The sequence below is a fragment of the Neovison vison genome, chromosome 12 (assembly GCF_020171115.1).
Source record: "Neovison vison isolate M4711 chromosome 12, ASM_NN_V1, whole genome shotgun sequence".
In the NCBI taxonomy this organism is placed as follows: Eukaryota; Metazoa; Chordata; class Mammalia; order Carnivora; family Mustelidae; genus Neogale; species Neogale vison.
In genome coordinates, this window is record NC_058102.1 from 3,392,552 (window position 1) to 3,520,853 (window position 128,302).

At 55.2% G+C, this 128,302-nt stretch overlaps 2 protein-coding genes and 1 long non-coding RNA gene across 9 annotated transcripts; 1 reads left to right on the plus strand and 2 right to left on the minus strand.

Moving 5' to 3' along the window:
* The first annotated feature begins 471 nt into the window (after window positions 1–471).
* Window positions 472–5,889, plus strand: CDPF1 (cysteine rich DPF motif domain containing 1). Of its 6 annotated transcripts, XR_006381353.1 has the most exons (5): window positions 1,180–1,428; window positions 2,408–2,519; window positions 3,717–3,924; window positions 4,418–5,009; window positions 5,522–5,889. XR_006381353.1 is itself a non-coding variant. In XM_044228150.1 (4 exons), the coding sequence occupies exons 2-4, from the start codon at window positions 2,430–2,432 to the stop codon at window positions 4,819–4,821; spliced, it is 702 nt and encodes a 233-aa protein (XP_044084085.1). In that variant the 5' UTR covers window positions 472–490; window positions 2,408–2,429; the 3' UTR covers window positions 4,822–5,889. The 6 variants fall into 6 exon arrangements, 5 of the variants coding, with proteins under 5 accessions (XP_044084085.1, XP_044084086.1, XP_044084087.1 ...); XM_044228150.1 differs by lacking the exon at window positions 1,180–1,428 and adding an exon at window positions 472–490 and having other exon boundaries at window positions 4,418–5,889; XM_044228151.1 differs by lacking the exon at window positions 1,180–1,428 and adding an exon at window positions 798–853 and having other exon boundaries at window positions 4,418–5,889.
* Window positions 5,890–6,133: 244 nt separating this feature from the next.
* PPARA (peroxisome proliferator activated receptor alpha) lies at window positions 6,134–71,800 on the minus strand. 2 transcript variants are annotated; one of them, XM_044228146.1, is made up of 8 exons: window positions 71,752–71,800; window positions 70,655–70,732; window positions 32,755–33,000; window positions 23,564–23,724; window positions 22,271–22,409; window positions 21,284–21,486; window positions 15,292–15,739; window positions 6,134–13,113 (listed from the first exon to the last, which is right to left on the minus strand). In XM_044228146.1, exons 3-8 carry the CDS (start codon window positions 32,960–32,962, stop codon window positions 12,866–12,868), a joined length of 1,407 nt encoding a protein of 468 aa, XP_044084081.1. In that variant the 5' UTR covers window positions 32,963–33,000; window positions 70,655–70,732; window positions 71,752–71,800; the 3' UTR covers window positions 6,134–12,865. The 2 variants fall into 2 exon arrangements, with proteins under 2 accessions (XP_044084081.1, XP_044084080.1); XM_044228145.1 differs by lacking the exons at window positions 70,655–70,732; window positions 71,752–71,800 and adding an exon at window positions 33,695–33,792.
* Window positions 71,801–113,492: 41,692 nt separating this feature from the next.
* LOC122892143 lies at window positions 113,493–121,400 on the minus strand. The gene is made up of 3 exons (XR_006381371.1): window positions 121,297–121,400; window positions 115,782–115,863; window positions 113,493–113,702 (listed from the first exon to the last, which is right to left on the minus strand). It is a non-coding gene; the product is annotated as an uncharacterized LOC122892143 (long non-coding RNA).
* Window positions 121,401–128,302: the final 6,902 nt, after the last annotated feature.

Sequence of the window (128,302 nt, forward strand, 5' to 3'; positions counted from 1 at the left end):
AAGAACAGGGCTCCGTTTGATCCTATCTTGCCTGCTGCCTGGGGTGGACACTGACAGTCTTGACTGTGGCGCTCGCCCAGGCCTGGGGGACCGGGACTCACATTTTAAAGGGGGTTGGGGACAGGGAGTTAGGGATCTAGGTTCAGGGCGCTCCAGTCCATGCAAGTGTATAGCAAGACGATGCTGGACGCGCTCCGGCCGCCTGGATTCTTCGAAGGCGGGTGGAAAATCCAAGAAGCATCGGAGAGCCTCAGAACAGTCATCAGAGCCGGTCCAGAGGCCTGCTCAGTCAGGAGGAGAGCGTGACCTCCCCTTTTCCTCGACCCAGAGTCCCAGAGGCGGAAGTCTATTATGTGAGGCGGAAGTTCTCCAGAAAGCCCCATGGAGGGTTGGGGGCGGGCTCGCGCCTGCGCCGTATATAGTCGCCGGGAGGCGGAGTCGCGCAGGCGCTGCCGGTCGTACGCCATGTTGTTCCCGGCGGCGCTTCCAGGTGGCGTTGCGGGTTGGTGTTGCCCGCGGTTGGGCGGTAGATGCTGAGGAGTCCAGGTTGCCAAGGTCCTGGGGCAGCCCGGGAGGTGCGCGGCCGTCCAGCGAACTGAGGCTCCGGTGGAGGGTCGCGGGTGACACCGCGGTGGAAGAGGGCCGCTGAGGGCGCGTCCTTCGGCCGCTGCCGGCCAGAAGCCCCGGGAGAGCGCGAGGGAGAGCGGCGGAGCCCGGAGCGGGCCCAGAGGGACGGCCTGCGAGTGCGCGCTCGCGGCCGGAAGCCCCGCTGCCGCCGGGGTGGAGCCGGAGAGCAGCGTGACGTGCGGGCCGTGAGGCCTCGTCCCGAACGTCGTGAGAGCGCCCGGCACAGGTCAGGCGCTTCGCGGCCGGCGGCCCGGCGGGCGGCAGGAGGAGCGCTGCGGACAGACACTCGGCCTCCTCAGAGCGTCCCCGTCGGAGACGCCGCTCGCGCCGCCGCAGGGCGCTTCCGGACGCGGGGCCGTGGGGAGCGCAGCCGCGGGAGCGAAAGCGAGGCGGTGGCCCGTCGGGCAGCGCGGAGGACCGAGAGGAGTCGCCCGGGCTGTCGCGGCGAGCGAGCAGTGGCGGCCGCGGTCGGGCGCGGGTGGCCGGGAAGGGGCCCGCTGCTTCGAGGCCCCGGCCGGCCCGGACTCGTCGCCGCTGCTGTGGGAGTTGGCCGCGCCCGCCGTGACCTTGACGCGCCTGGTGTGCACGGGGCGCCGTCGGCCCGCGGGTCGGGAGCTTGCCGTGGGCGGCTCGGGGACCGGCCGGCTCTGGGTCCTGAAGGGGACCTGCCCCTCTCCGGAGCCTGCAGATGGAGGCGGAGGCGGGGCGCCGCGCCCCGGGCGTGTTTTCGTGCCGGCTCTGCGCGCTGACCGCTCCCTACAGCTACGTGGGGCCGAGGCCCCCCGACGCCCGCGCCGTCGTGTGAGTCCTCCGGCTTCCCGCGCGCTGGGCCGGGCTTAGGGGGGGGCGCCGCGCCCCGCTGTGGCGGTGGCTGCGGTGTCGCGTCGTAGCCCCACCGCGCCTGCGCTCTGGACGCTGCAGGCGTGACCTGCCGAGGCGCGGGACAAGGCTGCTCCAGAAGCTCCGGCCCCGTGGTCCGCGCTCCGGGGAGCGGCACGCGCTGCGGCGGCCGGCGGGGAGCGTCGTGCTTCGGGCCGCGGCCCTCCACACCTGGGCGGGGGCCGCCGCGGCCTCTTCCGTGGGGCTGGGCCGGGTCGCCGCTGGTCCCGCTTCCTCGCCGACCTGGTCAGTGGGGAGCCTTCCTGCCCTCTCGCTCCGAGGGGACTGAGTCGTCAGGTGCAGCTTCCAGTGCATCAGCCCGGGGTCAGCCTGGCGCCAGCCGCTGGGTGCTGGGGCCTGGTCTCCACCTCTGAAGTGCCCCTCCTCGGAGGCCGCGCTGTGGGGCGGCCGGCCAGCACGCTGCCCACCCGGTGCGCCGCTGCCCTGCGCCTGGTGGCAGGCGCCAAGGCTGGCTTCCGGGTGGGCTCCTCTGCTGACCAGGAGCCCGGGTGTCATCGCAGGAGCTGTGGGTCTCTGCTGTGCGGGTGCGGGCTGCGCCGTGGGCAGGGTGTAAGGCGCCCCGGTTCTCCCTGAGTGGTGCGGCAGGGCCCCGAGAGCTGAGACGGAGGCTGCGCTCCCTGCGCCCGGCCCAGCGCGTGGAGAGGGGTCTGGGGCCCTGCGCTGCAGCCTGCCCGCGGCCGAGGAGCGGTTCCCCACGCCACGGCTGTTGCACGGGTTCCAGTGCTCCCCGCGGCTTGCCTTTCTGCTCCCTCTCGGGGGCACGGGGGGACTGGCCCCTCTGCGCATGAACCCCCCCAGGGGTGCGGGCTCTGGGGAGCAGCGGCTTCCCTCGGCAGAGGTTGCGGCCGTTCTGACCTCCGCGTCCCGCACTGTCCTGCAGCCTCCTGGAGGAGAGTTACGTCATGAAGGACCCGTTCACCTCAGACAAGGACAGGTTCCTGGTCCTCGGCTCCAAGTGCAGTGTGTGCAGCCGGCTGGTGTGCGTGGGCCCGGTGGGTACGCGGTGCGGGCTGCGGCCGATGCCTCTCCTTCCCTCCCTCCCCCTCTCCCCGTGGCTGGGACCCCACACTTGATCGTGGGAAAGGTGACATGTGAGCCTTCCCCGAGGACGGTGTGAGCGTCAGCCTCTCCTTGTGGCCGTGATCCTGGGAGCCCTGCCACATCCCGTGGTGGGAGGCCCGGGGTTCTTGGAGGCCAGCTGGCCCGGCTCATTATGGAGGAGTCCTGCAGCCAGCGGAGGTGAGCACACAGGCAGAGGGGTGGGCGGGAGCTGGTCAGGCGGTCTTGGTGTTGGCTAAGCAGTGGGTGCTGACACTTCTCCCTCTCCCAGCCATGCCAGTGGCCATTGTGCTTCTCTCCTTGGGATGGTGACCTTCTTCCTACTTGTCCTTGGAGGGACCTTCCAGAGGAAGGAACTCTGCTTACGTGAGCAGTTGTTGTGGGTCAGGGCCTGTGCTTGGGGCCCGTTTTCCCAGGGCAGATTCCTTCCATCCTACCCCAAACCTTAGCTGTGCAAGGCAGCATTGCCCCCATCTCATAGGTGGGGACACGGAGGTTCGATTGGCCAAGTAGGCCCAGGACACCAGGGTAGTGAGCCTGTCATTGGACAACCCAGGGGCGGGCGGAGCCCTGTGGCTGAGTGGTGTGGCTCCTGTAACCCGAGTGACAAGGCGGGTCGGTGGTCCCTGGGCATTCCGCTAGGGGGCAGAGTGTGGACAAGGCTGCTGCCTCACAGACCAGGTTGAAACAGCAGCCTCTGTCCCTGAAGGGTCGGGGGGATGAGATTTGATGCGGTGAGACGAAGCCTTGGCAAGGCTGAGGCCTGCATGTTCGAGGACACGGGGTGGCATGTGAGGACTCAGCGGGAGAGAAGCAGCTGGGAAATGAAGACTGGAAAGGGGAGTTGGGCCAGGGTGGGCGAAGCCTTGAACGCCACACTTACACACTTGGGCTGCACTTGGTGAGCAGAGAGGGTGCCCTGTGTGGTATCCGAGGTCTCCTGTGTTCTTGGAAGAAGTGCTTGGTTGGTGGCGAGGTCCCCTCTCTCACGTGGGAACAGCTTTCCTCTGAGTACTACAGGAAGAACAGCCTTGTCTTAGCTGAGGCACACCCTGAGCTGCTGCAGCAGAGACCCCCAAAGTACAGTGGCTTGATTATGACAGTCTTCACTCACTTTTCGTATGTGTAAGCGTCCAGAGCAGATGCCACTGCCATTCTCAAAACACAGCACAGCCAGGGACAGTGGCCGCGGTTGGACAGATCCAACCTCCTGCCCAGACCAGCTACTCGCTGGTGGCCATTTTGGTCTGTGGAGCTGCGCCCAGCACCGGTGGTCACCAAGCACCTGTCGCACTGCTGGGATAACCAGGAGAGGGAAGGATCTAGGATCTCCGACAGGTTAGGTGTGGCCCCGGTTTCATCTTCTCATTGTTTCCACATCACCCGTGGTGGAGCACTTGTGTCCCCAGAGTGTGTCTGCGCCATCCAGGCCCTCCCACCTGGGTTGACCCAGGCCTGCTTGCCTTGTTCTTCCCCACATCTTCACCAGTCTCACTGGGTGATTCCCACATGCTCAGGACACCCCCCCCCCCGATCCCCCACTGCTTGCAGGGGCTGGTGGGGATGCCGTACCTGCTTTCTCCCCCCTGGAGGCCCTCCATTGTCTCTTTTAGTCTTAGGTGATGACTGCATTCTTGGAGGTGGCTGGCTAGTCCCCGGGCCCTGCTCTCCCTCCTGCTGTTCTGGCCTTGGCCGCCACCTCCCTGATAGAGCTGCCCCTGCCCTGCGCCCCCTGCCCCCAATACGTGGTGAAGGACTGGCCTCTGGGAGAAGTTGCACACCCCCCTGCTCTGTGGTACTTAGTCCCTGTCCTTCCCCTGTCCTCTTTTAGGAATGCAGTTTATTCTACTCCAAGAGGTTTTGCCTCCCCTGTGTCCAGGAGAACATGGACGCCTTCCCTCAGGAAATCCGGCAAGACTTGGAGAAAAGGAAAGCTCCATCAAAGAGGCCGGTCAGCCAGCCTGGCTCTCGGACATGAGTGCGCCGGATGCCAGGGTGGCAAGAGCACCTTGCACAGAGCTCTGGGGCCGAGCTGGGAGCCGCCGTGCCCAGCCTTGTTCTGGGACAGGCAGGAGCAGTGTGTGCAACTGGAGTGAGCTGGGGCCCAGCCTGCCCCAGGAAGGTGACTGGGAGATGCAGAGAAGGCACTCAAAAGGCAGACCTTGGACCAGACATCCCGCAGACCCAACCCCATACAGAGCCCTCTCGAAGCTGAGACTGCAGGGCAGGAACTGAGGAATGGTTCAGAACTGGCACAAAGGGAGGCCAGGGCTAGGCCTGCTGGCCCTTTGGCTCTCCTCCCAGACCTGAGGGCTCTAGGCCTTCCCGCAGGGTCATCCCCTGGCTCCTGCTTACAGGCGACAGACCTGGAGGGGCCTTTATGCCCTTCACATGATTTCGTCAGATCCAGGAGCTGCCTCCAGGTAACATGCTGCTCTGCCTGGCCCTGAGGACACAGGAGTGAAGGGACAAAGCCCACTGCCCTGGTCCAGTATGGGGAGGCCCTCTGGTCACGCTGGGGGGTTGTGCTGTCCGTGCTCATGCAGAGGCAGAACAGCTGGGTGGGGACTCCTGCTTTCTCCATCCAAGGAAGTGAGTGTTCATGCAGGGAAGACCTCACTCAGTGGGATGGTTCACAGGGAAGTGACCTGTGGGAAGGTGCCTGAGGTGTGTGGGGGAGCTGCAGATGCAACCGGGGGTTCGGGGGCAGTGGAGTTTTACTTCACATCCTCGTGGTGCTTGGAAAACGTTTTAAATCTTGACCATGCGTTAGATCCGTAATTATAAACCCAGAGAGCCAGTTAATGTTTTGAAAAGTAATCCTTCCCCAGAAACATTTGCGAGGCAGATGTTCTCCTTGGCACTCCGGATCTGGCGTGGATCGGGGGCTGGGGTGTTGCCACATGAAGCTTCTTCTGTCCTGTCTGTCCTGCAGGCTCTGGCTCCGGCCCCAGGCCCAGTCCCATTCCAAGGCAGAGCAGTGCCTTCCCCTGCCTTCTCTTCGCTCACACAGAGGCTCACAACTTGAGGTGCTGGCTTGCCCTTCTCCACAGGGAACTCCGCATCAGCTCTGCAGGCTCCTGTAGGCGGCCCCAGGGCACTTGTCCCCCCACGGGCACCCCTGCCCCGTGGCCCCCACCTTCGCCATGGGGAACACACTAAAGGGTGCGTTTGGCTCTGCTGGTTCTCAGAGGGCCGGAGCTCTTCTCTCTTCGCTGTAACTCCCTGAAGGCCCGCTGACACTGTTCTGGGGGATGCCAGACGTGGGTTTGAGAAGAGAATGAATAAAGAGCTTTTATTGGCTGATGGGGGCACTGGGTTTTATTTTCAGATGCTTCCCCTGCGTCACATTACCTGAGACGAATATGGCTGTCATCCTGGGGCCACACTGTCCTAGGTCTGTTCTGTGCGCCAGAGGACAAAAGGACTAGAGGTGAAGACCCATGGGGGAGTGGGGTGCGGGCTGCTCTGGGCTGAGGGCAGATGCTACAGCCGGGGACTTTCAAACTAAACGTTCAACTCATGACATCACTCAGAACTCACCAACTGATTTTAAAAAATAGTTTTATTTTTTTAAAACCATTAAGGCAACGCTGTACCCTGAAATTAAATTCTTACATTCATCAGTCTTACAGTAGGACATTCCAAACCTGTACATTCCCATAAATTCAGTATATAAATCAGCATATGTGATCAGTCCAATCTCCTAGCAGGAAACAGAATAAGACTGAAGATTTTTTTAAAAATTAAAAAGTTACAGTCATTTTCTAATTGCTTGGAACCGCTATTGGTTAATGTGACTCGGAAGATTCCATTTGCTCTTCTGTGCACACCCCTGCTCCCTGAGGCCCTGGATGCCCTCTCCGCCCAGACCCAGAGAGGCCCCCAGAACCTGCTCTAAAAGATCTCCTTTGGAACTGCTCCTGTTTAATACGAAGACAAGGGGTCTACCAGCCCCTGAAGACTTGGAGAGTATAAAGTACCAAAGAGTGGTAACAATAAACACACCAAGAAACCAAGCCCAGTCCTGCTTTGGAAATCTGTACCCATCTAATGTTCTGACATGGGTCAGTCAGTTGCTCTCAGCACCACGGCCCTGTGGACATCAAGAAGTTCTGCTGAGATACGGAGAATGACCCAGGGGGACTCACGGGGTCCGTGGTTTCTGTTATATGCTTTAGGCTGGGCCATCTCTAGCTATTGCCAGAGAACCAGTGGTGCAAATATCCCATTCGAAGATTTTGGATTGCCCGAGTACTTTGGTAATAACCCACAGGATAGTAATTCTCTGGAGTGCAGACTGCGAGCCACGGCCCAGGAATAGTTCAGGTCTTCATCAGGATACTGCTGGGGGCAGTAAGTGACTCTGGACCTGGGTCTCTGGCCCCCTTGCCGGGAGAGACAGTGAGGACAGACTCGCTTGTGCTTGCATCTGAGCGTGTTGAGGGGAACAGATTTATACAGGGAAATAAACTGCATGGCTTGGGAGAGACAAAAAGCTGTGCGTGTGTGTGTGTGCGCGCGTGCACACATGCGTGTGCGATCGTATGTCAGTTATATTCCAGCATCCTTTGTGTTTCCGGTAGGTTCCAAGAGCCAGGCTACTAAGAGTATATGTCAACTAATACTGATTTCAAAAGAATCCAAATCTTTGTTACTAGATGCATGATTATAAGTTAGTAAAATATTTATACTAAACTTTTACTTAAACTTGAATCCTAGTATTTAAGATAAAGCTACAAATAGTTCTATGAACCATACAGTGTAGGAAAAATAGTGCTCAAACGCAAATACTGTGACCTTACTGGAAAGAGTACTGAGTGGCATTCATCTATTGTGAGGTAATTTTTTAATTTTTTGTTAGTTTGTTTTTAGGCCTGAAAAAAGGCAGACTGTGCTTTTTAAGAGAAGATAGTTTGCAAAAGTGAATGATTTTACTTTGGAAAGCTTGGTCACTCGCTTATCTTCAAGGCCTGAAGCTTGACCTCCCTGCCCTGAGAAGGCCATGCTGAGGCTGGAGGACCCCTCCAGGCCCAGAGCACTCCCCTCGGGGCTCACCTGGGTGGGTGGCTCACGGAGCGGGGCGGGTCCCTGTGCTGGTCTGCACAATGCTGCAGTCTGTTGAATTAACGAATTAAGGAAGTTTGGGTGTTGGGTGTGGGGAGAAGGAGGCTAGTATATTCCCTTCTCTGGAGAAGCACTTGGGGAAGTTCTTCACACCTGACCCAAACTAGAAAACAAATTAAAAAACCTGATCCAGGTCTTAACCCTATCTCTGACATTTAAAAAAAAAAAAAAAAAAATTAGTTTTTTTTTTCTTTTATTTTGGCAGATAATGCACTGAACAGCTAGTGGGCCTCGGGAGTCCTTGATGTTCCCGATTGCTTCAGTCAAGATGTGACTTTGAACGTGGGTGCAGGTTAGTCTGTTTGGCAAGGAATTCCAAAAGGATGTGGCTGTATGTATTTCAGCTGGGCCACATTATATGGTCCCCCCCACTTTCCTGAGGTAGGGTAGTACACGGTGACACTTGTCCTTATCTCAGACTGAAATGTCAAGAAGCAAATGGTCCGCTGAGAGCCCCACGCTAGACCTGAGAAGGCGCCCCAGGCCTCATGCTGCAAGGGCAGCTCAGACCGCACCCTGGCTGCCAGCCTCTCCCTTGCTGCCCTGATACAGCTTTGGGCCACCCCCAAAGCCTTTACAAGCCTCAGCCCACTCCATGGAAGTATTAAGACACCGAGCTGCGCTGCACAAAAACAGCATAATGGAGAGAACTCTCTAATTCCTTAAACTGACACATGAAGATTCATTGTCTTTTTTTTCTTCTTCTAAAACTTTCAATATCACCTCTAATTTGCATTGTGGTTTCCAGAGAAATTAATGGATCTCGTCTCCTGAGTCAGACGAAAGTTCACTGCCTTTGTTCTTACTCTGGTGCATGTCACAGGCTGGAGGTCAATGACCATTTTCCTGAATTCTATTAAAATGGCACCTAAATATATATAATATATGTGTATATATTTACATCCCAGCAAAAAAACATAGGCTGCAACCTTTGGAGCCTGGCAAGAATCCTTAATCCCAGGGGAACCCTATAAATCAGCTTGGACCAAGAGTTCCGAGAAGCAGGGCCACATTTAAGAGGAGAACAAGCACAAGGGGCCTGGCTTTGGAGCCACCCGGTGCCGGGCTGTGCCAACGCTGTGAAGACTCGGTACGTGGGAAAAAGCTTCCACGGACACTTGTTAATAATCAGTAAGCTCTCAGTGGGTCGCACTGATCGTAGCTGGCGACTTCCACAGTGGGATGTCCTTGCCCTCCTGAATGGAACCACAGCTGTGAACTTAAAGGCTTTAAGCAAGTGACCCCTCCAGGAACACCTGCAGTGCAGGTTGGCTGAAACAGCGCACCCCTCTCTAAACGGGCTTTTGTCAGACATTCCGGAGACGGGTGTGGCCACTGGGTAGAGACAAAAAAAACCACAAAAAACCACAACCATCAGTATGCAGTGGCTAGGTATCTAAGGTATCTAAGGTGTTTGGTGGTTTGAAGAAGCGAGGAGGAGGCAGGCAGGAAGTGCCCAGAGCAGCACAGAGGCCCAGGTGCACCTTGGACAGTCACTCCCAGTTAAGTTGGCCCAGAGGCATCTGCTTCTAGCCTCATCCGGCAGGGTCTCTCCCTGAGCCAGCTGCTGCGGCCAGCAGCTACAACTGAGGAGCAGGGCGGGTCACTGTGGCCAGTGACTGTTCCCACTTCTCGACCCAGGTCATGCTCCACCTCAGGGCCACCAAACTGGGGCAGCAGCTTCTGCACGTGTGTATCTTGGAGGCACTTTTTAAACCACCAAAGTGCCTTTAAGGAGTCACATGACCTTCCACCTCTCAGTGTGCAATCAAGCAAAGGTGAGTAACTTTGGAATCTTACTCATAAATGATCTGACTATAGGTGCTGCAAAAGGACCCCAAGTGTTTCATGTACCTTAATTTTAACTGTGCCTTTAGATATACTGTATTGAGGTAGCTGTTATGCTATAGATTTGGGGAAACAGTAGTTGCTAAATTAATAGTTTACTTATCATCACACATTAAACAAAGGATTCTACTTGTGCCTTGCTTGAGCTTCTGCCCAGATCTTAGGATGCTGCCATGTCTCTGGAACCCCCACACGATCCTTGAGGCTGTTTGTTTCCTTAGAGTTTCAGCTGGCCCAGTATAAGAAACGCATCCAAAATGCAGAAAGATATATTCTTGTTCTTAAAACGAAGAGTCTCTTTAAAATCGCTCTTGCAGGCATTCCTGAATGCACTGTGCACCAAGGTTCTTCTCTTGGACTTCACATTCTTTTTGATATATGTACACCTGCTGTTCAGGGAGATGCCTGGAGTGCATCTCATCTGAGAGTTACAAGGCCACAGGGAAACTCAAGAGCAGTGTGGGAAGAAAGCAGCAGCTCACTGGTACTCTGAAGACTGCCAAACTGTCCCTGCCTCCTGCTCGTGCTGGTACCTTCGCTTGCATCCTGATTTTGGAAGATGCTGGGTTTCCCCCAAACGGCCACTGGCGTGCACAGCCCCCGGCATGGCAGGGACAGGATTCTGTGTGGGGGACACCCAGCTGGAAGTGCCCAGGAGGACGAAGGGGAGGGACACTGTGGGACTAGGGAGAGAGGGCCAGGCCGGCTCCCAAGCTGGAGCTGGCTGCTGGGTTCAGGAATTGTCCTTGTCAGGCCTACAGACAAAGGTTGTTGGTAATTTTGTGGTTTCTGAGACATTTGGCACTTGTGGCTACAGACAGTGACTTGTCTAAGGGTGTCAAGGTGGTGGCACGGGGAGCTGCATCGCGTGCCGAGTTCCCCAGCAGAGGAGGGGCTCCGTGCCCTGGTCTGAGGCTTCTCAAACCTGTTCTGTCAGATCTACCCCACTTCATGCTGACGTCTGCTGAAACCCAGCAGGCAATAAATGTGCTTTAACGAGCCCCTACTGGAAATGCGACAGTATTTTGAATTGGTGAATAATCTGTCCATATCTGACAAATCTGGTCTGAGAAATCTTTGATTAGGTGGCCTGAACATTCTGCATGGCAATCTGTGACTGTTACTTAAAATGAAGAGGAATCTGTGATTTTCTTCCTATCTGTACCAGTGAACAAATTTAAGTGACTTTCGAGCCGCAATCTCTGCAGCCTCCTTTGTGGCCTCACCGAGAGTGTCTCTGGGTGTCTAGCTGGGCCCCAAGAGAGCCAAATGCTCACTGACACTAGGAGCGCAGAACCCATGCCTTCGGTAGCAGAATGCACGAAATAAGGAGCTTTTTTAAAAGTAAGTTTTATGAAAACAGAACCATGAGTGAGTGACTTTTGTGAAAGCCTGAATCTCGAGGGCCCCTTTCTGAGACCATGTCTATGAATGGCCTCCACGTGGGGCATGTGAGAAGAAAGGCCAGTGGACGATGGAGGCGACACAGATGCAGCAATGGCCCAGGGGGCCTTGTCTTAAGGAGGAACGCCCGCACAGCCCTGCCCTCTGACTTTGGGTGACCTCTTGACGGGTGTCATGTATACGTGGAAATACTTCTGTTTGCTTCCAACGGATCCTCTGAGTGGGCCTCTCAGCAAAATAAAGATGAAAACTACCACTAAGGTTTAATTTTGAGAAGGATGTGCCTGTTGTCACATCTGCCTTTTCTAGTTGAAACCTCACAGTTTTATCATTCTCTCTCCTCTCGCATTTCCAGGATGCTGACCTCGGGATCTTGATCAATCTCAATCCTAATCATTCCTCGACAGCAAGTAGTAGAGTGACCTTACAGAGATAAGTTTTCTAGAGATGGAGGGGGAGGGGCGCCAAGGGCACAACCAGGTCCTAAGAGCTGCCAGGAGGCAGGGGGTCAGAGGCAGGTGGCCAGGGGGGTCCCCCGCACCCCTCCTCTCCGGCTTCCACTTCAGGCTCTGGCAGGCTCAGGCCTGGCTGGCCTGGAGGGCAGGGCAGCTGCAGATCCCCTCACAGAACATTTATGTGCTATGGTGGACAGAAAGAGAGAGTCTTTCTTGATCCATATGCTCTGGACGAGAACCACGGAGAACATTGCTTTCATAACCATACCGGGGTTTAGGTTGAAACAAGTATTTCAGATGTTAGGAAAGCTGCCTTCCATATGTAATCGGAAAACTGCCCCATGAAGGACGCTGTGTCTGCCCCCCTCATTCTCCACATGGTTCCCCCAGGGCCCATGCTCTAAAGTCCTGTTTGCCTCACCTTCTACACTTGGGTGCAGCTACTGCCACCAAGAGTTAAAAAAATAAAGCTGCGTACTTTAGAAAGCAACACATGAAAAGACCAAGGAGCTGCCTTGACACACGGGGCCCAGAGGAACACTGACAAGCAAGTTGTCAGTTTGCCCCCCAAAATGCTATCATGGCCCCCAAACAACCCGACTCAGTTGGTTCCCATTTGATAGGGAACAGGTCAGAGGGACGGAGAGCTGACACACTTCCCGTTTGTCTTGCTCCTGCTGCCCCGACGCCAGCTCAAAGGAGGCAGAGAATCGATTCCAGGGGGAGTCTCGAGATGCGGCTGTCTGGGATCGTCTACATACACCTGCAAACAGGCCCTTCCACCTAAGTCACAACCATGAACACAGTGAAAACCAACTGACTGCTGTGTTTGGATAGCTTATCAAATGATCCTTTGAAATTTTAAATCCTATGATTAAGAAACAGCATGTTGTCTGTCTTCAAATTCAGGAAGCAGAATTAAGGCCTTTCCAATAAATATTTTGCTGCTTTTTTAAAAAAAAATACTTAACCTTTGGATTCATCTAGATTTATAGGATTATAAAAGTTAAAAAGTGCTGATTAGTTTAAAAATGATAAGGGAGCACAACAGCCAAAGGTGGCAAAAGGAGAAGACAGACCACATATTTCGAGATCACCAGTTAATTCAGCGCTAGGTTATTCACGTGATATCAAGAAATCTGCATTGATTAACATCAGGTGAGTTAAAATCAAACCACTGGGCATTATTCCCCTTAATTTTCTAAGAACTGCTTATAGCTACCTGTCCCCACCATTTTAATACTTTACACACTTTCAGAAGTACTGGTGTGAAAAAGAAAGACATGTGGTCTAGGGTTCCAGTTACCTAAGGCTCATCCGTCCCATTCTCTAAGGTGAAAATGGTGGAATTTGTGCAAATCGGATGTTGCTCCCGTTTCCCATCTGTAGTGCTGTCGACTTTAGAAGTCCTTGGCACGTGGCCTGGGTGTTTTACCTTCAATCCATCAGTACATGTCCCTGTAGATTTCTTGCAGCAGTGGGTGTAGGGCGGCGTCAGACTCGGTCTTTTTGATGACCTGCACGAGCTGCGCGTGCTCAGTGACGAGTTGCCGGAGGTCTGCCATTTTCTGAAGGAGTTTTGGGAAGAGAAAGATGTTGTCCGGGTGGTTGGTCTGCAAGTGAAGTTTGAGCACGTGCACAATGCCCTCCTGCATTTTTTCAATGTGTCCCACGTTTAGAAGGCCAGGACGATCTATTCCCAAAAGAAAGAAGAGAAGATCGTGATAATCACCCCACTGATGACTCATAACTGTTTATCGGTCGTGGAAACCAAACGTTCCTATTTATGTGGCCTTTCATTGTTATTCCAACCTTTCGATAATGTCGACTCGGCTGGAAGACAGAACTTGATTCTACAAAAGTCACTGGGACTGTTGGGTAGATGGGACAAATACTTGGTCCTAAATATTGTATACTGCCTTAAATCGACCAACTGCTCTACAGTATGGCCCTTTCATTTTGGGTTTATCTCATTACCACTGGTCCGGGGAAAAACCCTAAAACATTGGGAGTAACCATATATTACAATGATGATTAAAACAACCAGTTTTTGCATAATACGAAGTGAAATACCTCTTGAGTGAAAACTAAATATTTGGTTTCAAGTTTTCCATAACTGTGTGAAAGAGTGTGATTGTGTTGGACTGGGATTTGTGGTGCAGCGCACTGTAAGGGGCAGGCATGCTCTGAGTCTTCCGATATGAGTCAGCTGCATAGACGGAGGAGTAACGTGAGTGGCAGATGCCAGCTGGACCAGATGCTGCTGAGCCCCAGGGAGGCCTGAGATCTGGGGCCAGCAGGTCAGTGAGCACACCACATGCCCTCCCTGGGGACACTCAACTGCAGGCACTGGACCTCTCGGGACAGCCCGAGAACACGTGTCCTGCCTTGGGTCCAGAACCCACCTTGTCCCTGTCCCTGTCCCCATCCCTGTCCCTCTGTCCAAGAGGCAGTGCTCTCTTTAAAGCCTCAGTCTTTACTAGGATCATTAAAAGTGTTGTAAAGGACGTGGATTTTTTCGTTGCGTTTTTTGGTTGTGAAATGAATCTAATTACTCACTTTTTAAACACATTAAAAGAAACAAAGTGAATCCCCCTCGTAAGACTTAATGTGTATCACACTTGATCCTTTTCTATAAATAGGATTGATCCATGCTTTTTTTTGAGTGAGAGAAAGAGCGTACGTGGCAGGAAGGGGCTGAGGGAGAGAGAGAATCTGAAGCAGGCTCCCACCTCAGCGCAGGGCCTGATGCAGGGCTCGACCCACTACCCTGAGTTCATGACCTGAGCCGAAATCAAGAGTTGGACGCTGAGCCACCCAGGCACCCCAGGACTGATACAGGATTGTAATTTCTTCTAGAGAACTGTGCCCTACTCCTATAAAGGTTCATGCTGTTGCTTTTTACCCACAGCACTACATCTTGAGCATACAGAGGACAAGAGTAGCTGACATCAAACTGCCCTACGGTTTCCATTGCTTGCCGGGGCACAAGGGTGCCAGCTGACCACGCGCAGCTGGATAGTAGCAGGGACAGGCCTTGTGGAGCTTCCGCAGTCCAGGCAGCTGTGGCTGGCCTCAGCTCTGCAGGTTAGCCACCTGCGGGGCACAGCACGGTTTCTCGCAGTGGGTGGTGGTCGCCCCATCAGTCTCCCCCAGATTGGGTAAGGTCAGCTGAGTTTACAGTACAGGGATGACCTTCTTATATCAGGACAGGGTTATTTAAAGGAACAGGACATTGAGCCAAAATTCTGGGAGCTGCAGAGCCAGCTTCCCTGCAGAGAGGCCCAGATTCTCCTTCACTGGGATCCATTTCCTTTGGCAAAGCAAACTGCAAACACTGCCAGTTAGCGACTGACATTTTTCATTATGAAACAGAATATACCAATAGTGAGATAAACTGTACTAACATCTGCCTGGCACATCACATAATACTGTCTGTAATATGGATGGAATACTATAATAGTAGAATTACGTAACAATAATAATATACACCATATATTATGATCTTATCTAATATATATTAGATATTAGATATATATCAGATAAAAATTGTTACCATTATACCTAGTAAATTATATTTGATGATTATATTATAATCAGAAATAGAATATTATGTATATAACATAGTTATGAATGGAATGCATTTATATAATGTACAAATATGTATTTAACTATAGTAATGTATGCTAGAATATGATACGGTATGATATAATTCTCACTTAATTCTCCTTGGTGGTGACGCAGGGGCTCTCAGACGCCCTCCCGCCTGCTGGTGCGTGCCTCACCGTGCGCCACTCACGCACAGACAGATGTACTGCCATCCTTTGGGAGAGGAGGCTGCAGGGGACACCAGATTTGGTCAGTGACTTACCTCCACAGCAAATTATAGCAGCCACAAAAAGGGAGATATCACTGTCATCCAGCTCCAGCGCGTTGAACTTCATCGCAAAATCAAACTTAGGTTCCATGATATCACAAAACGGTTTCCTTAGGCTCTTCAGGAATTCACGCGTTATAAAACCATTTCCATATGCTACCAGCATCCCATCTTTATTCATCACAGAAGACAGCATGGCAAATATGGCCTCATAAACTCCGTATTTCAGCAAAGTGACCTGATCGTTTAAGTCCAAGTTGGCAAAGCCTGGGATGGACTTGGCAAACTCGGTGAGCTCGGTGACGGTCTCCACAGACGTGCACTGGCAGCAGTGGAAGATGCGGACTTCCGCCTCCTTGTTCTGGATGCCGTTGGCCACCAACTTGGCCACCAGAGTCTTCTCGGCCATACACAATGTCTCCATGTCGTGTATGACAAAGGGCTGCAACGAAAGACACGGAAATGAGCCAGGTCGCCGGGGACAGGCTGTCCTCTTAATTATCAAAGAACTGATGAGCAGCCAGTGTCTGCCGATTACCTGCGGAGAAGCGCGATATGAACAAAATGCTGTCTTCGTCCTTAAACAACCTCAAAGTTGGCTGGGGACACAAAGACATTTATGGAGAACTAGCGATATAAATCTGTAAGGTAAGATCATCACTTCCTGACACCGGGTGGGGATTTTATTGCTATGAAAGGGAAGTCCTGATTTTGGCAATAAAGCTAACAAGAGTGTATTTGCAAAGCACTTTTAATACTTTATAAGATTTTCTGAACTCCTGACTACTATTGCAGTGGCCCTAACTACAGTAATTTAAAAATTTGTATCACCGAAGAACAGCTGACATACAATGGTATATGAGTTTGAGGTGCACAGTGTAGCGATTCAACACATCTACACCTTAGGCGGTGCCCACCCCTTGAGTGGGGTCACCAGGAAACGTAACTATAGTATTGCCGACCACAGTCCTCATGCTGTCCTTTTCAGCCCCAGGCCTATTAACTTTATAACTAAGAGTGTGTGCCTTCACCTCTTCCGCTCACACTACAGTAATTCTTAATTTTACCATTTTATGAACTTCAGAGATAACCGTCGTTACCTGACCCTGACTACAGCATGAGTGAATTTGGTACATAAATAGATAGAACTCTGAAAGTTGGTGTTTGCATAGCAATAAGCAAGAGAGCATTGTTAAGCCCTTGCTCTCTGGGGGCCACCTGGGAAAATCTTAAAGAACCCTCACTTCCTCACTTCAGTGCTCTGTGTTCTGGAACAAGCACAAACCCTTAGGCCAGCAGTCCACACTTTGATATATACCATTTGCTTCTAAGACCATGGGTCCTGCCATTTTCCAAGTATCTAGTGGAGGAGCGGAGGTGGCTGGCCCTGTTATTCGAGGCCAGCATGCCCAGAAGGCATTATACATCTGGTGGGGCACAGGGGAATGGATGTAAATATTTTGTGCTGCTGGCCAAAATGTACACCAGATCTGTGTGCAGAGCAGAAGAAATGACAGTCTCTAGGGGATCTCTGATTTATAATGTGATCTACAGATCAGTAATGAGGTGGGCTGAAGCATTATTTTCAGTTTCTACCAGAATACATAAATGGAGAATGGCATAAGCAGCTCATGATTTTAAGACTCACTCTGCCCGTGCGCAAAGCGTGTCACTGACACTCTATCTGGCCCCAGAGCACAATGTGGCCCCTATTCCTGGGCCCCCAAGAGCATCAGGAGGAACCACAGCATGAAACCATCTTCAGTGAGCCTGGAGAGTGTCTTTGTCTCAGAAGCAAGGCAGGCACATTGGAATAATACAAGGCATTGTCTTAGAAATGTTTAAATAAAATTAGAATTTGCAGTACAGCATTGGACCAAAAAAAAAAAAAAACCCACAACAATAATTTGATTCTACATCTGAAGAAAGGGAATACTCAAAAAATTACCTGTGTGTGAGTGAAAATATTCTGAATACAAAATTCAAAGCCAAAGTCCCGACTATCTCAAGTTTGGTTAAGGAATACTTAACCAGTCCCTTCAAAGTCCCTTCAAAGACTGTAAAAGCAGGCCTAATTATTGTTGTTTAGGAAAAGTTTGGGGGCAGTTCTGTGTCTTGGGAAGTTGCTCAGAGTGAAGGAATTAACATTTTCGGGTGAGCTGGAGGGTCGCTTTTGAAGGATACACAGCACTATCCCTTCAATTTCCAGAAAATACACTAGTAGGCCACCTTGGCTGTATCATTGGCTTTGTAATCTTCAGCAGAAATAAAAACAAAAGTTGTGTGGCTCAAACAAATTTGGGAAACGCTGAGTTAAATGAAGTTCGGTCCTTCCAGAGTCTCTACTGCGGGGGGGTGTGGTGGGAAGCTTCAGGAACAGGGATAGGCTGGGCAGCAGTTCCCCAAGTGTGTGATCCCAGAGCACCTGCATCCTTTGCTGGAGCATCTCACATGACTGGCACGGTACTGGCCATGGAATTTGCAGGACTCCGGGCGAGATGAAAATGTGGGGCCCCTCTTTCAAAAATGATGAAGAATTTCAGGACAGTGACAGCAGGGCATGAAATCCCAACCCCGGGCCCTTCCAGGCAAAGCTCCTTGTGAAACAGGACACAGGCCCATGAAACCCTCCTGGGACAAGTTTTATGTAAAACATACTCTCGTAAATGGGGAAGTAACTGGTACAAATACTTCATTTCATTTTTATAAAATTTTCACTTAGATTTTAAGAAGGCAGGGCCTCATTAACAGACAAAATTAGAAACCATCTGAATTCAAAACCAGTGCTAACATTTAGAAAGCAATGTTTATGGAAGCTTAAGAGAGAATGCATATACTAACACGCTTGATAAACACTGTTGATAGGACTATTTAAAAAAATCCATGCTGCTTATATTTAATTATGGAATGCGCCTTTTATACTTAAGTTTGAATATGAATGTATCTGACATCACAGGTGGTCATTTCAGATAAATAAAGGATGTTGTCACAAGTTTAAATAGCAGGAGGCGGAAAGCTGCCCAGCACTCCCACCCATCACTTCCCACCAACCAGAAGGTTCTCCTAACCGACATCTACCACTGGTGCACACGCCTGACGGTGTTCTGTGTGTGTTAATGATACTCCTGACAAAAACTCATCTTTACATACATCTAAATAGCATTTTCTACATAAAGTGCAGGCAGCACCATCTTTTAGGAAAAAACTGTGATTTCTTGGTAGAATTGTTTCGGATGAAACCATTTTATAAGCTTTTGGTTAGGTTTTACTACACATTTCAAGAAATGGTATAAAATATTAAGTATGTTTTTTAAATCTTAAGGCACCTTAAGTTGTCGGTGTAATATTTCAATGTAACACCGTGGGCAAAACCCCACCACGGGGTTTATCATCCCCCAAAGCCATTTCGGGATGGCGCCTGGGGGGTCCCTCGTCTCAAAGATCTCAAAGCGCTAAGAATAGTGTTGGAAGCCCTTTTCAAAACGCACATTAGAATCTATTCTCAGTCACGTGCCCAAAATTTATCCCCTTGCTTGGTTCATTCTTCTCTGACAAGACACCTGACTTTGTTACTGACTGGCTACAAAGGACCCATGATTTTGTCTAAAATTCCTTAATCTTCTCAGGGGACACAGACTGTCCCTAACTGAAAACATTCAAACACTCTAAAGACTATTCCCAACAATTCCGAGCTATATGGGAACCTTTGAGATAAACATACGCGGTGTCCTTCATTTGAATGAAGAAAGTCACGACGGTGTGTGACATCAGACCAGTGCTACTGCATGACCGCCGCCTGGCACAGTCAGTGCTGAAGAACTGTTTGTCCGTTTGAACCGAACACCCTCCCCTAGTTTCCAGAGGTGCAACGAGCTTCTAGCGCCAGCAGAGGCTGGGGCAGGGTGGGTGGGCCGTGCGCATTCATGGGGCAGGCCTGAGCCCCTGGTTGCAAACCTCACAGGAGAGGCACAGACTTGAAAGCTCCTCACCGTCTCACTGCATGTGGCCTTCCAGAGTCTTGTGATATTAACACCTCACACGACAACACACCAGCTTTTTAAGACGTTGAAAAGCACGTCTTTTGGAAGCCGAGTTCAGATGGGACCGACGTGTCCTCTGTGCCTCGGCTCTGCTTCCGTTCCTGTCGTCCTCGAATCAGGGCAGCCAGGGCCCTGATAAGCCCTGGCCAGCTAGCTCACTCAGGGCCCTGGCGGTTTTCTAGCCTCCGGTTCTGAACTCTCAGTGGCTCAAAGCAGCCGCATGTCCAGACAGAAACATTCACTATCCCTCCCATCAGCCCCTGCCCTCAGCTAACAGCCACCCTTCCCAAACCAATGGGATCCACACGCTGCCTGCAGCTTCCTTCCTCCTCCCAAGACTCTCTCCACCGTTTTCCCACCAGCCTCCCACAGCACCCCTCTCCTGGCCTGCCCAGCCCCTAATCCGTTCTAGCCAAGCTGTAGGTCTTCGTGTTATATGATCTACAGGCCACGGGACATAGAAAAGCAGACCCTGTGTCCTGCATTGGGAGCTCCAAGCTCTGGAGCTTTGGAGGACAGGGCTCCCTCCAAAAGCATGAGGATCTCAGTGGTATATGCAGAAAGATAGTCTGTGGGAATGAAACTAATGTTAAACAAGAGTGTTTGGTTCAGAGTCAAGTTAACTTTTAAGTTCCCCTTTAAAAGCCCAAGAGACAAACAGAAGATCTCAAAGAGATCAGAAGCTTTGGTTCCTCTAATATGGGGCTCTCCTAACCATTTCCAGGAGAGAAATTCCAAATTAAAAGGTTACTTTGCTGTCACCCTCATGGTCCAGAAAGCGTCTAATTTATACAAGCCCCTGGGGCCTTGCAGCATGGGTATGGCTTTACCAATGTCCTAGAGTTCGCCTGAGCCGTTCTGAAACGTCTCCGCCCATTTAATTGGAGAATTTTACTGAAGAATTAAAGACTCAGTAAAAGAGAGGTTTGGTTTGTTCATGAGAGTAAGTAGCTTGTGAAATACTTCATTTTCCTGTGACTAAAAATTCCAGCTTGTAATTCCCAATCAGGATTGCTTTAAGCTACTCATTAGTACGAATTAAACCTGTTTTGCCATGTCATAGGAAAAAAGCAAACTATCTTCATTAGCCAACCCTGGGCTGGCCCTTCTTTGAATTAGCTGTGAGATCAGGTCAGCAATGGACACAGAGACTGAGCAGACCATGCGGTCGGGGGCAGGTAGCAGTGCACTTCGGAAAAGGCCTAGAACTATCCAGAGAAGACAAAGTTTCTAGAAATGAACAGCCCTTTCTAAACCCAGAGATGTCCTTGCCTTTTCACTGAAAAAACCAGAGTGGGGTGGGTGGGGGACTGCAGGGTGGGGGATGGGAGAGGAGGGAGGAGATTTAGGGGGAGGACGCCAGAACATGTGCTGCGTGAAAGAACATGCTTTCATTTTCTGGCATTAAAATAGAGATTTAGGGGCGCCTGGGTGGCTCAGTGGGTTGAAGCCTCTGCCTTCGGCTCAGGTCGTGATCCCAGGGTCCTGGGATCGAGCCCCACACCGGGCTCTCTGCTCAGCGGGGAGCCTGCTTCCCTCTCTCTCTCTCTGCCTGCCTCTCTGCCTACTTGTGATCTCTGCCTGTCAAATAAATAAATAAAATCTTAACGATAAAATAAAATAGAGATTTAAGGAAAAAAATCGAGGATTTTTTAAAAAAATGCACTTAAGAAATGACCCTAAGCTATTGACCAGACTTTGGCTTCTCTTTTTTTCTTTCTTTTTTTTTTATTCATGTATTAATTACAGAGTCATTATGATGCCTGGTTGCTAGGAGCTCTGAGGTAGAGCGAGGCCAGAAGATAGGAGTTGCCGACACGCTGCCTCCATCCGCTGTCTCTGGGACTGACACCGTCTTCCTAACATCCAACCTTGGTCCCCTCAGCCCCTCCCTGCGGCCAGGGGCCGCCTCAGGCGGGAGAGCAAGCAGCAGCCAGGCCACCTACCGGGTTGTTGCTGGCCTTCCCTGCCAGGATGACCCGGGCCTTGACCTTGTTCATGTTGAAGTTCTTGAGGTAGGCCTCATAAATTCTCTTGGCGAGGGACTTCAGATCTGCCGTTTCTGCATCTTCTGGGTCATGTTCGCAGGTGAGAATTTCCGCTTTCAGTTTTGCTTTTTCAGATCTTGGCATTCGTCCAAAGCGAATTGCTGGGGGGCAGGGAGGGGGGCCACGGGAGAGAACGGGAAGCGAGCAGAGGTGAGCATCAGGGTGCACGACAGGGGGCCGGGCCTCTGGGCAGAGAATGTGTGCCGAGAATTCAGCCGCGAACCAAAGCCGCCCCGTCAGGCCTAGTCAACACTGTACTGCTCTCTCGCTTCTGGAGAGAGGAAAATGAAACACAACCCTCCATAAACTCTGGACTTCTTCAAGAGGCTAAAAGACAAGGCGACACCCTCACTTGTTTCGCCAGTAGGATCAGCCGAAGGTTCAAAATTGTCCTTTAGGACAATTGTCCCAATTGACCTAATTATGATGCGGTCCAAACTTGAACCTAGTTTGAGGAGATGGCAGTGACCCCTAAGGTGACTTCATGTGACACCTTTTTCTTTGTCCAGAAGGTAGACCTGCGACCACTGGGAACTAGTCATTTTAGATCTACTGGCGCATTCTAAAATGACAGCAGGGTTCAGAATAACGATATTCGCCGCACACGTGCTTTGTGGGGGTGCTGCTTCCATGCTGGCATCCCAGAGGGATTTCCATTCGGTCTGAAAACCTTCAGTCAAAGGCTTACCGTGCGAAGTGTCTGAGAGGCATTCCGGGAGCTCTGCTGCGTCTCAGCTACGTGACGCTTTTCCCTTCTTAGGCTATCTGGGTCGCAAAACGATCTGGGCACTACGTGAATTCATTCAAAACACAGTCCATGGCGACCAGACAAGAGAGGTGGGCTGAGGCACGGGCTGCAGAAGCGCACTAGCCAACGTTACCTACCGTTATGGGACATCCCGACCGAAAGGCACTTGTGGAAACGACAGTATTGGCACTTATTCCGGTTCTTTTTCTGAATCTTGCAGCTGCGGTCACATTGATCATAGGCCAGCTTTAGCCGAATGGTTCGCCGGAAGAAACCCTGTGGGATGGACGCAAGGTTGGGGAGGGGTGTTTCTGGTCATTCATTTACTGTACTTTTCAAATGAACTGAAATTCGTAAAATCGTTCTAAGAAGTCTGACTTAATTGGGACAAACGGAAAAATTTAAATTTCATTACACGTAAGACGAAAAACCAACAAAGTGAGGCAAAATTCAAAGTCGTTTCAAGACGTCCTTGTCTGGCTTGGGAAGACCATGGTGATCGTCTCCCCAGAGTCACTTAGTCTTAATTTGTCCAAGTGTCGCTTTCCCTCCCCAACTCACATCCCGATCTGTGACTGCACAGATCTCTGTGTAAGAGAATACTAGCCCCTTCAAGACAAAAATTATAATGAACTCATAAAAGGCAGCCACCTGGTGGTAAAGAACGGTCACACTTTACAAAAGCTTATCTTAAACTCTACCCAGTAAGAACCTTTAGTATTTAGTCCATGAGAAACAAAATGTAACAACAGGAACTCAGGCACAGCCCTGGGGCAAAAGTTACTCTGCAAGTAACTTCTTTCACAAGTTCATGGTCAGAAGGCTTGTGAAGCATCTGTATTTGCTTTGGTGCTTTCTCTGTTTGCTTCCCACTTATTCCCGCCTGTTTCACACCGGGCAGGTCTGGAACGCCTGCGGGAGCAGGGACAGCAATTTCTTGGGGGACAGGAGGGAGGTTGGCGCCTTCCCTCAGCTGGATCTCTAAGTCTGTAAAGTGGGGATGGCCAGAGCAGGCCAGGAGCATGAGGAGGCTGAAGAGAGAATTCTGCCTGTCGGAAGGCAGTGTGGCCCTTTCTCCCCACAGCCCAGACCTCCAAGGCCAGCCCGGGCTCCGGTGCGGCGCTGCTGTCAAGGACGTGGGTTGTGCCCACACCAGGAAGGGCTGTGGTGTCTTCCAAAGCCAGCAAACCGTCTCAGCATGCACAGGGAAGAGTTCGGATTTTAACTGAACACTGAGATGACGAGACCCTGCGCGTATCAGGTACATGAAATACCGAAGCTGAGAGTGTACGCAAAGTCCTCAAAGCACGGCGTGGGGGCCTGACACCGCTGACTGACAGATCCTTTTAGTGATGATCAAAATCTGGGTTTAAAAAGAAGCAGCCATGGTCCCAAGCAGGGACACTCTCCACTGCTGGGGTCCACCGTACCTTACAGCCTTCACACGCGTGAACTCCATAATGGTAGCCTGAAGCTTTGTCCCCACAGATCCTACATTCAATGTTCAAGGCTATGCTGGAAGGTTCATCAGCACTACCGGCCGCCACTGGGTACGTGACCGACGAGGGGCTTGAAGCTGGTGAGAGGGTGTCTGAGAACAGAGGAGAAAGACCGATGAGCATTCCAGACAACGTTGCCATCGATGTCTATGCCAGGTTCAAGAGGACACGACTCCATGTGAGGAGGCGCCGGCTAGTAGGCAGAGCTCCCGGCCTGGGCTGGCCCCTATCCTGGGCTGTCCCACCCCCACCTTGTGTGCCCCCAGTTACTGCGGTGACATCCGCAAAGTGGCTGGGAAGTCCCTGGGTTCTGGACCCACAACCCCAGCTGTCTCCCCCTCACCCCCAACCTTGGCGTGGCCTACACACAATTTTTACTTTGCTTCCCTCCACTCTTCTGCAAATGTTAACTCCATAAATCACATCAGAATACAGGATGAAAATTCATGTGGGCAACATCGGAAGCAACAATCCATGAAAGATTAAAAAAAAAATTAAGCTGACTTCCTTAAAATTAAAAACTTCTTTCTGCTCCGCAGAAGACACTGCCAAGAGAATGAAAAAGACAAGCCACGGGCAGGGAGACAATGTTCGCAACACACACATCTCATACACAGAAAATACACAGAAAAGTCTTAAAACTCAACAATAAAACAGACCGCTCAATTAAAAAAGTGGGCAGAAGATCTGAACTGACGCCTCACTGAAGAATGGTAGCAAATCAGTATTGCTTGCCATCAGGAAACTGTGAATTAAAATTAGACGTCCCAATGTACCTATTAGACTGGCGAAAACAAACAGACAAGCACTGGGGCGCCTGGGGGACTCAGTGGGCTGAGTGCCCACCTTCAGCTCAGGTCATGATCTCAGGGTCCCGGGATCGAGTCCCGTGTCGGGCTCTCTGCTCAGCAGGGAGCCTGCTTCTCCTTCTCCCTCTGCCTCTCCCCCTGCTTGTGCACGTGTATGCTCTTGCTCTCTTAAATAAATAAGTAAACCTTTTTTAAAAATTAAATTAAATCAAACAAACAAACAAAGCTCTGACAACACCGCCTGTTGGTGAGGACACGCAGTGACAGGAATGCTCGCCCATGGCTCGTGGGAACGCAGAATGGTACAGCCACACTGGAAGACAGTTTGGCAGAACAGTCCTAAAGGAATTACACTCCGAAGTATTTAGCCATTAGTGATCTGAGGTCTAAGTTCACACAAAAACTTACACACGAATGTCTATGTCAGCTTTAGGGTTAATCTCCCCAGATCGGAAGCAACCAAGCAACCAAGATGCCCTTCGACAGGTGAGAGGATAAGAAGGCGAAGCCGGTCTGGAAGGTTGTAAACTGTACGATCCAAATAGCTGATGTTTTGGGGAATCATAGGTCTGGCACAAAGGTGAGTTGCTGGGGGAGGGTGGGAGGCAGATGAACAGGTAAAACAGATTTTTGGAGACAATTCATATGAAACAATTCATATGGAAACATCATGGTGAAGACACAACATGTGATGCCTTTGTCAAAACCCACAGAACTTTACAGTACAGAGTGAGCCTTTTATTTGAGTGTGCTCAAATAAAAATTTAGGAGGTTGGGGAACTATGCTGGGGGAATGTGTGACAAAGTGAGCTCACTGTGTCACACATACACAGAATGGCTTTCCTGAAGGAGGTGTGGAGAAGACCCCACCGAAGGCAACTTGGAAATGAGTGGCATCTATGAGACCAAAGGCAAAGGAGCTACGTGTCAGCTTGGGGTGTCCGTGGAGAAGCAGCTCCCACAGGGTACAGGTTAGTCACCCTGATGCAACCACTGTGTAGACTGGAGACAGACCATGAATGGCAGGAATGGTGGCGTGGGAGCCAGGCCTCTCACTGTGGGAGCAGGAGCTAACAGATCGGCTGGGAGAGGTGAGAATGACCCATGGGGTGGCGGGTTAGTGCCGCAGGCATCAGCGCAACAAACAGAGATACAAATGGTGACATACAAAAATGTTTGTGGACCTATGGGTATACATGGGTTAGAACATACCCATATCTCTTTGCTCTATCAGCTAAGAGAGCCTGAAAGAAAAGACACTCCAGCAGCAACCTGAAAGGACAGGGGAGCAGCAGCCAGGACTCTGACAAGGCTGGCTATAGTTCTGTGACCACCTCTCACGGTGAAAGCCTCAGAATCCATAGGCCATCAGGTAAGGGACTCAGAAGGATTTTGCCTCAGTATTGGGGCAGACTTAACACTGTTACCATCCCATCTAACACAGAACCCAAAAGGTCAAACATTTTCCAAGTAACTTAACTGCGTCCCAGAACAGAACTCAGAAGTATTTATGGGAATACAAAAATATCCATCATGAACAAAGTTCACAATGCATGGCATCCGATAAAAAATATTACAGGGGCACCTGGGTGACTTAGTTGGCTAAGTGCCCAACTCTTGATTTCCGCTCAGGTCATGATTTCAGGGTTAGGCTACACCTGAACAAACACATATGATTAACGTTGTGACTGTATCCTAATGCGTTCAAGGAGCAGGATGAAAGACTAGAGACTGGGTGGAAAGCACCACATTGCACTTCTAGTGAGGAACACTACACCACCTAGTGTGAGAAATACACTGGATGGGATCAGAGCCGGCTCAGACACTGCAGAAGAAAAGATTAGTAAATGTGAAGACACAGAAAACAAACAAACAAACAAACAAAAAACCCCACTATCCAAAATGTAACACTGAGAGAAATAAGATGAAAAAAAAAAAAACCAAACTTCATAAGTGAAATTTACCAACCATTTAAGGAAGAACTAGTATCAATTCCACAGAAATACAGAAAACTGTAGAGGAGGGGCTATTTCTTAATTCATGCCATGAGACCAGCATTAATCTGATACCAAAACCAGATAAAGATTTTAGAGAAAACTAGAACCAATATCCTTCATGAACAAAGACACAAAATTCTTAACAAAATTTTAACAAGTCCACCATGTACAGAAAGGACAATCCATTATGACCAAATAGGATTTATTCTGGGAATACAAAGTTGACCTAATCTTTGAAAATCAAATAGTATAATTTGTTGTGTCAACCACATAAAAAAAGAGAAGTCACAGGATCATCCTACTAGATGAAGGAATAGTATTTGACAAAATCCAACATTAATTTCTGATAAAAACTCACAGAAAACTGGGAAGGAGAACTTCTTCAATCTAGGAAAGGGTATCTATGAAAAACGGTTATTGTCATACTTAGGGATGAAAGACTGAGATCAGGAATAAGGCAAGGGTGTCTCCTTATTCAACATTATACTGGAGATTTCCAACCAGTGTAATAAGGCAAGAAAAAGAAATAAAGGCATCCAGCTTAAAGAGGAAGAAGTAAAACTGTCTTTATGTACAGATGACATAATTACCTGGGCAGAAAATTCTAAAAATCTATAAAATATGAAACACTTGGCAATAAATCTGACCCGAAAAATATGAAAGATGTGTACACTAAAAACTAGAAAACATTGCAGAGAGAAAAATTTTTTGAAGATTTTATTTATTTGACAGAGAGAGCAAGAGAGAGCACATACAAGCCAGTGGTGGGGAGAGACAGAGGCAGAAGCAGACTCCCTGCCAAGCAGGATCCCAGGACTCTGGGATCATGACCTGAGCTGAAGGCAGACGCTTAACTGACTGAGCCACCCAGGCGCCTCCTCAGAGAGAAATTAATGAGGAGCTATCTAAGAGGGAAATAAGTTCATGGCTCAGAAGTCTTGGTGTTGGTAAGATGTCAGTTCTCCCCACATTGATCGTTTGACTTAACGCAACCCCAATCAGACTCAGCAGACTTTTTCGGTAGAAATTAAAAAACTGATTCTAAAACTACCAGCACACCCAAAACACTTCAGGAAAGAAGAATAAAGTTGGAGAATTTAGTGAAATTTGCCTTCAGGTCTTATTATACAGTTACAGTAAGCAGAAATTAGTGGCACTGGTGTCAAATGAGACAAACCAATGGAACTGAAATAGACCCAGGCAGGTAAAGCCTATTGATTTTTGACGAAGATATAAAGGCTGTATAGTGGAGATAAGAGTCTTTTTAATAAAGTCTGTGAGAACAATTACAAATGCAAAATAGAGAGAAAAGAAATGAGTTTTGAGGCATATATGAAAATTAATTCAATAGATCTAGACAAATTCCGTGGAGCTAGGGCAAAAAAGTAAAACCTAAAAAATGTCAAACTTACAGAATAAAGTGACTTTGGGTGAGGCAAATATTTCTTAACTATGACACAGAAAGCAGGATCCATGGGGAAAAAAAAAAACCACTGACCAATTCACTTCTTCAAAATTAAGGACTTCTGTGTCTTGAAAACCACTGCTAAGGGAAGGAAAAGAAGCCACAGATGAGAAGCTATCCGGAAATCACACGTCTGATACAATACTCGCGTCCAGAATACAGGAACACCTCTCAACAGTGAAAAGCAAGGAAACCACTCAATTTAAAAATGGGCAAAAGGTTTGAGCAGAAACGTCACCCAAGAAGATGTGTACGCATGAGGCACAAGCTTGGAGTTACCACATCAACAAGTCACGGGGCAGAGAGTACAGCACCGCAAGTACGGGCTGAACCCCCGTGATGACACTGTACGGCGACAGACGGTGATGGCGCGCGGCGGAGAGCACTTGTGTCACGCTCGCGACTGTGAAATCACCGTGTTGTATACCAGAAGTTGATGTAACACTGTGTGTCAACTATGCTTCACTGAAAATGTTTACAGGGGCGCCTGGGTGGCTCAGCCAGTTAAGCGTCTGCCTTCCGCTCATGTCATGATGCTGGGGTCCTGGGATCGAGCCCTACATCATGCTCCCTGCTCGGCGGGAAGTCTGCTTCTCCCTCTCCCCCTCCTGCTTCTCTCTCTGCTTGTGCGCGTGCTCTCTCTCTCTCTCTGTCAAATAAATAATTAAAATCTTAAAAAAAAAGTGATATATGCTATACTGTTCTGGTAAAGACTTTGGCAGTTTCTTAAAAGTCACATATACGTCTACCTTACATCCCAGCCATTGCTGCTAGGTGTTTAGCGGAGAGAAGTGAACGCACACGTCCACAGAGAGACTTGGACGTGAATGTTCTGAGCAGCATCATTAGCAACAGCTGATACCCAGAAGCAACGGAAATGTTCCCCGACAGGTGTGTGGGTAGAGAAACAGGGCGTATCCACACAACACATAAAAGACCTGAGCTTCTGATATGTGCTTTGATGCAAATGAATCTCAAAAGAATTTTGAAGAGTGGAAGAAGCCAGCTGAAAAGCACACCTACCGCATTATTCTTTTTATATGAAACTCTAGGAGCTACAGACAGATCTATAAGGAGAGAAAGATTGGTGTGGCTCAGGGGAGGGAGGGAGACCAAGGGGTGGGGAAGAGGGTTTATACAAGAGCACAGATAAATTTGGAGGTGATGGGTTTGGTCACTGTTTTCATTGTGGTGATGGTTTCACACTCAAAATGTGTGTGTACACATCAAATTGTGCACGTTAACTATGTGCAGTTTACTGTATGCCGTAAAGTTGCAAAGGAAAATCGGGGGAGAAAGATGGATGGGCCTCGCAAGCAGCCTCACCCATCTGCTCTCCTGGGTGCAAAGTTTAAAGTGGATACACTTTATAGACGGCCCTTCCAGAGCAATTTGCATAATGCAGAAATACCACCGAGGGAAGGAAAAATCTAATTTACAAAGAAGCGGTCATCTTATCTCAAATTAGCTAGTCCCACCAGCCCTGGAGAACCTGGGAAGGAAGCAGAGCAAGATTTTAAGAAGCAACAGATGATGCCAAATGATGAAAAGGATCAACCACAACAGTTCGGGGAAGCTGACGCACTCCCCAGGGCCTGGAGGGCCAAGGGCCCCGGGTCGGGGTGTCTGTGGCATACGTTTCAAAGTGATCACTTTTTGTTAAGTTTCCCCTCTTCTGTTTTTGCCACAAAGTTCCTTGGAATTGGTTGAAGACCAGGATGGAACTCTCTCCCCCCAAACCCTTGCTCTTACTTTATTTAGATGCAAAGCATATGTCTGCCCAAGGACTTGGGTCCGGTGTGGCTTTTGATGGGAGCACATGGACCACGAGGCTAGTTTATACAACATTCCCAGGTCTTATATGTCAGAGCTTTCAGATGGCTTAGGAATATATTTTAGATTATCGTTCTTGACAACGACCTAAAACACAACCTTGAAACAAATGGAAGAATGTAATTTCGGATCCCTCCTGTTTGAGGGTGAGGACTTGGGAGAGAGAAAATCCAGGCAGAGCGGCTGCTGCGGACTCTCTCTTCCCGGAGAAGGTGGGTGTCTGCACACTCTTTCCATCCATGGCTGGAACAGATCTTTCCAGGGGTTTTACAACTACACACCCACCCTGCTCGCACAAGTTCCTTTTTTGAGAACAAGCTCAAGAGCATGTGTGACCTAAAGGAAAGCCTATCCCCAAATCTTTCATTATAAAATGAACGACTTGTTTTCCAAAGGGGGGAATCTGCCTTCTTTTAATAATAAAAAAAGGAAACATGGACACAAATAAATCTTCTCAAATCCTGAAGAAGAAAAATTTCTGATCGTCAGTATAACCACAAATAGTATGTGAAAATAACTGGCCAGTAGGCTCCGTGCCTACAATGTGGTGACCCAAAGATGCATTTGGAGGGGTTGAGAGCTGGGTTTGACCCTGGGCTTCTCATCTTCAGCATGTCCCAGTGTCCTGGGGTCTGTCTCTCTTCCTCTCTCCTCAAATAAACAGAAAAATGAGCTCAAACATTGTTCTTGGGATTCAGGTAGACAAGGCACATGCACTGGCTACCATGGTGCCCAGTAGCCTAGGCTGTCACTGTCCCAGGCACTAGCACAGATCAGCCATGCAGCGACCTACTGAGGCACTGAAGGTGATCCCGCACCCCAGAGGCTTTTCCTTGCTTGCCTCCCTTGCTGTTTCTGGAAGCTCCCATCACCCTGGATGCTCGCTCCTTTTCCTCAAAGCTCACTCCCTCAATAACAAGTCATGAAAAAGACAGTCAAAATGCAAAACCATTGGGGCGCCTCGGTGGCTCAGATGGTTAAGCCTCTGCCTTCAGCTCAGTTCATGATCTACAGGTCCTGGAATCAAGCCCCACGTTGGGCTCTCAACTCAGCTGGGGAGTCTGCTTCCCCCTCTCCTCTGCCACTCCCCCTTCTTGTGCTCTCTCTGTGTCTCTTTCTCTCAAATAAGTAAAGACATAAATCTTAAAAAAAAAACTGAATAATTTATAAAGGTCTGTTGGGGTCACTACCAAGGCTGTCCCCCAGGAACGCAACCGAGTGGGATAACTCGTCGTCTCCCCGGGGTCGCATGGATCGTGCGGTCCCTGACCTTCTGGGTCGAGGACACTGCTGCCAAAAGGGATGTTCTTACGAAGAACTCGGCTTCAGAGCCAGCTGAGGGGCACAGGTTCAGGTCCTGGCACGGTCTCTTTCTAGCTATGTGACCGGGCCATGTTACCTCATAGCTGTGTTATTTCCACTTGTAAAACGACAACGGTCTTCTCACTGAGACTTTACGAGGATTGTGTGAGGCTGTGCGCAAGGTGCTTTCTCCTTCTGCCAGGAATGCTTTTTCCTGCTGCTTTTATTTTTCGTTAAAGCACCTCACACATATAGAGAAATATACAGAAGGACACCTGCTGCCCAGATTTACAAATGGTAATGTTTCATCACACTGCTTCATGCCTTCTGTCTGAAGTCCCCGCAGGGCCCTCTCCCCAGTCCCACCCGCCCCTCGGCAGGGCACCGACATCGTAAAGCTGGCGCGAGCTTTCCCAGATGTGACGTGGACCTACCAACCACATTCAGCACTGTTTGGTGTTGGAGACCTCACATGCATCGAACTGTACAGAATATATCGTCAAGCTTATTTTCATTCTTTATCTTCACGCTTTTTACGTGGATTCCAGTGGAGACAGGTGGAGCTAATTCTTTTAAGTTACGATGAAGAACTCCGCAGCAGGAAGCTTTCACGATCTGCTCCCCCCGCTTCCTATCTGTCCCCACCGCGTGGGGCACCATGCCGCAGGCGCTATCCCAAACGCGGCTGCCGCGTGCACCCGTCTGCGTGTCTCCTTTTTGACAATGTCCGTCCCCAGTGGGCCCCCGGGGTTGAGAGCGCACGCACCTCCGACTACTCTGTCTACAGAGGCTTCATCAGCGCGCGCTGCTCCCGCCGTCACCAAAGTCAGGACACGGTCATGAAAGCCGTCTTCCTGGCGTGGGATTTGGCGAGAAGATGGTTGGTGGACAAGTGCCCTGGGTTAAGGACCTGACGCACGGGAGGCTTGTCCGATGAGGGCGTGGTCCACACCGCAGCACCCAGGGCCGGCTTCAGTGCTGCCTGGAAGGATGGCGGCTCCCACCATTTCTTCTCTGTGACACCAGAGGCTACGTGGATGGACCCCGGGTTTTATTTCTTTGCATCTGTCCCATGATACTAGTTGCAGGCTTTTTTTGTTTGTTTGTTTTTTGTTTTTTTTTCAGATTCTATTTATTTGAGAGTGAGAGCGTGCAAGCAGAAGGAGGAGCGGGGGGAGAGAGAATCTCCAGCAGACTCCGCGGAGCCCGCTGGAGCCCAGCATGGGACTCGGTCTCAGGAGCCTGAGATCATGTCCTGGGCCGAAACCAAGAGTCGGACGCTTCACCGACGGAACCCCCAGGCGCCCCTTTCCCGCAGTTCCTGATGCAGTGAAGAAAACAGGGAAGTGGTTCATATACATTTCCAGATTTTTAAAAAAAAATCGTTCTTTTTATCATAATAGGAGCCTCTGCTTTGAAGAAATAGAAACTCAGACTTGTTTAGAAATGTAGCTGACTGCCTTAACTGAATTTTAAGCATTATTTGATTTGCATATGGCTTTTAAAAGCGGGCATGCTGCGTGTCTCACAGTGCCTCCTGAAAGGTCGCCAGGTCAGTGGATTTGGTGTCACGCTCTATCATGTCTAAACAGTTCACGGCACAGAGATGGGACTACTTTGTCAGCTAAAGCGAACACTTTTCTCTGCAGGAAAGCAAAACAAAACAGACAACAAAAATTTACCTAAACAAAGCGCTATGGGATACAGCACACTTACCCGTAATAACAGACCCGTCTGATCCCGGGCCACTTCCTAAATACTGGTATTCCGCGAAACTGAAGCTTCCAGAACTGTCCTCGCCGATGGATTGAGAAATCTCTTGGATGTTTCCCATTTCTTGTAGAAATTCTTCAGATAATGGGCTTTCCAGATCGTCAGCCTCGAGTGGGGAGAGGGGGCAAATCAGGGTTTCTGTGTCTACCATCTTGACGAGAGGTTCTGGAAATGTAGCTGAGGCCCAGCCTGGGAGGAGAGAGAAGTAGCCAGTGAGTCAAACGCAGAGGAACACTTTTCCTTCCTTGAAAACCTCCTGTACCCATGACGACCCACTAAATTCATAATCTAAGAAGGGACAGTGCTGACCACCCTTTCTCGGCATGCCTCTTGGTGAGCACGCTCGGAAAGTGGAAATCTTTCAACATGCCATGTTTAGGAGAGAAAGCTGGGCCTGCGAGAATCAGTCACTTGCTACCGAGCACACAGTGTGTCGACACACGGTGTCTCACTGGACAGAAGTGGCCGCGGACACAAAGTCCCTGCTTGCCTGGAGCACCAGTTTCGGTGGGGACACAGACAGCAAGTAAATGAATACACGTGGGGACTGAATGTCTGCCGGTGCCCCGAAAACACAGTGAGAGCGCATGGGGACAGACGCTGCCTTCCAGGGGGACACTGCCTGGCCGAGCTGGGGACAGTAGAACGTGACAGGGTGCGCTGCACAGAGGTCTTGGGGGAGAATGTTCCAGCAAAGAGTGTGTGCAAAAGCCCCACAATGGAAGCCTTCTAGGAGCGCAGGCCAGTGTGGCTCAGCGCAGGGGCGCAGAGAGAGCAGGAGGGACAAGCCATCAGCACACACCCTGCTGTGATAGTCTATGTTCTCCTTGTACCCCAGGGGTAACTCACGCAGGTTTTCCTTCATAAATGATTGCACACTTACCGGTACATCGTAGAGTTTAGAAAACCCAATTATGTGAGTGCCTAACAAAGCTAGACTGTTTCAGCCGGCAAACAACAGACGCTCTCCAGGTGGGTACTGTTACGAGCTCCACTGTGTCCCGCCCAATCCCTATGCTGGAATCCTCGCCCCAGGACCTCAGAACATGGCTATATTCGGAGAGAGGGTCTGGAAGAGGCCCCTAATTTAAGACGAGGGTCTTTAAAGCCGGCTCCAAGTGATGTGATTGGTGTCCTATGAAGAGCAACGTGGGAGACACAAAAAGAGACACCAGGGGCGTGCGTGCCCAGGCGCACAGGTGTGCGGCAGGTCCCGCTGCCCGAACGGGCCTCCCATCTCTGTCCTCCTGAGGTCCCTCGCCAGGTCCATCCCTGGCCTGGCAGTCACGCATGGCCCAGTGACATTTCGCTTCCGGGACTGCTTTCCCATCTGAAGTGGCTCCAGAGACGCCCACGGCTTGCAGCACCGAGAGGACCCAAGGAGGTACAAGCCGACCACAGCCAGGGCTGACCTCGAGGCGCTGCCATCACATGGTGACCACAGGACGCCAGACTCGCTCAGCTGAGTGAGAACACTATTCCAGAACAAATCCGCGGGACGTGCTCTTCTAAAACAGGTTCACAGTTCAGCCCTGCTTCAAGGAAACATCTTTAAGTGGAAAGATGAAGGGATGTTTTGACTTCCTTTAGAAATGCAAAATGGGGGGGGGCGCCTGGGTGGCTCAGTGGGTTAAGCCTCTGCCTTCGGCTCAGGTCATGATCCCAGGTGCTGGGATCGAGTCCCGCATCGGGCTCCCTGCTCAGCCAGGAGCCTGCTTCCTCCTCTCTTTCTGCCTGACTCTCTGCCTACTTGTGATCTCTGTCTGTCAAATAAATAGATGGGATCTTAAAAAAAAAAAAAGAATTAAAAAAAAAAGAAATGCAAAATGGGGACAAGTCACACATTTTTGTGGAAGTCACATCTCCTGCTTAGAATTCAGATAGTAAGTTCTCATGGTTGATAATGACACACAGGAAAAATAAAAGGGAACCGTTAGCCTTTCATAGGATTTAAAAGACTTTCTGTGTAATCTATGTTTCCATAAGCAGGCGACGGCTCTGTGCATTTTCTTCTATCATGTTTTAGTCTGCATTATATCTGAAGGCAGCTTTCTTCAAACGGCAAGCAAGACAGTAGGGTAAGTATTATTTAAACTATTTTTCACCACAAACAAAAGGTTAACAACTGCAGTCACTAAAGTAAAATATTAACTGTGAAGTTTAGCCTAGTACCAAAGAGCTGGGCAGAGGCTGTGAGGTCAGTGGGGCTGGGACCACTTTCTTTTCGGGCTCCCAGTGCTGCCAGGGAAAATGCACGCGGACGGCAGCTTTTTTTTAATTCTTTTTTTTTTTTTTTTTTATTCTCTCTTCCAACCAGGAGCGTCACAGCTGGAAGAACTGATCTTTGACTACAAAATGATGTTCGTTTCCTTGTCATTACACTCAGGGAGTTAGAGTACTCTTACCGCTTTACTTCTCAGTTGCTTTTAAAGCACACCTGAGATTTATTTAGGGGAACGTCGGTCCTGCTGTTCATGAGGAGCTAACAAGATAAAATCCATCTGCAGAGTGAGGCGACAGTGTCCTGAACTCCTGCCAGAGGCCTGCGTTTGCCCAGATCACTGAATACACCGGCCCTTCCTTGCTTCCGGCTGGAGCAGATAAGGCAGGGCTCCCTGTGAAGGTGTCCCCACGTAGAGAGCCGAGGCGGCCGGGCACACACCCCAGCCCACCTGCCCTGTGGCTCCTGGTGTGCCTTGGCTCCCGGCGCTCCCCCACTGCTGTGGCTTCTGCTCCAGCAGCAGAATTATCACAGGAAGTCTGGCTCTAAAGTCCACATGGCATGGCCACTGCCCAGTTCCTCGAGGAGAACAAACCAGGCGCCAGTTACCGTGTCCTCCGCCCCCGGTGCTCTGGAGGGACAGACGGGCACAACAGACTGATCTCTTTTCTCAGCCGCGCCCAGTCTGGCCAAGGAGGTGAGACAAACGGCTGGAGGAAAAGCAGAGCACGCCAGCAGAACGCCACTGGGTCTTCAGTTTCCTCGTGCAGGGGGGCTTCCACGGGGGCCGAGAGGCCGGGGAAAAGGGCTGCGGAGCTCCCCACCCAGCTCCCATTAAAACGTATGTTCTGTGCAATCTTGGAGTTCCTTCCCGAACCCAAGGCCTGCTGGGTTCTCTCTCGACACTTCTTTCCCTTCCGGCCCAGTTTAAAGGTTAGAGCTGCGCCTTGTTATTTCTGAAACTCTGAATTCTCCTTTTGGGTCTCAGTCGAGCATTTACCCATCAGAATATGCAAAATCTAAAGAAGGTTAGAAAAAGGAAGAAGAAAGAAAGAAAGGACAAGAAATAAGGAAGGAAGGAAGAGAAAGGGACAGAAAGAAGGAGACGTAGACACTATTACCATTCTGTCACTGAGGGCAGGGGAGTGCTGGATGGATTTTAATAGTGACCCACAACCTTTACCATATCGTGTTTTCCAAATCACCAACTCTTAGGTGGCGTGACTTTTTTTACAAGATGAGGCTAAAATGAGCTGCTAACGGCACGATGAGCTCTTACTCTGTGAAGCCAAGCGGGGCTCAGCATACCCTCCTCCGGGTTCCGCAGCACCTCGGCCGACTCTGACAGAGCCCTAATTACATGCAGTGTGAGAATGTCTGTCTTAAGGGCAGAGAATGTGTTTTGTTAATCCCCGTATCCATAGTTCTCGCACAGTCCTTATGGTGCAGAGGGGATCCGGCTTCTGTTTCCGGCGCTTAGCTACGATGGGTACAGCATGTGCCCCCGCGGTTTACCCCGGCAGTAATTCGGTCAGAGTCTGCGAGGACTCCCCCGGCTCTGTGTCAGCAAGTGGGGCCTGCCGTCGCCCAGATGGCACAGGCAGACCCAGCGCGTCCAAAGACAACAGAACGTAAGGGTGTCTACATCAGAAGTCAGTGTGGTTCTGCATTGGGAAAGTGATCCGAAATTTGCCCGGTGAAGCGGAATCACCAAGACTTAAAAACAAAGTGTGCAAGAGGGAAAATAAGCCTAGTGAATAACAAGGCTCCGAGTCGGCAGGAACGAGCTTGTGTCAAACGGGGAAGGAGGGAGTGAGGCTGCCAGCTGCCAGCGCCAGCCCCTTTACCCCGAGGGAGAGGCCTTGGGGCGAAGGTGGGAATGCCCGAGCAGCTTAGCTCTCCGCCTTAGAAACGACAGAGGACGTGGGAGAAGTTCTGTTCTGGGCTAACATAAAGTGGGTGCTTTGAGGAAAAAGTGAAGGACTTTCATTTCGTCACATGCTTGGAATCAAGGACCAAGGAGGACTCACGTCCTGGGGCCGTGACGGCATCAGACCCACCTCTGCGCCCCTGCATTGCTAATGGAGTTTCTCGGACCTGCACGGCCCTTCGTAAATATTTTCTGAAATTAAACATTAAATAACAGCTGGATATTGTCCCAACTATTAAGATTGTCCCTATTTATATTTTATGGGATCAGATACTCAAGAGAAAGAACAGTGGGCGCTGGGCTTGAAGTCCCCCCTACTCAGCCCTTGTATTTGACCCAAAAGGGTCCTGACACATAGTGACAAACATGGAACTTTGACTTCGCTGCTCTTTATCTTTCTGTCAGCAACCCTGAGTTACCACACTGTAAAACCCCCTCAGATTATACTTAATGTGCTTATTAATGCCACCCCATAGAAGCGATTTACATTTTCTGTTGCGAAATTAAGTCTGATAAGACTTCACTGGGTTGTGGAAAGGTAGAAGGCCGGAATTTTCGCCGGAGGAGTGCCACGTACATGGCAGGGAAGGGAACGCTCAGACAAGGAACTTTTCCATGTCCACCAACTGCCATTCCACGGCCTTCTCAGAGGCTTTACCCTTTCCTGTATACCTTTTAGATCTCTAATATTTAGAGGCTTCAGCTGAATTTGCTGGACTAGCATTTAAAATAACATTTCAAAATAAACACAGAAACGCTACAAGCCCTCTGTACCTTCACGTGGCACCTGAAGTTCATAGAAACTGATTAACCATTCCCGCCTGCCTAATGATTAACATGCTCCCGACGTCAGGACAGAAAATGCCTCCGACAGACTCTGAAGCAGAGAGGACAGCACCAGAGTGTGGCAGTGGGAAGGGAGCCTGCGACTGGGTGTTTTTATGAATTAAGCCAAAGGCGGGGTAATTAGGAGTAGTTTGCAAGCCACACAGTTATCTGGGGACATCTAAGATCTTCCCCCAAGGATGCCTAAGGCATCAGCATTTTGTAATCAAAAGAATTTGGTGTGTGAAAATGGCTGAGGAGGGGCGGCTGGGTGGCTCGGTTGGTCGCTGGGTGTCTGCCTTCTGCTCGGGTTATGATCCAGAGTCCTGGGATCGAGCCCCACATCAGGCTCCCTGCTTGGCGGGGGCACTGCTTCTTCCTCTCCCACTCCCCCTGCTTATGTTCCTCTCTTGCTGTGTGTCTTTCTCTCTGTCAAATAAATAAATAAATAAAATCTAAAAAAAAAAAAAAAGGAAAATAATGGCTGAGGAGTCCAATGTGGCAGGGAAGCCGTGAGTCTCTGCACCCTTACCTCTAAAGGTGCAAGAAGAGGGCGTGGGGCAGACAGTCGGCTGAGCCTCCAGCTCTTGGTGTCGGCTCAGGCCATCATCTCAGGGTCGTGGGACGGAGCTCAGGCTCCCCGCTCAGCACGGAGTCAGCCCGAGATTCCCTCTCCCTCTGTCCTTTCCACTCAAGCTCTCTCTCTAAAATAAATGGATCTTTAAACAAAAAAACACGCAAAGAAGAATGTTCCCAAACACTTCCAAGAAAACTCCTGCCAGTTTCGCACAAAGTTCACATTGTGTGATGGAATCTCTCTTCACTCCGAACCCGGCAAGCTCCCCATTTTCCTGAAACCGGGGTTCTTACTTTTAAATCTAGTCTTATCTCTGCTGGTGGTGAAATTAAAAGAGTTACAGGAGGGCCCTAAGTCGGGCGAATGGCGCACTGAGCTGAGAAGCTCATCCTAAGAACCAGCAGTCGCCTCAGATGCGACCCCCCTTTGCCGCACAAAAGCCTTGCTCTGATGAAAATGGAAACCTAGCACCGAAGTGTGAGGACCCGGGCCTCGCCAGGGACGACCCTGCATGACGACGTTCCGGAACAAGGGAGGCCCTGCCTGGTGATGGCAGCATGACATTAGACACCGAAAACCCAACTCCACAAGGCTGAGCCTTCCTTCTCTGGGCTAAACCAGTGCTGGTCACCTTTGGGTGTAGAGACCACGTTTTATGAACATCCGGAAACACGTGAGGGGCCACCTCCGCTGGCAACTGCCTTAACCCTGGACAAGGCCCTGGAGGAGGCAATCTCAGCCCCAGAGGGACCCACAGCCCCAGGGCAGCGAGTGAGCCGGGAGCACCGGTTGAGCATTGTCCTGGGCAGGGTCCTAGGAACAGCCAGACGTGCTGGGTTAAGTTCACCAGTACCCGGGCAGGGTAGCTGGTATCTGCCCCATTTTCAGAGGAGAAACCCAGCCATTCAGGGAGCTAAAGAACGGGTCCAGCTAGCAGGGGAGGGGACGTGAGCACATGTGACTGCAGAGGCTGGAACGTGGGGAATCCTGAGGGGGCAGGGGAAGGGGGCATCCAGAGAGGCTCCCGAAGGAGGGGATGCCCGAGTTGAATCCTGAAAGGTGATTAGAAGCAATGCAGAAAGCAGGGACAGGAGCCAGGCTAAGGGGGCAGCCATGGGCACGGTGACCTAAGCATCACCAGGAGACGGCGGAGAAGGGCCACTCCAGCTGCTCCAAGACTTGTCTGCTCTGCTCCACTGTGGGACAAATAGCCCTACAACGCAGTGGCTTGAAACACAACCAGCATCGTGCTTCCAGAATCTGCAGGCCAACACTCTGGGCCCCATCTTCAGGGTCTTTGGATGGGCCGTGTCCTACGGTGAGTACGGGGATGGCAAGAGCACATGTGTAAGCTGCACAATGTTTCTTCTGCCACAAGCCTCGGCTCAAGACCAGTCACGGGGCAAGCTCAGATCCCAGGGATGGGAGAATCTATCCCACCTCTGATGGGGGTGGGGGTGTGGGACACAAAGATTTTGTGCAGCACAGGGGAAAAGTTGCAAGAGATGAATGGCAGAAGCGGGAGAGGGGGTCGGGGCGGGGCCTCACAGACATCACGGAGCCTCTCGGTCAGGGGTGTGGTTTTTGGCCTCCTCTGAGCCGGGGTGGTCAGAGAGGAGTGCTGAGCAGCCCCGGGGTGTCCTGGCCGCAGGGTGGGACCTGCTCATAAGGGAGACGGGAGGAGAAGCAGCCAGAGTCCTTGCGAGACCGTGGAGACCACCCAGAAGGGGTGTCGGGAGGGAGGGCGGCAGAACACGAGGGGCCGACACCAGCCGGTCACTGCAGCTGGATGTGGGGCAGACTCGAGGAGAAACCTACGCTCTGGCTCAGGCAAATGGGAAGGTGAGGTCACGTCCATGGAATCCAGGACCGCGAAGGAGGAGGGCAGGTCTCCCAGGTGGAGAGAGCTGGGACCAGTGGAAAGAGAGGGCCATGGGAAAGCAGCCACAGGGTTTCTGAGGGACACCCAGGCTCGGCCCCTCCAGCCTCCCTGCCTCCTCTGGGAAGCCACCGTGCAGCCAGCAGTGTTCTCCTCGACAGTTCTTGGTGGCAGCAAGTCCCACCCTCAGGGGACAGGGCAGTGCTGCACATGACGGTGGATACGGGACCACATCACTCAGAGCCTTGATTTTCAATGCCTGTGGTCAGGGTCCATTCGATCTGTGTGGCAGGTTGTTCTGAGTGTCTGCAGAATGATGGGCACGCGGCCCTCCCCCAAATCGTACCATCCCGAATCAAGACCAGGCCTCATTCAAGTGTAGGCACGAAACCCGCCCTTGAATGCACTGAGCGGAACACAAAGGGAAGGGAAAACCCTACCAGTAACCAAGAACTGACGTCTGAGACACACGAAGGATTTCACAGCTGTCACTTAAGCCAATGACATGGACTGGGGCATGATCAGCCAGAGTGACCAGCGGCACCGGCTGACGGACGCGTTTCTGCCCTGCCAATCCTGTACCTTCTAGATTCTCAGCCAGACACGCAAGACTAGCATTAACGAAAAAAAGGTCCTCTTATCTTAACTCCCAGGAGACAACTCGGTGGAAGTCCAAATTTGCTCAAGGTCAAGAGTAACCAAGTAGAAAGACAATGACTTCCAGGGCAGTGCTATGTCCCAGGGTTAACTCTAGTTTTATGATTTCAGGAAGTTGATGGAAAAAAAAAAAAAGATGTGGTCATTTTTAACCCTTTCTGCTTGGATTTCCTTCTTCGGTTTTCAGGTTAAGGCTACACTGTTGTGTTTTGCCAGAGCATACAAGTTCTGGATACATTTCCACTTCTTCCAAGTCTGGCAAAAAGCAGCCTGGGAAGAGGAGAATGGGGTCAACAGTAGCGTTCTGCACTATGTGAACTCCAAGGAAAAATGCTTCTTGCTCTATTTATAAAGTTATAGGAAATGGTCAATGCCAGGCGTTTCCGAGGAGGGCACAGCCTCTGCTGCGCCCGGCACCCACGCGCCTGAGGAACCGCTGGGGAATTCATCATTAGCTCCTTCTATACTTAGAAAAATGACTTTTCCAATATGGGTCAACTTCCTGCCAGGTGAGAACTGCTTTTATGACAACTTCGTAAATAACTCTACAGAACAATGTCGGTAAACATAGTCTTCAGAGTTTTCTGCCTAAACTGAATGATAGGTGTCTGCTCCTTCTCATTCTGCGTTCTGCTCTATGGCAAAGTAGACCAAAGTAAGAAAAAAGGCCCAATATGGGATAGTTAATATAATGTTTTTGCTAGGTTTCACCCTTCTCTGTAAGGATACAGGGAAAGGAAACACTTCCTGCGCTGGTTCTATTTACATAATGGACATGTGATATTACGGTCGTATTTCTTCTGTCACCTAGATGTTGTGTCTTGCTGCTTATCGGTCTGTGCGTGGCCTCTAATGGGCATTTAGGACACAACTGATGAGGACGTCACACTTACACTTGAGTAGTTCCTCATAACTTGGCGGGGGGACAGAAGGGGCAGCCCGACCCCCAGCCTTGCCCCCAGTTGGCTGGGGGCCTCCTGCCCTCCACCTTCCCCAACTGCAGGGGCCTGAAATGTCTCATCTGGAAAGGTCTTCTGCTAAGAGGGAATGCCTGAAGACACCAGCCATGGGCAAAGTGGGGCCTGTCCCCTCCCAAGCTGACCTCTGCAGCAAGCTGGCCACGACCCTCCCCATCCTCTGCCCAGGACCCCAGCCAGCATTTAAGCTCCTCACTTTCATATAGAAACAGACGAGCCCAAAATACCAGCGTTTTTCCCAGATAGGCCTCTGGCAAGAAAGAAAGAGAGCCAATCAACCAACAAATCTGGAAAGATCAACTTGGAAAAATAGAATACAGGAGGAAGAAAAGAACAAAACCAGGGAAACTGGTATTACTATCCCAGGAAAGAGAAGATATTGCCCTCATGGGAAGAGAAGACTATGCCGTAAAAAGGAAAAGTCAGAGAACAGAAAGCTCCCTTGGAAATTAAAGAACCACCGTCACAAACTTGATCAAGAGTGCTCTGAGATGATGGAGAAAGCGGGGGGCAGTCAGCAGGCCAGGCGAACAGCAGGAAAAGTAGCCACAAATGAGGTCAAGAATGTTTCTCATGAAGGCGGAGGGCCAGTCCAAACCAGGTCTGCCAGAGCCCGAGTGAACACAGACCCAAAGCAACACTCATTGCCATGGGCTCCAGCACACACTGGGGACAAAGAGAAGCTCCTACAAGATCCCACAGGCTTTCCACAGAGGAAAGACACGTCTTGTGCAAAAGATCAAATACCAGATGCTTTGGGGTTTCTCAAGAGAGTGCTAGAGGCAAAAGAACAGGTCAAGCCCTCCTAGAATGCCAAAAGAAAATTCCTTCCAACTCATTACCACAGCTTCAGATAAGCCGTCCATCAGGTGGGCGGGTAAAGCAGATCCTGTATATTCTTTTCATGTGCGGCCGTGTATCTGGGACTCTGGACTCATCCTCCATAATGCTTGGTACTTGCCTCCTTCTGGTGGCAGGGGTGGGGTGGTTCCTGGTGGATGTGGTTTTTGGACAGGACTGGAGGTTACCTCTGGAATGGCACCTTCCCCAACCATCTAACTTGTAGAGCAGCAGATGTTGCTTACAGACCCCTGTGGGCCGGCTTAGGATCTGGTCATCACTGGTCATTATCCAGATATAACACCACTATCAAGAGGAGATTTCGATGACACTGATGATGGCAGGAATGCTTCTGGAATCCTCATTGCCTGCCGAGACTATATGAATGCACTTCAGTCTTTAAACAGGCCCAGAAGGCGGTCACTCCTAATATGCTTACTCTATTGATAAGAATACTACAGGACACAATGGGGACATTAACACACCCAGTGTCACCAACTGGTGGAGCTGCGGTTGGAACCCAAGACAGGCAGCCTTGGTTCCTGCTCCTAAGCACCACGCGACATTCTTCAGCGGCATGGGTCCCAGAGCTAATGTTGGTGGCTTCCAATCCCGCTACCAGCAATTTTGAGATGTGATCTGGTTCCTGGTTACCTGCAAGGGCTTCCCTCCCCAGTTCACCTATGCTGAGCGCGCTCCTCTGCGTCAATGTGATCCTTTGCTAGAGTCCCCGTCAAATTTAGAGGTAAGAAAGAAACAACCCAGCATTGCTCTAATGTGTTTTTAAAATTAAGACTGGAGGAGCCCTGGGTGACACAGTCAGTTAAAGCGTCTGTCTGACTCTTGATTTTGGCTCAGGTCATGATCGCAGGGTCCCAGAATTGAGTCCCTCGATGGGCTTTGTACTCAGCATGGAGTCTGCCTGGGATTCTCTCTCCTTCTCCCTCTGCCCATCCCCCTGTTCTCTCTACAACAAACAGATCTTAATAAAACATAAAATAAAGAGTTGAGGTTTCAACTAACAGTGAAATGAAATGTGAAGCTTACTGGAGCCCCCAGCACTTAAGCTGCTAAATGTGTGCATAGCTAGTGGGGAACCGTCAGTCAGCCAGTAGTGTTGTCTGTCAGCATCTTTACATGGGGTCACTTGAGGCTCAGAGGAAGACCCAGGCTTCAGTGCTGGTGCTCACTAGGAACCAGTCGCTTTGTTCTGTTTCTAAAATCGGCTTTATGAATGAGGTGTAAGGGGCATACGACAACTCGTGCATATTTAATGTATATAATTTGATAAGTTCTGACATGCGTATACACCTGTGAAACCACCATCATCATCCACATAATGAACATACCCATTAGCCCCAAACATTTCCTTGTGCCCTTTTGTCTTGCCTCCCTCTCATCCTCCACACTCCCGTCCCCACTGACCTGCTTTCTGTCGCTGTGTCTTCTGGAGTTTTATATAAATAGAATCATACAGTATATGCCCATTTTGCCCAGCTTCTTTCACTCTACACAATTATTTTGAGATTCACTGATATTGTCATGTATATAAATTATTCATTTTTCTTTATTGCAAAATAATATTCTAGTATATGGTGAGCCACAGTTTGAGTGACCATTTGCCAGTGACGGATGTTTGAATCGTTTCCAAGTTTGGGCAGTTTTACATAAAGCAGCTATGAACACTCAAGCACACTCTCTGGATGGACATATGCTTTCTTTCCGTTGGCTGCCTATCTGCTCATGGACCTACTACATCACACAACAGGTGTTTGTTTCACTTTTTGAGAAACTGCCAACCTGTTTTCCAAAGGACATTCCCACTAGTGGTGTATGAGAGCTTCGGTCCTTGCACACATGGTCAAGAGTTGGTGTGCACGGTCTTTTTCATCCAAGCCATTCGAATGGGTAGGTGGTAGTACTACACCACTGCTGTGAAAGGCGGGAATGAATGATGCAGAACATTTTTTTTTAAGATTTTATTTATTTATTTGACAGAGAGAGATTACAAGTAGGCAGAGAGGAAGGTAGAGAGAGAAGGAGGAGGAAGCAGGCTCCCTGCTGAGCAGAGAGCCCGATGCGGGACTCGATCCCAGGACCCCGAGATCATGACCCGAGCCGAAGGCAGCAGCTTAACCCACTGAGCCACCCAGGCGCCCCTGATGCAGAACATTTTCACGCTGCTATCCACACACCTTTGGTGAAGGTCCAGATCTCTTCCTCATTTAAAAAACTGGGTTGTTGGGGCACCTGGATGGCTCAGTGGGTTAAAGCCTCTGCCTATGGCTCAGGTCATGATCTCAGGGTCCTGGGATCGAGCCCCACATCGGGCTCTCTGCTCAGCAGTGAGCCTGCTTCCCCCTCCCCCCACCTCTACCTGTAATCCCTGTCAAATAAATGGATAAAATCTTAAAAAAAAAACTGGGTTGTTTATTTTCTTATAGGTGAATTTTCAGACTTTTTTCTCCCTGTCTTCTGGATGTAAGTCATTTATCAGGTTTATACTTTATAAAGACTTATTTCCTCGGTCTATAATTTGTGTTTTTATTCTCATAAAACTGTCCTTTGAAGATCAAAAGGTTCATTCTGATGAGGTCCAATTTATCAACTTTTTCTTTTACAGATTGTGCTATTGGTGTCTTATTTACAAAGCTGTTGCCCAACCCAAGGTCATGAAGATTTTCTCCTGTGCTTGTTTTATAAGTTTTAGATTTTACATTTAGATCCATAATCTACTTTGCATTAATTTTTGTATATGGCGTGAGGTATGGATCAAAGTTCATTTGGGACACATGGATAGTCAGTTGTGCTGGCACAGTCTGTTGAAAAGATGGTCTCAACAAAAGATTTCTTGACAGTACCTTTGGACTTCTATTTTTAAAAATCAGTTGTTTTATTAGTAATAATTGTGGAATTTTACGAAATACTTTTTCTGTATCTATTAAATAACCATACAGATTTTTTTTCCCATTCTGTTAAAATGGTGAATTACACGAACTTTTTACTGTCAAACCATCCTTGCATTCCTGGGCTGAACCCCACTTGGCTATCATATAACATTCTTTTCATATGTTGTTGAATTCAATGTCCTAAAATTTTGTTTGGAATTTTGGCATCTATGTTCACAAGGGATATTAGGCTTTAGTTTCCTTTACTTGTAATCCTTTGTCTGGTTTTGGTATCAGATAATGCTAGCCTCATAGAATGAACTGCAAAGTACTCCCACCTCTTTGATTTTCTGAAAGACTTTTGTGTAGAATTGGTATTATTTATTCCTTAGGTATTTAGTCGAATCTACCAGTGAAGCCATCTGAGCCCAGAGTTTCTTGGGAGGAGGGTTTTTAAGTACAAATGATATTTATTTAATAGATGTAGGGCTTGTCAGATGATCTACTACTTGAGTTCAGTTTTGGAAGTAATTTGCCCTTTTCATCTGAGTTGTCAAATATACTGGCATAAAGTCATTTATAATATTCTCCAAGATACCTGTAGAATCTGTGGTGTTGTTGTCTCCCTTGTTCCAGATGTTGGTCCTCTGTGTCTTTTCTTCCTTTTTTGGATTAGCCAGGCTAGAGGTTTGTCAATTTTATTTATCTTCTCAAAGAACAAGCTTTGTGTTTTACTGATTTTCTCTGTTGTGTTTTGGTTTTCTATTCACCAATTTCACTCTGATTTTTATTATTCCCATTTTCTGCTTACATTGGATTTAATTGCTTTTCTTTTCCTAGTTTCTTAAGGTCATTGTTTGAGTCCTTTCTTCTTTTCTGATATAGGTGTTTAGTGTTATAAATTTCCACTTAAGTATTTCTATAGCAGGATCCCACAAATTTCCATATGTTGCTTTTATTTTCATTCAGTCCTAAGTACTTCCTAATTTCTTTTTTGATTTATCAGCCCATGGACTATTGGGAAATGTGTCAGTTCCCAAATATTTCTTGATTTTCCAATCATGTTTATGTTACTGATTTCTAACTTAATTCTGTTACAGTCAGAGAATCTACTTTGCATGATTTGAATTTGTTTAAATTTATTGAAATTTGTTTTATGCCCCAGAATAGGATGTATCTTGGTAAATGTTCTACACGTGTTTGAAAACAGTGTCTATCCTGCTGTTCTTGGGTGGAATGTTCTATAGATAAATGTCAATTAGATATAGCTGGTGTTGTTCAAATCTCCTACATCTTTGCTGATATCCTCTATATTTGTTCTTTGAATGATCTCTGACTACAACTGCATATTTGTCTATTTCTCCTTGCAGCTCTTTTTAAAAAAATTTTATTTATTTATTTGACACACAGAGAGAGATCACAAGTAGGCAGAGAGGCAGGCTGAGGGAGAGGGGGAAGCAGGCTCCCTGCTAACCAGAGAGCCTGATGCAGGGCTTGACCCCAGGGCTCTGTAACCATGACCCAAGCCAAAGGCAGAGGCTTAACTCTCTGAGTCACCCAGGTGCCCCTCTCCTTGCAGTTCTGTCAGTTTTTGCTTCATGTGTTTTAAGGCCCTGTTATTAGATGCATAAACTTTTAGGATTGTTAAATCATTGCAGTGAATTCACCCCATTAATTTTTTCAAAGTTTTTTTCTGTCCTCCACTTTCCCCCCCCCCCAGGGTCTCCAATTATACATATATTAAGCTGCTGTTCTACTGTTCACTGATGCTGTTTTCATTTTTTTAAATTCTTTTTTTCTCTGTCATTTTCTTTTCCATGGCTATGCCTTCAAGTTTGTGAATCTTTTCTTTTGCAATGTCTAGTCTGCTATTCATCCCATCTGGTGTATTTTTAATCTCAAATACTGTAGTTTTCAGTGTAGAAGCTCAATTTATATCTTCTGTTATTTTTTTTAAGATTTTATTTATTTATTTGACAGAGATCACAAGTAGGCAGAGAGGCAGGCAGAGAGAGAAGGGAAGCAGGCTCCCTGTGGAGCAGAGAGCCTGATGCGGGGCTCGATCCCAGGACTCTGGGATCATGACCTAAGCTGAAGGCAGAGGCTTTAACCTACTGAGCCACCCAGGCGCCCCTATGTCTTTTGTTATATCTACCTAACTTTTTGAATATCTAAAATAGAGTCAGAACTATTTTAATATACTTGTCTGGCAAATCTAATATCTTTTTCAGTTCTGGATAGATTTCAATTCATTGATATTTTCTCCCTGATGATGGGTCCTCCTTTACAATTTCTTTGGACATCTTGTAATCTTTGATTAGATGTCAGGTCTTTTGATTTTAGTTTGTTCAGTGCTGCATAGTTTTGCATTCCTATAAATATTCTTGAGCTTTATTCTAGGGTGCCGTTAGGTTACTTGGAAAAAGACTGATTCTTTTGTATCTTATTTTTCAGGTTTGTTAGGCAGGGCCACAGCAGTATGGACTCTAGTGTAATTATTCCCCCACTACTAAGGCAAGATTCTTCTGAGTATCCTATCCAATTCCCTTTGAAGTATGAGGTTTTCCAGACTGGCAGGTGAAACAGGCTCTATTCCCGGCCCCATGTGAGCACCAGGCACAATTCCTGGCCCAGTGTGAATGCTGGGCACTGTTCCCTCTCATTCTCTCAGATGTTCTTTCTCTGGCCTCCAGGAGTTCTGCTCACATGCACACACCAGTCAGCACCTCACCAGTTCAATGGAGTTCTCTCAACATACAGCTTTCTCCTCTGCTACTTTGCCCTGGGAACTCTAGACATTTCAGTCTCTCTAGACTCTCAGCTCCCCTTCCTCACCTAAGGGATGTTCCTCCTCTCTCATCATCGCCTATCAACTCTTGAGTCATACCTCCCACCTTGGCTGTTTCCCACTCACACAAATGCCATTCATTGCCTGATTCTGTGTCTTGAAAAACATTGCTTCATATGATTTGTCTGGATTTGTGGTTGTCTCGGGTAGGAGGGTAAACCAGTCTCTGTTATTCCACTTTGGACAATGGCGCCAATAATTTTTACACCCATAGAATGAATTGGTTATAAGGCCACAGCCAGTATTTCTCCATTAAAAAAAATCCATGTCCTCTTCTCATATATAGAAATATCTCAGATCCTCTTTTAATATTATTTTAAGTTTTTAAGTAAATTAATTATTAGACTATACTTTTATAATCACCCCTCCTCAGAGATCCTGCTAAGCCTCTTTGGGTCTAGACCTGAGATTCTGCGGTACCTCCTTTAAGTACCCATGATTCTGACATATCTTCTGGATATACTCAAGGTCCTGATATAGCTCCCAAGATTCTGGAACATCTCCTTCTCCTCACATATATTCTAATCCCTGCTTTGACTCAGCACTGAGATCTACCTAAAAATCCCTATTTATCATGAACACTTAAGTTTGTTCAGAATTCATTTTGAATCTTGCCAAGCATAGTATTTTCAAAATTTCACATACAATATTGTCACTTCTGACGTAATGTAAAGATTAACAAATGCTGAATAAACAGGGAAGTCAGAACACCACTAGCGATTAAACAGATTTTTTAAAAATGTACTAAAGGGATCACAAAACAATAAAAGGATTTATCCGCTAGGAAGATATGACAATCATAAATATGTATGTACCAAACTGGCAAATCTTAAAATACATGAAGCAAAAACTTGTAGGACTGGCAGGAGAAACTGATGCCTCCACCATTATAGTGCGGACTCCGACTTCCCTCTTAGCAACTAATAGGACTGCTAGGGAGGAAGTCAGCAAGGTTATAGATCTGAAAAACACAACTGACCAATAGGCTCTAATTGACATAAATAGAACACTCCATCCAACAACAGCAGAGTACAGTTTGTTTTTTTAAGACCCATAGGACACTCACCAAGACAGATCATATCCTGGACTATTAAACATATAAAACATATCCTGGACTATTCAACAAATTCAAAAGAACAGAAAGCTTATGGTGTGAATTTTCTATTCATAATGGAGTCAAAGTAGAAGTTAATAACAAAGACTATGAAAATCTCTGAATGTTTGAAAATTAATCAATACACTTCTGAGTAATCCATGGATCAAGAGAAAGTCACAAAGTAAACTTAAAAATACATAGAAATGAATGAAAAAGTATCAAAATATGTAAGATAAAGTGAAAGCAGTGCTGCGAGGGCAGTTTATGGCATTAAATGTTTAGAACAGAGAATCTGAAAGACCTACAATCAACAATCTAAGTTTGTACCTCAAGAAACTAGAAAAATGAGAGCAAAGCAAACAGAAGGAAGAACTTAATAAAGGTAAGAGCAGTGGTCAAAGAGATTGAAATCAGGGAAACTACAGAGAAAAAGCAATGAAACTAAAGGCTGATTCCTTGAAAAAAAAAATGAATAAAATTGATAAACCCCTAGAAAGAGTGACAAAAATCAAAAGACCAGATACAAATTACTGATATCAGAAATGAAACGGGATATCATTATAGACCCTGCAACAAGTAAAAAGTTAAAAAGAAACTACTATAAATATTGTTAGGCTCATAAAATCAACAACTTGGAAGAAATGGATTACTTCCTTGAAAACTACAAACTACCAAAACTTAACCAAAATGAATAAACAATCTTGATAACTTTATAACCATTTAAAAGTTGAACTTGTGATTTTAAACAAAACAAAACCAAACCCCTGAGAAACAAATTTCCAGGCCCAGCTGGTATTATTAGAAAATTCTGTCAAACTTTTTTTTTTTTAAGATTTAATTTTGGGGTGCTTGGGTAGCTCAGTTGGTTAAGTGTCTAACTCTTGGCTTCAGCTCAGGTCATGATCTCAGGGTCCTAACTTAGGCCTTGAGTCGGGCTCTGTGCTCAGCGCAGTTTGCTTGAGGATTCTCTCTCTCTCCCTCTGCCCTTCCCCTGAATCATTCTCTCTCTCTCAAATAAATAAATCTTAAAAAAAAAAAAAAGATTTAAAGTTACCTTCACACCCAGTGTGGGGCTCAAACTTACAACCCCAAGATCAAGAGTTGCATGCTCTACCAGCTAAGCAAGTCAGGCACCCCTCTGTCAAACATTTAAAAAACAATTAACACCACAACAACTTCCACAATCTCTTTCAAAAAACAGAGGAGAAAATTCAATTTCATGAAGCTGGTACTACTTTGATACCAAAACCAGCAAAATCAGTACAACAACAACAGAAGAAAAAAACCAGAACCTATAGACTAGTATTGTTTGTGATCTTAGGCATAAAAATTATCAATAAAATATTAGCAAATCAAATTAAAAAAAAACAGAAAAAATTATACACAACAACCAAGTGAGATTTATTCCAGGTATGCAAGGCTGGTTTAACATTTGAAAATCACTCATTATTATCCATCATATTGACAAACTAAAGAAGAAAAACCATATGATCATATTAACTAATGCAGAAAATGTATTTTATAAAATCTCACCTCCATTCATAAAAAATTCTCAGCAAGTTCAGAATAGAGAAGACTGATTTCAACTTGATAAAGATCATCTACAAAAACCCAACATCTTACTTAATGTTGGAAACTGAATGCTTTTCCCTTAAGACTAGGAATAAGGCAAGGATGTCCACTCTCACTATGTTTGTTTGACATAGTGCTGAAGGGTCTAGTCACTGTAATAAGAAAAGGAAATAAAAGGTATATGACATGAAAGGAAGAAATAAAACAGTTCTTATCTGCTGATGACATAATTGTCTAGGTAGAAAAGCCCCCAGGAACCTATGAAAAACCTCTTGGAACTATAAAGTAAATTCTTCAAGACCGACACATAAAAATAAATTACATGTCTATCTAGAAACAATAAACATACAGAAGTGAAAATTAAAAACAATGCCCCTTACAGTCACTGCAAAGAAGATAAAACACTCAGATATAACCTTAACAAAACATATACAGGATTTATAAACCGAAAATTACGAAGTGCTGATGAAAAACATCAAAGAAGATGTAAATAAAGAAGAAATATCCCATATTCATGGAATGGGAGACTCAATACAAAAAAGATGTTAATTCCCCCCAAATTATGAGTTAAATATCATTCTATCCAAATCCCAGCAAGGTGCTTTATAGACATAGGTTTACACTTAAATTTAGATGGAAAGGCAGATGTCCTAGTAAGGCTAAGATAATCATGAAAAAGTAGTATAAGATGTGAGATGTGACTCTATTTAACATGAAGATTTCATCAGTAATCGAGACAGCATGGTATTGAAGGGATAGACACATAGACCAAGGGAACACACAAATACACCTAATTGATTTTTGACAAAAAAACAAAAACAAAAATTCAATACAGGAATGACAGACTTTTAACAAACGGTGTTAGAGCAAGTGGACATCCATGACAAAAAAAGAAAAGAAATGGAATTTCAACCTAAGTCTCACAACCTAAGTTTTATATGAGAATTACCTCAAAGTAGATCATGGACTTAAATGTAGCATGTAAAATCATAAAGCTTCTAGAAAAAAACACAGCAGAAAATTTTCAGGGTCAACAGCTAACTAAAAAGTTCTTGGGCTTGATACCAGAAGCATGATCCCTAAAGAAATAGATAAATTAGTCCTCATCAAAATGGAAAATGTTTGGTCTGTAAAAGACTCTATGAAGAGCCTAGAAGACAAGTACATTCCGCGTGAAAATATTTGCAAATCACATATCTGACAAAGAACAAGTATCCTGAATATATAAAGAACTTTCAAAACTGAGTGATAAAAACCCCAAAATCCAACTAGAAAATGGGTAAAACACAGGAAGAGTCATCTTACCAAAGAGGATGTACAGGTGGCAAAACAAGCACATGAAAAGAAGCTTCGCATCATTAGCCACTAGGGATTTGCAGACAAAAACCACAATGAGATATCTCCATACACCTATCACAATAGCTAAAATAAAAAATAGCACCGACACCTAATGCTGGTAAGGATGCAGACAAACAGGACCACTCAGACACTGCTGATAGGAACGTATAACCGTAGACACACTTTGGAAAACATTTGGCCAATTTCTTATTAAACTAAACATACAATTACCAGATGACCCAGCAATTGCACTCCTGGGCACCGATCCCAGTGAAACGAAAACTTATGTCACACAAAACCCAAAAGTACAAGTAGCGAAAGAAAAAAAAAATCAGTTTGACATCAAGACTTGAAATTTTTGTGCTGTAAACACCACCAGCAAAAACATGAAGGCAACTCACCAAACGGGAAATTTGCGTAAATGTGACATTTGTAGATCATATATCTGATAAGACACTTGTGTCAAAACACTGAAAGAACACTTGCAACTCTGCAATGAAAAGACAACTATCCCAACTGAAAAACGGGCAAAGGATCTGAAATGACATTTCTCCAAAGAACATGCAGAAACGGCAGAAAAGCTGCGCGCGCGCACACACACACACACTCAGCACCAAGAGCTCTGTACACCTTCCATCTGCACGGCCTTGTGCAGACCACTCGATCCCCTGCTCTGCCCTGCGCCTGTCTCCGCGCCGGGAGCCACGGAGTGGGTGTGCGCATGCACGCGCACAGGCGCATGGGGCGCGGTGGAGATACGGGGCGGATTGTGCAGGCGCGTGCACAGGCGCGTGAAGGCGGGGGGGGGGGCGGCGGGAGCTACAGAGCGGGGTGTGCGCATGCGCGTGGAACACGGCGTAGGGACCCACGGAGTGTGCGCAGGCGCGTGGGGCGCAGCGTTGGAGCCACGGAATGTGTACGTGCATACGTTCGTGCAGGCGCGTGGAGCTGTGGTGCGGTTGCGCAGGCTTGTGCGGGGGCGCATGGGGCGTGGCGGGGGGCTACGGAGCGGGTGTGCGCATGCACAGGCACAGCCACGTGGGGAACGGCATGGGGCTTGCACGCGCGCAGGCACGTGGGGCGCGGCGGATCTATGGAGCGGGTTGCACAGGTGCGTGCACAGGCGAAGGCTCGTGAAACACGGCGTGGGAAACCGCTGTATGGGTGTGCGCGTGCACGCGCGCAGGCGCGTGGAGTGTGGCGTGAGGCGGGAGCTACGGCGCGGGTGCGCGCATGCACAGGCGCAAGCGCGTGGGGCACCACGTGGGGGCGCCATGGAGCAGGTTGCGCAGGCGCGTGCACAGGCGCGTGGGGCACGGCGCAGGGAGCCACAGGGAGTGTGTGCGCAGGCGCGTGGGGCGCGGCGGGTCTCCCTTGACGCCTAGCGAGGGACGCGGGTGGAAGAACGAGGATATTCCCTTGGCCCGCAGGGCACGGACCACCCGCGGCCGATCCAGCAGAGACGCGATACTTTCCTCCGGGATTCATGGTCCGATTTTGTCACTTGGCCCGAAAACCCGCCGGAGAGCGTATCCCCGCGGGCGCCGGATCGGCCTGGGCTGAGATCCCGCACGTCGCGGTCATTTCCTCTGCGTCCGAAGCCGCCTCCGCCGCCCTCGGCAGCGGCGCACACGTGGACACTTCCCGTCTCGCCCTGGGTCCCGGCGGAGGGCGGGAGCGGCGCGGACACTGCCGTCCGGCCTCCCAGCAGGCCCGGGGGCAGAGACCCGGCCGCGTGGTCCGGGCGCCGCCCCAGAGGCCCGCGAGGCTTCCTTGCCGGACCCGCGGCCCCAGAGCCCACGGCTTCGGCCCGTAGCAGCGGAACCCCGAGAGCCGCACACGGCTGTCCCGCGTACTCCCGAGTGAGCCGGCCCGGCAGGAGCACGGAGCACGGACGCAGGCCTCCTCTCCCCGCGGGGAAGCCGCCAGCGCCGCCGGACACGTGGGGGCCCTCGGCAGCGGCCGCCCCGGGGCAGAGCAGCCGCAGCCCTCACGGAAACGAGAGAAGGCAGCCCAGACGAGCTGCTAAGGGGCAGGAGCGATCTGTGCGAGGGGGAAAACGGAATTTCCTGCCCTAAAGTAAGGCTCTGCATGAAAATAGGAGCAGGGGGAACTCAAGGGTTGACTCCTAAGACCGGGCGCTGGGGACTTGAAGCGCGGGGCGGCCCCGTTTCTGGGGTAGCTGATATCTGCGCTGTCGGGGGCGAAGGAACCCAGAGCAACGGTGCTTGCCATGCAGAAGGCTCGGCGCGGCCACCCTGCCAGCCAGGGACAGCTGTCACCGTGCCTGGTACCCAGCACGCCCTGATGTAACCTCGGTCATTTACGCCTGCACCAAGTCACAGCTTAGGGTCCTTTGGGCAGTCCCCTTCGCTTGCTTGTTCTGAAAGACTGTCCTCTTCTTAAGTCACCTGCCCCCATCCAGTCTCCATCCCAGCGCAAGGCACCGCTCCCTCCGCCTGGACACCTGCAGCAGCCTCCCCACTGGCCCCCTGGCCGCCTGTCTCCCTCTCACGGGCTCTCACTGCCAGGCGCGTCCTCGAGGACAGCCCTGATCAGAGCACCCCCCCCCCCCAGTTCCAAACATCTGCTTTTGTAGCAGTAGGGACACAGCCCAAGGATAAGCATTGTCCAAGGGCACTCAGAGGCCGAGCTGGACCTAAAGTCAGATTTTCTCTGCCGGGGAAGGTGCAGGGTTCTCCCCCTACGCCACCTTGCTGGCCCCAGCCACATGCCCTCAGGCCCTCCAGAAGCCCTGTCAGCCTCAGGACGCGCCTGCAGCTTCTGTCCGTGGTCCCTGGTGACAGCAAGAGGGAGCCTCTAACAGCTAAATCAATGTGTACCACATGCCCACTCAGGTCCCCTTCCCCCTGCTTTCACATACAGTACATAACCTAGCCAGACCCACCCTCCCCTGCCGCCCAAGGTCTGCACAGTGACCTGCTGCCATCTCTGGTCTGGGACCTCGTGTCCTCTTCCTCTTCAACGTGACATTGCTCCCCAGTCACAACTCCTCATGCTCCACCTCCCACTTGGCCAGCATGCTTCCCATTCTGGTATCTGCCCTGCCACCCTCACCATCCAGTCCTTCCTCAAGCACTACCTTCTCAGCCAGGCCACCCTGGCCACCCTCCCTGGTGCTCCTGGCCCACTCACCTGCTCCACACATCCTTCCCCCTACGCTTAGCATCCTCTAGCCCACCAAGCCATGTACCTGATAACTATGCTTGTCACCTGTCTGTCCCTGCCAGAGCGCCACCCTAGGAACAAGGGGATTTTGTGGGTGTTTGCTGGCTCATCTATTCCCCAGTGCTTAGACCCATGCCTGACACAAAGAAGGAGCTGAGTAAACATTTGATCTTGAAGGAATCAATCTTGTCATCACTTCCCTTTGCAAACCTCATATTCTGGCCAAAATAAACAGCTCAGCATTTGCCAGACCCAACTCATGTTTACCAGCTTTTCCTACAATTTATCCTATTTCTTTGCCTGGAATGCCTCCCATCCCTACACATTTTAAGGGACGCTCCAATACCAGTCCTTTCCCCAAAGCCCTCCTTGATCCACCCTCCGCACCACTCCCCCTGACAGCTTACCGCTCACAGCCCAGGGGCTGGCCAGTGCCCTCCTGCCCCGAAGATCTATAAGTTAAGGCGGAGTTCACATCTGTCACCTCCCTCGGCTATACAAACAAGAGTTCAATAAATATTGACTGAATGAATCGAACACTGGCACTAAATTATGAACATTGTTCCCTTGCTTAATAAAAAAAAAAAAAAACACCCTCGAATCATTTTAAGTAACAAGTCTCTGAAAGGAACACTGCCAGTGCCTACAAGGCAAGGGCTCAGTGTGGAGCTTTTCTAAAGAAACGAGGAGAACGCAACTTCTGGTGACAAGAATGCTAAGGAAACAAGAGTGATCTGTTTAAGAAAACAATGGAAATTTCTGCTATCAAGTTCCTGAACTGCACCCTAAGACATCCTGGGACGGGTTGCCTTCGGGGGCCTCAGGGCCATTTAAACTGCCTGTGACCAGTTCTGAGAGTCCACACTGTTCAGCTGACGCCTGCAAGATGCAGGCGCTTGGCTGCAGATAGCGGTACCCTTGCTCGTCACACGAAACCTCTCCAAAGAGAACCAGCACCTTTCCAATACTGCATGTCTCCTCCATGAACATGGTATAACCCCTTATTCGTTTGGGCTATGTCGAATTTTTGTCAGTAATGTCGTCGGTTTTCTGAGAGGTCTTGCATACCTTCTTTAGACTTATTCTTAGGTATGTGATATATGCATTTTAAATTTAACTTTCAGTTAATAGACTTTATTATTTAGAATGGTTTTGGGTTGTCATTAAAATGGAGTGGGAAGTACAAAGAGTTTCCATAGTACCTGCCAACACATACACACCCTAAACAGTTTTCCTGTTAGTAACTCCTGGTACTTCTGTTACCATTGATGAGCCAATATCCATATATTATTATTAACTAAAGTCCATGGTTGACATTAGAGTTCACTTTTATTATTGCACATTCTGTGCACTTTGACAAATGTGCGGTGACATGTATCACTATTATAGTATCACTGAGTAGTTTCGTTGCCTAAAAATTCTCTATCCTTTGCCTATTCATCCCTCCTCCCAGCCCCTGGCAACCACCGATCCTTTCACCCCTCTGTAGTTTTGCCTTTTACGGGATGTCCTATGGTTGGAATTGTACAGTATGGAGTCTTTTGATAGTAATTCTTTCAGGTTTATGATTTTTTTTTTTTAAGAGAGGCAGTGAGGCTGGGGCGCCTGGGTGGTTCAGTGGGTTAAAGCCTCGGCCTTTGGCTCTGATCATGATCTCAGGGTCTTGGGATCAAGCCCCGCATTGGGCTCTCTACTCAGCAGGGAGCCTACCCCCCCCCAGCCTGCCTCTCTGCCTACTTGTGATCTCTGTCTGTCAAATAAATAAATAAATAAATAAAGGGAGGGAGTGAGGTGTTGGGAAGATGGAGAAAGAGAGAATCTTAAATAGACTCCATGCCCAGGCTCACAACCTGACCCAAAAATCAAGAGTTGGATGCTCAACCAACTGGGCCACCCAGACACTCCTCAGATATATGACATTTTTGATAATAACATCAGTGATACCAGTTGCCAAAATGTTTTCCAAAGTGGCTGCACCATTTTACATTCTTGTATTCAGTGTAGGAGAGTCCTTGTTGTTCCATATCTTCAGCCACACTTGGCCAGTCTTCTAAATTTTAATTTCAGTCATTGAAGTTGGTATATAGCAATATCTCTCTGCTTCTGACAGTGATAGCTACTGCTATCAATCTCCATTATCCTAATGATAACAATGCTGAACATCTTTTCATGTGCTTACTTGCCATCCAATGCCCTTTGTTGAAGAGTCTGTTCAAACCTTTAGCCCATTTTTGCTGTAATTCTTGATTGGGTTATTTTCTTATTGAATTATAAGAACTCTCTATATATTCCAGATGTAAGTCCTTTGATGTATGTTTTGTAAATATTTTCTCCAATATGTGGCATGCCTTTTCATTTTCTTATGTCTCTTTTTTTAAGATTTTATTTATTTATTTGACAGATAGAGATCACAAGTAGGCAGAGAGGCAGGCAGAGACAGAGAGGAGGAAGCAGGCTCCCTCTGAGCAGAGAGCCCGATGTGGGGCTCAATCCCAGGACCCTGAGATCATGACCTGAGCTGAAGGCAGAGGCTTAACCCATTGAGCCACCCAAGCACCCCTCTTGTGTCTTTTGATGAGCAGAAGTTTACAATTTTGGTGAAATCCAACTTACTAATTTTTTTTCATAGTTCATGCTTTTTGAATCATATATAAGAAATCTTAGCCAAACTCCAAATCACTAAGACATCTTCTGTATATTCTTTTTGGAGTTGTGTAGTTTTCACTCTTAAAATCGGGTCTATGACCCATTTCAAGTTCCTCCTCACCCTCCACCTCCTCCTCTTCTTCTTTAATATGGTGTTTGATGAGAGTCAAGATTTGTTCTTCTGTGTACTTTTAAAAATTTATTTATTTATTTATTTATTTATGAGAGAGTGGGAGATACAGGGAAAGCATAGAGGGGGAGTGGGAGGGGGGAGAAGCAGACTCCCAGTTGAAGAGGGAGACTGATGTGAGGCCTGATCCCAGGACTGTGATCATGACCCAAGCCATAGGCAGACACCCAACCAACTGAGCCACCCAGGCACCCCTATTCTTTTGTATATTTCTATCCAATTGTTCCAGCACTATCTGTTAAAAACATTATTTTTTCCCCATTGAAATTACTTGGCACTTTGTTGAGAACCCATTGACCATATATGTGAAAGTCTAGTTCTAGACTTGCTCTTCTGTTCCACTCATCTATTTGTTTATTTTCACATCAGTACCACACTGTTTGGATTACTGTAAGTCTACAGTAATTCTTGAAATCATGTAGTCTAAGTCTTCTGTGTTCCCTTTCAAAGACACTTTAACACCTCTAGGTCCTTTACGTTTCCATATAATTTTAGAATCAAGTTGTCAAATTCAACAAAAAGACATGCTAAGATTTGATTTTGATCATGTTGAATCTGTAGGTCGCTGCAGGAAGAACTGCAATCTTAACAAAGCTGAGTCTTCTGATTAAGAGCATGGTATAACTTGCCATTTATTTAGATCTAGGTCTTTTAAAATTTCTCTCAGCAATGTTTTGTTAGTTTCATTGCACACATCTCATGCATTTTAGCCCAAGGCATCTCATAGTTTTCTGATGCTTGATTACTTTTTAAAAGTTAAACTAACCTTGTATTCCTGTGAGGTGGGGACCAACTTTCAGCACACTGCAGATATCTTTTCATTGTCTTCTGGTTGAGAAAATTATCTCTGTTTTTGGTTGAAAAGTCTGAGAATTTGGTTGAGAAGTGATCTCTGACTTGTTGCTCCTCTGAAAGTAATGTCTTTTTTCATTGTTTTTAACCTCTAGCATATTTGAGGATGACCTCTTTGTCTTTTTTTTCAGCCGTTGCACTATAGTGTGTCTAGATATGGATTTTTTTGTTTTTTATCTTTAATTCTGCCTATAGTTCTGTAGATTCTTGAATTTGTGACTTGATGTCTTTCATCAGTGGCAGAGAAGCTTCAGTCTCTATCACTGCCAATACTGCTTCTGCTCCATTCTCTCTTTCTTGTCCTCCTAGGATCCCAATGATATGTACAACAGAATTCTCAATACATTTGTGTTCTGTCCTTTTGTTTTTGTGCTTCATTTTAGATATTATCTTCTGACCTATCCACAGAATTCCACAATTCTCCCAATAGTCATGTCTACTCTGCTGTTCTATCTGTCTACAGGGTACATAATTTCAGCCTTTGTATATTTTACTTTTGTAATTTCTACTTGGGTATTTTTCATATCAATGTACTTTCTAAATATATAATTTCTGGTGTCTACCAAAGTTCCCAACCTCATTGTTTATCTTCTTAAGTAGAGTAAGCAGGTTATTTTAAGGTTTATATCTTATAAGCCTAATATCTAGCATCTCGTGGGTCTCTTTCTATTGTCTATCATTTCCATTGCTCATGAGGTCTTCTTGCACTCTTGGTTGGTTTTGTTGTGTGCCACTCTGTGCAAACAGTCATGCCTCACCATGAAAAGGATCACATGGGCAGAAATTGTACAAAGTGATTGTACTAATTGATGGTGAAAATTACCATGCCCTTTCAAAGTTTTTGGCAAAACATTATTGTCCCTTGTAAATGAACAGGGAACAAAAACATATTGTAAAACTAATACAGACTTAGTACTTTGTAATTTAAAACACTAGAAACACTGAAATCCAAGTGTCTCATTTCTTTGTAAAAACCTTACCCAGAGTAGCTTGAAGCCACACCCACTTAGTTCTGGTACCTAGTCGTGGACACCTAAGCCGTGTTGTGGGGAGCCTGGTGGCATTTAACTAACTGTGGTCATTGGGATTCCTACAAATGGAACTGCACACTGGGAGCTGCCTATATTTCAGAATTTGTTCCTAGAAATAGAGACCTAGGATGATGCTTTGTTCCTCCAGGCATCTACCAGGGTCCTGGCAATCTGGGACCACCTTCGTCCAGCCTCCGGGACTGAGACTAGTTAGAACCGGAGTCAGTTCATGAGCAAGCTTATCGATTTCCAGCCACCTATTTTCCTAGAGGGCAGCTTTTTGGGTCCCAACAGAAAACTTGGGCTGTTTCCAGGATCTTCCCTTCTTAGAGGTTTGATAGCCCGAGTCTTTACTCTTAGCCACAGAGAAATGCTACTTAGCTTCTTCATCGCTTCATCCATAAACTGGCCAATACCCCAGGGACAAAATGACCCCAAAGGTCAAATTCCCATCCTCTCCAGACCTCAGCCTGACAACTCACTGGGTGAGTTCTCCAGTGCCATGGCATACGTTTAAAGATTTCGTCCAACTTTTAGAGTTGACTTTCAAGCCATTATCAAAAACAGAGCCCCCATGTCAATATTTTCAGACCTGTTTCTCTCTTCATTTTTTATTTCCAGAGCCCTAGAGTATTTCTGTACCCTTAAATAAACTCTGGAGACTGGCATATGACTGCATTTCCTTAAGGTTTTCCTCATATTCAGGCAATCTGGTTATAACAGCTTCCTAATAAAATGCCAGTAAAATTTTCGAACAGAAAAACTCATCTTTTCAACAACCACAAGGGCACAGGTTATTAAGTAGAGAGGGAGGCTTTGTTATTCAACAGCCATTGTTAGGAGTCTTCTATACTAGGCCACGGTCTAGCCACAAGTACAGGAGTGAAGAAGACAGACAGACATCCCTTCCCCTGTGGAGCAGCCATTCCAGGGAGGGGAGGCAGACGGGAGGCCAACGGAGCATGTCCTTTGATGGACGGTGACCAGGCAGGCAGAAGGGGCTACAGTCACAAATAGGGGGGTCAGAGAAGACTTCCACATGTGGGGAAGAAGCACAGTTAGGATGTCCTTCCTTCCTGTAAACAGGGACTCAGAGCTGGGAGAGTCCCATGGTGCCAGGACCTCCCGACACTCCAGCCCCCTCCACTGCAGCAGCGGCAGTGGGAGCTCTGCCCCGGGCCTCAGCCCGATGGAGGGAAGGGAGAAAACCACCACACTCTGCCACTCACTGTGCTGTCACACGTGTCCCTCTACAGCTGTCCTGGCACGTGTCCGCACGACCTCCCCTACCCTGGCTGCCTCATACACCAGCAACTCTGGCCCCGGCTTTTTATCTCGGATGTCCTAGATTTGTCTTCCGTTGTCGGAGCCGGACACTAAGCAGGTCACTCACATTCGGGTATGAACAGGAGAGATGGTGAATTCCACGAGCACGGCACCCAAAGATGTCCACGCTCCAATCTTGGAGCCTAGGTGACCTTGCGTGGCAGACGGGACTGAGGGCACCGCAACGGGCTGACTTGTGTCCCTGCTGCCAAAGGATACATCCAGGTCCTTCCTCCGGTACTTCAGAATGTGACCTTAGCGGAAAAGGGGTCTGGGCAGATGTAGTTATGATGACATCATACGGGAGCAGGGCAGGCCCTTAATGACAAATGGTGTTCTTATAGAAAAGGGGGGACATCTGGATACACACACACACACACACACACACACTCACTGTGTGATGACAGAGGCAGAGACTGGACTGATGCGTCTACAAGCCAGAGAGCGTCAGGCTCGACAGCCAGCGCCACACGGTAAGTGAAGGCAAGGGAGGGTTCCACCCAGAGACTCGGGGCTGGGGGGACATAGCCCTGCCCACACTTCGATGTCAGACTTCTGGCCCCCAGAACTGCCGGGGGAACACGCGGCTGTTGATGGTGCTCTTTGTTACGACTGCTTGAGGAGACGGACCCGGGCCCGGGCCCCGGCTCAGGAGACTCGCCTGGGCCACCTGGCTGGGGCTGAGCGCGTCTCCTGGGCCCTGCGAGCTACAGGGAGGCGGAAAGGGGGTGTCCGGGAGAGTCAGAATGTGAGGACGATTCAACCCACGGTGCTGATTTTCACCACGAAGGGGTCACAAGCGAAGGGCTGCGGGCCACCCCCCACCTGGCTGGCCGCCCCCGAGGGAACAGGGAATCTGAACGGGCCGAGCGGCACATATATCACCTCAGTGATCCCGACTTGCGGGGAAAACCCAACCTCAAACCCATCTCAGTGGCCTGATGTGCAGGGAGCCCAGCAGGAGGGACGTCTGGTAAAATGGGTCCCAGAAGCCAGCCCAACAGCGGTCCCGCCCGTGGAAGGCAGCCAGGCTCCTCTCCCAGGCTCCCCCGGGAGCCGGCCCCGCTCCCACCTGCCGTTAACGGGGCTCGTGACGGCCCCGGGCAGGAGTCGGCTGCCTCGGTCCCACCGCCACAGCCGCGGAGCCAGAAGCCTCCCGGTCCTCGAGGGCCTCGACGTCCCCCATCGTCCATAATCCAAGGAGAGGAATTTGTCTACGGAATAATATGCCCCAGTCACTACTGTCAGGCCAAACGGTGTCACGCTAACGGCTCACCCGGCTCACCTCTCGGGGAGCAATTATCACGCTCAGGGGACTAAGACCGACTCACTGCTCGGAGGCTTGTCTGCTTTTAATGCTGGAAGAGTCAGCGACAGAGAGAAGGCAGACCCCGGCACTAAGCGAATGCCGCTTCCTGCATCTGGGTCATTAGATGCACAATTAGAGTTAATATTCACCTAAGGTTTAAATTCTGCTGCACTAAGTGGGTCAGAAGGATTTCGCATGAGCACTTAATGCCTTCGAGGTAATAATCAGAGCAACTAAAACGGGTTCTGGAATCTCTTGGATAATTTTTGTTCACTCTTGCCTCCTTCCTGACTTACCTCCTCTAGTGAAAGGAAGTTCTGAATTTTAAAGATGAGTATTTGTGGAGCCACCCATTCAGATCGCTGTGAAAACCCTGGCGTTCCCCGCTCGGGGGCCCGTGTCCCCTCTGCCTGGGAGCTCCCCGCGTCCTGCGACGCAGGGCTTTGTAAGGATGGTGACTGTTCCTGTCGCTGTTCCACGGCCTCCTCAGCGCCTCAGACGCTGCCTAGCACAAGGTGGGCCCTCAGTAAGTGTGTGCTGAGTGAATGCACCAACTCGGACATGCACAGCGAGAGCGCTCAGCGAACAGTGGCCGCGGGAGGCCAGAATGTATCGAGTCAGAGAGCATTGCACCTGCCGTCGGGTTTGAATGTCTGCAGGACAAAACCCTACATCCGGTCTGGAGGAGGGTCCGGGAGGCGTGATGGAGGAGGGGGCCCTGGGCTGAGCCTCCAGGGACTCTCCGCTGGACGGTGGCCGTACAGGAGCTACCCGGTCGCACGGCCCGAGGCTGAGCCGGTGGTGAGCAAGGCCACTCCGGCTTGGGGCTTCCGGGGTCCCTGTTGCATGGGGAGACCAACCTTCATCGGGAAAAGCCCCCGGGCATCCTAAGTGCATGTGTCGGGGAGGTCCAAGTGGGGCAGGGAATTCAGAGAGGTTCCCCTGAGAGGGTAGCTTCAAGCTCAGTGCTGCAGGGCAGAGGCTCTGGGGGCGAGGTGGGGGCGGGGGTCAGTAAAGGAGTGTCCCGGGCAGGAGGGAGGGACCTGGGTGCGTGCGGTGCGGGAAGAAAGTCAGGCTGGGAGAGGAGGGCTGGGCCTTCCTGCTCACAGGGAAGCTGATGAATAAGGCCGGTGAGTCAGCAAGAAGCCCGACGGCGAAAAGAAGCCAAGAAACAGCTACAGAGTTCTTCCTATGTGGCAGGTATAACCACCCTTGGAAAGCGCTGGTACCCGCCCACGTGTCAACGAGAAAGCCGAGGCGCAGGCCAGAAGGGCCCACGTGAGGCTGAGAGCCACACCGAGGACCCCACGCTGGTCCTGCGTCCAGAGCCTCAGCCTAAGGCCACATCCTGGGCCAGGAGGCAGGGCTGGCCACGCTCCGCGGGAGTCCCTGGGCGGGTCAGGGTGAGGTCAGGAGGCCAGCGGACGTGGGGCCTGAGGTCACGGCCACAAGGACCAAGTGCACAGGCCCCTGGGGAGGAGGCGAGGCCAGCTGGACCCAGGAAACGGCGGAGACCAGCGGCTGGCATCGGGAGAGAGGCGCCGAGGGCTCCAGACTGGAAAGTGAGCGTCTGTGTCCCTGGTCCCTTGGCAGCGCAGCTCCGGGCGTGCACAGGTGATGGCTGAAGCCATCTTCTGACGACAGGCAGAGGACGTGCCAACACCTCCGGCTAGGATGTCACTTTCATCTCTGAAAAGCAGCTCCTTTCCCGAGCCCTGCGTTCCGATCCTTGCTCTCGTCCCTCGGAGCGCTCGTTCTCAGAGATGGTGCCAGTCCCGATGTCGCAACGCACCGCCATGCATCCTTCTGAAACACCTCCTAGAGGAGGACTCGCGTGGCTCGGAAGGCCCCCCTGCGAATGCGCGGTCAGTGCGGGCCTCCGTGTGTCTGTCTACCGCGGCTGGGTGCGGAGGAGCCGCGGCCGTGCCCACCTTCCTGGCTATGGTTCTCCTTCCAGACTCCTGCTTCTTCACTGGCCTGTGCCCTGCAAGTACTAAAGATCAGCAGCTGTCCTTGGCTGTGGTTAAATATTCACCTCCACTAGCCTTCTGACCTCGACTCCAAAAGCCAACTTCATTAGATTCATCTAAGTCAAGAGGACGGGGCAGAAGAAGGTCGATCACTTTCGGTCTCTGGGTTGAAAACAAAAGACCCCCCTTTCCTCTTCTTACAGCTGCTCCGCACTCTGTCCCCTGTCTTCCCACACAGAGCCAGGAGCTTCGAGGGAATGACAACTGCCCTTCGCAGAAAGCGCCCGCTGGAATCTGCCTGCTGTGGCCTCAGCCGGGAACTGTGACCTTCCTAGAGGCTCCCTTCCCACAGGCCCCTGCCCCTTCTCCTCGCTCTCCCCTGCACCTAAAACCTCCTTTTCTGCACCTGACGGACGCTCTGGGCGCCAACATTTCCACCGGCCCCGCACAAGAGTTCCTTGAACCCTGTGTATGCTGGTCTTCTCCTCTCAAGGAACATCCGCCTCAGAGACTTCTAAAGCCCCGGTACCTTTCTCCTCATGCCCCTCATTGTTCAAAGCCTTCTTCTCAGGTTGTTGCCCCCCACAAAACCTGGGCTGGCAGCATCTCTGCCCGGCTGGACTTGTTCCTCAGCTCTCAGGAGTCCTGGCTGAGCCGAACAGAGGAGGTTTCCCTTCCTGATTTGACAACTGCAACAACAGAATGTCTTCCTTTCTGGAAAACTCTCTCCACATGTGGCTGCTTCTAAGGAGAGAAGGGGCGGAGGTGCTTTCCTGAGCCTGCGTGTGCTTGGGACTGGACGCCATGCAGCTTCAGGGGAGCCCAGGAGACGCAGGAGGGAGGCCCCTGCCCTGACCTGAGACAGTGTCAGAGACGGGGACATGTTCCAAGTGGAGACAGGGGGCGATCATCACGGGCCAGCAGAGCCCTCCCCCGAAGGTCAGGACATCAGAGGACGGCACAAGCCATTCAAATGCTCTGGTTTCAACCAGATTTCACATTTCTCTGAACAATTTTCCTTTTAAACATCATTCCCCTTAATCCCACCCCCGATGCGAGTGCACAGCGAACAGATAAGACAGATAAGCCTAGTTATCAAGCTCTCCCATAAAATGAACCAAAAGGAGACTGTAGAATTTATCAAATTTCCTCATGATCCCTAGAAAGGGGGAACGGGCTCTGCGTGTTGGCAGCCTACTCCACCTGTCTGATAATAAACTTGCTGGAGAGGCTTTTAAAAGTTCTTCTGGTCAAAACTTATCCCACTGAACACAGGAGATAGGAGAAACCCTGCCTGCGGACAGTCAGCAGACACGATCTGACAGCAGAGCGAGCCTGTCCCCTACAAGCCGTGTTGCTTCACTAGAAATCCGATGGGGCACCTGGGTGGCTCAGTGGGTTAAGCCGCTGCCTTCGGCTCAGGTCATGATCTCAGGGTCCTGGGATCGAGTCCCACATCAGGCTCTCTGCTCAGTGGGGGGCCTGCTTCCTCCTCTCTCTCTCTGCCTGCCTCTCTGCCTACTTGTGATCTCTGTCTGTCAAATAAATCAATAAAATCTTAAAAAAAAAAAAAAAAGAAAAGAAAAGAAATCCGCACTGACACAGTCTCGTCGGGCTGACGAGACTCACTTCTTAGAATGTTTCAGAAAGGACGCGGCCACGGGTCAACTCCGCATGACTGGGTCCCTTTCACTGGAGCTTGGCAACCTGTCACCTTCGTGTGGTGATCACGAACCACAGGCTTATTCGGTTACGAAGGGCTGCAGGAAAGCGTGGGGCCTCACTCACTCGTAAAAACGGGGTGGAAAAGGAACTACAATATACTGTTCATTTAACTGTATTATAATTTCGACCCACGCATACAAAGCTTCATGATCTTGGAGGCGGTGCCTCATTCTGTATCTGCCTTGCTAGCTCTGACTATTCGAAGTGATGCCTTCCTCAAGGTCTGCTTGTGGCCTCTGAGCTAACGGTGTGAAGCGAGTACTTCAGACTGGGAACTGTCACTCGTCTTTACTCACAAATGTCTTAAAAGAGCGCAAAACTGAAGCAGCCAGGCGAGCGCGGTTCCCTGCAACACGGAGCCACCACTGTCTCGAGCTGCCCCCGTGCCGATCTGGTCCCCACACCCGGAGTGGCCGCGGGACCCCTGCCCTCCCAGACAGAAGTGCCCCCGAACTCCCACCAGGGTAAAGACACCCCTTCCCTGATGAGCCCGTTGTTTGGAATCTGAACCCACGATCTCGCAGAAAGCTATCGCATTCTACTTAACTAGCTGCTCGGGCCCGCTCGTGAAAGTCCCCCCGATACACGACGTGCCCGAATCAGAGTCATGATCACGGTCGGAGTCATCTTGGCCACCACCGCCTTCATGACACGGGTGCCCCGCACCCTGCACCTGGGGCCGCAGGACTGCAGCCGCTCCCCTGCCGCGGCGCGGCCGAGACTGCGGCCTCCCCGTCCCAGTGGGAGGGAAGCTGCCACGTGCCATGGGGGCCTGGCGGGCAGGCCTGCTGTCGCCCTTCGAAGCCAGCTCCCGCCCACGTTGGCGGCCGGTAGGCAACGGAGGTCTGGCGGCCAATCCTTGTCCAACTGCGTTCTGCTGGTGGCTTGGCTCAGTGACCCTTCGCAAGGACCTACTCGGGACGTAAGACCAGCGGGGCAGACACGAACAGGACACACACTGCGCTCAGCGAGTCCCAGCCCCGCGGGGAACGTCCGTGCCGCTTTCTCAGAGCCTGTGAAAATCCTGGCCAGAGCAAAAATCGCGCAGGGACCGGCTGTGGCTCACCGAGGAGCCTAGGGCAGGAAGGGTCAGCTTCCTCCCAGGACACCTTCTGGGCTACACGTGGGTTTTCATGTCGTACAAGGGGACTACAGGTAAGCCTCCACTTCTGAGCTTCCCAACCCCTCAGAGAAGGAAGTGGGATTTTCTGGTGAGGAGAGAGCGGCAGAGCAGAGTAGAGAGGCGGGCAAAGGCCCCGGGCCCGGCAGGCAGCTGCTAAGGAGCAAGAAACCACGTCCCAAGCTTCAGAACCCAGTGCATTTCCACCGTAGGGAGCTGCCTGCGGCGCCAACCCACACGTCCGAGGGCTTTCTCTCCCACCACGAGCTGACCTGAAAACAAAGGCGGCTCAACCACAAAAATAATTCTAACAAGGCTGGCCCGGGAGGACCAAATTCTTCACTTTTTGGAGTGCAGAAACTCTTCCAGACACCGCGCTGTCAGGACGGCGAGATGCCACGCGATTCAAAACTCCAGGGGAAGGAACAAACACACCTCCCGCCCGAGCCGCGCATCGGGCTAGGCCGCGTCTCACCATCTGCAGAACCAGCTGGAAGCTCACATGCGCGTGCTCCTTTCCACAAGACGCTCACGACTTGTCAGCGGGGCGAATGCTCGGACGAAGAAACAAAGGCATTCACATACGGCCGCCAGGGGCTGCTTGGTTCTTACTTTATGTTTATTTATTGTTTTTTATTTTTTTAATTTTAAAGATTTTATTTATTTATTTGTCAGACTGAGAAAAAGAGAGAGAGAAGCAGGGGGAACGAAAGGCAGAGGGGGAAGCAGGCTCCCCACAGAGCAGAGAGCCCGATGCAGTGCTCGATCCCAGGACCCTGGGATCATGACCTGAGCTGAAGGCAGAGGCTTAACCCACTGAGCCACCAGGCGCCCCTGTTCTTACTTTAAAACTATCTTTGGGTGCCTGGGTGGCTCGGTCGGTAAAGTGTCTGCCTTTGGCTCAGGTCATGATCTTAGGGTCCTGGGATCGAGTCACGGGTTAGGCTCCCTGTTCAGCAGGGAGTCTGCTTCTCCTGCTTCTGCTCCCCTAACTTCTCTCTCTCTCTCTCTCTCTCTCAAATAAATAAAATCTTAAAAAAAAAAAAAAAAAAAAAAAAAAAAAACTATCTTCACACCAAGTTGGAAATTCAAGTTCACTGCCTCACTCTCCCTAACCACATGACCTGGCCTCAGCGTTGACCTCTTGTGTTCCATGTCCCCAGTAAGGCTGAAGTAACAGATACAGCACACGTCTAGCCCGCACCCAGAAACTACGCCTTCCTTCAGAATGTCTGTGGAACGTAGGGAAAACTGACTCAATATCAAGCCATGAAAACCAAAAATAAAAAACAGAGGTTCTCAAATTCAGAAACAGCAGAAATGATACTGGTCCCATTCTCTCTCGGAGAAAAGCAACAAAACCAGTACAGATGCTCAAAAGGGACACGGGCCACTTGGAAGGTGAGGCCCTTGCACTCTTTTCCTTTGGGGATACGCACAGAGATGCGGGAGAGGAAAAGGAGAAAAGAGAAGTGGGGGTGTTTAAAATCTGTGCACACTAAGCTGAGAAACAATTGACTTTTTTTTTACGATTACTTAAAGAATATTAACAAACACAGATGCTCATAGCATGCAAGAGAAAGAGCGTTGGCTATCAATCAGGAAATGGCAAGATGTTTTGGCAAAAACAGTTCCCCTCTCTATAGTCCAGTTTCACCTTTTGGGATGAGGACAATCTCCAACTCTCTTTTTTGTATTCTGGTACAACAAGCAGCTTCAGGAGCTTCATGAGCAGACCGTGGTTCTCTTGCTCCCCACTGAGCACCCTAGGAGGTGCTCGGCGGACGGCTGTAGAATGATGGATTATAAATATATATATTTGACAGAGATCACAAGCAGGCAGAGAGGCGGGTAGAGAGAGAGTGGAGGAACCAGGCTCCCCGCCCAGCAGAGAGCGCGATTTGGGACTCCATCCCAGGACCCTGAGATCGTGACCTGAGCCAGCTGAAGGCAGAGGCTTAACCCACTGAGCCACCCAGGTGCCTCCATATATATGGGGGGCATATATGTTTATATATAAAATATACAATTATACACACACACACATATTAAGGGATTGGCTAAACAATGACTTTACCTAAACACGATGGACTATTACACACGACATTTAAAATGATGAAGCAGAAACACATTTGTTTCACACGGCACGATTTTTCATTACCCAAGAGTCAACAAAGCAGAAGTAGATTACCAAGTGGCTTCTGTGCAAGAAACATGCCTTTTCTCCACTCTCTCTCTTTCTCTCACACACACAATGCTTAAAACTCTGTTTGCGAGTCCAACAGACACGAGCTAGTACACACCATTTCGTGATTATGGGATGTCTCTCATTATATATCTAAGATCTGAGAAAAGAGGGGAAAAAACCACATTTTCTCTACAGTCGCGAAACTTGCTTTTGCCTCAGAGCTGTCCCGAAGTGGGACAGAGCTGCCCCTGTGCTGTATGAGGACAGCTCCAGACCTGACCCACTACCCCAGCAAGCTATCCACTGGATACTCAAATCAGCATGGAAACAGCGAGAAGAGCCGGCACCTGTGACTTCAGCGTCTGTCCAAGAGTAACTCTTCTTGCAGTTCAGCTGTCCAGATTTATGCTACGTGGAACTGCATCGCTATCAAGGAATGAACCTCTCCCGGAAACTGAGACAAGAATCTGCCGCTTAGCAGCACCGACTTCCAGTCCACATTCGTCTGCCTTTCCAGGCACTGAACACAGAGCTAACTTTGCACCACAAAGTAATGTAACTCACCCCAGACGGCTAGTTTGTTGAGCAAGAGAAGGAAACACTTAAATATTTCGGTCTGCAAACAGGAGCGAATAAACCTGGTGTTTACCTGTGCCGGCAACGTCTGACTTCCGAGCTGGTCTCGGCACCAGGGGTTCCTCGCGGAGGCCGGGCCCTTCCCTGCAGCCTTGGCAGCGAGAAGGTAAAGGAGGAAATGATTACGGTATGTCCTCTGGATCCTCCCCAACTCTCCACCACCTTGGAAGGGGAAAGTCACCGTGACCCTACTTCAGCAGGAATGGAAAACCCGGTGCCCCCCGCCCTGCAGGCACCCCCGGGCCCCCTCCCGAGCGGCCCTGGAGAGCAGGGCGCTCCCTGCTTAGCTGGGGTGGGGGTGGCCGCGCAGCCCCTAAGGGCCTGGAGCGCCCTGCAAACGCCAGCACGTCCCACAGTCTCTTCTTAGGAGGACGTTTGACACTGACACTGGGGCACGCCGCCCTCCTTTAAACTTGAAAACTAGCTGAGGAGCGCGCGGGCACGCAGCCGGCCGGCCGGCCGCCGTGGGTCCGGGGCGCGCGTGCGGGCAGGGCCGGCTTCCGGAGCGCGGCGGACACCGCCCTGCGCCCCCCCCGGCCCGCGCGGCCGGGACCCGGACAGACCGGGGCGCGGACGCCGCGCGCGGGACCCGCAGGGCCGGGCCGGGGAGGAGCGGGCGCCGCTGCCCTGGGCTCGGCCGGGGGGCAGACCGCGCTCGGGCGCAAAGTGCGGCCGTCCCCAAAGCGGCTCCGCCGGCGAGTTTCTCCCGTCCGACCGAGCGCAGTTGCCAGCGGTCCGTCTGTCCCCGCCGCCCGCTACCCAGCCTCGGGGATCCCGGGGTCCCGGGAACGCCCCCGGCCGGTGACACCCCCCCAGTAGACCGGGCGGAGCGAAGGGCGCGCCGAGGCCCCCGCCCGCTGCGCCCTCCCTCCCGCGCGACAACTTGCGGACCCTGCGTCTCCGAGGCCCCGGTCGCTCGGAGCGAGGCCGAGCAGGGGGCGGCCCCCTGGGCCCGGGGATCCCCCTCACCAGACCCGGCGCTCTCGGCCCGCGCCCCCGGGTCCCGCGCATGCGCCTCCCGGCCCCTCCTCTGGCCGCCGCCGCCGGGCGTCCCGAGAAGGGGAGGCCCGGTTCTCCGACCCCCGCGAGCGCCCGCCCGCCCCTGGGCACCTGGGGCCAGTCCGCCGCCTGCGAGTCCGCCGGGCGAGCGCGCCGAGGGAGGCGGCGCAGGGCAGGGCGCTAGCTGCCGCCGCCTCCGCCCCCGCCGCCCGCTGCCCCAGCCGTGGGGCTGCAGCGTCCCCTGCCCATGCCCGGCGCCGCCTCCCCGCGCCCGTGCCAGCCGCGCCCCCCGCGGCACGCGCCGCCCCTCTGCCCCCCGCCCCGGCCCGGCTGCGCGGGCGGCTCGCGCGGGTGGCCGCCGGAAGCCCCGCCCCGCCCCGGGTCCCCAGGCCGGGCCCCGGGCGGGACACACCCCCCTGGCGGCGGCAGCCGATTGGCTGCCCGCGGGGTCGGAGGCGGGGCCGCGGCCTCTGGGGCTCCCACCTCGTGCCCGCTGCGGCTGCACCCGTGGGGAAACTGAGGCCGGAGAGGCGGAGGAGCTGCAGAGGTCTCCGGGCGGGCGGGCAGACAGCCACGGTGGGACAGCGCGTGCAGCTGGGCGTCGGCGGGGGTCCAGGCCCGCGCCCCGGGAGGGGCTGCTCTTGCGGCGGGGGTGGGCGCGAGGCCGCCGGACCCTGGAGGTTCCCGCCTGGCGCCCAGGCCCAGCTTACGAGGCCCCTCCTCCCTCGGGAGCCCTGCTCCGCTGGCCTCTGGCGAGCGGGGCTGGACCCCGGCCGAGGTGCGAGCGCCGTAGAGTCGCGGGGTGCGCAGGGTGGGGGGCGGTCGGGGCAGAGGACCGCAGCACACGAAAGAAGGCGAAAGAGAACGCGAGCTGAGGGGCGCGTCAACAGGTGGTGGAGGCGCCCGGGCGGGCGCCGCGGGCGGGGACCCAGGGTGAAGGGCAGCGGGGACAGCGTGGGCACGGGCTACCAACTCCGACCACCCGCTCCACACCCACACCCACACCCCGACCCCGGCTGCCGTGACCCCTCCCGTCCGGCGTCACGGACGAGGGGCTGACTTTGTGCCCCGCCAAGGCGCTGGTCCTTTGCCAGCGCAGGGGGAGGTCGCGGCCCGGCAGCCAATGACAAGGAGCAGGGGAGAGAGCTGCGGAGCTGCTCTGTTTCCGCGGCGGCGCACGGAATGCACAAAGCCCCCGGTGCCAGCGCATCGGGACACCCCTCCCTTGGGAACGAAATGTGTGCTATGCCAGCCTTCCTCCCTGCCCTCCCGCTGCTCCCGCCACTGTTCTATTTGTAGCGGCGAGCGGAGCGGCCCGGGGAACCTGCTGGGGGCCGGTACCCAGCTGCGAGCGAATCCCTGTGTTATGCCGAGACTGGAGCCCAGGCCGTACCTGGCCCTTAAGTCGCAGGGGCCTGGATCTCACCCTTGTGGTTCGGCTCCTTCCTGTGGTGAACTTCGCCCTTCCCTGCAGAGACACCCACATCACCTTTCCGCTCGCACGCCGGCAAGCCCAACTTTTATTACACGTCCTAGCAATAACCAGTGTTTGTATTATGTTCCAGTGTTCAAGGTTATCCCCGCGCATTAAATCCTGACTAGGGCACAGGCTGGGCAGGCTGAGCGTGTGTCTTACTCATGCTGTTAGGAGCCACGATGGTGTCGTGGATACAGCAAAGAAGGAGCTACAGAGCTGACGTCCTCATGAGGACATTCGGGTTCAAAGATGTCATCTGATGTACTCCAGATCCCGGGTTGTGAAGGACCCGGAGTCCAAATGCAAGGGATGTTGGCTTCTTTTCCCAGTTGCGCTGTGACCGTCTGCCATAAACTCAGGTCAGCCAGGCGGTTGGAAAGACCTGGTAAAAAATTGTTTTGAATGAGGACAAAGGAAGTTGTTAGGGTTCAACAGAGTAGTGTAGGCACCTAGCAGACATTAGAGCAATTATATTCTTGGATTCTTGGGGCTCTCAAGGTTTTAGGGAGAGAAAATTTGTTTTTCATGCATGTGTCCAAAGTTGTCCCTTTTGAGCAAATGCTTTCGTCCACCCATACCCTCCCTCCCCCATCCAGGTAGAGAGGGAAGAATGATCAGATCGCCTGGAAGCATCCATGAGACAGCTCCAAGCATGCGGCCCTCGGGGTGGGGGGGCATGGGTCCCTATTTGCTGTGAAGAACCTGACACACACCCAGCATAGGAGAAGCTGTCACACAAAGAACACTCCCCCCCCCCCATGTCCTGGAAGTCTCTCCCTCCCTCTCTCCTCACCTGCAGCGTGGATGGAACATGGGCAGTGCCAAAGAGCAGAGACAGCCTCCTGTGCTCGGCTGAACGGGATCTGTAAGATCGGGGACAAATTCATGCTCTTGACAATGTGTCTGACACCCTGGGTCCCCCTGGAGCCTTAATAAATGCTAAGAGACTTTGGGGGTACGTGTGTCTCAGTTTATAGCTTCCACCTGTTGGGGCTGATGGTGTTCCCGCATTTCTAATCACATTTTCTAATCTGTTAGAAAAGATGTTTGGAGACATCATTATTATGGTGCTCCCATTACGATCGGGAGACCGAGGCACAGAGAGGTTGCTTCCCAGACCAGGTCACGGAGGCCAGTTGCAGAACCCGGGCTAGGAGGCGGGTCTGTGGCACCCACACTCTGAGCAGGTCCTGGATGCACCCACCCACCCAATCTCCCTGGGGCTGCTGATGCTGTGCCCTTGGCCTCTGGGAAAGAATTAGGACTTTCAGAGAGGAGATGGGGAGCCGAAGGCGGCTCCTGCCGCTAAATACCAGACTGTGGGGTACACGCTGAACTTGTAAGAAGGTGAGGTCAGCCCTCTGTGTCCAGAGAGAAGGTGAGACCTGACCGCCTTCCTGAGTCCTGGTGGGGGGAGCAGCAGGTCCCACGGGTCTGGGGGGCCAGGGTCTGTTTGTCCTACAGCTTAGGTAAGCCCTTTTCCAGGAACCAACACCTCTACAGGTCACTTATTTGTTCTTTTCTGATCTGCAAACCCTCTGATGAGATGGAGTTTGTGCTCCCGGGGGTCATCAGCCAGGGCAGTGGCCTCTGGGCTCGTGGAAGCCTGCCCTTGGGTCAGGTGGTAGAAATCAATGGGGATAGGGAGCACAGGCTGAGAAACAGAGAGTTGGCTGTTGGCAAGGACAGAGCTACCCCATGGCCTACGGCTGACCCTCGGGACTGACGAAGGGCCTGTGTGTGGCTGCCATCCCAGTAATGACTGCAGAGCCTCATGGGTCCAGATAACAAAGTCTTGTCACATTAGGGCAACAAGCTCACAGCAGTCCCGCAGGCAGTGGGGTTCATCCCCATTGTACAGATGAAGAAACCGAGGGCCAGAAATGACATCGTTCGGCTGAGATCTCCAAGAGGGAGCAAGAACCAGGCTGTCAGAGTCCAGATCCGTTCCACCACCCGCCCTGGCCCCTGGGTGCCCCCCAGAGGTCTGGTCCAGAAGCCGGTGCTCTCCCGGCCTGCTACCCCAGCCCGCACACCGGCAGGATCTGTCTCCTGTCTCTGGCAGGCACAGGAACACCGTGTCGAGGATCAGTCTCGGCCCCAGCACTGCGGAGGGGCGGTAGCACGTGCAGAAGCCTACGGCAGGAGCGAGGGGCCAAGGGAGAGAGAGTAGAAGGTGGGCAGCGGCGGCCTAGTGGGGTGTTGGCTTGATTCCATCAGATTAGTAAAAAATAAGAAACGACGCATGCTAACCGATTGTTATTACCGAAGCAGAGGCCGCGGTGGTGGGTGAAGGCAGGCACTCACATGAGGCCTGCGGGTTCTGGAACCTTCTGCAGGCCAGCAACGGCTGCTGCCTCAGACATTTCACCTCTTCGATAATTAACCTGTCCCCAGCCTAGGTCGACAGACGGGCCACCGTGCTTGCGAAGTCCATGACAGCCCACTTGCAGCAAGGCTGCCCCCTCCCTCCCTTCCCGACAGTGAGCCGTCCTCCCCTCTGGGTCTGTGCCACTGCAACCCCGTGGGAGGGGGCAGGGCTTAAGGTTCTCGGGATGAGGGCTGCCTTGTGGATGGTCTTTTGTCCTGTTTAGGGCGCCGGCTTGGAGCTTCAGAACTCATGTGACCCAGTAGGGGAGAGCCTGACGGTGAATCGCGGTGCGGATAAGCATTTGGTCAATAACGGACATTCCGCTCTGCTGAGACGGGGTTCGCGACGCCCTGACCCGGGTAGGGGTCCCGACTGTGAGCTGTACTGTTGTTGGGGGGCAAGGTCGGGGGTAATGCAGACAGAAGACACTGCTGTTCACCCACAAATGTGTAGTAAAGATGGGTATACGGGCACACCACTGCCTGTGCCTGGGACACCCCCAATTTCCCTCATGAAACGAATAGACAGAACCAGGGATTAGGAATCAAACTGACCTAGAGTCAAAACCTGGCTCTACCTTCGACTCGGTCTGTATAACCTTGGCCAAATGACTTGACCTCTTGACTGAACTTCCTCATCTAACAAATGGGGCAGTGGTACTTATCTGCACAGGCCCTGGGGAGAGAATGAGCAGGGCACCTGTAGGACGTGCACAGACAGGACCTCATAGGTGGGTCGTGGTTGCGATTTGGTGACCAGCTGCCTGAAGGTTCTGCCAAGGGTCACCTCCTCCAGGAAGCCTGCTTGGCGTCCATCCCACCGGCAGAGCCGCCCTCCGCCCTGGGTTGCCACCATCTCCCACGTAGTTGAGCACTGTCTTAATAGGTGCCTCTGCCCCACCTGCGTCACCACGCAGGCGAGCTGGCCTCGACAGAGGCCTCACACCACCCCGACCCCAGGCAGAGTGCTTACTTGTTGCTCACTCATGCTCGGGTCTGCCTGGGCTTCTGCCTTCTACAGATGAGTCCTTCCAGCGCATCGAGGCAGCACGAATTTGAGCCCAGCCCTAGAGAGAGCTCCTTGGAGCAGGGCTGGCCTCCCCCAGCTCTTCATTCCCAGGTGCCCAGCCCAGGGCCCGGAACCCACAAGGCTCCATAAATGAGCCAGGGAATGGCCGGGACATTCTATTGGCGCCTCTCGGCCCTGGCTTTCACCGAAATGAGGTCAAGGACTGTGGTCCCCATTCCCCTGCAGGGACAGGCCATGTGGGCCAAGTGTCCCTGGGCTGTAGCAAGATGGGGAAGAGAAGCAGGGACCTAGTGTTTCCTGTCAAGCTTCAACTAGTCAGTTTGAAGAAACACCCCTTTTCTCCCCGAGAGGATGTCCTTGACATTCTTGGGTTATTACTGAAAATGCCTTTTCTTAATAAAAACGTCTTAGATGAAGTGCTGATAACGGTTGGTAGGGATTGGTGTGTTTTGGCTCACCGGCCCCCAGGTCCGTCCCCAAAGCTGTTCAACGTGTTGTTGGTTTGGAAAGCCCAAAGTCCAGGACCTCCTGGCCCCCACGAGCTCTGTTTACTGATAAACACACAGCACGTTGCAAAGGCCTCCTGACACGTTTCCGGGTTTGTTGTACCCGGCTAGCTTCTCCTCCAGATTTACTTGTGGTATTTATTTGCAAGTCAACATTCTGGTTTCTGTTGAGACTTGCAGCGTGAAATACACAGTCCTCCACGAGGGCCCGATTTTGATCTTGGACAAATCGGCAGAGCGGGGTGTGGGCGGCCGCCTGGGGAGCCTGCCCAAGTCACACCCACGTGGGGGCCCAGCTCACATGCCATCAGGCATCCCAGGGGTGGGGGAGCCCAGCCTGGTGGGGGAGAGGTTCCCTCTGCCTGGGAGCCCGGGGTGCGCAGAGGAAGGAATGGGCTGGAGGCCGAGAGGGAGCTGAATTCCACGCATGTGCGAGGGTGGTGGCTGGAACTCTCTCTAGAAGGGGACGGCGGCAGGGGACGGGACACCAGACCGGCAGCCTGGCGGGAGACCTTCTCAGATGGTTGGTGAGAAAGACAGAACCCGGGGCTGGGGACTAGAAACCCACCACCTCGTGTCTCCGTGTGGAAGCAAGGGTTAGTGCTGAGTGTAATTTTAAAACCCGGAAAAAATTCTCTAGGGATGGCTAGGTAGGTAAGTGCCAAAGACTGAGCAGGCAGCTTCGAAACAGGATTCCCGTCTCACCAGCTAGCAACCCTGGCGCTGATGCCTTCCGGGACAGCGAGGCAGGCTCCGCGCTCCTGCAAAGCCGCCAGCAAGTTTCCCCACGCCTCCTTGCTCCTGGGTCCCTGGCACGTGGCCTTCGGGCCTCCAGCCTCACATGAGGGACAATCTCCCATTAGAAAGCTGGTACCTTGACTTCTGTCCTCACACGCCCCTCCCGTCAAGGTCAAGGCCCAAAGTCTCCGAAGTGGCAAAGGGCCTCAGGTCAGAAGCGGCTGCTACCCCCCCACACCCCGTTTCTGCTGCCCCTCCCGCCCCAAGCTTGGCCTGGACGTTCTGGACTCTCAGCTACTTGTAGAGGTTTATCATCATTTGTAAGGGATTTCTCTCTCTCTCTCTTTTTTGTCTTCTAGCACTTCATTTTTTAAAATTTTTATGAACATATAATGTATTATTTTGTAAGGGATTTTTTATTTACTTTATTTATTTATTTATTTTGGTAAGGGATTTTTTTTTTTTAAAGATTTTATTTATTTGACAGACAGAGATCCCAAGTAGGCAGAGAGGCAGGCAGAGAGAGAAGGAAGCAGGACGTCTGCTGAGCAGAGAGTCCAATGCGGGGCTCGATCCCAGGACCCTGGGATCATGACCTGAGCTGAAGGCAGAGGTTTTAACCCACTGAGCCACCCAGATGCCAGGGATTTTTTAAATACAAAAAGTTTTACTTATCTCTAGAGAGAGCTGACCCTAAGGAGCTAGCCCACCTTCCGCGGACACAGAAGCTTACACCGTTACTTCTCCAGCGGTCATACGGATCTGTTTTCTGGTTCAGATGTTAAGCACAGGGACTTGGCTGTCCCTGATGCTGTGTGTCCCCGCCTTGCCTGGCATGGGGGCAGTGGCCCCTTGCTAATCAGGGGTTTTTGAGCACGTCCCTTAAGAGTGGTGTGAGTCCAGAGCAAAGCGGCTTGCTGCCCCTCTCCCTGGGCAGAGGGTCAGGCATCTGAGCTGCCTCCCTGCTTGGCCGCCTGGAGAGGAGGACACGCCCACTGTGCGGGGGACACTCTGCCCTCCGCAGCACTCAGCCGCAAGGAGGCCTGCGGGCAGCGGCTCCTCCCCCTGCTCCCGGCTGTGGAAACTGAGGTTTGAGGGGCTGACCCTTGGCCCTGAGACGCAAGCCGGGGAGCTCTGGCCCTGCGGTGGCATCCAGCGGCCCAGCTCATGTGTCCTTGCTTTTTCCCCTGTGCCCCCCACTCCCCTCCCAGGCGCTGTGACCTTGGACAGCCACGACCGCCCTGCATCCGTTCCCGACTGTAAACTGAGAGGCTGGGCTGGCTGATCTCAAACGTTCCCTGCCAGCTGGGGACTCAGAGTTGTGCTTGGGGGGTGTGACTGGGCCATGCCCCAGGAGCCAGCTGCCAGTGCCCACGAGGGAGGCATTTTTTCCTGCCTCGCTGGGGGAAAGCAGACACATGACTCTCTGGGCTGAGCACCCGTGGTGAATTATGATCAGCGGGGCTTGCGCTCTGTGCTTTGCAAATGTGTTTAGGACTGATCTCCAGGCCTGTTATCAGTGGAGCTCACGGTCTGGGGGGGTGGGGGTGGGGGGAGAACAAGCTCCCTTTCTCTGCTGGAATGTCCCAGGCCAAGGCAGAAAGCCACCCAACTCTGCCTTCTGCAAACATGGAGTAGAAGGGCGGCTCCCCACCCTGTCCCCACTACATCCGTGGAGGGGACACTCAGCGTGGCCTCCCACCCCCCAGCTTGCTTCCAGTGGCTCTCACAGTTTCTTGCTGCTTTGGTCTAAAAGTGGGCTCTGACTTCTTGCTGGGATCCGCAGAGGTGACAGACCCTGCTTCAGTTAAGAGGTGACTGGAAGGGGCATGCTTTGGCAGACAGACAGAACAGCAGGCCCCCGGGGACTGCCTGCCTCACGTGTCCCCGCTCATGCACCGCGATGTTAGGGAACCAGGCCCCTTGCTGTTAGGGAACCGGACCTGGGCCTCCTTGCCTACTTGCTTCTGACCCCTTTGGAAGGGAACCTGAGAGGTCAGCTGGTGGCAGGGCAGGGAGGGATGGCTCTTGGCAGGACCTGAGGTCCAGCTGGAACTTTCTGGATTGGGGGAAAAGGCAGGATCCCATGGGATCTTCACTAGGCCACAGGCACAGGCCCGAAAGGAAGACTCGGACAGCCATGTGGGTGACACAGCGCTCACCGTGAGAGGCTCCCTGTCCCCATCTCCTTTTTGTTCAGGGCAGCAAAGTTGTGCTGAAAGTCAGAGCTCCAGCCCCAGCTCTGGGGGCGGGGGGGAATCCAGCTGGCCCCCTCAGCCTCCAGCTCCTTGGTATCCTTGTGGGAGGCACTGAAGCTGCCCCAGAGGGTCACTGCAAGAGGTCGTGCAGATCTCCATGGCCCGCTGACTGCTCCTCCACCCGCCGGCACAGTCCTTTCACACGGGCCCTCCAGTCTTACTTCCCACATTCACCAGCGCCAGGCCTGTCCCGCCCTCTCGCCAGCCCCCTGGGGTCGGCCACGGTCACACCCCCACCTCTCTCTCTGGCCTCTCCACTTGCAATCTGATGTGTCACACTAGCTTTCCCTTGCATGGGGTACCACCTCTTCCAGGAAGTCCTCCCTGATCTCCTCCGTCCGGGCACTGTTCCTCTCTTCTGGACCCTTATCAGCCCCAGAGCCTCTGCTGATCTTCCCCGGTCATATAGGTCTGTTCACTAGTCCATCTCCGCCAGACTGGAAGCTTCCTGGGAATTAGGATCTTATCTGAGGTTATTAACACAAATAACAACAGAAACGATAGTATAAAAAAAATCACCCTTTTATTGGTACATTATCTCCTCCGTGTTGGGATTTAACGACGCCGGGCTATTCTGTGCGTAAAGCTCTCTAGTGATTGCATTATTCATACTGCCGTATTATAATGCAATACATCACCCAAGTGCTTTACAATTCTGCTTCTTTTTATTAAGATGCCTATGCTACTTACTATGTTTGAATACACTTTTAACTTAGTTTTTACGTTGTAATTTTTTTTGTTGTGGTAAAATAAACGTAACATTTCCTGTTTCTAAGGTTCGGTTCGCTGTGAGACAGTTACATGATCTGTCTTCCTCGTTCTCTCCCAGATGAAACTCTGCACCCCCCTGAGCGCTCACCCCCACCTCCCCTTCAGGATTTTCAGTTGCTATAAAAGAGATTTGGGAACTTTTTGTTGAATCAGAATGTGCTCTGTAGCTTAGGGTTCAATCGGCGTTAGCTTCCTGGTGTGGATCCTTGAGGGGGATTGTGTGGAATGGCCATTCTCAAAGATGTTGGCTTCGGGACTCCTTTCTACTCTTTTTTTTTTTAAAGATTTTATTTATTTGACAGGCAGAGGTCACAAGTAGGCAGAGGCAGGCAGAGAGAGGAGGGGAAGCAGGCTCCCCGCTGAGCAGAGCCCGAGGTGGGGCTCGATCCCAGGACCCTGGGATCATGACCGGAGCTAAAGGCAGAGGCTCAACCCACTGAGCCCCCCAGGCGCCCCCTCCTTTCTACTCTTAAAAGCTACTGACAACCCCAACGCCTTTTGCTCCTGTGGCTATACTTGTCGGTATTATCAGTATTAGAATTAAAATTGAAAAAAAAAACTTAAAATATTTATGAATTCATATAAAAATAAGAAGCCCTGCCTATGGGAATGTATACAACATTTTGATTATATTTTTCAAAGCCCCTTCCGATGTCTTAAAACATTCTTGCCAGGCTCTCTAACGTCTGGTTTAACGGCAGTGGCTGGCTCCCGCAGGGCGGCGGGGAGAGAGCGCGTTTCCTGGTGGGTTCAGGTAAGCACGGGTGATCTTTGACATGGCACCAGAATTCAGCCAATGAGTGTTACTTTTCTTTTCTTTCCCTTTCTTTCTTTCTTTCTTCCTCTCTCTCTCTCTCTCTCTTTCTTTCTTTCATATAACTGCTTTAGGGCAGTATATTCCCATGCCATAAAATTCATGCTCTTAAATTCTAGGGTTTCTAGAGTGTACACGGAGTTCAGCTCCCATCACCTCTATTCATCCCTGGGGACTGAGGTGGGGAGCGTTTGAAGGGAGTGCACTCAGATGGGGGGTAAAACCAGGTCCTGATAGCAAGACCCCACTGAAGGGAAGGTGCCAGACAGGTGGAAGTCCAGTTAGGAGACTCTTCCAGCCCTGCAGACAGGTGGAGGCTGAGAGGCCCCTCACCCTCTCCTGAGAGCACAGGGGAGGAGGACCTTCTGCGGCATCAGTGATGGCCTTGGGAGAAAAAGCTCATTCCCCTTGACTGCCAGCATGGCTGTGCTCATTTTGCATTCGCAGAGATGGGGGACAAAGCCCCTGGAGAAACACAGGAGATGTTGGAGGTCAAGAACACAGTAATTTTAAGAGTGTCCCGTGGCTGCTGGAACAAATGACCACCCTTAGTGGCTAAACACAACCCAGACCTTCTGTCTCGGATCTGAGGTCGGGGTCTGATGTGGGTTGGCAGGGCTGAGCCCCCTCTGGAGGCTCCAGGGGAGAATCTGTGTCCTGGTCTTCTCCAGCTTCTAGAAGCCGTCTGCATTCCTGGGCTTGGGACTCCTTCTGTCACCTTCCAAGCCAGCAGCTTGGCACGACCCGGTCTCTGACTCTGCCCCCACCCCACGATGACCCTTGCAACAACCTTGGATGCTGTGAGGAAATCCACATCCTCTCCCCATCTCAAGATTTTTAACTTAAATCTCATCCGCCGCGTTCCTTTTGCCACACAAGGCGACTTCTTCACGTTCTGGGTATCAGGACATGGACATCTTGGATGGAGGGCTTGTTTCGTGTCATCACAGTGGTCAAGGTCATGGCCACGGGAGCAGACGGCCTCTGCCATTTGTGGGGCCATGGGCCAATCATGGCGCCTCTCCATGCCTCAGTCTCCCCATCTGTAAAGAGGGCATAATGACAGGGCTGCCTCATCAGGCCGTTGGAAGGATCAGTAAGGTGATGTCCGTCAGTTCCTCGGGGTGGGGCCGGGCATTTGAGAAGGGCTGGGGGAGGCCTGCCTCTGTGAGGTCCTCACGATTCCCAGGGGTCAGGCAGTCCTGGCCACGGGGCTGGGGGCAGGCCCTTCACAGGCGCAGCAACCCCATCCTGCAAGTCACCAGGTGGCCACACACCACCCTGCCTGGGGCTGCTCTGCTGTGATGCCTTACGGTCACTATGCCGCCCTGGTGGGGGGAGGGGGCCAGTCTGTACCCCAGAGCCCATGCGCCCCACCTCCCAGAGGCACCTCCCGGGACCTGCCCAGGTTCCTGTGGAAGACACCACAGTCCCAGGCCCCAGGGTCCACCACCCCATTATGTAGGTGAGGACACGGAGGCCCAGAGGGGGACCTGCCAGCTGGGAGGCCTCGCTGCCGACAGGCCCCTGTCTCCTGGCTCAAGGCTGTTTCCATGACACCTTCTGGCCAGTGCCAGGTGATGTGGGCCATGGCAGTGTCTCTGGAGCTTCCTGCGTGGCCGAGGAGGGTGCCAGCAGGCAGGACACCCTCCACCCATCCATCAGCCCTTCCCTCTGTTGCACACGCAGAGGGTGCCCAGGGGTGCCCTGGCGGTGGGGGATGGGAGGGCGGGCAGGTGGGGCACACCCACCGTGCTATCCCAGGCCTTTGCCTTGGATTTCACCGGTTTACAGGAAAGAGACTTGAGTTTCCTTCAGTGGCATGTCCTCCTATGTCCCGGGAAGTCAGAGGCACTGAAGGTGCCCTTGCTGGATCCTGAGTCCTCCACTGGTCGGCCGGAGGGCTAGAGACAGAGTCACAACTTGCCCCCACCGCTGCCTCAAAGCCTCCATTTGTCTCTGCTAACATAGAATGGAAGGGGTATTTCTTTCTTTTTAATTTTTTAAAAAGATTTTCTTTGTTTATTTAAGAGGGAGTGTGCACAGAAGGAAAATGAGAGGAAAAGCCAACTTTCTGCAGAGCGGGGAGCCCAACGTGGGACTTGATCCCGGGACCCCAGGATCATGACCTGAGCCAAAGGCAGACACCCAGGTGACTGAGCCCCCCATGCGCCCCCGAGGTATTTATTTTCCTCCCTGGCTGCTGGGCTGGGCACCGTGAGCCCCCCGCTGCAGGAAGGGGATGCCCTTGGAAGCCAGGCCCTGCGCCTGAATGATCTTGGCCTGCTGGGAGCTCCCCAGCACTCTGGCTCTCTGGGAGAGCTCTGGGGCTCGGCAGGGCCAGGCCGCTGGGGAGCAGGGAGCGGAGGCTCGGGGCTCTGCCTGCCACGGGGGCCTGTGTGTACACGTGCGTGTGCGTGTGCGTGTGTGCTTGTGACCGTGCACATGCGTGTGCATGTGTGGGCCAGCCAGGTGACCATGTATGGGGCAGGTCTGCGTCACACGTGCATGTATGGGAGTGTACCTGTGCATCAGTGTGCACGCAAGCCGGTGCGTGTGAGCATAAACACACGTGTACGCATGTTGTGTGCCTCTGTCTGGGCTCGTGCCTGGTGCGCATTCATTTCTGCGTGGGTGCGACCGTGCGTGCTCATGTAACTCTGTGTATGCACACATGGGAGTTTTTCATGCCCTCCCTTGGGCAATGGTGTGCAAAGCCGAGGTAGCGGGGGAGGGGGAGGCGAGTTCAGGCCTGGGGAGAGCTGCCGGCTTGGCCTGGTCCTGCCCTCGGCTCAGCCACAGTCGGCTCGGATCAGAAGACCTTGGGTGCCAGGCCAAGGTCAGTGAGGCAGAATGCTTCCCAGGACAAGGCTTCCGGCACCTTTGGCCAGCTCTCTGTTGCTTATTTCCCAACTTTTCCCACTTGAGGGCGTCTTGCCTGTGTTTCTTGGTTTCTAGCCCATTCTGAGAGCCTGCTGCCACGCTGTCCTTGGGGGAGCTCCATCTTCCAGCTGCACAGGCAAGTGTCCCCAACCCAGTGAGGGTGCCTGCTCCGGGACAGCCTCTGGGGGATGCCCTCTCCTGTGACCCGCCTCTGTACCCCTACGGCCAAGGAGCTCAGCGCAGCATCCTTCCCGTACCCCCTGGCTCCAGGGTGGGGGGGCTCCTTTTTAAGGCTCCCCTGTAATGCAACCAGAACAGCCATGAGTTTCTCGATCGTTTGCTTCGCTGGAAACAAAGCCAGAATTGTCTGTGCTTGTGGGAAAGGGCAGCAGTTTGCGTAGCACAAAGAATTTATTTTTTCCTTCCCTGATCTGAGCCCTATCACCAGGGCCATGGCTGCTGGGAATTTGGAAGCTCCTTCTGGGAGAAGACTGGGGCAGGTGGTGTGGGTGGCCTGCTGGCCTGGTCACAGCTCCCTGCTGTCCCCACTGTGCCTCTGTCCTGTGATGCCGACACATGAGCGTCTGGGACACCCTTGGCTTCTCTTTCCTCACTCCAGACCCCGGCCTCTGCAGACTCCCTTTTCCAGGCTCCTCGCTGGGTGCTGGGGCCTCCGTTCTGGCCTGCGACACTGGCCCTGTTGCGTCCAGATGAATGTGGCCGTCTTCTCCACCTTGGAGGAGATGCAGGCTCGTTCCCAGATTGCAAGAATTTGGGAATTCTCCCAGCTTTCTCGGGGACGAGGTCATCCAGAAAACGTGTCCGCCGTTTGACTCTCCAGGAGGATGTGGGCGGTGGGAGCCTCCCTACCCGTCCTGTGCCCTTAGAATGTACACTCTGCCTGCTGTTCCCGCCGTCGGAGCTGCTTGTAAACACACAGCCTTGAGGGACACCTGGGTGGCTCAGTCGGTTAAGTGGTTAAGTGTCTGCCTTCCGCTCGGGTCATGATCCCGGTATCCTGGCATCAAGTCCTGCCTGGGGCTCCTTGCTCGGCAGAGAGTCTGCTTCTCCCTCTGCCTCTGCGCCTTCCCTCCCCTGCTTGGGCTCACTCTCCCTGACAAATAAATAAAATCTTGAAGAAAAAAGAGACATAACCTTGAGAGAATAAGTTGTTGTTGAGAACTTCGGGGCCGTGCACACGACCGCGCCGAGCTCAAGCTTCCACATAAACGACACCGGCTCTGGCAAGCAAGTGCCCAGATCGACCTACCTCACGGCTGCCCCAGACAAGGCTTGCAATGAAGTTCCTTTGCTTTTTAAGACCTGTCACCTACAAAACAAATAAACAAAAACAAAAACAAGCAAACAAACCAAGCAGGCAGTAGAGCGGCGGGACCCCAGGGATGGGCTGGAGCCCGCCCCCCGGTCCCCAAAGCCCTGTGAGACCTGGGACCCAGAGGCCAGCCTCTCAGACCCCCGGGGTGCTCCGGGGGTTCTGCCAGGCAACTGCCCGCCGGAGGAGGCCGAGCTGGACCCGCCGCTTCCTCTCTGCTACATGGGGGTCCCGGGGACCTCGGCATGCTGGCCACCCGCCCCTCCACCTCCCGCCCACCCTGGAGAGCCTAGGGTGTCCTTAGGCTCACGTCACCTCCTAGCGGTTCCGCAGCCCGGCCCCCAGGCCCCCAGCTAACACGGCCTGGGGCTGGCTTCCCCAGAACAGTCAAATACCACAACCTCTCGCTGGCCCAGACCTGAATGCTGTGGCCTCCTGCTGGGGAGAGGGCTCAGCAAGGGAGAACAGCCCTGGCTTCCAGCCCTGGCCGGCCCTGACCTTGACCTGGCCTTTGGACTCCTGTGGCCATGTCACACAGACACTGAGTGGGGCTCTCGGCCCAGTGGCTCCAAGGAGGGCTGTTCCTGTAACAGTCTGTCCAAATCACCTCCCTTCCCTGCTGCTTCCCTGGCCCTGAGTGTCTCCAGTGCCCCCCTGCCAGCCGGGCCCTGGCCGGTAGCCGGCCCCCAGGGAAAACGGCTCCACCATGAGGCCCGGTCAGTGCGGTGTGCCCCTAGGGCTGTGTGAGGCTCAGCTCCATCGGACAACATCCTGGACCTCCCACCTCCCCAGGTGCCCAGGACCCCACCAGCTGTGGTCAGAGAGGCGTCTGCCGCTCACAGCCCCAGCCGGCACGGACCAGGCACACGGACAGAGTCAATTATGAGAGGACATCCCAAGTTGGGTCTGATTGGACGTCAGCAGACTAAGGGGTGGGGAACACTGGGCCCCTGCTGGCACGCAGCCTCACAGGTGATCTGAACCCGGACGCCAGAGCTGAGGGTATGCAAATCTCGCTGTCCTGTGGTGGGGAGCTCCTGACCTGGAGGTAGCCCAGGGGTCTGGACCCTGCTGCTGGACCTGAAGGCTCAGGTGCTGGACACACAGCCCAGATGCCAACACCCCTTGCCTCCCGACTCAGGCACCTGGACTTACGTTCCGGCCTGCATCAGGCTGAGTGTGGCTGTGAAAGCAGGATCTAGAAGCCAGACGAAGATGCTTCTGGCAGGGGCCGTAACCTGGCTACCCTGGCCACTGGGGCCACTCACACTACCTCCTGAATTTGGGACCCGGCCCCAGCCCTGGCCCCCAAAACCACACTCATGCTGGACAACCCCATCTAGAAACATCGATGCCCCCAAACCATGTATGCCCTCTTCTCTTCATCTGCTTTTCCCTGAATGTAGGGACTTCTTTGCGAGGCTCACTGGGGTCACTCAGCACCACAGTCCCCAAAACAGGCCTGGGGCTGCAGGGAGAGCTCAGGAGATGTCCTGTGATGACAGGTATGGTTTCTGGAATAGTTTTCCGCATTTGACCTGGCACAACTTCTGTGCCTGGCAGGTGTCTGTCTGGTCTTCATGAGGTCTCCCTCCATGAGGGAGCCTCAAACTACCTCCTCCCCTCCCTGCCTGGAGTTCTTTCCCTTCCTCCATGATCTACACTGATCGCAAAGCTCTCTCACTGAAGCCAACTCCCTAAGGGCTCCCCTGCCTCAGCCAGCCACCTCCCTCCACCTAAGGTTCCAATGCGCCTGCCCCAGGACCTTTGCATCTTTCCCCCTACTGATCCCTCTGCCTGAAGTACCCTCCTGCCCCTGCTGCCTGGGGAACGCAATACCAGAGGCTCTCATCCTCCAAGATGCTTCTCTGGACCCCTGCCCTGCATCCAATGCAGAACCCAGAACCTCCTGGTAAAACTTTCGTCCCCGTAGCCCACCAGCCCCATCAGGGACAGGATGCTGCAGGCGGCTGCTCTCCAGGCTGGTTGTCCAGGGTGTGGGTTGGGAGAGCAGCTCCTTCAGAGCCAAGTCTACCCCCAGCATTCATGCCCTATGAAACTGGACCCCGGAGAGCAGTGGGAAAGAGAACAAGGCTAGAGGGCCCCACAGCACCAGCCCTGGGGCCGGGATTGGGGAGTGTGGGGGCGGCTGTTGCATTCTGGCCAGGGCCTCGAGGTAGCTCCCTCTAGGGGCCAGGACCTGCCTGGTGCAGCCCCCACCCGGACCCCCACCCCTGCTGGCCACAGCTGGCCCACCCTCCCATCCAACGCAGAACCCACAAGGCCGCCAGCACCAACTTCCAACACACACACCTGACCTTGTCACGAACCTGCTGAAACCTGATCGATCCCCCGGCCTCCAGGACCCAGGGCTCTTCACGGCCGCCCACTCACCTCCCACCTCCAGACCCTGTGCCTGCCGGGGTCCCCCTCACCGTGGACACCACGCACTGCCTTCCCTGCCCCTCGTCATATCTCAGCTCCTGTCTCCAGCTGGGTGAGCGGTCACATCACTTCCTCCGGAAGCCTTCCCGCTCGCCCCCCCAACCTGGTGAGGGCCCATCCCCCACGGCCTTTGCGTGCTCTGTGCAGCTGCCATCACCCCAGGATGTCGTGTCTCCCGGTTCAGGCCAGACAGGCAAACCCGGGAGCTCTGGGGGTTGGGGTGCCATGTGGGGGCCCGCATCCGAAGTTGGGGCACGTGGGCAGGAAGTGCTAGCCTCGAGTCCCTGACCCGGGGTCTCCTGGTCAGCGTGGGCTTGGAGACGGCGTCTCCCTGTGCTTTGGGCTCCTTGGCCGTGAAACGGGGCGCCGTCTCCCCGGCCGGGGCCAACAGATGCTTCACCGGAGTGTGGCCTTGGGTTGACCTTGCTGGCCTCTTTCTCCCGGGCCTGAAGACACCCAGAGCCTGGGACTTGGCGGGGAGGGGCGAGTTGGGGCGGGTCAGGAGCCAGCAGACAGGCCTCTGGCCCTTGCCTGACTGGCTGCCCCGGGAAGCTGGTCCCCTGAGTTGACCGCCCCTTGGAGGCCCTGCTGTGGGGCCAGGTCTCACGTCTGTTCCCAGGTCTGGGTCTGAGCCCAACAGCCCCGCTCTTCCGTTGTTAGCAGCTGTGGCTACTCAGTACCGCCGAGGCCCAGAAAGGGCGAGCAACTTGCCTGAGGACGCCAGCCTCTGGGGAGAGTCAGGCGAGGTGATGGAGCCCGCTCTGGCCGAGGCATCCTGCCGGCTCCCGTCACCCCCAGCAGGCCTCCCTGAGAGCCCAGGGGACGGGGGCCTGGCCGGGAGCCCGGTCTCTCCCTTGCCCATGAGGTGGAGGAGCAGCTCTCACTCACCTTGGGGCTGCCACTGAGGAAGCTGGAAGGCACCGGGAGGGTCACTGCCGCCACCTCACAGCCTTCTGGGCCCGTGGCAGCGTGGAGAGCCGTGGGTGGGCACAGGCGGGCCCTCTTCCAAGTGCCCAGCTTCCCAAGCCCTGCTTTGGGCCTGCCCCAGGCCTGGGCTTGGGGAACTGCCCAGAGACAGCTGTGCCACAGCTGGAAGTAAAGGCTCGGGCGGATGGGGGCAGGGCACAGTGACCACTGGCCCGGCCTGAGGGGGAGGGGACACGAGGGACTGGGGGGCCAGCTGGCCGCGGCTCTCCTGGCAGGGAATGTGGGCCAAAGGCAGGAAGCCTGAAGGGGTCTGGTGTCACCAGAGGGCACACAGTGGAATGGTGACACAGGCAGGGGACCTGTCCCAGGGAAGCAGTGACTGGCCAGCCAAGCTGAGGGCCATGGGGGACATGGGGGAGAATGACCCAGCTTTCTCCTTGGAAAGTCTCCTGCAGCCCCAGCCAGGGGAGGGGCCGGGGCCCAGGAGAAGGGGGAGGGCTGCTGGGGCACTCAAGTGGGGGTGCGCTTCAAGGGGCCTGGGGGCCAGAGTGGGGGAGGGCAGGGGGAGGAGGGGAGGGGCAGCACTGGGGGCCACCTGGCTGTGTCACTCCCTGGGGTCTTCCAGGGTCAGAGCAGTGCTGTTCCCCGTGCAGGCGTCCGGCCTGAAGGAGCTGTGTCGTACTCCCAGAGTGGGCCTCAAGTCTGGGGCCTGGGACCCCACATGGTCCACCCTGGCTGGGGATGTCACTTTCGGTCACCCTGGCACTGTCCTTGGCCTCCGTGTCCTCATTTGTCCAGTGAGTGCTGTCCAGCCTGTGGGGGCAGGGGTCACACGGGGTGCCCAGGGCCCAATATGAGGGGCAGGAGGAGGAGGGGCAGAAAGTCCCACCAGCCAGTGCCAGGGAGGCCTCCTGGCGGAGGCAGCTGGGGCTGGGGAATGAAGGGGAAGCAGGCCAGAGGATTAGGGGAGCCAGCAAGACCAGGGGCAAGGAGGACTGGCATCAGCTCCTAGAGGACCTCACTTCTTGCTCACGATGGAGGGGCCCCAACATCTTTAGCAGCAGCAGAACCCAGAGCTCCTGCCCACATCTGGGCCTCTGCGCACACTGTGGCCTCCTCTGGGCTGGGCCTCTCTTCCGCCCCACGATGAACTCCTATTCATCCTTCAAAGCCCAACAAAAATGGCACCTCATGTGTCTGCCCATCTGATAGCTGCTCTGAGTACCAGCTTGGTGCTGGACCCGGGGCCCAGCCCAGGAGCTCCCCCTTTCCTGCCTGGGTCTCACGTTGTTGCCATGGTGATTATCGTCCACACTTGTGGGTCTCATGAGCTGGAAAGGGCTTTTCTGTGTCTCACTGGTGTGGCTCTTAGTATGGTGACACTGAGATGTTGGGTTTGAAGGTGGGGGAGCCAGGGGGCATGGAGGAAGCTTCAGAGCAGGGAGAGGAGCCCTGGGCCAGGCTCTGGGCAGCTTGTGGCCTCACCACCCCCCCGAGGCGGCAGCCCCAGCCATTCCGAATCTATGAGACACAGGCCTACCTTCTCCTGCCCGGGGGGCTGGCTAGGAGGTCACACTTGACTTGGGCCCCTGCCATGTGACCCTTGCCAGGGTCAGGGGCTCAGAGCAGACCGCGTGGAACATCACGTTCCGAGCTCACACAGAGAACGGGGCCCTGCGGCAGATGAAGGCCAGGGCAGCCGTGAGCCCCTTGGCTGGGAGGAATGCGGGCTGCTGCCCCTGTGCCTCTGCCTTGACCCCATCTGAGAGCCGATGGTGAACGTTCGCTGGCTCCTCTGGGGCTCGGCCCGCTTGCGGCCCACCCTGGCCTCCCCTCACTCCAGGGGCACTCCATATGGAACGTTAAGTGGCTGTGCCATGATGCCCCTGGGTGCCTGGGAGTGCACTTAGGAAACGTGTCCATCCATGATAGGCTTCTTGCCCGGTGCAGGAGGGATCTGGGCGGTGGGGCAGGGACCCCAGCCATACGTGGGTGGCCTGGGCCGGCCGCCTGCGGTCCCAGCTCAGTCCTCTTTGGCCGAGTCCTAGGACTGCCCGTGCATTTACTTCCGGTCTGCAAAATGAGACCGATGTTAAGCACAGGGAAGAAGCCTCCCCCGTGTCTGCTGGGGGCTCTCCCAGGGTCCCCGTGGACCTGCAGGTGGCAGGAGGGCAGGAGGATGGCCAGCGCTCATGCCTTCTCTCTGCCCTTCCGGAGGACACTGCCCGTCCCACACTAGCCCAGCCCTGAGGGGTGCAGCTCTCCTTCCAAACATCCAGCCAGCGTAGATGCAGGCCCAGCCTTCGTAGTACCCCAAAGAACCGACCAGCAACGCGAGGTGGCCACAGGGGGCCTGCCCACAGGGAGCCCATTTTGTGTCCCAGGAGCCGCAGCTGAAGCTGCCTACCAGGAGCCCACCGAGTCTTCTGGGGCTCCCCTCCCTCCCACAGTCCCCTCAGGGAGCACACACAGCTGAGCACACCCAGGTAGTGGAGCTGGCTGAGAATTTGCCTCCAGCCGGGCCATCAAAGAGAAAAGAGAGAGTTTTGCACAGAGTAGGGTCGAGGAGTGGGATGGAGGTGCGGACTTCTCCGCCTTGTCAATGGGAGCCTGCCTGTAAGGGCAGGCACAGGGGAGAAAGCGGGCTGCAGAAATGGTGGAGGCAGGGTCCCCTTGATCCAGCCGTGCCTGATGCTGGTATAGCTCCTGGAGTTTTGGTGGTCTAAGGCTATAAAACCCCCTGGGCGTGAGCTGGTTTGGCTTGGGTTTCTGTCCCCTGCGACAGTATCTTCCTGATGAATTCTGAGACTGACTCTAGGAATGACCAGCACTTTGGAGCGTGAGTGGTCCCCTGTGCCCAAAGAGGGTCCCTCACCCTTCCACCACATTGGCGTACCACATAGCGACCCCCCAGTAGCCCCCACAAATGGCACATATAATCACACTCTGTGAGGGCAGGGCTCCTCATTCCTTTTCTTGCTCTGGAGCTAGCAGACTCCTACTCATGCTACAAAACCCAACTCAGGGCTTACCCGTCCCAGGAAGCAATCTGTGAACTCTCCTCCACCCCACCCCTGCTGTTTCGCTTGTGCCTCCAAAGCCCCAGGCAGCCCCTCCCCTAGCCCTACTGTGTAGCCATTGCCCATTCCGAGTCCGTCTCCCAGCTGAAGGATCTTTTGCATGGCAGGACCCCCAAGGTGATACCTCACGGTGATGAACATCCTGTTCTGGCAAGTCTGCAGTCAAGGCTGCCCTGGGCCATGAATGGATGGCCTCTACTCCCAGCCATCCATGGAGCCCCGTGCCAGCAGTTAGAAATGTCTGAGTACAAGCGCGGGGCCAAAAGGCAAGATTACTTCCAGGAAGGCTCCCCAGAGGTGGAGAGGCTGGACCCTGGTCTCCGGGGCAGCTGGTGGAGGCAAAGCCAGGCCTGCCCATGTTTGTGCAAGCACGTCTGGGGCCCTGGCAAGATGTGCGTCTGCCAGGCTGTGGGACCTTGGGCAGGTTTCTTATTGTTAAGATGGGGGGGCGGGGGAGGAACGCCCACAAGAGGGTCCGATCACGTGGGCAGTGTCGGGCATGTATGAACAGAAGCTGGGGTGGGGGTGGTGGAGGCAACGGAAGGGCTCCCGCGAAGTTGATGGGGAAAGGAGGCAGCTGGAGGGGCGTTCTCGGCGGAGGCTGGGTGCCACGCCGTCCAAGAAGCCGAGGCCTCCTGTGGCTGGAGGGAGAGTCAGCCCTGCTGAGCTCCCGGAGCCAAGGATCCAACCAAGGCTGCGAACCAGGTAGGGGGGGACTAGGAGACGTCTGGCCCCTCCTGGCCCTACAGCGGCTCCCTCTGGGAGGTGGGCCCTGTGCCGGGCAGGAGAGCGGTCTGGCCTTGGCCTTGGCCACCCCAGGACCTCCTTGCCCAGGCCCAGGGAGGCCGCACAGCTGGTGGCCTCCCAGACGGGGCCGCCTGTCTAAGCACCACCTTGGCTGCCAGGGTCTCCTAGAACAGCAGAGTCCACGAGGCTCCGCCCGACTCCCATTCTGCTAACCCCCACACCCACCAGGCTGCCTCAAGGCCAGCGCAGCCGCCACCCCCGCCCCTGCCAATGAGGCAATCTCACCTCTCAAGCCGCCTCCCCCTCACTGGGACATGGGTTAGCCCGGCTGGAAGAGCCTCCATCTCTCCTTCCCACGGGTACCCAGCTCCCATCAGTGACCACGGGTGGCACTTGCTGACTGCCCGCGGCCATTCCCACGTTCCCTGCCCCCTCTGCCACCAGCCTGTCCTTGTGAGTCTAGAACTTTGGGGGGCGGGTCTCAGCGGTGCTGAGGGATACCTCCAGGATTTCCTTGGGACTGGCTTCCCCAAGGCTCTAGAAGGGTGGCTGACCGCCCAGGGGCGCTGAGCAGTGACCCTGCTGGTGACGACAAAGCAGTGTTTACTGCTTATCATGTCCGTGCTGGGCGCAAGGTGTGCAGAGGGGAGAGGGAGACCCCTGTCCCCAGGAGACACTGCTGTGTGACCCTGGGCATGACTCTGACCTCTCTGGGTGTCAGGGTTCCCGACCCAGGCATGCAGATGGGAAATCTGATTCAGCCACTGTTTGTTGTAGGATCCGACCAGACCCTCCATGATGAGACCCAGGCCTCTGGCCACCTGGCACGTGGTGGATAACGGGGACTTTTGTCCTGGACCTTCTCCTGCCATCTCAAGGCTGCTGATTGTGACCTCAGGCCGCACAGCCGTCTGCGTGGAAGGGACGGCCAGCCTCACCCTCCTGGGCTTAGCTTCTGGTCTCCAGAGGGGGAAACTGGAGCTCAGAGAGACACAGGTCATGTGGCCCAAAGCCATGCGGTGGGGGTGGGGAAGCGTCCAGACAGCCGCGGGGTTGGACCTCAGCCCGGGGAGTCAGACCTCGCCCCCCCCCCCAGTGCGGGACCGGCAACAGGTGGCGGTCCTTTTGGTGGCTGGACGGTGGGCTGTCTCATGTCTCCCCCTCCCCTCGCCTGCCAGCCGCTAGAGCACTGGACCCACCCCAGGGCGTGGTGAGGGGTGAAGGGGCCCTGCCCCCACGGGGATGGGGGTGCTGGCCGATGCTGCATCCGCCCCCCGTCATTCCCCTGCCGGGTGCTGGTGATGCCACCGCCTAGCGGACCTTGGGATTGCGGTGGGGAACGTGGTGCTCCAAGCCGGAGCCGCAGGGGGCCAAACCTCGCCCTCCGGGCCCACACCGCCCTTTCCACCGGGCGCCGGGCGCCCCCTGGTGGCCACCCCAGACCACACGGCTGAGCGCGGACCGCGGCCCCCGCTGTGGACCACGCAAGCTCAGAGTGGTCCCTGACCCTTAAGCTCAGGTCCCCCTCGTTGTGTAAATGGGGAAACTGAGGCTCAAGGAGTGGTCAGGAGCCCTCCTGGTGCCACGGGGAGAGAGGCCGGGACTGCTGAGGTCAGGCCAGTGTCCGCGTTCTTTCTGGGTATGCTCAGGACCCCTGGCTGGGGGGCATAGGGACGTGGTGGTGTAAGGTGCATGGGGACCCCGGCCCCGCCCTGCAGGGATTGAAGACACAGCTGGGCTCGTGCAGGCACCTGCCGGTGGCTCTGCTCTGTGTGCTCTGGCCAAGTCCGAGCCCTTCCCGTTGTCCCCGGCTGCCTCTCCGAGTGACCACGCTGAGCGACCCCAGATAAGCGGGCATGGGTCTGCGCGGCCTACCGGAGCGAGTCTCTGCCCAGCACCCAGGCCCACCTTGCACAGCTGCCGGCCTCAGACCTAACAGTCCATCTCTGCAAGAGAAAAGTGACGGCTTTGCGTCCACCGCGACCAAGGCCTTGCCTGAGATCGGAAGCACCAGGAACTGTGTCTCTGTTCCCGTCCTTGGGGGTCCTGGCCCTGAGCCCGCTTCAGGGCTCCTCAGGACACTGTGGTTCACTGTGCAGCTCTAAGCCCCACCCTAGGCCCCCGCTAAGCCGCGTTCTGGGGACCCTGGTGCTGTTCACAAGCCGGGCCTGAGTCCCGGCAGCAGGGTGTGAGGAGATCTTTCTGACCTTCGGGCCCAGGATGAGGGTTCGAGGAAGCCTAAAGGTGTCTCTTGGATGCCCCTCAGGCAGGACGGAGAGGGAGCAAGCCGCACAGGGCTGGTGTCTGGCTTCCTGCGGGGTGGGCCCACGTGACTCCTCTGGGACAAAGGCTGGCCTCCAGCCCATGTGGGGTCCCCAAGGTCAGTCCCCGGAGATCCTCACATGTGTCCTAAACCTCAGCCACTTGGGACCTGTCCGCAGTCCAGCTCCTCTGCCTCAGTAACTGTCCACCGGCCCCCTGGGGAGGCCTGGGCCACCCAGTCAGCCCCCCGTCTATCCCACGGTGTCACCTCCCGGTGAGTCTCAAACCCACACACTTCAAGGGGCCCCTTGGTCACCACAATGGTCCAGGCATATCTGCGTGGGCCTGAGCCTGGTGGTCGCCGCCTCTTGGGGCCCCCTTTCCTCTTGGTGGCCAGAAGAAATGCAGAGTTGTCAGGCCAGGCTGGGCTACAACTCACTGAGGTGACTCCTGTTCTGGGGGGCAGCCACTGCTGTGACTTGACCAGCGTGGTGTGAGTGGTCAGGGCTGTCTGAGAAACTATGGGTTAAACCATGTCTAAGAGGCCTGCATCCTCTGTGCAGGCCTTGTCAGAGCCTTCAATAGGCTTCCCAGTTCCAAGAGGAGACACTGTAGGCACCTGCTCTGGATGTATTTATCCAGGAACCCTCTGAGTCCAAGAGCATCTCAAGACCATTTTAAGGGACAGTCACTTCCTGCCTCAGCTTAGGTCCCCAAGGTCCCCAGGTGCTGCTTCCTGCCACCCACCTGCCTGACTTCCTCTCCCACTAGCTTCCCTCCCAGTGCCAGGTTCCACCCCAGCAGAGAGCATGCTCGCTCTAACTCGTTTCCTCAGTCACTGGGTGTTTACTGAGCACCAGGAGTGTGCCAGGCGGAGCTAGGTGCTAGGGATATTGCAGGAATAAGATACACGGGAACCCCAGCCTCGTGGGGGTGGGGGCCAAGAAGCTATAGATGGTGGGGGTGGGGATTGCTGAGAAAGCAGGAAGAGCCTGGCGGCTGGGAGCTGCCCAGAACATCATCTGAGCCTGGCTGTCCTCCCAGGAACCCAAACAGCTTCCCAGGACACCAACACTGGACAAGGCCGCTCTGGGACCCTGGTGGGTCAGGACAAAAGCGAGACCCCTGGAAATCACTGAACACAGGTGACAGCGTGAACATCCATCAGGCCGCAGAATGGCCCTCTACCCTCCTGGCCCGTCTCGGTCCCCCCAGCTGTCCAGGATCTGACACAGACAACCTGACTGTTCCCATCCCCTCCTGTCCTAGAGAGAGGGACTGAATGCGGCCCCTTCAGGCCGTGGCCATGGATACTCCCCAGACCCCCACTCTGGCCTTTCAGACCCTGACTGTTCCAGGGAGCAACAACATCGGGAAGACCCATCTTTGCTAAGGGACCCGGGGGGCGGGGGGCATGGATTCTCTGCCAGAGACAGAGATCCAGACCTGGCCCTCGTGCCCAAGAACCCGTCCTCTTCACCTGGGCCACCGAAGCCCCAGCCTCCCCCTCAGGTTCCTCTTGCCGGGGGCCACCCACACCTCTATGTCTCCAAACAAGCCAGCGCCCCCATTCTTTCAGGCTTGGGGGACCTCTCCTTTCCTTTGGGGAGCCTGGGTTCCCGCCCAGGGCCACCACCGCCTCGCACTGCCACACGGTGTCGCTGTTGGGAAAGGCACAGTCCTGCTGCCCCGGAGGAGAACTGGGGAGCTGCCCCCGCCACTGTGGGTGGGACAGAAGGAGGCGCTCACCGTCTGGGCCGGACAGTGCAGTGGCCTCACTGGCAGGCGGGCTGGGCCTGCGCCGTGGGCCGGCCGGACCCTTCCTGGGTCCTTCCTTCCTCAGTTTACAGACGCACTGTATGACTGGGGAGCAAAGTGAGTGTAAGCCAGGACAGGCTCGTAAGGGTGGAGGTCACGTGTTGTATTCTGTGTGTGATGGAAGGACTCACTACACATATTGTGCACATACCACGTTCTCAGAAGTTCGTGGCCAGCCGTTTGGTTTTACAAAAGACCTAAGTTAGTACCTGTTTTTGCTAACTGCAAAAAATCCACAGAAGACTTCTGTTTTTATGAAAATAAAAAGAAGAGGGGAGGGAAAATCTCATTCACCCTTGATTTCACCCTGAGCCGATGTAGAGGCAGGGCGCGCCCTGAGACACGAGGCAGCGAGCCCCCCCCAGCCCCTTCCCCGGGACCCCTCAGTGCTCCGCCGCCGCTCGTGTCTGCGAGCATCTGTGCTCGGTCTTGAGTTCTGTTGTGCATCGTTGGCGGGATGTGTCCCAGGAGCGCCTGAAAAGTCTAAGAGAGGTGGTTGGTTAGGTCTGGGCGCACTCCTTGTTTTCATATACAGTAATGGTAACCGTTTCTTTGCTTCATGCCATTTTGGTTTAGGGATGTTTTCTTAGGGTATGTTGTGCTTTCGGATAGCAGCGGAAACCTGTGTTCATTTTTTCTTTCAGATTTTATTTTTTAATATTTTTAGAAGATTTTATTTATTTATTTGACACAGAGAGAGAAAGAGAGAGGGAGCACAAGCGGGGGAGTGAGAGAGGGAGAAGCAGGCTTCCCGCCAAGCAGGGAACCCGATGCGGGGCTCAATCCCAGGACCCCGGGACCATGACTGGAGCTGAAGGCAGATGCTTAACCCACTGAGCCCCCCAGGCGCCCCTTTCTGTTGGATTTTAAAGGAAACTGAAATGAAACCTCTTTGTGGCTCCCAGCAGCATGTGGGCGGCAGCTCTGTGCCCGCCGGGCTAAAGGACAGGCCAGCCCCGCCACATGACCCCGAAAGTGAGGCCCCATGTGATGCTGGGCCTCTGCCCCGACCCGTCGCCTTGGCCTTGGATGCCGTGTGGCCCTGGCCCTGCCCTTAGCACTATCCTGGCCTGCTGGTCTGCCCCAGGACCGAGCGACGCCCGAGCCACCGCCCGGATCAGGCAGCAGGTGGCGCCAGATGTCCAGACACAGCCGGGAACTCGGGTCCTCCTGCCCGCCCAGCCCTTCTCCTGCACCGGCCCTGCGACCCCTCCTGCCCCCGCTGAGCTCTCTGAACGGCTGTCTCTGACATCATCGCGCCACCATGCCAGGTGGGATGGGGAAACCGAGGCTGGATGCGTAGAGCTGCCATCTTGGGCCGGTGGCCCCAAGGGTGGGGCCCTCTCCGCCACCCCGCAGGGCCTTCTAGAGCTGGACGAGGGACAAGAATAAAAGCTGTTTTGACCAGGCCGACAACACCGTCTGTGTGTTCAGGACTGGACCGCTTCCATACACCGCTGAGGGCCACACGATGGGGTACCCTGCCCCTGTCCCCTGCCCCCGTCTCTCCCCGCGGCACTCAGGTTCCCATTCTGGTGGGTTCTGATACCCTCATCTCTAGGGACAGCCTGGTGGCAGAGGAGACCGGAAGTTGGTTGGCTGGAATGTGGGGAGGGACACAAGGTGATCCAGGGAAGTCACGTCCTCTAAGAAGCTGTCCCTGACTACGGGGCTGGGTCCAGGGTTCCTTGGGGGCTCTCCCAGCCCCCGAGCCACTCCAGGCATAGGGCTGACCACAAGAAGCGCCTGCTGTGTGTCCCTGTCTTCTCCCCACCGGACTGGGAGTTCCCACCGCAGGGCTGGGCAGAGCGGAGGTGCCTGGAGGAAAGGCTGAACTCAGGACATTGGCTTCGTGGTCAGAGGCGGAGCCTGAGTTGCGGACCTGAGGAGGAGGGGGCTGTGTGCTCAGAGCCCCACGGAGCAAGACAGAGCAGGAGGGGTCCAGGTGGGAGCCTGTGCAGGCATGAGGAGGGGGCTGGGCACAGGAGGCCAAGGGTCTGGAGAAAGGGATTAGAACTCCCAAGAAAATTCAATGGCAGAGGGAGCTGGGGTGCAGAGACAGCAAGGATAGAAATGATCTTCGGGGGACACAAGTGGCCAGGCTCGGCCACTAACTGGCCGTGGGTGAGGAGAAGGAGGTCAGTGCCCAAGTTTGTCCCCCACCCTGCTGCTGGAGGACGATGGGAGAAGGGATGATGGGGCACTCCACCGCGAAGGCCTCTTCTTTGTCTCTAATTGCAAACTCCTACACAGCCGTCAAGATCCAGCTCAGATGGCCCCTGGGGTTGGAAGACTTCTGTTCTGAGCTCCCACTGGCCCCGACCCAGGGTGCCGCAGAAGCGTCTCGGAGCCAGGAGGCTGTGGGCCGTTGTTGAGCTGGAGAAGGCAGCAGGCGGAGGCCAGGATGCTCAGGAGGGCGGCTGGGGCCAAGATGGGGGCTTGAGCACAGTCATGGTGGGAGGAGCTAGGGCACCAGGAGGAGGGGCTTGCCAGGGCCTCAGGCTGCTGTGCAGGTGCCCAAGAAGTGTCCCTCTTAGCCGGCCCTTCTGGGCCCCTGGCTTGGTCAGGAGCCCCCTCTGGTCCTTGTCCCAGAGTCCTCATTCTGGGTCACTGAGGACCGTCCACGCCTCCTCTGTTCCCTGGTCAGTCTGGCGACCGGGGTCCGTGTTGGTGTCCAGCTCAGTGTGCCCTGTGCTGTCGGCAGGAGCCAGCCTGCAGCTGCCTCTCACGGGAGGCCGTGGGCAGACTGGGGGGACTGGCCCCAGCAAGGAAGGGGGTGCAATCCTGGGTTTGCGCTAGGCACCGTGGCACAGGGGCCGGGCGTGGGCTCAGCAGGGCCAGTGCCTCCCCAAGCGGGGCGCTCGGAGCTCCCTCAGGCATGGACGGGCCGCTTCTCCTTCCCAGATTCTGGAATCATGGGGACGGGGAGGCAGCGGCCGTCAAGTGAAGTTGAAGACCTCTGGGAGAAAGACGAGGGCACCCTTGGAGGGGAGGAGGCAGGCACAGGAGATGAGCGCCCCGGGCTGACGTGGCTGTGGAGGCCGGGCCCGGCCTGGGCCTGGAGCTGCTGACGGGGGTCCACGCCACCTGCAAGGAGTTTGGGGAGGTCTCTCCACAGGATGGGGGCGGAGGGGCATGTCTGGGGCCTGGGGTCCAGGACCGAACCTGCTGGAAGGACCCACGGACCTCTGCGCCCAGACACAGCCCCCCACGGTCCCCCCCCAGATGCTCCCTGCCCCACCCACGTGCGCACCGCCCCCCCCCCCCCCCCGTCCCAGGGCTTTCGGAAGGAACGGGCAGGACTCTAGACACATGTCAGAACGGCTTTTATTGATGTCGAGGACTGCATGCCACAGGCTCCCACCCCCCGGGCCCGAGTCACCTGCTGGGGCTGGCGGCGGGCCCTCCCGCGCATGCGTGCCGCTGGGCTCCTCAGGGAAGGCAGTAGGTTGTATAGTTATCTTCTGAGGGGGCAACATCACTGCCCTGAAACCACACAACCTACTACCTCACCCCGCCGGCGCCCTGGGTGTGCGGGAGGGCCCGCGGTCCCGCCACTGCCCCACCCCCAGCCCTGGCCCCTGCCTGGTGGTCGGTGGCCACCAGAGCCGAGCTGGAGGGCTGGGCAGGCGCGGGGCAGGAGGGACAATCCAGAAGGCGCAGACGGTGCGGCCCACACCGTCCACCTGCAGGTCGTCGTGGGTGGGGTGGAGGGAGCTGGTGTCCCCGAGGGGCCACATGGCGCTCACAGAAACCCCCCACTTCCTGCCTGCAATGGTGAGTGGTGAGGGATGGGGTGGCCTCAGCGCCCCTCGCCAGTGGAGGGGCCATCACTGACCAGAGGCCGGACGCTGAGCTGGGCAGGCTGCTGAGGGCGCCGGGGGGTGTGCTGGGGTTCCCTGGGGGGCTCCCTGAGGGCCTGCCCTGCAACGAGGGCCCAGCCTCGTCCTCTGGGTCCACAGCTGCTCCCCCAGGTGCCCACTGCCGGCCACAGGGAAGGAGCCGTGGACAGAGTCCAGATGTGGGGGGGTGGGAGGGCGGGGAAGAGAGGCAGGAGGCAAAAACTACCCCACGGGCCCCGCGCTCTCAGGAGAGAGACGGAAGGGTCAGCTTTGAGCCCTCCCCTGCTCTGGACACTTCACGGTCTCGTCTTCAATCCTCACTTGTCCCCATTTCACAGATAAGGAAAATGAAGCCCAGAGAGATCCAAAGACCCACCCAAGGTCACATAGCAAGTGGAGGATCGATCTGCCAGACCTACTGCATGGCAGCCTGTCCCCTCCCCCTCAAAGCTGCTGCCCACGCCCCGCCTGCACCTGTCCCCTCCCCGGCCAGGGTCCCGCTGCCCATGCCTGTCCTGTCTTGTCCCCTTCCCGGCCAGGATCCTGCTGCCCATACTCCACCTTCTCCTGTCCCCTCCCTGGACAGGGTCCCGCTGCCCACGCCCTGCCTGCACCTGTCCCCCCGTGGCCATGATCCTGGGCGCTGTCCATCGGCGATATTACAACCACTTCAGGAAAGACAGTAGATCGTATAGTTACACATAGTAGGGCAGGGCCCCAAACTATACAACCTACTACCTCACCCCAAAGGGCCGTCAGTCGTGGCGCAGGGACAGACTCCCTGGTTTCCAGAGGCACCTCCTGGAGTGGGGCTGGAGCACTGGGGGGACCGGGGCTGGGGGACAGGCCGGCTGGGTGCTCAGGGCTCAGGGGGCCCAGCCGGTGGACTCCCCACACCAGCTATGCGGGGGGGGCGGCGGGGGCCACACACAAGAAAGCCGCCAACCCGCGGGAAAGAGAGAGTGAGGAGAGAGACGGAGGGTCGAGGGGACAGGGACAGGTATCACGGTGTGGTTTCGGGGCTGTTACGGTGACTGACCACCCCCATCTGGGCAGGAGTGGCCATAATGTTCCCGAGGACCATCTCCTGTACTGGTGACACTGGAAGGCCATCCTGCCGTACAGGGCGGCCGGAGCTGTCCCCACGTCGGGAGACGCCCCAGGATGCTGTTCTTTCCTTCAGACCAGGAAGCTGGCTCCCTGGGGAAGCGGCTGGGGCGGGGCTGGAGACCCCGCAGGGCTCTGCACGCGGTGCCCCAGGGCACAGTCAGCCTGGGTTAGCGTCACCATGGCCAGCAGGGCCACCACCTACCTAGGGGCCCCTGAGGGAAAGCTGGTGAGGCGAATGCTACTGTCAACCCGTCTTAGGGGTGAGCACGGCGGCCCCGAGAGGTGACCTCGCTCCCACAGGGTCGCACGGCGGGCAGGTGGCAGGAAGGAGGTTAGAACATTCTGCTTTCTGCCTGGTGAAATGGTCCTAGCGCCCTGAGCTCTCCGGCCGCCAGACCGCCTTGTCCCCACCCCCAAGCAGGCTGCCTCCTCTCGGCAGGCCCCCAGGCTGGGCTGCGCCATGCAGTCCTCACAGGCCTGGCGAAGCTGGCAATCCCGTTTTGCAGGGAGGAGAGGCGGAGATGGGTGGGCTGTGGGGTCCCTGGCCCCTTGTCAGGGCAGAGGGTTTCTCTTGGGCTCTGCTGGGTTTGGCCTGGCCCGGTCCCGCAGAGGGAGGTCTCAGGCCCAGCCCCCAAAGCAGGGGCAGCTGCCAGTCCTGAACGAGCTCTGGGCGTCCTAAAGCCCCCCCCAAGTGCCCTGTGGGGTGACTGGCTGCCATGAGCCTCACATTCCTGGGGACAAAAGAGGCCGAGGACATGGCCCCCAGCCCTGGGCTCCCTGCTGGGTGTCCCAGAGGACTCTGTCTTCAGACTCAGCCGCTGAGACCCTGATGCCTGCAGGCGGCAGAGACCCCCTAGTTCTGACCGCTGCCCCCGCAGGCTGAGGGCGGCACGAGGTGGGGGAACCTGGCGGGTAGAGCCAGCGGCAAGAGCTGGCTGGCCTCCTCCCCGTGCATCTCTGGGCACATCTTACAACCTCGTGGGCTTCGATTTCCCCGCTGGGATGTGGGGCTGGTACAGGAGCCACCCCTCGGGGGGTCTGGGTAGCACCGGGCCACCCTTAGCCAGAGCCGGAATCCAAGTGTGCCACGACGCAGACTCCGACACCTCCTGTCCCGCCATCTGCACCCGCCTGCCCCACCTCCGGTCCCGCCGTCTGCACCCGCCTGTCCTCCCCCAGGCGCCCGGGCTTAAGCTCCAGGGCTCGCAGTGAGAACCAGGAGAGCCCTGGCCGGAAGACACGGACTGCACGCTGGGCCAGCCCATGGGCTGGGCCCCCCGGGCTGGGGCGAGCGAGGGAGACAAGAAGAGACACGCATCCTGATCCAGCCTGGCCGTGGCCACAAGCACCCCTGCCCACCGCCTCCAGCCCGGCCTGCACACGAGACGGGGTTTCCTTCTTTTGCCCTTTGTTCCTGTTCCTGCTAGACTCACCGCACAGCATCTCGGGGGGATGACAGGTGGCCTGGGTGCGTTAGGACTGCACGCGAGGGCTGGTTCACGGCCAGGCAGAGAGAAGGGGCTACCTCCAGGATCAGGGCCCTCAAGACAAGGTGAGGCCGAGGGGAGCAGACGCACCGAGTGGTGAGCCCCAGAGACAGACGAGTCCTCACGGTGCCGAGCGGGGACGGGGCTGAATAGTCCTCTTGCGTCCAAACTCTCTGTAATACACCACGGCTCCTTCAGGCCGTGTCCAGTCGTGGTGGGGGGAGGCCACAGAGAACCATCAAAGGCGACAAGGTCCCAGGAGAGAAGCAGGGGCGGAGAGGCGTGGCTGTGGGTGGAGGATGCTCCTTGGGCAAAGGTTTGGCGGTAGGACCACCAGATCCCCCTCTAAGGACCCCTGTGCCTGATGACAGGACCTGGAGGAGAACAGGAGGGACACAGCTCTGACCATGTCCCTCCTGGAGTGGGGACGGCAGGAGAGTGGTGCAGGGGTGCCAGAGGTCACCTGTGAGGCAGCCACATGGGGGCCGGGCTGGCCAGCGCGGGGCCAGCCAGAGGGGGGCCCTGCGAGGTACAACCCGCCCGGACCCAAAGGCCTGTCCTAACATGCACTCACTGCGAGAAAGGCCGGCCACAGACAGAAGCGCCCAGATCGGCACCATTTCTTGACCTGTGCGGGATTTAGGGAGAAAGTAATAAGCATCAGGTTTGGGGGAGACGCAGCCCAGCCTGACTTCGGGCAGCTGCTGTGGGTCTCCTCCCCTCAGGGATGCACCTGCCGGCCCACACCTCCTCCATTCCCGACCAGCCTCTGGCCAGGGAGGCGCTCCCTCCCAGGGCCAGGAGAGGGACCTCTGTGACCGCCCGGAGCTGGACAGTTCTGCGTCAAAGACGACAGAGGCCCGGGCCTCGTCTCTGAATGGTCATGGTTACTGATGTTTCCAGGCTGGGCAGGGAGCACTACGCCAAGGTCACGAGGACACCCTGGGGCCTGGAGTTGGTGAGACCCAAGAGAGAGGAGCCGAGGTCCCCGCTTCACAGAGGAGGCTCCAGCCAGGCTGAGGCTCCTGCCCCATGGCGAGGCCTGGGGTTCTCCGGAGAGCAGAAATCCGGAGGAAAGGGCTCCCAAGACCCGCCCCCAGGCCTTTGCCAGGGCTTGCTGGAGGCCGGCCACCCCACCTGGCTGTGGCCCATTGTGGCTGGATGAGCACCTAGGACTGGCAGAAGGACAGCCAGCCACACCTGTCGGCCAAGGAAGGGACACAGGAGGCAAGCCCACGGCCGGACCGCTGACCACCTGGAGGGCCAGAAGCTGAGCCCGAGGTGTTACGCCGGGAGCCAGACCCGCCCCCAGCCCACACCTCTGCTTCTTCTCACCGAGTCCCTGCCCAGCCCCGGCTCCCCTACGCCGGCCTCCTGGAGCAGAAAAATAGCCAGGGCAGGCCACCGCTGACTCTCCCTGGCCCATCTGTCTTTGTCCTTTGCCAGGGCGCCTGCCCCCGGTTGTTCTAGCTGCGTGCCCACGAGGGCCCTCTGCTGTCTGCGTGAGCCTCTCTGGGGGCCCCCCAGGGGAATCCCAGCTCTGCCCCAGCTCTGGGGCCCGCAGGCCTCCTGTCTGCAAGAGCCTGCCCTGCGGCAGATGGCGTGGCGGTGGGGAGTGGTGCCCCGCGGCCCGGCAGCATTCCTCCCTCCCGAGGGCCCGGGCGGGTTCACTGCAGACGCGAAGTCGGCTTCCAGCGTCTCCAGGTGACCAGGAAGCAAGAATCGTGACCCCCAGTGGGGTCCCCACTCTGGCTTTGCCCATACCAACAGGGGGCTCAAACAAAACGCCTTTTTTTCTTTAAGCCAAGAACCCAGGTTTTTGGGTGGGGGTCGGGATGTACATTTCTGGGTCTGTGATCCATTTGTGGAGACACTTCTGAGCTGATGGGGCAGAGGCCCCAGGTTGGTGTGTCTGAGGTGGAAGGGAAGACTTGCCGGGCCTCCCTGCCCCACCGTTCCGGGGGTCACCATGGGCCTCGGCGCGGGGGGTACGGCAAGATTCCTGAGACAGACCAGAGGGACCCTTCCCACTCGGCCCAGGTGAGGCCTGGCAGCAGGGCACAGGTGATGCACCTGAAAGGGGTTCCCTGAGCCGGGCTGCCAGGGGCACTGAGCAATCGGGGGTCACCCCACCAGCCACCAGCCGCCGGCACCGGCCCACCCGGTATCACGGTGTCTGCCTGTGGGCAGGGTGCTGGGCAGTGCCGGGTGGGAGGGGCCGGGCCAGCCAGGGACAGGTGTGTGGGCGGCCTTCGTGGGCAGGTGGCCCTTTCAGGGCTGGGCGGATGTCTGGAGCGAGTGAGGCAGACAGACGGTGTCACCCCGCAGTCACCTCAGGCTTGGCTCGGGGCCGCAGAGAGCCAGGAACCCCCCCACGGCCGCCCCCACCACCGCACTGCTGCCCCGATTAGGTTTCTCCCCATAAAGCGACCAGTGTTTCTGCTCGGCAAGCCGTGCCAACAATGGAGTCTGGGAAAAAGACGTGGGGGTGGCATCCGGGGGCCCCGGCGGGGGGTGGGTCTCCTTACAAACACGGCCCATCGAGTTAAGGACATGGCAGTCTGATTGACCTGGGCCAGGGGCAGGGGGCCGTGTGCCCACAGGGGCCTGGCATGGCCGGGAAGTAGGGAGGCCAGACCATCTCTGGAGCACCAACACTCAGCCATCCAGACAAATATTTCAAAGTAAAATTCTTAAAAACGAATGTAAAAATGTCCATGACATAAAAATATTCCTCCTACAGACAGAACGGACAGGGTTACTGACTTCTTTTGCCTCGGGTTCCAGCGGCCCAAGGAGGACATGGACCAGAGGCCTCACCACCCCCAACAGCACGCCCTGGAGACAGAACAGCAAAACTGGATCTGGAATCCTAAGTTCCGTGATGCTCGGCTCTTCCCACAGCCCCACGTCCCTCTGGGCGGTACAAGCCACTCCCAGCCAGGAGCCCCCGCTCCAGCCCCGTGGGTCTGGACAGACCCCAGCCCTCCTCCTGTCTCCGGGCTCCAGTGATCCTCTTGTCCGCACCCTCCCTGACCAGCTGCTGCCCCCCCCACCCATGATGGACATTTGAAAGCCTGTGTCCTGCTCCAGCTCCCTGCCCTCCTGTGCCCAGAGACCTCCATGCCGGCACGGTGTAGGCGGCATGGCCACAGCAGAGGCTGGAATGGCAATGCCACAGATGCGGGAGCTGGGAGGCCCACAACAGTAACCCCTGGCCGCCCTTGGGAAGCCAGGGGGCAGGGGCTGACTAGGGTGGCTAGCGGGCTCTGCAGACACACCTGCAACCACGGGGGCACGGGCATGGGGAAGGGGAGACAGCTGGCTCTGAAGTCCCCCTGGTCCCGGTTCTGACCCTGCTCTGGCTCCAAACAGAGATGAGCCTCAGGCAAGTGAGCACCCCTGGCCTTGCAGCAAGGATGCTGGGTGGTCAGGAGCAAGGTCAGCGGGCTCTGTGCCCAGGGAGAGGATGTCAGTGGGGAGAGCGGTGCTTCACCCCTGCAGCGTTTGCTTGGACTCCAAAAGGAGAAGCCAGATGCAGGGCTCTCTGCTCCTGCAGGTGTGTCTATGCGGTGCTCTTTAGGAGCCAACAGCATTAACCTCAAAGGTACACGTTTATCTACAATGTTCTCGGCTCAAGCTACAATCTGGGTCACATGGCGAGAAGCCGGGGTAAGGGAGGGGACCGGATGCATACCTATCATTAAAAACGCCCAGCACGAAAGCCCACCCCGCAGCAGCCCTGGCTGGCCCGGGCCCCTTCAAGACGGTCTTTCTCCGTGGGACTCTATTTTCCCCTAAGAGGTGCTGGGTCTGGCCTGGCGCATGGCCACAGTCCTGTCCCACAGGATTTCCCCAGAGGGATCCAGGGCATGAGTAAACCTCACTTTATGGTGACGGAATGTTCTCTCTGGGAACCACAAGGAGAGAACGTCTGGGAAGGGCCTGGAGCAGCAGCCAGCAACCCTCCTAGCCTGAAGGGCTTGGCAGGGCCACAGGTGTCTGGGGAAGGCCTCAGCAGCTCCCCAGCCTGTTCCACACGCTCTCCCCCTGGGTGTCTGTCTCTTGACAGTGCGGGACTGACCCTCAGCTGTGCGGAGAACACAGACCAGGCCGTGCCCCCAGGTCTGCGCGGCTCGACTCCACGCTGCCTGGCCTGAGACGGCAGCAGGCCTTGAACAGGCACACTCCTCAGACCCCACTCCCGGCTTCTGCACCAGGACTGTCCTCGGACGCGCCTCTAGGAGGTCCGCTGCCCTCTGAGGACCGCATCGCTGGGCCCCGCCGGCAGGCGCGGAGGGCTGGCGTGCTGGCCGCTCCCAGAGGCACGCTGACCGGGCACGGTGGCCCACAGAGAATGGCCCGGCGCTGGCTCCCGAGACAACGGAGTCTTCTCTATGTGGCTCCCCGGTCCCTGTGGCCAGGAGTCCCCTCGTGCCGGGCAGCCTGCTGTTTGCATGAGTGTGTCCCCCGGTGCCATGCTACCTGCACCCTGCTGGGCACGGTCAGAGCTGCAAGCCTGTCCACACTGTGCGCAGAACAAGAGCAGGAGGCACAGATGGAGGCCCCCGACGCCCGATGGCTGCCAGCTCTGGGACGGTGCTCTTCGGGGTAGCCACGGCCTAGGGGATGTGGGTCCCTCATGAGACGGGACCATGCAGGGCAGTGGGCTGGGCTGGAATGGGCCCACCCCCAGCTTCCTGCAATGAAGAACCTTAGCTGGCTCAGGTCCCGGGGGAAGCCCCGCTGCAGAGCGGCACAAGCCCACCTCCTCCAGGAAGTCCCCTGCCCGTTTCCTGAAGACGGGCGGGACCTGAGTCCAGACTAGAAACCTGACTGACCACCAGGGAGCCCAGAGGCTCCTTGGGCACGTGAAGGTGGGGGCAGGCAAGCGGAGGACTGAGTGCGCCGCTCCTGTCCCCCACGTGGCCTAGAAAAGACCCAGCCCCGTAACAGTGAGTCTGGGCAGCCCACCCCCTCCCGCTCGGGCGAGAGTCATTTCTAGAATCGTCCGTGCCGGCCCCGGGGATGCCAAGGACTCCCTCCAGGAGCATGGCTTTAATTACAGCTCTTCTGGGCTCGGCTTCGCAGCATCTCCGTCTGCTCGTCAGGGAAGACTGGGGGCGGCGAGGGGGCTGGCCGGGCTGGGTGAAGGGCCGGGGTTCCCGGACGGCCTTGCCAAGACGTGCGCTGGTGCCAAGCCCAGGGCAGCCGCGGCCAAGGCCGAGCTGGGGCGGGGGCTGCTGCTGGGCTCCGTCCAGGCCACTCGGGGCAGCGGGCGGACAGTGGTCTCCCTCCCTCCTCCCCTGCCGGGCCGCCTGCCCGCCAGCCTCACACACAAAATGGCGGAGGGCTGCGGCGGCCATTTTGTGCAGCCCCAGGAAGACAAAGGCAGCCGGCAGCCGGGGGCAGGAAGGAGGAATGTCCACTCTGGAAGTGCAGCTGGCTGTGCGGAGGCCCAGAGGGCCCGGCTGGGGGACGGAGGACAGGCGGTGCCCTCTCTGCAACCTTCCGCCTGCCTGGGCCCCGGCCACCCTGAGCCGCCAGAGGTACCCTCAATCCCTCCCAGGGGCTCTGGGTGATCTTGGGGACGAGCCCTTGCCCGGGGTGGGTGGCACGGATGCCCTCCCACCTTCCAGAGGAGGCTGTCCAGCGTGAGGCAGTGACATTGAGAGGCAGGGGTGGACACAGGCTCCCGGCCTCCCAGGCCTCGGCTCCTTCTGGATGAAAATCCTGCTCTGCCCCAGACCCTCCAAGGGTGGTCTTCGCTTGCCCTGACGCAGGGCAGCCTCTGACCAGATGGCCCGAGGCCTACCCTGCATTCCAGGGACATCCCAACACTTCCCACCCTGGGTCCAGGCTGGCAGCTTCATCCCGCCCATGACTGGTGGGCACAGGGGCAGCTGGCAGGGCCGGCCATGCCAGGGCAGCGCCAGGGGGACACCAGCAAGACCAGCACCAGGGATGCCCGGCCGCGACCCCCCCTCCTGAGCTCCCGCAGCACCTGCCCGACAGGGCCCCATCTCACACCTCAAAGCTCCTGTCCTGTGTCTGTCTGGGGACAGCCCACCCCCTGTCCGGGGCCCTCGGGGGGCACAGACACGTGCTGGACCGGGAGCCTCTCGGGAGCCCAGCCGGCGGGTGCACACCAAGAGCCCATGTCTCTCTGACTCTGTCCGTGGTCTCCTGATCTTTATCCGACCTCACTCGTGCAGCAGGGACAAGCAGGACTGCTCTGGGGGCTACGGGGCCAGCCCCAGGCCCCTTCCGCCCCGCTGGCACAGAGTGAACACCTGAGACCAGCAAACTGAGGTCCAGGGGGTCACTGAGCCCTGGCTCCGGCTGAGGCCAGCATGGGGCCCTCAAAGGGCGTCGTGTCCAGGGAGACGTGACTCACACAGAGCGGGGCAGAGCCTGCGTCGTGTGTTCTGATGGGGACAGGCTGATCTAGAGCTAGGAGCCAGGCCTGTGTCAAGACGGAGGCAAGTGGGATTGGGAGGGAGGCCCCACGCCTGTCCCATGGAGGGGGTGCCGCCGTGGCGACAGCATGGCGTGGAGGGCAGGTGCCATGGTCCTTGTCGCGCGTGGGACCGCAGTTGTCCAAGTGTGAACACGGTGCTGTCCTCACGGAGGACGCGGAGGACCTCTCCCGGGAGTCCCGGTTCAAATCCCCTCTGCCCAACATTGCTGCCCGCGTGTATGCCACTTCCTGGACACGTTCTCCCCACCGCAAACCGCACAAACACCCCACAGAGACCACGTGCCAGGCACCGAACCGAGTCCGTCGCAGCGAGTGCCCCTGTCCGTCCCCATTATGGCCTGATCCGCAGAGGAGGAACGAGCTCAGAGAGGTTAAGTTACTTCCCCACACTCACACAGCCAAGACGGGCGTCCTCCACGTCTCCATTTCCTGCACCGGGTCACACTGCTGCTAAGGAGGACCACAGCCCGCTGCACTAGGTGACCCCAGGCAGCCCCACGTCTGAGACGTTCACTTTCTCTCCCTCCAGGTGACCCCAGGGGTGTTCGGGCTCCCCAGTCTTCTGAGGCTGGCCAGGCTAGGTGTGTGCAGTGCTCTTGCAGAAGAGCTGCTCAGTCCCAGGCAAGCTGGGTCCAGGAGCTCAGGGCTGCTGCGCAGAGTGGGAGCCTGTGTGTTCCCACCCAAAGCTGGCCCGCTGGTCTGCCAGCTCCATTAACTACTGGGGAACAAGGCCTCCAAGCAGGGAGCTGTCTGAAGCCAAGCGTCCCACCGAGCCCTGACCTGTGAGCACAGACAGCAGCCCTGGGCCCTCCCAGCCGCACTGGGTCTGCGAGCCGCTTGCTTTCGCTCCAGCGGGAAGAACCCTCTAGCCCACCCTGAGCCCCAGGGCATGGAGGGCCTGAGCTGGAGACCCGGTCCCCAGCCTCCTGCCTGCCCTCCAGGGAGGCCGCCCCTTCATAACCCGCGGCCTGATGCCTCAGCACAGCCGCACACTCCCGGAACCCAGAAATGTTGCTGGGGGCTGGCGGGGTTAGGGTTAACCTCCCCGAGCCTCTGCCCCCGAAGGGGCACCAACCCAGCAGGGCTGTCCACAACAGGGCCAGCTCCTATGGGAGGGGCGTCCGGCTCGGGGGCCTGGCACAGTGACAGGACCCGCATCGGGAGTGGCTTTTGTCCCATGCAGCTCGCAGAGCGGGCTCTCGTGGGAACCCGTCCTCCGTTTGCTGTCACATCTCTCCTGCGGTCCCGGGTTAGTCACCCCTAGCCAGGGCACCGCTCGGAAACGAGAGGGGAGCACGGAGTGAAGCCCATCGTTCTGCCTTCTGTCAATATTTTCACTGGGACCAGAAGATCACACGTGAGGTCTTTATAAGGCCTTAATTTCTACCTGGGTAAATAAAGGCTATCTGGACATTGAGCATCAGAATAAATTTCGGCCCCTCCTGGACTGCAGGCAGCAGACACGGGTCAGCCTGGGGGCAGGCGGACGTGGCTCGTCTGTGGCTCTGCCGTGGGGCGTCAGGCCCGTGCGCACCCACTTCTGAAGAACAGGGCAGCCCATCCGTCCACAGGAACCCAGGGTTCCTTCAGGGAACAAGCCACCACCGGGTGCCGAGCAGTGGAACGTGGCTCCTGCCTGTACTGGGCGTGGGGGAGGGGCTCAGCGCAAGGGAAGGGACCAGGGACAGGAGGGAGCCTCCCATGCCCAGACTTCTCCCCGTCCTGGGCCAGGTCTGGGCAGACTTCAAGAAGAACAATACGGAATCCGTTCAAAAGCAAATCCTACCAACCGGGTCACCGTCCCCCGAAAACCTTCGGCACCTCCCAGCCCAGCATCCTGAAAGGCAGCTCCGTCGTCCCACTGACCCTCTGGGGCCACAGGTGAGGCCAGAGTTGAGCTCTTCCCAATCCCCAGCTTCTGTTTCTGGCTGAACAGGACGAAGATGAGCCCCGACCAGTGCGGGCCGTGCTGGTCGTGCTGGGCCTGCGGGAGGCTGTGCGCACGGGGCGGGGGCCGGGGCCTCCCATCCGGCCCTGAGCGTGATCTCGCCCCTGCAGTGACTGGGCTCTACGGTCATCTTGGGAATTACCCAGGCTCAGGATGAGCCCAGAATAAGCACCCACTGCATACGCTAGCCTGCATGCATTCCGTCCACTGCGCACTATGGGAAACATGGTCCTGGCCCGGGACCACTCTCCCAGGCCTGTCCTTCTCCACCTGGGCCACTCTCCACATGCCTGGGTCAGCTGCTGTCCTGGGTGCCCGTCACCCTTCTGGCCTCCCAGGTGGCTGGCCCTGCCTACACCCATGTTCCTGGGGACCCACCTCTGTAAGCCCCTGCACGTGTCCATCAGGGCACGAGGACCCAGGACCCAGGTGCATGTTCTGGTGCCCCAGCTGGCAAGAGGAACGTACCTCAGGGGTATGGGCTTCCCAGGGACCCCGGAGGCTACCACAGCAGCCCGTGGGACACCAGGGGATTTCACAAGGGATGCCCAGGAAAGCATCTGGACTAGACAGTCTTGGGCAGAGCCCAGCAGGCCCTGGAGACATCTAGGACCAGCTGTACCCTTAGGCCCTGTTTCCCCAGCGAGCCCCCCACCCCCAGTAAACCTTCCCGTCGCTCTGCTCTGTGTCCTTTCTCTACCCGTGCCCTGCCCACTTTCTTTCTGCCTCTACCCTGTTCGTCCCCTTCCTCTGTTATGCCCCCTCCAGGTTCCCCTTTCCCACTGTCCCATGTCCTCTCGGGGCCTCCCCCTCTCCCCACTCAGGCTCCCCCGCCCCCCGCCACGGGCACCGGCTGGTGTGCATTCTCCGTGCAGACACAAAGGCCCTGGGGTGGGGGCAGCGTCTGCAGAGTCTTGTGGGCAAGCTGGACCTGTAAACGGGGCCCAGATGGCAGAGAGGTCCTGCGCCCAGACGCAACAGCCTGGGGTCCTCTCCACATGGACTTGGGAGGCAGGCCTGCCCCTGACCATGGCAACGGGAGGGGGGGCATCTGGCCCACATGGCCCCATGGGCTCCCCAGGAGGCTCAACTCAGCCAAGGCGGCCCTATGGCCTGCCCTGTGGGTCAGCTCTCAGAGGAGGAGCACAGGTGGGCAGGGGGGCTCTGAGCACCACAGGCCCCCATCAGGGCCACAAGGTGGCTGGGCTAGGGAGCGGCCAGCCGAGGACCTTCTCACCTGCCGAGCCCGAGTGCTGCCCACTCCGCAGACACTTCGGACCGTCCCCAGCAGCTGGCCCAAACCCTTCCACCATGGACCCCCAGACAGACGGCTCCTGGCAGAAGGGGCTTCACTCCAAACTCTGTGCAGAAGGGAGCCAGAAAGTTGGGCCTGAGTCCAGCTCTCTGGGGCAAGAGACCAGGGCAAGCCCCTGACTCCTGGAAGACCTTGGTCCCTTGACTACAGGAGGAAGCCGGCCGCAGGTCAGGGCTGAGGCCGGAGCAGACCCAGCTGAGTGCGCCTGGCTGTGCAATCCTCCACAAGCCGTGTGTGTGTGTGTGTGTGTGTTAGGTCTGTGTGTGTGTCCCACTTCGACGTGCCCAGCCCAGGGTGGTACCTGGGGGAAGAAGTGAGCCCTGACTCTCAAGGTTCAAAATGCGGCACTGACCTGAGAGCCAGAGTCATCGGAGTTTCAGGGTCACCTGCAGAACGAGGAGGCAGGAAGAGGCGTGGGTCCTGGAAGGAGAGAGATGCCATGTCAGTCTCGGGAAGGAGAGCCCAGGCCCTGCCCTGTGTCAGTACCCCCAGCCCCGGCCCGCGCTGCCCTGACAGCCTCCAAGGGCCATGAAGCCGCTGCATCAGTGAGGCTTTGTGTCCCAAACCCTGGGAAGGGCACCCATTCCCAGTGGCACCACTGGATTTTCTGGAGGCACCCATCACCCAGGGCAGCAGCCAGTGGCAGGTACAGGCACACAGTGGGTGGACCCAGGGCCAGAGGGACACATGTTCAAGATCAGCCTCAGCAAGGCCTGCCTCTCCCTCCACCGAGGTGGTCACAGGAGAATCAGGCACAGTGTGGGAGGGGTTCAGGAGGAGAAGAGAATAGCCCCAAGGAGTATGAGGGAGCGTGGGGGAGCGTACCCCCCTCCAGCCTCGCCCAGGGCTTCAGGGCATCCTGCCGGCACAAGGCAGCTCTCTTGACATCCCCATTGTGGATGCTGTGCCCTGAACACCACTTCCTGCAAAGGACAGCTTTTCCTCTTTGCTTTGGCTGCTGGGACGCTCAGAGCTGAACTGACAGGTCATTACTAGCAGTCAGAGACTTCTATGCGACGTGGCTTCTTTTAGGCCTACCTTTGCCTCTCCTTTTGCCCTAATTTCCTCTCTTTTTATCTTTCTGCATTATCTATGTTGCTCTAAGCTTTAGTATAGATATATGTATTTTTTATCTACGTTTATTTATTTATGCAGCAGCACTTCAATATGGAACACCTTAGTTCCCTCTCTGGCCAAGTGATCAGTGGGGGCTATGTGTGGAGACTTCATTTTTGCAAGTAATGGGTTAGGACTGATTCCAAGTCAGACACCGCCCCCCCCAACCCCTTGGCCGGAAGAGGCTCCCTCCTCTGCTCTGACTGGGAATGGGGAGTGGGCTGCGTAGGAAGAGGTCTGGATGCCCCTTTTGCAAATGAGAAACCGAATCCCACGGAGAGGTCTTGGCTTTCCCCAGACCACACAGCAGTGCAGGCCAGGTAGGTCTGGGACCCAGGTTTGATCTGGACCCCGTGGCTTAGTCCCCTGCCATGATGTGGCCACACCCACAAGCCCTCAGGGTTGGCAGTGCTGCTCCCAGGCCAACCCTGGGTATGGAGGTGCTGCCCCGGGACACCGACAGAGAGCCTCGGGGTCGGGAATGCAACCAGCCAGACCTCTGGCAGGCCCCCCATAGCACCTGCTGTGGCCGGGGAGGCTCCCTGTCCTGCGGTCGTGCAAACAGACCCATGACCGCCACACAGAGCCCCTGGCGGCCCCAGGCCCCACTCTGCCTCGACCTGTCCCACCTCACATATTAACACCAGCACATAAACCCCGACCGACAGATGTAAGGAACTGGACCCCACTGAGCTCCAGGGAGGGGAGGAGCCAGGAAAGCGCCAGGGTGGCCCCGACACCTGTCTAGCCTTCAGTGAGGCGTAAGCCACTGAGCTTCTCAGGAGCCCAGTGTGTGCCAGGACTTGTGTCCCGTCCCCCTGGCCTGTCACAGAAGCCATGCGTGCTCTGGGATCCACAGTGCGTCCCCAACACTCTCCCAGGAGCGGCTCATGCCCCAGCCTTCCAGGCGAGGAGACTGGAGCTCTGGCAGAGCGTGTCCTCCCGCATCCAGGACGGCTTGCGGCTGGGGGCTGGGCATGCCTATCACTTGGCACCACGCAGGCAGCCATGGCTCAGAGCTCGCTCGGGACAGTCTCTATGCCAACAACTCAGCCCTCCTGGCCGGTTCTGATTCCACTAGCTTCGAGGAGACCAATCAGGGTCTTCAGGCCGCAGGGCAGGCTGGACACTCAGGGCGAGGCAAAGGCACATGGCAGGCCAAGGAATCCTTTGCTCTGCCCTCACTGCTCGTCCCGGAGTGGGACCTCGGCCACCTGCAAGGGGCCAGAATGAACCCCTCAGGAAGGGTGGGCCTGGCTGCAGGCTGGGCCCGAGGGGCTGGAGCTGGGCTCTCCTGAAAGACGGGCTCACGTTCCCTTCCTGGCCGGGCCGCCCACCTCCCGGGTTGCCTCCCTGCCCTGGCCCAGGGCCAAGACCATCTACCTGGGCTCTGTGGTCCTGGAGTGTCTCCCAAAAACCATGATGGGTCCCGCCTCCTTGAGGGTACTCTGGGATGAGTCACCTTCTGAAAGACACAAGGTGACCAAAAAATTAGCCGGGCAGGCCTGGTGGCACATGACTCCGAGAACGGGAGGGGGCTCGGTGTGACCCTCCCCTGCCTCTATTTTACCTGGCACCACCACGAGCAGAGGGGGCCAGCTCATGGTAGGCAGGGCATCGATGTGCCCAGAGGTTATGGGCAGCAAGGGAAGCCTCGTCCGCTCTCCCAGCTCCAGCCCTGGTCTGGAATCCCCCCCCCCAAACCCAACCCCAGCCACTGGCTTCCGTGGGGCCCAGCCAGCTGGATCTTCCGCTCTCGAAGCGTTGCCGCCCGAGTCAGAGTCTCCGTAGCTCTGGTCGGAGGCTGCAGGTCCGGTACTGCCCACCCCCCCGGGGCTGGCAGCTCTGCATCAGAGACCAGCTCCCATGCGGCTGGGCACACCCCGGCCCAGCGCAGAGCCCAGCACCCAAGAGGCCCCCAGGATGGCAGGGAAGCGCCACCACCCCAGCCCCGGCTCTTGGAAGCATGTCTGTATCTGGGCTCAGAATGCGTAGACCTGACTCTGGGCCTTTTCCCAACGGGCCAGTGAGAGGACACCCGAGGACGGACTGAGCCGGAGGGCAAGGCCCCAGGGTGCCCTCAGACCACCTGGCTCAGGGTGAGCCAGAGGCCAGGCTCTTGAACTTGCCCCGCCTCCAGGACCCTCCCCACAACCAGGTCCAGGTTCCCCCAAAGCAGGGGGCTGGCTCCGTTTGTGAGGCTAGAACGGCAGACCCAAACCCAGGCCCAGCTCACCACAGAGAGGGGCCAGGCTGGGCTTCAGCGGGACCCACTCTGCCTCTGCCCCAGGCTGAGCACGAGTGGGCGGCTGGGAGGAAGGCAGCGTCTGGGCACTGCGCCCTGGGGTCTGCGTCCCTTCCACACCTTCCTCCCCTGGCCTCTGGGAGCCCTCCCGACTTCCTGAACATCACTGCGAGAGCTGGGAGACACCCACAGCCCACCCCCCACCCCGGTGTGAGACTGCGGCTGCTCTGTCCCCCCAGGGGGACAAGCGTCCCCAGACCCCATCACCGAGCAGATCCCACCTGGAGCAGGGAGCCACCGGGGCCAAGAGTGACCAGTTGCCACTAACTGGCTTGCAGCTCCCCCACCTTGGGCAGAGGGGGTCATGGACTCATCAGGCCCTCAGAGGCTGCAGGGGACTGGCTCGTGGGCTCCCCAGAATGTGTTCAGACTCCACCAAAACGCTGTGTGGAACCCCAACACCACCCCTGAAGAGGGGGGCCTAGGGGACTTGTGAGCCCAATGCACTCTGCCTGCAAGTCACACAGCTCTGGGTTCTAATCCTGTTTCCTGCCTCTCATCATCGAGAGCCGCTCCTAGCCTCAGTTTCCCTAGCTGCAGGATGGGGTTCTGGGCCTGAGCACCTCACTGCCCTGTTTTATAGGAGAAGAGCACCCCCGAGGAGGGACTGCCCCGAGGCAGCACAGCCCTTGGTCCCTGGCGGGGACACCCTCCCTGCCTCTCCTCCCAGCGGGACCGAGCCCCGCCAGGCACCCATGAGTAATGACCCCGGGGCCCATCTGCCTGCGCCTGTAAGATGGGTGGGTCAGGAAGTGCCTCGAACTGGGGTGTCTCTGATGCCTTCACCTGGAGCTGATGGGACAGCACCTGAGGGTCTGCCCAGGAAAGGAGAACCCCAAAACTGCACAGGGGAGCCAACGGAGCACACAACCTCACCCCCCCACCCCGGACAGCGAGCACAGCCTGGTTGGGCTCACAGAGGGCCGCTGCCATGGGCAGCACACCGTCGTGCCCACAGGCCCCGCAGCCGAGGTCCCCTTTTTACAAACGGCCCTATTCTCTACGACTAGTTGATGTTAGGCACAGAAATCAAGCTTCCAGGGAGCCGGAGGAGGTGAAAAACAAAGACAAGGCCAGCCTGGGCCTGCTCTAGACACAAGGGCTATGGAAATTCCGTCCTAACAGGTGAGCAGAGTTCCAGCTGTGGCAGCAGGTTTGGTTCTGGGATCCTGGCCCGATCCCTGTACGGCACAGGAGCCACATGTGGCCACGGCTGAGAACTGACGAGGACGGCTGCCCAGGGCAGGGGACGTAAAGCCCCTTCCAGCTGCAGACGGCACTGACGGACTGCTCTCCCCCCGGGACACTCTGTTGCTCCCATACCCTCGCCGCCACTCTCCAGGTGACGGCACAGAACAGCCAGGCTGTGTCCACCAGGCACGGGGACGCAGAGGCGCTCCCTCGGCCTCCCACCTTCACTGCTGCCTGTTTCCAGTCTCCGTGTGCTGAGCCAGACGACTATGCCGCTGCCTGCCCGCAGACCCCATGCAAGTCTTGTGGGTGCCTCGTTCTCCCTCCGGGCTGCCTAAGCCTTCTGAAAGCTGTCCTCGCTCAAGAGGCCAGCCCGTGGGCTGTGGCGGGGCGGGGAGGGAGGCCGGAGGCCCCTGCCCCCCTCGGGGTCACTAATGAGCTTGGGCCCACAAGTCCCAGAGATCATGAGGGAGGCTGAGGAAGTGTGGGGGGCTGGCCAGATCCACGGTCTCCACCTGGTGTGTGGCTGCAGACACAAGGTCGCCCCCTCCTGCCCTTCCCTCCTGTGACACCGGAGAACTGTGGCGGGCGTTCCCAATGACCAAAGTACATGTCCCAAGCCCAGGGCTGGCTCATGATGACGCCTACCATCCCTCCTCTGGGAGGCCCTGCACTGGGGCCCATTCCCTCTCGGAGACTGTGCCCCACGGTGTGGTCACTTGGATGAAGGGTCAGCCCAGGCCGTCTTGGCAACTTTCTCCCCCCATGCAGTTCCAGACTCTGGAAGGCTTTGGTACAATGAGGCTGGTGCCTAATTGGTCAGAACCAACCCTGGGACCCGGCAGGATGTCTCAGAGTTCAATCCCCACCTTGCCCAGGCCCAAGAGTAGCCTGGTCTCTGGAACATTCTTGTGTCTATCTGCAGGGCAGTCCAGGGCCCACAGAGGTTCCATTTCAGCTCTGGGCAAGCCCCTCCACATCTCTGGGCCTCAGGCTCCCAATCCGTTCTACAGGGACAGCAACACCTACCTCCTCAGATTTGCACCAAGATTCGAGATGGTAGATGGTGCACACCCAGGCCACACGGGGCTCCCTGGACCACATGCCCACCGCTGCCCCCCCCCACCCGGGCTGCTTTGAGGACGTGTGAGAACTCACTCTGGGCCTTTATCCTGGAGAAATTCCTTCTCTACCTCTTACTTCACCAGGGACCAAGTCTCTAGGGCCTGGGGCTTGAGTGGACACCGTGGAGGCAAGAGCTGGGAGCCCCCAGCAGGAACCCTGGTGTTGGCCAAGCTGCAGAGCCCGGAACCATGGGAGCATGGATCCCCAGAACTGCCTGTCCATACTTTTCTTTGGCATTGAACTTGGCCTTCTCCAAGGTCACGTGTGGGATAAAGAGCCTACAGATGGAAAGAGCCAGTTGCTAATAAATCATGTGCAGAGCTCACCCTCATCTCCGTGTAGGAATGCCCCACAGAGGATGGGGCCTGACCCTGGGGTCGTGCCGTGTCGGAGACCCAAGACTGCAGGTACCCAAGACGGGTCGGGGGGGCGTCAGAAGGAGGCTGTGAGCTGGTCCAGCCATGTCCTCCAGCCAGAGGGCCAGAGGGCCAGAGGTCCAAGCCATGGTGCCTCCCTGGGTCGGCTGCTTCAGTTGGTTCCAGACGGCTCTCTGGCAGGGACCGATGAAGCTGGGACTCGGGGAACTGACGGCTACCACGGCAGCCAGTGTGGAAGGGCACAGGACAGCTCAAACCCCCAAGGACACAGGGCCCAGTGGCAGAGCAGCCAGCCCCAGGGAGGGGCCTGGGCAGCAGAGCCCAGCGGGCCGCAGAGAACCTCCTGTGCTCTCTGAGCCTCAGTCTGGTATCTTAAGAAGCAGCCATCGCTGACGTCATGAACGTGAAAGTGAACACACGTCAACCCCACAGGCCCGGCCCCCACATCCCACAGGCACTCTCGCCAGGCAGTGGCCCACGCCGCACAGTTACCAACTGGGACCAGAAAATCGAGTCTCTGCCAGGGGCCGGTCCGTGTACACACCCACCCTGAGCTCTAGCAGGCCGAGGGGCGTCACAAGGCCGTCCCTACCTCCAGCAGCAATGGAACAGGCCCCAGCACCAGCCTGACAACCGGGGTCCCGGTCGCCACAAACAGACATCACCTCCAGACATCAGACTCCAAACACTCGGGACGAGAACAGGACCCTTCAGGGGGGCCCCCCTCAAGGTAGCAGCATCGCCACCACCGTCGGCCTGGAGGGGCCTTGCCGCGTGCCTCACTCTCAGCGACCCCCTGCCCCCTACGGCAACCTGCCGCGCCTTCTGCAAACGTCTCTCCTTCTGGGGGAGAGCGTGCTGCCGTGAGGATTTGGGTGGGTTGAGGTCACCCTGGCCGGGTGGTTAACTGTGATTTAAAGGAATTTTGCCTTATTCAACAAGATCTGGAGAACCGAGAAAAGGAGAGAAAGGCAGCCCACGGTTCTCCCCTGCTGAGCCAGGCCCGAGGCAGACTCCCCACCCAGAAGGGGTCCCACACACAGCAAGGCGGGTGGCCACAGCCTTCCGTGGCACTGGCTCCCACCAGCCGTGTCTGTGGAACGGGCCCTGCCACCCCGTCAGAGATCTCTGTCACAGCGACCTGACCCAGACACCCCACCCAGGACAATGGCTGGCCACGTTGTTTCTCATGTTCGGGGAGGCACGAGGACACACACCTCTGGCTTTACGCATAGATCTTTCCTCTTTCCCTGGGGAGACCCTGCCCAAAGCCCAGGAGCTCTTTCGCGCACCGGAGGCCGCCCCTCCAACTGGCCCCTGGGAACCTTCCAGAGACTCACCAAATGTCAGAGGTGGTGGGGAAACGGAGGCTCAGAGCTGGGGAGGGACCGAGGCCCCTGCTCGCTGCTCAGGCACCATCTCCCCGAGGCACACTTTTCAAAGGGCCTCAGTGGAAGCTGCCTCAGACCTGTCCCGGGCCCTCGGAAGGGTCTGGATGCCAACGCCCTCACGCGTCCCAGACCCGTGAAGATGAATGATGGGAAAGAAGAGGGGTGCGGTGGGTGCTACGGAGGGGCTGGGCAGCCCACTGCCAGGGCAGAGGAGGCCAGAGGGCCTTAGAGTTTGTGAGGACTTCCTGGAGGAGGAGGACCCCCATAAGCCCCCCACAGTGGCGGGGCCATGCAGGAAATTCATGAACGGAAGATGTCTGACCTAAATTAACAGAATGTGCTACCGCTCACCAATGACGTCGGATGGGCCAATAGAGTCCAGCTTTCATACCCACTGAGCAGAGAAGAAAAGGCCCCAGAGCCTTCTACGGCATCTCTCATTGCTGGTTGTCCCGACTGAACCCCCGCCCCAAAGCAGCAGCCATGGTTTTCCCACGGCCCGGAGTTACCTGGAGTCCTCCCTCTGTGGGCTGCAGGTGCTCAGGGCTCAGGCCTGTCTGTCAGATGCTGCCATGCCGTCCCCGACAAGGTGGGTTCACAGTCCCCTCAGATTAGTCCTAAAAGAGAACGTATTACTGGAGGTAAAAAAGTTAGGACCTGTCCCCTTGTCTCTCAGAGCGCCGTGGCCGTGTGACACGGCCAGCCAGGAGGCTCATGCCGCCACCCTGAGTACAGGGTTCACGGCCTTCCCTCCTTCTGTTTCAGCCTCGGGATCCTGTTTCATTCATTCACGAAACATTCCCCCAGGAGCCTGCCCTGGGCCAGGCTGGTGATGCTGGCCGGTCTTTCTGGAGTTGCTCAGTCTTCCAGAGCAGACACTGTGACTGTGCCGTGAACTGATCATGGGGCAGGTGGGGAGCAAGGAGGGCCTCCAGGAGGAGGCGATGCTTGAGCCACAGTCTAGAGAAATGGGAGGATGCCAACACGGAGGGGGCTGACAGGCGCCTGGGAGCCTCTCAAGTCTCGGGAAGGGGAGACTGGACTTCCTCCTGGAGCTGGGCCGGAGCCCCCGAGGGCGGGAGGCAGGGCAGAAGTCTGCATGGCGATCACGCCTCTCTGGGTGAGACCCAGACACGCTGAGCAGAAGCAGAGCTGGCAGGACTTGGACACAGTCTGTGTGTGGCAGGGAGGGGAGCCGACGATGACCCTGCAGGTCAGCAGCCAGGGGACATCCGCCAGGAATTACAGGGGGTGGGAGGGGGCAGTTGTGGTCACAGCAGAGGAAATCCCCTAGTGCGGGCTGCCCACAGTCGGGCCCTAAAGGGCGTATTGGCCAAGCAGCCCACCGGGGCCAGCCACGGCCCGTCTCACACCCTGGCCTACAGGGCAAGCTGCGTCCTCATTTCCCTGAAGAGCGCGCCCCGATCCCAAGCCAGAGAAACGCGCCTCCTTGCTTCAGCCCAAAGCCACGGCCCGGAGGCCCCCCTCCCACGGCACCAAGAATGAGCAGGGCCTCTGCCCTGACTGTCCCCGTTCTAACGGGCCGACCCGTCTGGCTGAGGCTCCTCCGTGAAGCCAGTGCCGGGGCCTCAGCCTCCCGGCTGGCAGCCCATCAGGGTTCCGTGAGGCCGTCCCCAGACAGCAGACGTCAGGGCTCAGAACACAGAGGGGCTCTGTCCCCAGGACACAAAGCAGAGCTTGGGTGCTGGGCGGCGCCCGCTGGCTTCACTGCCTCCCCCATCAGCGGGTCTCTGGGGGCGCGGCGGTGGGGGGGCGCTGAGACGGGAGGGGCGGTGGAGACCAGAGGAGCCGGCTGCCTGCCATAAATCACCACGCCGAGCTTTATAATTATCTGGGCACTTAAGCTCCTCTTTCTTCTCTTCCCCCTTTCCCTGGGGAAATTTCCTTCATTTCCTACAAGATCCCAGTCTCCCCGCAAATCTAAATCAACCTGGGCCACGCCACGGCCGGCTCCCCTGAGCTAGCTGCCTCGGCCTGCTTTCACTGGGGAGGCGGGCCGGGCCGGAGGGCAGGAAGGTGCCCTCGTTCAAACCCAAGTTCCCTTCCTGCCCAGGGCAGAAAGCTGAAAATGCCACCACACCCGTCCTTTGAGTGGTGGAGGCGACCGTGTCCCTGGTGTCCGTCGGCTGCGGCTCCCGCCTCCGGGGGATCTGTCGGGAGGCTTCCCGGGGAGGCAGGCCCGAGGCTGAGTAGGGTCCCAGAGGAAGAGGAAATGCCATTGCAGGTGGAAAAGCCACCTGGGCTTTCCAGGTGACCTCGACAAACAGCTTTCCCTGAGGCCAGGCAGGGCCAGCGTCACCGCCCACCCCCACCACCCGCACCCCCCTCCCGTCCCCCCCGCCCCCGCCCCGAGTCTGGGGCGACCTGGAAGGTGCAGCCGCATCGTGTGTAGTGAGGGTCTTGCAGGGGAGCATCTCCGACACCACCATCATCTACCGTTTGTCCAGCCCGACCCTGAGACTCATCTAATTCCCACGTACCTGCAGGTCTGTGTTTCTCCCCATTTCACAGATGAGAACATTAAGGCCCAGGAAGAAAAGCTATCTGCCCGGAGGCTTGCCGCTTCCGAGGTTCTGCTCCTGCATGTCAGCTGGCAAGGGTCCCCGTAGGGCAGTGGCAAGGGCTCAACAGAAGGCAGGTCGGGCAAGAGTCCTCAAAGGGCTCCCCATCATCTCCGGTAAAAGTTCCACCTCGAGAGGCAGAGGGGATGGCAGCACCCGCGCCAGGGCGTCCGGCTGGGGCCGGGGGCTGCTGCCATAGACCAGTCCTGGGCAAGCGTTTCAAAGTCAACAAGCGGCCAGGCTCTCCCAGGCCTCCCTCCCAGGGGGATGAGCCAGCTGGGTTTTTTTTAAATCTGGATCTCATTTTCTGCCCACATTTCTGACCTCCGGAAGCCTCTCGGGTAGTTTTCCAGAGCCCTCTGGATTCTGTCACGGGCACGTTTCATGCCTCTGCTCGCCACATTCACAGCCAGGTCACTGGGCGCCCCCCCCCCGATGCCAGGTGGAGCCTGAAGGCACGGCTGCCCGGGCCTTCCCAAGCCCTGGGTCCACGGGCTCCAACTGGCTCTCCAACAGCCATTCTGGTCAAATTCCATGACTCCTTTCCTTTGAAAAAAAAAATCCCCTCTCTGAAAACAAACAAAAGTCCCAGAGAGAGATGGCTTTGCCTCAGCTGCATTTCTGTGTTGTTCCGTCGTCCTGTTTGGCACGGCAAGCACCTGGCGAAGCCGTTCAACCCTCTCATTCTACAGATGGGTAAACTGAGGCCCAGAAAGAGGAAGGGGCTACTGAAAATCCCCCCCCATAATTCTATGGCCAGCCAGCATGGAGCCGGGGGGTCCCTGTAGCAGCTGCTGGTTCTGAGCAAGAAAGGACAGGGTCTGAGCCCACGGCGAAGCCCAGAGAAGGGCAGTCATGACCCGGGGTGCGACCTTGGGCCCTCAGTCCACCCACGCAGTCCCGGTCCCACGGCCCAACACTGGTGCTCAGTACATGTGAAAGAAACCTCGGTGTGGGGGCGTTGTGTGCCTTGGGCTTCGGGGGCAGAGCTCAAGGAAAGCAGGCTGGCTCTAATGGAAACCAGTCAGCGGGCCAAGTGCAGCGGGAACCACCCCCCCAGTGGTTTCCATGGGGACGGAGCCGGGAGGTGGAGCTCTGGCGCGCCTGCCGCAGCAGATGTGGCCTGTGCAGGGCTGGCGTGGGGCGGCAGGAGGGGCGGCGCTGCGCCCTGGGACGTGGCAGGCCCCGGGCTGAGTGCAACAACAAGCCCGGGGCTGTGGGTCCGCCACCTCCGGGAGGCCTCCTGGATTCCGCAGGCCGGTGCTGGGGGCTCCTGGCTGACTTTCTGCTCCCCACCCAGCACCACCAGGCCTGGGGCCAGGCCTTCTTGAGGGCACCCCGTTCGCTAAGTGAGGTCCCCGGGCCTGTGAGTTGGGGACAGACACCACTGCCTGTCACAGCTCTGAAAGTTCCCCCCCAGGAGCCGCCCAGGAGCCGCCCCCCCTAGCAGAGGACCCAGTGCCCAACAAGGTCTGCTTGATCCAGTCACTGGATGGTGTGTCCATCTCCTCCTGGACCCCAAGCCAGGGCCCCCCCAGAGCAGGCTCCCCAGCCGCCCCAGAGGGGTGCCCTCGAGAATCAGATGAGCTCTGAGCAATGCTGGGACACGAGGGCCAGAAAGGGGACCCTGTGGACACACAGGGCACGATTTCTCCAACAGGACATGGCCCTGCTCACCCACAGACAGCCGCTTTCAAACACATTTACCCTGACCTCTACATGGTACCCCAGCACCTCTGTCCTGCCCGGGATGACGGATCCCCCCTCTAGCTGAGACCCTCGCCTCAGAGCAGACCTCACAGGTGCCGACGGCCCCGGAAGCCTGACCGGTCCACTCTGCCCACCTTAGCACAAAGTACGAGGGTCTCCATGAGCAAGGGGTCCAGGCCCATCAGATACAACCAGCCTCCATGTGAAGAACCTACCCAAATCCTGGGCTCATCCTCCGCGGGAAGTTCCCGGCACCATGGAAGGATATGAATTGGGCACAGAGCAGAAAGGGCCATTTTGAGAACATCAAAGGCTGCAAAATGGTCTTGCCTGTTGTAGGTTTTTACATTGTCCCCCCAGAGGCCTTTATTCCCAGTGTTTGAGTTATAAACCCTGCAGATCACCTGCCATGGGCCAGAAGAACAGCGAGAGTGGAGATGACCCCCTGGGCCACCCATTCCCAAGGCCCACTGCCATACTGCACCGTCAGCCACCAGCCAGCACCCTGAGCCACACGGGCCTGAAGCCCTCAGCCCAGCAGGGCACTGGGGGCTTTAAGGGCCCAACCAGCAGGCCTCAGATGCTGAGGTCACGGCAACCCAGCCAGAGACAGGTCCTTGGGACCCCAGAACCACCATGACATGGCCCTTGGCGGGGAAGTGAGGGAGGCCATCCTGACTCTTCCTGGGGACGGAAGAACTCCAGCCCAAAGGACAGGGCCCTCCTGGCACTGCGTGTCTGGGGAGAACCCACCAAGTTCAGCATCCAGGACAGGTAAACGATAAAAAGGGGTCCAGCATCCAGCTGTTTCTACCCAGCGTGGGAAAAGAGCAGGTCCTGTGGTCACAAACCTGGTCTGGGTGCGGACTCTGTTACTCACTAGCTATGTGACTCTGGGGACGCTCCTTGCCCTCTTGGAGCCTCGGTTCTCTCACACTGAAAACTGCTAACTAACACCTTCCACACAGACAGGGCCCGTGGCTGTCCTGCCTGCCCCATATCCCAGCCCCCGGAGCAGCGCCGGCACACAGGGGCTCTGACGGGATGTCAGAAGGAAGAGCAACAGGTCGCCTGCACTCTCAAATGGATGTTTAAAAAAAGGAGGGGGGGGCACCTGGGCGGCTCACTCCATGAAGCCTCTGCCTTCGCTCCGGTCGTGATCCCGGGGTCCTGGGATCGAGCCCTGCATCAGGCTCCCCGCTCAGCAGACAGCCTGCGTCTCCCTCTTCCTGCTGCTCCCCTGCTTGTGCTCTATCTTTCAAATAAATAAATAAATAAAATCTTAAAAATAAATAAATAAGTAGGATCGAAGTACCCGGCCCTGAGCCTGGCACATAGTAGGTCAACAAAGGACGGCTGCTCCAACCCCAAGGAACCAAGTCCCGTGTGCAACATCTGACAAGCGCTGATCCTCCCTTGGGGGAGCGAAGCGTGGCCCCCAGTTCCCCGCTGGGCCGAGGCAGGGGTTTCTGCCTCTCTGGGTCCCTTCACGGGTCCTGCCTGAGCCTGTCTTACTTGCTCTTCCCCTGGCAGCGGGACACTCGAGGTAGCGGCCATACCCTTCCCCTGGGGTGTCCGCTAAGGCTGCGGTGGCCCGCCACGCTGCCCGGCTCAGCAGTGCCCCCCTGGAAGCCACCTCCCAGAGCCACCGCCGGCATTGTCACACAGGCCAGGCTGCCCCCGGGCTGCCCCCGTGACTGCATCTTGGGGAACAGGGCTCACCTCTGGCGCCAGAGCACCCAGGGCTGAGGCCTGAGGCCCTAGAGACCCACCCGCCCGTGCTGGGAGCCTCCAAAGGTCCTGGCATCAGGCGACTTACCCTTTGGGTGATCGTCACCGCAAAGGCTCCAGCGGGAGGGCGCCTCCTCTACCCCGCGTCCGCCCCCGTGATGCTGCTGCTGCTGCAGGCCACCGCGGCCGTGTCCCCCGGGGCCCGTGCGCGGCCCGTGGGCCGGGGGCCACCTGCGGGGACCCCACATGCCCCGCTCAGGTGGGAGCCCTCGTCCCATCGAGCCAGAAGCAGCTACAAAGCCAGGAGGCTCTGGCGGGCGGGAACGGCGGGATCTCCGCTCGCGGCGGGACCCCTCCGCCCACGCCGGCCGGAAGTGCGGGCACACCCACTGCAGGAATCCCGGGGCAGGGCTGGGCTCCCAGGAAACTGGGCCAGAGGTTCCCCAGCACATGCTGGAGCAGCCTGGCCTCCACCCCCCCACCCCACCGGCTGCTCCCTTCAAAAGGTCTGGCCTCGACCTCCCTTCTAGCCCCTCAAGAAACTCAGAAGCCAGAGTCCTGGGGAGCCACCAACAACTGCTCCCCTTCGAGGGGGGTCAGTGGCAAGTGACCTCATCACCTTGGAGGCCACGAGAAACCTGTGGGTAGGACTGATCCCCATGCTTTATGGACAGGGAAACTGAGGCTGGATGGGCAGGCAGCTCCGCGGAGAGTCCAGGCCTCTGGTCTCTGCTAAGAGGCCCCAAAGAGGGGACACACAAGCCCCCTGGGGCCTCCCAAACAGGCTCCCATCTGACATGTCGGACCGTTTCCTGAGCTTTGAAGACACAGAACTAAGACCTGCAGTAAATATCATTCTCCTCAAAGCTCTTTTTCTTGTCCAAAGGTGTGCTGGGTGTTCCCAGGGCCTCCTCGGACCGCCCCCAGACTCCCCCATTACTGATGAGCCAGCGGGGCTGCGGAAGCTTCTCAGGGCCTTGCACGCAGGTGCACACACACGTGCACGCACGCGGACCCGCCCGGGAAGACTGGCCCCGCGGGTCGCTCCTCACGGCGCAGCTGCCAGCGCACCCGGCGACCCACCCTGTGCCTTCCGGCCGCTCCCCGCCCTCGGCCACCTTCCCGGATCCCGTTCTGGGCCTGCCCGCACCGCCATTTCCTCTCCCGGGGCCTAGAGGCTCACTTCCACTCCTCAGCGTCTGCAAATGGCCGGTGCCTGGAACAGCCCGGCCCTCCGAGGGGACCGCTCCGCGCCTGGCTGGCTCCCAGCGTGCAGCCGGGCCGGCCAGCGGGCCTTCCTTCACCTCCCAGGAGCCCAGTAGCTGGGGTCCCTGTCCAGCCTGCTCTGGCTGGCCCTGGGCTGGGGAAGAGGTCCCATGACAGGGGGGCAGCGGGGTGCCCAGCAGGCGTCCCGAGGGATGGCCCAGGGGCTCCATGGCTCACTGAGAAGCCAGGAAGAGTGCCACGGTGCCTCCAAATGCCCGTCCACCTC

What these genes read in the sequence shown, in the direction of transcription:
- PPARA (XM_044228146.1), bottom strand. Translation starts at nt 32,962, where the DNA reads ATGGTAGACACAGAAACCCTGATTTGCCCCCTCTCCCCACTCGAGGCT. An exon ending in AGACGGGTCTGTTATTACGG is followed by an intron (nt 23,725 to 32,754) that starts GTAAGTGTGCTG and finishes CTCTGTTCTCAG; the next exon opens with ACACCCTCTCACCAGCTTCA. An exon ending in GGTCGGGATGTCCCATAACG is followed by an intron (nt 21,487 to 22,270) that starts GTAGGTAACGTT and finishes CCTGCCCCCCAG; the next exon opens with CAATTCGCTTTGGACGAATG.
- CDPF1 (XM_044228148.1), top strand. Translation starts at nt 1,316, where the DNA reads ATGGAGGCGGAGGCGGGGCGCCGCGCCCCGGGCGTGTTTTCGTGCCGG. An exon ending in GGCTGGTGTGCGTGGGCCCG is followed by an intron (nt 2,520 to 3,716) that starts GTGGGTACGCGG and finishes CGTATGTGTAAG; the next exon opens with CGTCCAGAGCAGATGCCACT. An exon ending in GGATCTAGGATCTCCGACAG is followed by an intron (nt 3,925 to 4,417) that starts GTTAGGTGTGGC and finishes GTCCTCTTTTAG; the next exon opens with GAATGCAGTTTATTCTACTC.